Source organism: Haliotis cracherodii, unplaced genomic scaffold, assembly GCF_022045235.1.
Source record: "Haliotis cracherodii isolate W230 unplaced genomic scaffold, xgHalCrac1.p SCAF_10, whole genome shotgun sequence".
NCBI lineage: Eukaryota > Metazoa > Mollusca > Gastropoda > Lepetellida > Haliotidae > Haliotis > Haliotis cracherodii.
The window spans coordinates 52192987-52300257 of NW_027266265.1; the positions used below are offsets into that span (position 1 = coordinate 52192987).

Here is a 107271-nt window from a genome sequence, read left to right on the forward strand (position 1 = left end):
TGATTGCCACATTCTGTCATTCCGGTGTAGATAGCATCAAAGGTTCAGAAGACAAGGCTGGGTCAGTATACTGTTCACAGATGAGTCCAGGTTTCATTCGGACAGCTCTGATGGTCGTGCAAAGGTCCACAGGCGTCCGGGAGAACGTTTCAGCGACGCTTACGTTAATCAACGTCGTCAGTTCGGGGGTGGAAGTGTAATGGTATGGGGTTGCATCACAGTACATGGGAGAACACAACTCCTCATCGATAATGGCAATTTGAATGTCTACGCTACCGGGATGACTTGGTTTGAGATCATGATCTACCCTTTGGGCAAATGCAGGGACATCACGTCACGTTGCGACAGCATAAGGCCCATACCCCACGTTGCATGTGATGTAACAGACGTTTTGAGGCAGCATAACATTGCTGTACTTCCATGGACGGTCGATTTTCTAAACCTCTCCCCGAGAGAACATGTCTGGGATGAGATCGATCAACCCCTACGACAGGACCAGAACCAGCCTGTAAAGTTAGCTACCTTGGTCCAATCTTTGTTGGACATTTGAAACAACATCCACTAGACCTTTTTCAATCATCCGTTATGGTCCATGCACCCCGCTGCCTCGCCTGTATCATCACAAATGGTTGTCGCACCGATATTGACATTGTTAATTGAGTTGATACACCACCCTTCTTTAAGGTGTCTCCTGTCACCAGGTATAGGCCTTGTCAATGAATTTGTTATGATAAATCATTGATCAGACAAATGACCAAATATGATGTAGTTATTTCCTATAACATAACATTTTCCCACTTCATATGAGCCACAGTTACCTGTTTTGCTAGTATATATAGTTAGTCGTCCTGTGAAGAAAATTGGTCTTCAGCAATCCATGCTTGTCGTGAGACCCGGATCAGGTGATCAGGCTCACTGACTTAATTGATGCATGTCATTGTATCCCAATTGCATACATCGATGCTCATGATGTCAATCGCTGGGTTGTCTGGTCTAAATTCGATTATTTATAGACCCACATCATATAGCTAGAATATTGCTGAGTGCAGCGTTAAACAACGAACAACAAACAAACAAAAATAGTTAGTCAGCTGGCTGGTTTAAAGCCACAGAGTACATGTACTTACTAAGGGTCAACCTATGTCAGTCTCTGTCAGGTCTCAGTGACTTGACATGTGTGACACTCCCCCTTCTTTCAAAACAGACGAAAACAAGTCTTTCTGTGCAAGACTTAGAACTTATCAATCACCTGGTTGTAACTTGTAACAGTATTGGACAACATGCTTGTTAGTTTGTGTGCTGCTTAGTGCAGCACACAGCAATATTACAGCTATATGATGAAGACCTGTAAATAATCAAGTCTGGACCAGACAACCCAGTGATTGACATCATGGACAACAATCCAAGCCATTGGGGTACAATAACAATCAAAAAGGTAGTGGAGTCCGCAACCCATGCTTGTCGTAAAAGGCAACTAACGGGATCGGGTGGCCAGGCTCGCTGACTTGGTTGATGCATGTCATCGATCCCAATTGTGTGGATCGATCCTCATGATAATAATCACTGGATTGTCTGGTCCAGACCCAATTACTTACAGACCGCCGTCATATAACTGGAAAATTGCTGAGTGCGGCGTTAAACAACAAACTAACAAACCAACCATGTCTGGATAAAATTGCAAAGGGTCAGTAATTGATCCTTTATTGGACTCAAAACAAACTATGTTGTGTACATTCAATTTTTATTGACATTCACATCACACTTGGGTTATTCTGTTGTTGTATTTTTTTCTTTTTCAGTTTCATTTCTTTTTTCTTCATTTTCTTCTCCTGTCTGCTCAGTTTCTCTTTCTTCTCGCCAGAGGACGGCACACTGAAGTCAATCACAGCCTCATACCCAGGCTCCATACGATACTGGACGTCCTCCAGCTCACGACCTTCACAGTACTCCTGGTATACAGGGTTTGTCCGGGCAAGGTCATGAGCTGCTTCTAATGTCAAGGCCTCCAGTTGTTGCCTGGCAACAAAAACCTGGCTGGATTCCTGTCCATTGATCTGGAAGGGAGACAATCAGTATGGCAGAATTTGGCAACTAGAATTCACAAGTTTGGTTTAAGTGAGGCAGGTGACACATGATAACCTATGAGCACAGTTAGGAGCTGACAAATGACAGATCGAACCCACAATCAATGATCCATCTTCCCCAAGCAAGGGTATTAACTGACCATAAAAGTCCAGTTTCCACACATGCCAAACTAGGCGGGAATTATGGAGTTATGTTTTGGCTGGACTAATGAGCCTATGCATAGTCCAATAAAAATCTCGTAACAAAATTGATATCCGGTTTGTAAACTGCCGTGCAGATTTTGGTCGATTGCAGGATTTGCAAAACATATGAACCAACTCGGCGTCAACAGATACTTTCGAAATCTTTCTATGTTTTTAATCAGGGTGCTCAGTCATTTGATGTACTTCTTAAAGTAAGACCCATTTCATAGATTTTGATTATCGATCAGATCTTCTTGACTTAGTGCTTCCATTTTGTTTGAAGCAAACGCAAGTGATATGAGAGATGGAATTTGATTGGTCAATAGGAGGGACACAGCAGGGACATAATTTGTAATAGTCACTGGTGAAGCCCAGATATTCCAGCCTATTTCGGCAAAGGTGGAAACTGGACTTTTACAGTCAGTTAACTCCCTTTCCTCGGTAAGATGTCAATGATCTTCTGCTTGCATAAGTGACCCAGGAACCACCATTAAAATAAGTGGGTGCGGCGGTTAAGATTGTTTGAGACAAGATACCTTTTATTCACAGTTACGTTTTAATTCCTTTTCCTTCAGCACCAAAATCTGTTCCTCAGCTTGATGCTAGTACTATCACTATGCTAACTTGCCCGTTCAATGGGGGTGCAGATATTCCGGACCTACCAGTCTAGTAAGGCCCCACCTACCTTGATGACGAGGGGTAAAGGGTAATCTTGGTCCACGTCCGGCCACACCTGGTCCAGCACACTCTTGTCCTTCAAGAAACGGAAGGGAAATACATCAAGCATTTGATATCAATGTGCAGGATTAAATATCAAAATTCATACTGCTTATGTCTGTAGATTATGCAGATACCATAGAAAAAGCTCCTGTTTTGGCAATAATTAACAGGAAAAGACAAAAGTTTGTTTGTTGTTTTACACCACAGTGAGGTGATGTGAAATGGGGTTAAACGTCGCGTCCAAGATTATTGCACTTATATAGCGACGTGCATGTAAGTGTGTGTGTGTGGCTGCTTGTACTAGACCGGACTGATGCAGATTAAAAGTGCTAGCCCACTCAGATACAATGCCGCAGTTTAACACAAATGTCCCACGCAGACACAGTATACTGACTCCGAGCCGACCAGTCCTTGTTTTAGCCCCTTAATGCCGAGTGCCAGACAGGGTAACAACAAGTACCATCGCTTAACGTCTTTTGGTATGACGCATTCGGGGATGGAACCCCAGACCTTCCGCTCTCCGGGCGGACGCTCTACCACTAGACCACGGAGGCGGTCTTACACCACAGTGAGCTATATTCCATATACCATGGCATCCTATAAATAATCAAGTGTGGACCAAACCAGCGGTTGACATGATGAGCAACATGCGGCACAGTCGGGCAACAAAGCCAGGCAGTCGGCCATGTCACAGAGCCTAACCACTCAGTGTAAGTGATCATTCCAGGAAGAAAACTGATTTTGTATTTACATATACATATACAATTTACAAACCTGTCTTTTGAGATCATTTTCATGAGATCTAATGCTAATCATGTTAATATATGCACTACTTTCAGCTGATGTTACCAGACAGAATTTATTTATTACAAGACACAGGCTTGTGGATAAACTCACAGATGTAACTTGTGGAATCATTACATGAAATTAACACAAATGATACAATAAATAATATAATATAATATATGATTACTTGAAACTGAGCTGAAATTTTAAATAAAACAAAGCACAAACAGTAGGTGAGTAAACAAAAATTTTTGCATATGTGTTGAATCCCACAACAAACAAATACCAAATTACATCATATTTTGTACAGAATGGCAGTGTTATGGCCATATTAGCTTTAACAATACGGTTGCAATGGTGACAAATCTTAAAATATCCCGAAAAAACAAAGAAAAGTGTTAAGTCCCACTACTAACGACACACATGCCAAATTTCGTTATAGTTTGAAAGAAATAGGGTGAGTGATGGTCATAAGATGTTTCACCTGGCAGTGTGGACGAAATGGAAAGGTCAAATCAAGGTCAAACTTTAAAACGTATACGTTGAGACCCACTACAAGCTTCACGTGTACAAACATGATGATGGTCATCAAGGGAGGAGATGTTTGTGACAGATGACGGAAAATGGATGGCACATGACGGACAACCGATGACGTACAAACAGGCCACGCCTGTGAAGATCAGGGTCAGAATTGGTCTTCACCACGCCATGCTTGTGATGAGGCAATTCATGGGATCGGGTGGTCAGGCTTGCTGACATGGCTGATGCATGTTTATGTATCTCAATTGCGCAGATCGGTGCTCATGACATCAATCACTGGATTGTCTTAACTTGACTGGTCCAGACTATATTATTTACAGACTGATGTCATATAGCTGAAATATTGCTGAGTGCGGCATTAAACAACAAACAAACAAACAAACAAACAAACAGCCATGACATAAGCTCACTTGACTTTTAGTTAGGTGACCTACAAATAAGGAATGCTTTATGATAAGAACAGGCAGAAAATCTGCACAGCAATAACACGTGAATAGTTATTCCGCCATGGATTCCATGCACCTACTATACCGCTGATCGTGGTCTGAGTGTTCTGATAACCTACCCAGCAGTAGTGATGATTGTGTTTGTTGGGGAGACTGGCCAGCCCCACCCACATCTCAGATGCCAGGTGAGGTGCTAGAGGTGCTATCATCACCACCAGGTCACACAGACCACGCTGGAACTGGGCACTGTGACACATCAGGGAGGGCTGGACTTTCTGAGGGAAGTAGAAAGCTGAGAGTTAATATCATTTCCTCCTTCCCACTGCAACATCTGGAGAGTGGCAGATTAAAAGACGCATGCATATAATTATCAGGTTTTCATCCCATAGAAACTAAATCTCACTTGACTTCACTAATCATAATGGTCACTTGACCTCAGTGACCACTCTTGTAATTTGTTGGATAAATCCCATTACAACAGAATCAATGAAAGATAAATTTCAAATTTCTCTTGTCTCAGTTTACATAAAACTTCCAATAATTTTTTTAATCTGGCTGACCATTTACTCTTCTAAAATAGCCCTGGATATTTGAGTGAGTGAGTGAGTATGGTTTTACGCCGCTTTTAGCAATATTCCAGCATTATCACGGTGGCAGACACAAGAAATGGGCTTCACACATTGTACCCATGTGGGGAATCGAACTCGGGTCTTCGGCGTGACGAGCGAACGCTTTGAACACTAGGCAACCCGACCATCCCCCTGGATATTTGATATGAGACGAGGCATTTGCGTTCAGAATTATCATTTAATATGTGATTGAGCATTTGATAATGAAGCATGTGATGTGAGAATTATCATTTGATATGAGACAAAGCACTTGATAAAGAAGAAACACTCAACTGAGATTAACTGAAATTCATACAACATATAATTGATTGCTAACCTTTTTTCCATTAATGTTAAAAATGTTTTCCCTGATACTGGAACATTTTATGTTGTGTTCAAGAATCCATGATGTGTTGCCATCACAAAGTTATCAGTTCTGAATAAGTTATTCAAAATTTCCTCTCTTAAAGACTGAACATGTCTGAGCGGGTACCGGTAAAATTCGTTATTGCACTGATATTTAAACTGAAACAAGACGCAATAGATGGTGGTGCATACTCCTTTATGTTCACAATTAATTCCTGGTGTTTTTGAGTATGCAGAGGAAAGCTTGGATATTAGAACAGGCATAACACTTCATTATCTTAATCCTAACTACAGATTCCTGTCGTCATATGGAGAGAAACAATGCCAGAAAACTATTACTGTGGAGGTACTGACTTTGAGAGCATTTGTCAGGCCCTGCAGGCGAGATATGGCAGCATTCAGAAGAAAGGTCTTCCCCATATGGAAGTTGACCTGAAAATAGAGTGAGTGAGTGAGGGAATGTTGGTTGATGCTACAGTCCACAATAGTACAGCGGCTGTCACTACAGCCATATCATGAGGAGCTGTATCAATGATCAAATCTTGACGAGGAAAGCCAGGAGACTGCAGGCATCAGCCTATATCAAGGCACAAAGCAGTCTGTCACACTGACCACCGGATCAACTTAATCGCCTCTCAGGCCATTCATATTTTTTTAAATCTCCAACTTCAACCTGCAAGAGGGCAGGTAGTTTGGTGAAAATAAATTTTAAAAAACAAAAAAATTGTTTTTTAAATTTCACTAATTGTGTAACTTATCTTATGACATTTTAAAGTTTAGAACACTTGTTACCAGTCTTTACATTAATTTATGGCGTAGACTGAGTCACTTTTCTTCAGAAATGAAGTCTTTATAAATGTACCGGTAGCTAAAGAAAGATCAAGCTGGTCTGGGGTTTTTATGAGTGTACAATGGTATAAGAATTCTTTTTATGACATCGGGAAATACATTTCCATAGCGGCGGGGAACATTGTGATAAGAAAACTTTTTATTATTTCACGTCAGAATAAAACTTCAGGGCAGGAGGGAGATGGGAAACACAGAATGACATATGGAAGCCTTACAGCCAGCAGTGTGTCCCTGGGATTTATTTGAACTCTTCTCCCCACAAGATCAGAATGAGTAGAGTGAGTGAGTGTGGTTTAACGCCGCTTTTAGCAATATTCCAGCAATATCACGGCGGGGGACACCAGAAATGGGCTTCACACATTGTACCCATGTTGGGAATCGAACCCGGGTCTTCAGCGTGACGAGTGAACGCTTTAACCACTAGGCTACCCGACCACCCCCAGAATGAGTAGAATGCATGATGATGATGTTAAGGTTAGATAAGAAGGAGGTGTCTAACCATCCACCCGCAAGATCAGTGATACGTACTATACATGCCTCTGTAGTGAGCGAGTGGCTTCACAGCAGATCTTCAAGAATGAGTATATTTTGAAACCATGTGGAGAACTAAACCTTATTCTTTATTGTGATGAATGAACACTTTACCCTCTAGGCCACACCACAAAATCATGCAGTGATGCAGCCCTACACATTAGTACCTGTATGTACATGGAGATCATTTCATACAAAATGAAAGGAAATTACAAAAGTATTATTTCAAACTGCATGTATAAAAGCTCAGGGCCCCGTTCCACAAATCGATCTTAGTGCTACGTTGATCCTAAGCCTATGATAAAGTATGGGAGTTACAACCAACTTAGCACAAAGATCGCTTTGTGGAACGGGGCCCTGGAAATAAAGTTGAGTTTTCACATTTATTTCATGTATTATCTTCTCATTACTTTCACTCGTCTCACCGAAGGCTCTGGTTCAACTCACCGAAGACTCTGGTTCGACTCACCATGTGGGTACAATGTGTGAAGCCATTTATCTGGTGTCCCCAGCCATGATATTAGGAATATGAGTCAAGTTGTACACCATTTTTAACAATATGATGTTTGGGCTTCACACATTGTATCCACATTGGGAATTGAACCAGTGGATTGATGAGCTAAAGCCTTGACCTAGCTACCTTGACCTAGGTACTCACTAAATACCCACCCTTGACATGGAAGACTTTGTATCTTACATCACAGTTCCTTCAGGGAAAATATGCTACTTAGTCCACATCACTTTACCTCTTTTAGGAAGTAATTCCTGTTCTCAAACATAAACATGTTCACTTTGTCTATGTCCTCTTGTGATGGTTCACGGGAGTTATCTCCCTTGCTCTGTTCGATCAGGTCAGCCACAAGGGCCCACATTCGGCCCTGCCAGTGTAAAATGCCCTTGAACTCTGGTGACAAAACAAAACAACATGAATCAGGTTAACGCCAAAAAATATAGTCACCAACATGAAAGTATTGCCAGTAAAATCTGATTCCTCTCTGTGCAAGACATTCCTGCAGTTGAGTTGCACAATACTCTGAGGCACCAAACCTTATATCCCCAGGCACTTGAATTAAATCATGACTCCCCAACAGTAACAATCCAGTGATGAAACTGATGTATGTTAAACGTTAAAACATTTTTCTGATGACTTTATCGCAGTTGCATGGTATGTACATCTTCCTGAGGCAAGGGAGTTTACTGATTTTAAAAGTCCAGTTTCCACTCTTGCCGAACTAGCCTGGAAATTCTGGGCTCGATCGTAGCGCCACCAGGGGCTATTACGAGTTATCTCCCTTCAATGTCCCCCCTACCAACCAATCAGATTCCACCTCTCATATAACGGCAGTTGCCATGTCGTTTATTAAGCAGATGTCAATATCGTTACAGGATTTTGATTGCACTGTGCATAGACTTGTTAGATCAGCCAAAATATAACTCCATAATTTCAGCCTAGTTCGGCAAGGGTGGAAACTGGACTTTTTATAGTCAGTTAACTCCCTTGCCTCGAGAAGATGTGGTACGTATGACAGTGTACCTTCACTAGACCACTTCCTGTGTGACTGCGGTGCAACGTTGGACAGAATACACAGACGGGTAGAGTCGATCCCAAACTCAGCCATCATCTCCTGGAACAAGAAGTTACATCAAACACTGACAAGACAAAATGTAGACTTGATGGGTGGAATAATGGCTGGAGTCGATCCCGAACTCAAACATCATCTCCTGGAACAACAAGTTACATCAAACACTGACAAGACAAAATGTAGGCTTAATGGAGAAGGAAGGCCAAGTGTGACACAGGTCGCAGATGCTTACACTTGCACGTACACTTACACTTGCTCTTACACTTGCACTTACACTTACACTTGAACTTACACTTGAACATAACTTGAACTTACACTTACACTTGCTCTTACACTTGCACTTGAACATACACTTGAACTTACACTTGCTCTTACACTTACACATGTTCTTACACTTGCACTTGAACTTACACTTACACTTGAACTTACACTTGCTCTTACACTTACACATGTTCTTACACTTGCACTTGAACTTACACTTGAACTTACAGTTGCACTTGAACTTCCACTTCCACTAGCTCTTACACTTGCACTTAAACTTACACTTATACTTGAACTTACACTTGCACTTACACTTGAACTTCCACTTGAACTTACACTTATACTTGAACTTACACTTACGCTTACACTTGCACTTACGCTTACAGTTGAACATACACTTGCACTTGAACTTACACTTACAATTGCACTTGCTCATACACTTACCAGGTGCCAAACATGATGGTGACAGACTAAGGGCCACATAGTCAAGGAAAATCTTGAATTGCGACACTGAAGATGCCTTGAGCTGATATATAATAACACCTTTTCCATAAAGATACTAATGGGGTTTCCCGTGGAGTATTTATATCACTGAACATTTTAAGCCCAGCATAAATGAGTATTCAAGGGAGATAACTCTAACACATTTAACATCTCCCTGCAACTGCCACAAGAGTAAAGGTGCTTGACTTATGGTGCTTCTCACTGCACTGTTATTTAACACTGGACTCGGCAATATTCTAGCTATATGACAGTGGACCACGGTGCTTGACTTATGGTGCTTCTCACTGCACTGTTATTTAACACTGGACTCGGCAATATTCCAGCTATATGACAGTGGACCACGGTGCTTGACTTATGGTGCTTCACACTGCACTGTTATTTAACACTGGACTTGGCAATATTCCAGCTATATAACAGTGGACCACGGTGCTTGACTTATGGTGCTTCACACTGCACTGTTATTTAACACGGGACTCGGCAATATTCCAACTACATCACAGTAGCCTGTAAACAATTAACTGTGGACCTGACAAAGCAATGGCTGATTTTAGCCATCTCCCATGCTATCCAAGTACAACGAACCAAGTCCCCGAGCCTGATCACCTGATCCATTTAGTCGTCTCTTACAACAAGCTAAGGTGCTGGGGACAAATTCTACACCCAAGATCTCCAAGATCTTTAAATATGGCTTTGGTTTTAGAAGTAATGACAGGAAAAGTTTTTGTTTCGACTTTCTCTTGAATTAATCTCACCTGAGGGTCGACACCGTTGTGCTTGGACTTGCTCATCTTCTCCCAGTCCATCACCACCTGGCTCCCTGAACCCTTCTCCACCGGCTTGCTGGCTGTAGAGGACACGGAAATACATCAACAACATCATGCATGCTCCTCACTGTAAACTGACCACCTCCTTGGTCTAGTGGTAGAGCATCTGCCCAGAGAGCGGAAGGTCCAGGGTTCGATCCCTGGCCACATCATACCAAAAGATGTTAAAAGATGGTACTTGTTGTTACCCTGCCTGCACTCGGCATTAAGGGGCTAAAACAAGGACTGGACAGCTTAGAGTTGGTATACTGTGTCTGAGTGGGGTATGCATGTTAACTGCAGCATGTTATCTCAGTGGGATAGCACTATAAAATCGGCATTAGTCCGGACTAGTACAAGCAGCCACACACGCCATGTAAGAGCTATAATCTTGGATGCGACATTAAACCCCATTTCACTTCATCTCCTGAAAACCCTAACGCCCCTCCATGATCATGGATACACATGGCTGCCATGTTGTGTCATAGTGACATAAGTCCATGTTTAGTTTGGTAATGAAAAAAACCACATGGCTTAATAATTTCATGTCAAAACTTCCTGAGGAAGTATCCACTACTATACCCATGATTTGTCTGTTGGTTTGTTGTTTAACGCCGCACTCAGCAATATTCCAGCTATATGACGGCAGTCTGTGTAAATAATCGAGTCTTGACCAGACAATCCAGTGATTGATATCATGAGCATCGATCCACGTAATTGGGATCAATGACATACATCAACAAAGTCAGCAAGCCTGACCACCAGATCCCGTTAGTTGCCTCTTACGACAAGCATAGTCACCTTTTACAGCTAGCATGGTATGCTGAAGACTTATTCTACCCCTATACCCATGAATACATACTTCTGTTTTGCAGTGTAGTCACAGTTTCTAACCGATGAATCAAGGCACGGCCTGGTTCCAGCGAGAAAGAAACTGGTCATTGCATTGGCATTATTTTCCATGCAACATGTGCCATAGGTTTGTGGTTATATACTCTACACACTGCTTCAATATCAAAGGTATGGTATACAGAGTTAGGCTCATTTGTCTTCTCTGAGTTATATATCATCTCATTTCATTACCTGACCCGTGAAGATCCGGGGTAGAATAGGTCTTCAGCAACCCATGCTTGCCGTGAAAGGCGACAATGCTTGTCGTAAGAGGCGACTAACGTGATCGGGTGGTCAGGCTCGCTGACTTGGTTGATGCACGTCATCGTATCCCAATTGCGTTAATCGATGCTCATAATGTCAATCACTGGATTGTCTGGTCCAGACTCAATTATTTACAGACCGCCGTCATATAGCTGAAATATTGCTGAGTGCACCGTTTAACAAAAGACAAACAAACAAACCTGACTAAAATTTGAAACATGTCACTGGTAGAGCTGAGCATCGCCTGTTATCTTGCAATACAATTTGTATCACGATACGGACTGACGATACTACTGATATCACGATACACCACATCGAACAGTAACAAATTATGAAATCACTGAAATACAGCTCTAAAACATCTTTCTCTTCATACATTTATTTATAGTTATCTCAAGATCTTTAACAAAGAAAACCACAGGTGGCGCTATGCTATGCTATCATGGGAGGTAAGTCAGATAACTACTAGTTCCTGTTCTAACTATGATATATCATGATCTCAGAAACTGATGATTCTAGTATCGTGTGTACCTAAGTATCAATGATATCGTAACTATCGACGATATCTTAGATATCACCGAATCGTAACAGCCCTAGTCACTGTAGCGCCCGCAAAGCAGCTGTATGTATTCACAATGGCCCTACTTTGTAATTCAAGGTCTTCTCAAGAGCTTTTCAAAGATAACATTAAGTTTTGAAGTACTACTAATCTTAACTATGTTATCATCAAAGTGACATAGCCTGATGCCAAGCTGTGAATTACCTGAGAAATCTATGTCCCCTGGCTGTATATAGCGACCAGTGCCCTTGACCCTGAAGGTCTGCCCCATCACCATGCCCTGGGTCAAGAGGTTGATGAAGGGTTCACGCTGAGGAACAAGGTCAAGGTCATGTAGGAAATGGTTGAAGAATCGAGCAAAGTACAGATGTAGGACAGCTGCAAGAACATGGAGATAATGCAAATATTCACACAGATTAATAAACACAATTATTATATTATATACTGTATTCGACGTAATAAGCGCCCAGGGCGCTCTCAAAATTAGGAATAGGGGGCTCTTATTAGAATATTATTTTGGTGAAAAAAAAAAGAGTTGAAGATAAATTTTGTGGTTTATGCTGACAGCCTGAAATGTATATGTACGACAGATATATTTTTCCAGAATTAAATCCCCCATAATTAAGGGTGCATATAACACACGAGTGTGTATTATACCCGAATAAATAAGCCTTGTATACAATGATCAATTGGAAAGGGTACTAATTGGGATTGTTCTCTAGCCAATATATTAGGAAATATCGCCGTGGGCGCCTATAACAGCGGGGCACTTATTACGTCGAATACGGTAACTCCCATAAATATTTGAATCTTAGAAGATCACCAAAGTAAACCTTACAACAATTTAAAAAGAAAGGTTAAGTCAAACTAATGTCATGCTTATTAACAAATGATGCAGATCTTACTGGATGTCAACAAAGTTAGTTATATTGGGTTTCAGTTTGGTTAGTTAGAGGTTTCTTCTACTCACCATGTTCCTTGCCTCCAATATAGAGGTCGACCGGCATGTAGCGGTGCGCCAGATCTCGACCAAACGGCTCCTGTGTGTTGTGGTTGTCAAGGTAACGCAGGAAATACCAGGAGGAGTCTACAAATGTATCCATGGTGTCCGTCTCGCGCCGGGCGGGGCCACCACATCTAGTCACACATGACTTACAATTTCACTAATATACTCAAAGGCAAAAGTTATGATGACATGAATGTTTTCACTTACAAACCTTTATATGGATTTTTGGATTTGAACCAGGGAAATGTCTTTGAAACGGCTTGAAGAAATGCCACCAAACGAATGTTGAAGGTATCGCATTTTTTTACAAAATATAACAATATTCGGGAGAAATTGATTCAAATATTCTTAATGAAAGGCCACTGGGGGTGATGGTTAACTTCTGAGTCTGACACAGAAGGAAATTCTTGAGAGTGAAATTATTGTTCGGGACATTACAAGCCATAGAGGTATATCCACTAAAAACTCAAGTGAGTCAATTTAGCAAAATTAAGTCAGTAAAATAAGTAGCCACAGGTATCTGTCAAATAATCAGCTGTGTGTGCAGATTTGGTCTGGGATTGTATCCAGTAAATGACTACCAGTAATACTGCATGAGGAAAAACAGATCTATATGTAGTCATTACACATACCTACCTCGCCTCAACCCACACCAAATGAAAACCTACTTTGGACATTGAACACTCCCCCACTGGTCATCAGTTGCTAGAGGCGACGCCCCCCTCCCGGTCAGCTGAGTGACCACTGGCAGCTCCACGGGAAGGTCGGACACAGGAACAGGCACTGCCTGGAAGAGGGGCGCGGAATATGATTGGATGAACACAGTCTCCTGTGTCCTATCACATACATCATTAGATAGATTCGACCAGCTGACTTTTAATAGTATTTGCAAAATTTAAAACATTAACCACAAATTTATTGTTCACAAAAAATTCCTCCTTATCATTATCAGATCATCATCATCATCATCATCATCATCATCATCATCTAGTGAGTCCAGTATGTCTGTTTAACATCATTAGAATCTCCATCATCACTCACCCAACAGTTGGGACAGAGTATTATGGGTATGGGGGTGTAGAGGTAGACACCCTACAGTTGGAGCAGTCTATCATGGATATGGGGCTGTGGTAGTAGACTCACCCAACAGTTGGGAGAGAGTAGTATGGGTATGGGGATGTAGAAGAAGACTCCCTACAGTTGGAGCAGTCTATCATGGATATGGGGCTGTGGTAGTAGACTCACCCTACAGTTGGGGCAGAGTATTATGGGTATGGGGCTGTTATAGTAGACTCACCCTACAGTTGGGACAGAGTATTATGGGTATGGGGCTGTTATAGTAGACTCACCCTACAGTTGGGACAGAGTATTATGGGTATGGGGGTGTAGAAGTAGACACCCTACAGTTGGAGAAGTCTATCATGGATATGGGGGTGTGGTAGTAGACTCACCCTACAGTTGGGACAGAGTATTATGGGTATGGGGGTGTAGAAGTAGACACCCTACAGCTGGAGCAGTCTATCATGGATATGGGGCTGTGGTAGTAGACTCACCCTACAGTTGGGACAGAGTATTATGGGTATGGGGGTGTAGAAGTAGACACCCTACAGTTGGAGAAGTCTATCATGGATATGGGGGTGTGGTAGTAGACTCACCCTACAGTTGGGACAGAGTATTATGGGTATGGGGGTGTAGAAGTAGACACCCTACAGCTGGAGCAGTCTATCATGGATATGGGGCTGTGGTAGTAGACTCACCCTACAGTTGGGACAGAGTATTATGGGTATGGGGGTGTAGAAGTAGACACCCTACAGTTGGAGAAGTCTATCATGGATATGGGGGTGTGGTAGTAGACTCACCCTACAGTTGGGACAGAGTATTATGGGTATGGGGGTGTAGAAGTAGACACCCTACAGTTGGAGCAGTCTATCATGGATATGGGTCTGTGGTAGTAGACTCACCCTACAGTTGGGACAGAGTATTATGGGTATAGGGTGTAGAAGTAGACACCCTACAGTTGGAGAAGTCTATCATGGGTATGGGGGTGTGGTAGTAGACTCACCCGACAGTTGGGACAGTGTATTATTGGTATGGGGGTGCCCCAGTACCTCTGTCGAGAGATGAGCCAATCCCTCAAGCGTGCACTGACAGCATGGCCGCCAACACCAAGTGCCTACAACAGCAACAACATGTATGGGTTGACGAGATGGAATACACAAAATATGGAAACATCATTGGAATTAACTGTTTGAAGAAACTAAAATAAAATGGAATTAATAGACAAGTAAGGAACACATTTTGAATGCTACAACGCAAGAATTTAATCTTCCGTTTGAATATGTGTCATTAATTTTAGCTACAGCAATACTTCTTTCAGTGGCATTTAGAAGTTGGAGTGATGAAGTAAGACGAGTTCTATGGATGAACAACTTCTTTATTACAATTAGTGCGACGTTTCGGTGTAGATCCTAACACCTATTGCTTGATAAAGGTGTTAGGATCTACACCGAAACGTCGCAGTAATTGTAATGAAGAAGTTGTTCATCCATAGAACTCGTCTTACTACAGCAATACTGGTGGGGAAAATATATATACTTATACTCACTGCTAAAAGAAACAAGAACCATAGAAACATATGGAGAAGTATGTACATTAAGAAGAGATGTTTCCAATGTGTACCACTTAATGACAAAACTAACAATCAGTCAAGTGTTACCACACAGTGTCTTTATTCTTATCACGATATGCTGCACATGATTTCCAGACTTAACACACACTAATCCTGCACAAGACAAATGGTGCATCTCGAGTCATGGATCTATGACGTCACATGTGATGAGTTCATTAGAGTCGGTTCACACAACATAACAGTATATTTGTATGAACATTTAATCAATCTAATATCTCTTGAATATGAGTAATTCTTCATATTTAACCCACATGTATGGTATTCGCGTTTCTTTTGTCGGTGAGTATATGATGCAGAGGTTATTTTACCAGATACATAAGCACCGTAAGAAACTGGCACTAGTCCTACAGTCCTTGCCAAACTGCCCAATAGTTTTGATATACATAATCATTATAAGGACAAATGGGTTAAAACTGTTAGTTTCTATCGCTGCTAAGTTTATGATTCATATATGCATGAAAAATAATGCACCACAGTATTTTCTTGCCTCTTCACTAGGCTTAAAAAAGTAAAAGCATTGGTTCTCAAGCATTGAATTTGGAAAATATAGTGCAGGCGGGCGGCATATTTCTTTTTTGCTTGTTCAAACTAGTATGTAACCAAATAGATAGTTGTGTCCCATGAACCTGGGAAAGGGTCCCCTACATAAAGAAGCATACAAACTCCTATTGCCGCCATGACCATAACACGAGATATGCAGTAGAGCAGTGCGCATGAAAAGGGAAGTAACTGTGTGCTATGTTGGATTGCATTATCTTTAAGAAAAAATAATTAAAATAGAAATAAAAACGAAATGTGAGGCAGACAAAATGATGACGTGGGCGGTGCCTGAGAACCAAGACTATTATTTCTCTTTTTTAGCCTTATAGGACATAACCTGTCTGAGCTGCATGTTGCCAGACTGGACCAAACATGATGAAGCTGTACTGTAGGATACAGCTCACCAGATACCAGGCACCCACTCTCATCCATCAAATACTTCATCTTACCTTGGCATGTTCCATAATAGCCTTTCTTGCTTCATCCGTTTTGAGACCTGAAAACTATACCAAGCATCAAATTTAGAGGTGGATGCAGGATTTTGAAAACATGGCAGAGATACATCTCATGGAGTATTTGTTTGTTTGTTGTTTAACACTGCATTCAACCATATTCCAGCTATGTGATGGCAGCTTGTAAACCAACAAGTCTAGACCAGACAATCCAGTGTTTGTTTGGGTGTTGTTTAACGCTGCACTCAGCAATATTCCAGCTATATGACGGTGGTCTGTTATTACTGGACCAGACAATCCAGTGATTGACAGCATGAGCATTGATCCACGCAGATGGGATCGATGACATGCATCAACCAAGTCAGCGAGCCTGACCACCCGATCCCATTAGTTGCCTCTTACGACAAGCATAGTCGCCCTTTACGACAAACATGGTTTGCTGAAGACCGTGATCTTCAAGGGGCAACAATCCAGTGATTTATATTTTGAGGAACAGTTTACATCATCCTGGTTAGATGATGCTGTCCATCACGTCTCCGAGCCCGACCTCCTGATCCAAGTCGCCTCTTACTACCGGCAGGGGCAGCTGAGGACACATGTTCGGGGTGAAACAATACAGCAAGGTCACAATACGATACATATCATGATACATAGGTCATGATACGATACATATCACGATAGGCATCTTTACGTCAAATCACTAGGAAAATACTTGCCTAGAAATATTTCAGGGAGGGTCAAAAGGTAAAGCAGTTAAGCTAGCTGAAGACACATGTTCATAGCGGCTATTTTTTAGTAGTAAACATTAATTACAACACATTTCATAATATGTGACTGACAAAAATGCTGGTTGTCATTAAAACGAATTGTAGGTAATTGTTTTTGGCAAGTGTGTATCTACATTGTACTTGTATCGATACAGAAAAAAATGTATTGTGTGTTGTATCATCGAATGAAAACTCCCGATGCACTGGTGCATTGTTGTATCGTTTCACCCTAACTCACATCCCGACTGTTTGAGTGATGGAGTGAGTGGGTATGGTTTCATGTTACTCAAGACCCGTGAAGATCAGGGGTAGAATAGATCTTCAGCAACCCATGCTTGCAGTAAAAAGCGACTATGCTTGTCATAAAAAAGGCCACTAGCGGGATCGGGTGGTCAGGCTAGCTGACTTGGCTGATGCATGTCATCCATCCCAATTGCGTGGATCGATGCTCATGACATCAATCACTGGATTGTCTGGTCCAGACTTGATTATTTACAGACCACCGTCATATAGCTGGGATATTGCTGAGTGCGGCGTAAAACAACAAACAAACAAACCAATCATGTTACTCTGAGCAATATTCTAACAATATCACAGCAGGTGACATCACGAATGGCTTTGTGCCTATGTGAGGACCGGGGTCTCCAATGTGATGGAAAAATGGACTATTTCGATAACGGCATTAAGAGGTAGCAACATTATACACAATAAACTGTCAATTCTCTACATACCTCCTGAGAGTTGACAACAGTTCCTCGTGTTACGTCAGACACACTCGTCCAGTCCAGTCCCAGACTGTCAGCTACTTGCCGATCCATCTCACTCTTACTGGGAATACCTGGGGGAGTGAGGGAGTGAGTGAGTGAGTGAGTGAGTGAGTGAGTGATGAATAGTATGTCAGTTATATCACGGCATGTCAACTTAGCGCTAAGGTGATCTTAAGTCTATGTTAAAATATGCGAGTTTCGATCACCTTCATGCTAAGATCGTTTTGTGGAATGATATTTGACATTTTCTGCTTTGGTGAAACCTACAAACACGGATATGGTGCTGACAAAATGAGTCTGGTATTTGAACCCACGATCTTAGGATGCCTGAGGGATTCCTGACAGTTATGACTAGGAAGGCATTGTTTCTGGACAGCAAGTGTTGAAACTGTCGGCCTACTTACTAAGGGACATAACTCAGGATTTGTCTATTTACAAAGGGACATAACTCTATACATGCTTTGTTCATCAGGACATGAGTTCATCATTTCACTGCGAACGGAACCACCCATACTGACAGAGTTTCACTGTATTATAAATCAGAAATATAAGTTCTTCTGTGTATCAGTGTACTCTGTCCAACTATTTATGTATAATTGTACTCATCCCTCACCCATATGTGTATCATTGTATTCATCATACTGAACAGCCTCTGAAACCACTACTGGGAGCTCCTCGCCAGTCAGGGGGTGCACTGCCCGAAGTCTTGTTACCATGGCAACAGCTGGAAGAGATACAAGTGGACATAAAACCATTTAATTTCTTTTACAGAAATAACTTACAAACTTCATTCTGAATCAGTGAGCAATATTACAGATGTAGGACGCCAATCAGAATCTGTCTGCGAGGTTTCAGCCACAGAACCCAGTGCCAGACAGGTTCCAGAATACTATACCACATGGTCGTAATGGACTCGGTCAGGTCACAAATTGTAACTATGATATCAGTTCTTATTGCATGGATTCGGTGCTGGGGACCTACCTGTTCAAGCTATGGTATGTTTGACAAATTCGTATTCATGACTCAGTTGGATATATCTCAACTTCTTCTAGTCGCTATATGTCTGAAATAAAGCTGATGCTACATTAAATTTTAACTAGCTTCCTCAAGCTGTTCCACCCCCGCATACAACTGGGGTTTATTACAGATCACATGATCAACACTGAAGGTTTTACATGTCTGTCAAACTGAATCCAGCAAAGTATACTCACTGTCACACTCCTGCTTTTCACGTTCCTATAAAAGATCAAAATTGTATGGGTGAGGAGACAGCTCTTGCAGGAAGTTTTCAGTTTACAGTTTCTACGTGACTCTAGGCTTACACCTTTAGCAATATCGTCCAACAACATCAAGGAAGGAGGCCCATGTGTCAACAGATCCCAGGTCTTTAGTGTGAGAAACGAATGCTTAAACCACAAAGCTATAGATGAGAAAAAGCTTGATTTGTTGATCATATCAACTGTGTGATTCAAAATTACTTTCGAGCCATCAAACAACATTCACTCACTATGATCAGATTCATTACATGGTGACAAAGGCGCGGTATTTTTACACATTCCAACAGCTCCTGTCTCAAATCAAGACGACCCCCCCTACGCCACATGTTACCCAGCGTACCTGGCAGTACTGTGGGCTGTTGAACCTGTGTTGTGGGGAGAGACAGATGTGGGATGTCCCGTACACCAACTCGGGGGTGTCTGTGAACACAGACAGGGGTTCCGGGAGCTCCTCCCCCTCAAGCTGCAACAAAAGGTCAAGGTCATAGATCAGAACAACATAAAAAATACCCTACCGTCATAGAGTAACAGTTTAAAACAATAATCCACTCCCCGCGATTTCCACTTGAGCATAATAACTGCTCCCTTAGCAGGGAATTCTGTCTGCTTCCACCATGAATGTAAACACTCAAGAAGAGTAAATGTACATCTTGACTATCCCTCTAATACCGGGTTGTCTTGTTGATGATATGACTGTATGTTACCACACTTACCTTTCAGATTTCATGCTTGATGGATCAGAACAGTTTAGCTTAGCTAGGTTGAAAATATTTTTTATCTTAAGCTACTTTCTTGGTAACTTTATGTAGCTTCATGATAGGCCAGTTTACTCAACTGTTTGAGAAACTTTTTTCTGATAGGATATCTCTGCAGTCAAAAACATAATGTTTGTTTGTGTTTGTGAATTTGAGAGCTATTATGAAGGATAAAACCCACTACTCACCTTGAGTTTGAAATCAAACCGACAGCCATTGCACTCTCCAATCCAGTGTCTCTGTAGCTGGACCACGTCTTTCCACAGATCAGAGTTCACTTCCTCCAGGCCGTCCCAAAGACTCTATGCAACAGAGCAATGACTCAGATATAATGATGTAGCGATGAAAACAGTACAGTTTTTCTGGCAACGTCACAGTATGAGACACCTGACATACTCACACTCACACAGGCTTGACTCACTACACCTGGAAGTCTAGCAGGAGCTCATCATGAGGAACGAACAGAGTAACCTTAAGGCCAATGTTACTTGTTTTACCAAGTTTAAAAGCCAAAATGCCTCAATGTGGGAGGCCAAAAACAATTGTTTGACTCGAGGTGACACAAATTCCACTATGAGCAGAAGTTTAGGATACCATTAATAATGTTAGGTATGCGTACCGGGTAATACTGTGAGAACAGTACTCCAGTCAAGTACCTTAGCATAGGCTGTAGTGCGAATGTACCACTGTCTGAGGTATCTCTTCTCCACCTTTGCTCCGGATCGCCATGACAACCCCTCATCACTGATCTGTTCATCTGCCAGCACAGTCTGGTCCACGGGGTCCCAGTTGACTTCAGCCTGAACACATAGCATAGAATTTCAATGTTATACAGAAGTCATCAAAGTCTTCAAACAGTCACAAGTCAGACAAAGGATTATTTAGGCTCAGCAGGTTCAGACGAAAAATTATTTTGGCTCATCAGGTTCAGACGAAGAATCATATAGGCTCATCAGGTTCAGACGAAGAATCACTTAGGCTCATCAGGTTCAGACGAAGAATCATATAGGCTCATCAGGTTCAGACGAAGAATCATGTAGGCTCATCAGGTTCAGACGAAGAATCACTTAGGCTCATCAGGTTCAGACGAAGAATCATTTAGGCTCATCAGGTTCAGACGAAGAATTATATAGGCTCAGCAGGTTCAGACGAAGAATCATTTAGGCTCAGCAGGTTCAGACGAAGAATCATTTAGGCTCAGCAGGTTCAGACAAAGAATCATTTAGGCTCAGCAGGTTCAGACGAAGAATCATATAGGCTTTGCAGGTTCAGACAAAGAATCATTTAGGCTTAGCAGGTTCAGACAAAGAATCACTCAGGCTCAGCAGGTTCAGACAAAGAATCACTTAGGCTCAGCAGGTTCAGATGAAAAATCACTTAGGCTCAGCAGGTTCAGACAAAGAATCATATAGGCTTAGCAGGTTCAGACAAAGAATCAAATAGGCTCAGCAGGTTCAGAAAAAGAATCATTTAGGCTCAGCAGGTTCAAACAAATAACCATTTAGGATCAGCAGCTTTACGGCTGATATTGTCACCATTCAAAAAAAATTCATATTAAAACATGAACAAAAGTAACACACGGAAGCTTCCTCACGATGACTTTTCATCTCATAGCTTCAGCTTGTTCAGAAGCAACTGCCTGTATCTAAATGGCAAAACAGCTTCATACATTTCACCTTATTCATCATTATTTTGATCATTGTGACACCGTGGATCTTACTTCTTTCTGATAAACCAATCCAGCTTCAAACATCTTCAGGAATATGTACTGTGTCCATCGATAGTACTGAGGATGACAAGTTGCGAGCTCCTAGAAAAGAATAAGCACATTTGAAAAGAGAACGCATTCCTCAGCCTTGTTCCTCGTGCATTCTTAGCTTTATGACAGTCCTAAGTCTAAATAATGTATGTGTGTTACGATAGTCCATGTGCTAAGATCACTTTGTGGAAGGGTTTGGTTTGTTTGTTGTTTAACGCCGCATTCGGCAATATTCCAGCTATATGACAGCGGTCTGTAAATAATCGAGTCTGGACCGGACAATCTAGTGCTTGACATCAAGAGCATCGATCATGCAAATGCGATGCAATGACATTCATCAACCAAGTCAGCGACGCTGACCACTCAATCCCACTAGCTGCCTCTTACGACAAGCATAGTCACCTTTTACAGCAAGCATGGGTTGCTGAAGACCTATTCTACCCCAGATCTTCACAGGTAACGACATATATACATGAAGACTGACACTTTCGTAGAAAGTTATAAACATTAGTACAAGAAGGAACCTTACCCGCTGCCAGTCAAAACTACAGCCCAGCTCATCCAGCTGTTTCCTCATGCTTTCAATATTGCTGAAATATAGAACACAACTAGATCAGACTGTTGAAAACAATTACAACTATAAAGGACTTCATTAAATTCTGTATTAAAGCCAAATCATATTCCACAGAATCAGTAAATAGAACTAGGGGACTGGTATTTCATTATGGGGTGGGTTGGTGGGGGTGGTGGAGGAGGGGGGTGAGATTGGTCTCAGGACTGTATCTTACGCTGCTGACCCACCCATTGTATGTGACATTTTTACATGGCACCCCCGCGCATCACAATCCACCCCAAATACATGTGACATTTTGTCACGACCCTCCCTATTATAAATGATCAGTCCCTAAATAATGTTTCAAATTTATAACTTTTTTTATAGATTTTAAAAATATCATCTACTGGTGGCTGTGAATGTTACCATACATCAAAGCAAAATCAAATCCACACCAAGCTAATTAAAACAAGAAACCCTTAAAATAAGACTGTTTCCCTCACTTTAACATACTTACTGATACTATGACATAGCTTGAGCTGATAGAAGAACTTGTTCATATTTTCCCAGCATCCATGGATGATGGTAAACTCAGGACTGTGAGGTTATGTCCAAGTAAACAAGAGTTGTTTCCCCTTACCTGTAGGTCCACACATCTGGCCTTTCCCCTCTTTCTATGGCAGCATTCTCAGCAGGCAGACCAAAAGCATCCCAACCCATAGGGTGTATCACCTGAAGCAGTTGACAGGGTTGGTTGGTTTGTTGTTTAACGCCACACACAGCATTATTCCAGCTATATGACGTCAGTCTCTAAGTAATCGAGTCTGGACCAGACAATCCAGTGATTGACATCATGAGCATCGATCCACGCAATTGGGATACAGTGACATGCATCAACCAAGTCAGCGAGCCTGACCACCCAATCCCGTTAGTCACATCTTACGACAAGCATAGTCGCCTTTAACGGCAAGCATGGGTTGCTGAAGACCTATTCTACCCCGAATCTTCACGAGTCTGTGAAAAGATGTGGCAATGACTCAACGAAAGGTGGGCAGATTGGGCTGGTTTTAGGGATGCTTTGAAGAACATTTCAGTTTTGTCATGGCATGTTCGGCACGGACAGCTTCATGGGGGCTTCCCCAAATGTGCTCACAGACAAATATTCATTACAGGGGAAAATCTTATATTTTATATTTTATCCCAGAAAATGAATGCAACTCTGTACATCTAATTGGGTCATCTAAGACATCTATGGGTCTGTCATGATTTCCTGGTATATTGCAAGGCAGGTATGACCAAGCTGTGTGAGGAGCTGCAATTTGCAAAACAGAGTTGCTTCCCTTAGCATGCTTAGCTCCAAGCTCCTTCCCAGCGTGTGACACCTTCATTACGTATTGGGAACATCGCTGCCACCAGCAGTAGGGAATTGGCAGTGATAGTATAGAGAGCTCTAGGAACAGGCTATCACTGTCAGCTTGGCTTAGCTCTGCTATTTTCCAATGATCGTTGCTTCGAATCCCCCAATCAAACTTATTTGTCAGCACAAACATCATGCTCTAGGGATTTCACTAACGTATCAAAGCTTTCCTCCACATTTAGCAGACACCATGATAAAACTGAATAATGTTTCATTTATCCAACTCACTCACTCCAAGCAACGTGTTACATGATGAATGAATGCATGACAGATAATAGACTTCAGTATAAAACCAATCAAATCAGCATGTTTACAGAGAGGATCTAGGTTAAATACTGCCTATCAGATTTTGGGAATAGCATGGAATACATCATTAAAGACCCGTGAAGATTCGGGGTAGAATAGTTCTTCAGCAACCTATGCTTTTCATAAAAGGCGACAAACAGGAGGGGTGGTCAGACTCGCTGTCTTGGTTGAAGCATGTCATCGATCCCAATTGCATGGATCGATGCTCATGATATCAATCACTGGATTGTCTGGTCCAAACTCGATTATTTACAGACCGCCGTCATAATGCTGGAATATTGCTGGATGTGGCGTAAAACAACAAACCAAAAAAACATCATTAAAAGGGAGACTACTCTGTACGACTCACAAAGCAGAGTACCGAAACATGGTGCGAGTTCCAGCCTACCTCCTTCCCTGTGAGCCTGTGGTATCTCGCCATAGCATCACTGATGGTGTACACCCGGACGTGTCCCATGTGCAGCTTGCCACTCGGGTATGGAAACATGGACAGGACATAATACTTTGGTCGATCATTCTGAATAAGAAAATAGTGTTTAAACACATTTAACAACATAAATATGTTATGAAAGTAAGACCAAGAATAAATGATAAGTAATTATGCCAACATTTAATTGTCTTGTGTTCCCAAATTAATACCTTTTCCAAATTACTAAATCTTTAAATAAAATAATAGATGCAATTAAATCTCATGAAAATAAATAACAAGGAAATTGAAACTATCAATATGATCAACAACCACACATGATGATGAATAGAAATCTAATTTGTTTTTAACAGCAAATATATATGTCTTAACCATGTTAACATATTGTTATTTGTAACAACAAATGCATACATGATACACAGTAGCTTGGAAAGATGTTTTCATCTCAAACACGCTTCTATATCATCAGCTGACAGGATACAGGAATATTGTGAAACACTTGTACCATATAATGAGTTTACCTTTTCCTGATCTTGTTTCAGATGTTTTGATGCATTTTGTTGGTTTAGTATTGGATGCCAGTATGATTCCACAGATTGACGGACATCGAGATTGAATGCCTTATCCTGTACAGTAAAAATGAAACAACACAAATTCTTTCAAAAAAAGCACATTCAGGGTGAAACGAAACATTGGTGCACCAGTGCATAATATGTTTTCATGCGATGATACGATACTCGATACGTTTTTTTCTGCATCGATACATGACAATACACTCGCTAAAATATATTATTTAGAAATTGTTTAAAGGCCACCAGCAATTTTGTCAGTCAATGGTTTGTAATTAGCATTCCAACTTAACTACTAATAATAGCCCTGAGGACCATGTGTCTACAGCTAGCTTTTCCTTTAGAACTTGCTCTGAAATATTGACAGTCAAGAAGTTTCAACATGATTTGACGTAAATATGTGCATCGCAATATGTATTGTAGATAACTACTTATCGCGATATGAATGGTATTATGACCTTCCTGTATCGTTTCACCCCTACTGTACATATACTTTTATGTTATATCCCTTGCTTGTGAGTGAGTGAGTGAGTTCGGTTTAACGCCGCTTTGAACATTATTCCAGTTATATCACGGCGTGTCAGCTTAATGTGGGAGGAAAGCCCGAAGTGATGCAGGTCTCACACGTTTACCACTTCGGTGGACCGTGAAACCCACGAGTACGGGTGTGCTGCTGACAAACCTAGAAACATAATCGGGGCGAACTGGGATTTGAACCCACAATCATAGGTTTCTGGCGTGCCCAAGGGACGCAATTCTGCACAGCGAATCGTGGCGCCTTAGACGACTGGGCCACCCGTGCCCCCTCCCCTGCTTGTAAACTTGTAAATGGGTAAGTGGTCATGGTTTTATACTCCAGTTTTTTGACTATATACAAGTTTTTTATTCATAAGTTTGTAGAGTGGGGTAACCATGGTAACAGGAAGAATTAATTATGTATTCATTATTTCATCATAAGCAAAGTCTGTTGGTAAAGGGTGTAAAATAATTTGGTCATACTGATAATGATGATCATGACAATAGTCTCTAATAGAAATAGATACCCACCCATCGTCCTGTTTTACTGAAGATGTAGCGGCAAGAGTTGACATTGTTGACCTTCGATCTCAAATATTTTAAAGCACTCCATGTCAGTGTCTTAGAAGTCATCATCTTGTTTTCCTGAATATTTAAAGAAAAATTGTATCAGTGAAATTTTATGTGGCACATTTGGGAGAAGTGCACTTTCCTGGGCGTACTTTTTCGGATTTCAATTAGCACTGCGTGGGGGTCTCACATTGCCAGGCTCAAGCTAGTCTAGGCTAATGAGTTAATCTAATTAGCCAACACCCTACCATGGGACGACATTTGCTAAAAAATGCTTGTTTACCAAGTCATCAGCACTCGATTGTTTACCTTTAAGCGCAGGAGCCATTTTCTCTGCAAAACTTTAAATTGTACACAGTTTCCTCAAATTCGGTGGATTAATTCGTTAAAAGAGATTGCTATCCCAACCATACACAACTAACCCTAAGGATCGTAAAGGTGTGTCTTACCCAAATGATAGGGGTGGTTGATTGGCTATTGGTGCCCAAACCTAAGGATCATGAAGGGGTGGTTGATCGAAAAAAGGGTACCCAACCCTAATGATCATAAATGGGTGCTTGATCGGAAAGGGGATCCAGGGACTAAGGATAGAGTTTAGGGTAACCTACCCTAACCCTAACACAACTAATTCTATGGATCTTCTAATACAGGCAAATGTAAAAATGAGTCATGATCATGTGTGCTATAACAAGGTATATGTTGGCTATAGGCCTATAATTGGTTTGGTTTTATGTCATTTCGTATCCCGGTAGATTCGTATCTCGGCACTTTTGATACCTCTACTTCCTTTCGTATCTCATCAGTTTCCTATACCTTCATCAGTTTTATACTTAGTTATTTGTTGCATGCATTGTAACCTGTATCTGGGTCATTGTTATACATACAGAAATTTGCTCATCATTTCGACCATAACTCACTTTGTGACACAAACAAATTAGTTAACTGTTGACAAAGTTCAACATGCAAATGCCTGCAGTATTTGACTTCGGTAAGTTTTTGTATTTCAATATGTGCTGGTAATATTTCATCACACATATGATATCTTTAACAGTTAATCTAAGCTTTTTCTTATCCTAAACATAAAAATATTTTATAAAGTAATAAGCAAAAGTTAAAAAACATGTCATCGAAAAAAACTGACTGCAATGGTCATTGTTGTTAAATGTTTATTTAATTTAACATTTATTGACATCAGAAACGAAAATGACAAAGGGATGCGAAACTGACGAGATACGAAAAGAACTAAAGGTGATGAAACTGCCGAGATACAAATCTACCAAGATATAAAAAGACCTGTTTCCATTGGTCCTAAGCGATAACTAATTGCTTGCCAGCAGTTGTATTCTAAAGTGCAATTAGCTCTCGAAGCATGCACTGAATTAATTAGTACTGAATTTGGAAAGCACCTTGAAATTTTATGAATTTTCAGCGCATTATAAATGATACAAGTTTCGCTATCAGCTGTGGTAAACTGTAGACTGTGTAGACTGTGTATTTTTCTAATAAATGATATATCGGATCCCCACGTCACACGTTTTTGAGCCTCACCTTTTTTTGAGCCCCTTAACAATATAAAACCATGCACTTTATGATGTGTTTTGTTTGTTTGTAGTTTAATGCTGCACTCAGCAATATTCCAGGTAAATGATGGCGGTCTGTACATAATTGAGTCTGGACCAGACAATCCAGTGATTGACATCATGAGCATCGATCCACACAATTGGGTTATGATGACATGCATCAACCAAGTCAGCAAGCCTGACCACCAGATCCTGTTGGTCGCTTTATGATGTAATCAAAGTAGATACTTCGAAGGCCACTGAAGACATCAAAGTGTTCGCCATTATCGCTATAAACTTCACAAGACATGATCATTTAACCATCCAAGTGTTACCAGAAATAAATTTTCTCAAGGTATTAATAATTTTTTTAATTGACACAGTTGATTCTTAGGAGCTCGAAAACCCATAAGACCCATAAACTTATATGAAGACCTTTATTACTCACCTATATATAGGCAGGGACCAGACAACCTCTGCTCTTTGGTGTGCTTCACCCATACATGCACAAAATGAGGAGAATTACATGACAAATACAAAACAATTGGATTAAAAACGATCTGTCAAATCTGCATGCCGAACAAGATGGGCGCCGCCATTTTGGTTAGTTTCAAAGTGGGGCGTGGAATCTATGGATAAAGTATGAGTTGATTTTGTTTTTGTCTTGCCGCACATTAACTTGAATAGAAATTCTATTATCGCGATCAACATGTTCTAAGTAATTGGAGTCATTAAATAAGCCACGGTTATTTTCGATTCAATAATATGAAGATTGTTCCTCCATTCCACAGCAAAGTTTAGCTTTTGTAATAAATTAATACTGGGCTCCTTCTATTGATGCAGAATAGGTATCGGTGAGCGCTGTGTGTGCACGTAACAGAACCAGACTAACTGTTCCCGCGTAAGGTCAAGATCATCGGCTGAACAGGAAGTGATGGAACGTAGGCGTGATCTTGTCATGTAAACAATAACTTACAGTAGTGTCACATGTTGGCACCGCCATAATCCTTTTCTGAATGTGTACACAGCCGATTGTAGATCTATGTATGTATGTATGTATGTCACTGTCAGTTGTTCTAAAAGGCTGATTATCAGGTCGTGTAGCCAACTCGATCCAGTTGACGGCAATGTAGTCTAAGTTAATTACTCTTTAATCAGCTGCTAATGTTATTGTCATATTATATTTGAAAGATCATAAGATGCTCTCATTCGTCTGAAATCCTATTTTGCTAAAATAGAGAAATGGTCATATCAGGTACGCTTGCCATCAGAGATTTCTACAACTAAAGTAGGTTTCATTTGATGTTAAACACATCACCCTAATCGCTCATGAATCCAAGCTTCTGGATGTGACATTGATGATATGAGTTTTTATCCCCTAGGCATATAATGCGGAGCGTAACTCAAAAACTGTAAAATACTTTCTTACAAAACTTTGCATGTCTACCAGGTACATTCTTAACTGGTGCTTTTTGCTATTTAGGAATATTATAAATTTGTATCTTTTATGTTTCCATGGTAACAAGTTGGACTTGGGTTCTATAAGGGTGGTGTTCATTTCCAGAGCATAACTCAAAACCCATTGTAAACTTTCTAACAAAACTTTGCATGTCTATCAGACTCATGCTGAACTGGTGCCTTTTGCTATTAAGGAATTTTATAATTTTTTATTTTTTACATTATGGCAACAAGTTGGATTCAAGGTTTCATATAGGGTGGGTTCACTTATGGAGTATAACAAAGAATCTGTTAAATATTTCCTTGCATAACATTGCATGTCTATATATAAAGTACATACTGAACTGGTGCCATTTGACATTAAGGAGTTTTAGAAATGTTTATTTTAGAATTTCCATTGCAGCTCTTTTGACATGGGCTAAGAGAAATGTTGGGTCAGTTACCTGGTTTGGGACCATAATGTGTTAAAATGGGTGGGGGATATAGATGACTTTGTTGACTTGTTTAGTTATTGTTTCTTGTAATTTGTCATTTGTTTGCATAAAAAAACCCACAGAAACACACGTTTTACTTTCCATTTCACATGGATGCGACCATGGTGGATCTTTTGTTGGTAAACAATGTATGCTTCTTAAAGAACATTCAACTCTTGACTCATTACATACAGAATTGCACATTTACTTGTTGTTACTTTACAGACAGCTGCCGGGGGGATATGTCATCTTTCTGATGACTCTTGTTACATTTTCTCATCCAAATGTTCCATACTACAGATACTGAGGGGACAGCATATATGTTTTATGTTTTCCTTTGTATCGTTTCTTGGGACCAACCTGTATCAATTAAAGTGGATAGTCATGTTGCAAATGTTTTTGTTGTTTAAATTACGATCACTCTTGACAGTTCCAGTACTTGATATGGAGATTTGACTGTGGAATATTGAGGTGACAGTTCCAATATGTGGTACCTGGTAGCTGCCGATAACCCAGGTAGGTCAACATTTAAAATGAGATTTATCAGGAATTGAAAAGATATATATCTCATAGCCTTGATTGAAGTCATGGGAATTGGCCTTTCTTTGGATTGCAATATTTTTTGTAATAATGATGCCTACCACAATATATTGAATGCATTCTTTCATCTGTAATTTCTTATGAACCTGAACAAAAATAATCCAACAACTTGCATGGTCTGAAATGGACCAATTCATCAGACTTCCCCAGCACATTTTTGACAACTTCGTAGTCGTCAGCCATTTTGTTGGATGTTGCAATGTTCACATGCGCAAGCAGTAGACAGTAGGGCTGTGACAATTCACCGAGACCTACAATTTCATTGATACTTAAAGGTACACATGTCAGTTTGTGAAATCGCGATATGCTATAAATAGAACAGGAACTAACAGAGTTATGTCCCGTAATGGCATAAGTAGCATAGTGCCACCTGTAAGCATGGCAGAATAAGGGGATGTGACCACTGAGGATGTGACAACTAACTATAACTGATTACGTTTAACAACCATCCCTTCATTTAAAACTGTTTTGTTATTCTTTCTTAAAGTTTTTGAGATAATAATATATATATGTATGAATCAAGGGATTTTAGAGCTGTATTTCGGTGATTTCTTCATTTCTTCCAATTTGTGGTATATCGTGATACAAGTAGTATTGTCAGTCTGTTTCGTGATATGAATCAGGCACACCAGGCTCTATTATTCAGGAAGCTAGTCACAAATGGTTTCGCTTTTTCAATCACTGGAATAAGTTGCTAATTTCTTAATTTCAATTTGACTGGTCACTTGTGTAAGCTTTGTCTACAAGATGAAATTATGCATGCTAAAGAAAAAAGCAATATACCAGTTTTCAAATACATATTAATAAGTATTTCAAATCCTGATATACAGCACCTCTATTGATCTTATATTCCCATGATTAACCTATATGGCTGGTCTGCTGGGAGCTCGGCAAGTCCATCCCATGCTAAAGTCTGCACAATATGTAACATGCACAAGTGTAGTTAGGAAAATTTTAATTTTTTTTCCAGATCTGAAGTATGTGTTGCTGGTTGGCCGAGAGCACACAGTGGGGCGTAAAGACTGTGATATTCTCCTGACAACTGATCCCACTGTCAGCAGAAAACATTCAGTGCTGCAGCTGACCCATGCAGAGTCAAATCTGGTACTTCAACCATTCCTACATTTTGTTAGAACAGCTGTAGTAAGGGTACTGGACAGCATTCAGAGTACTAACTTTTCTAAGATGTACTTTTCAAATTTGTATTTTACTATATATATATGTGTACATGGTATAAGGAAATCACTCACTTCGTAACATATTTGCGGAAGAATAACATTAACAGTGCGTTACTTTTTTGAATGCGCCAACCTCATATGGATAAAACATCTTTTATAATACATCATAATTCCTGTTTTCTGTTGTGCTAACGAGTTAGGAAATGGTTAAAGACTTGCACATCTCTGTTTTCCCCAATTACAAACATCTATAGATATTCCACAGCCAAAAACTCATTCATCTTCAGTTGTCTGCGGACATACTTAAAATTTAGCAAATTTTTAATAAATTTGGATGAAATGTTCATAACAAGTACTAAATATAGCTTTGAAAAAATCATCGCGTCTATGACCAATCTCATTAAAATCAGATCTTAGTTTTCGCTACCGCTAACCAAAGATCCGTGTCACGTCAGAACGACCTTTCGCGAACATTGACCGACCAATGAAATGACTGACATGAAATCAACATTTGCCAATCAGAAGGCAGCTATCTCGAGCTTTACGGCACTAGTTTCAAACTGGCGACTACGCTTCGAAACATATGTTTAAAACTGACCAAAACAACATTCTGGAATGGCTTATAGATGGCATAGATTGTATGGATATAATCATAAAACCCGTAACTGTCGTTCGGAATACCCTCTGTTAAATATTTCGAGGTTGCATGACTAGGAAACACATTCCGACTGTCATTTTCAGGATCTGGTAAGCGACGCTCTGATTGGTTGGTCGAAAGGTCGTGCTGACGTGACCCGTAATGGGCATGATGGAGTGTCTTTCAGATCTTTGTTTAGCGGTAGCGAGAACTAAGATCTGATTTTAATGCGATTGGTCTATGACCAATCAAACTGGCGACAGTGTATTGTTTACTTCCTGATTTCGATCACACTTTATGTACACTCTCTGTTTTTTTACCCGGAGTACTGTGTAGCCAACTGCCAAAAGGAAATTGATATGCAAACACTTAGCTTTTCTATCCGCTCATGAGACAGAACATGTACATTGAACTGGTGACAAAAACAACGAAGTAGATAGTTTTTACTCAGCCCCTAAGGCTTTGATTTACCACTGAGCAAGGGTTGACTGTGTGTGTGTCGTGCAGAGCCACCCCCAGAAGTCTGCCCTGGTCACCCTGAAGGACGTGTCCAAGTTCGGGACGTGGGTGAACAAGAAGCGGATATCGGGAGAAGTTCCGATCAAGGATGGAGATGAGGTGGCATTTGGCTCTCCCAAGTCGGTCTTCCTGTGAGTTAGTCCTGAATATGTCTACAGTAAACTACAGTAATAACGAACTCAAAGGAACCACTAATTTAAGTTAATTATGACCCGAGTTCGTTATGAGCATGTATACAGCAAATGTCCGAGACCAAAAGCCAGTTCATTATATCCGTCAGTTCATTATAACATAGTTTACTGTACTTCCTTATTTTGAAAGACAGGTGTGTCATTGTACGCTTATCTCAATATCAGTACATGTCGTGATAATTGAGTCATGCTAACATGTATTGCAATACATAATGTTTGCTGAGTTTGCATGAAGTTCTTTCTGTTCCATAGGGCCAGCTGGACACGAGGTTGTTCCTATCAACCAGTTGTGTTAAACTAGCAGGACTTATCGTGGTATTGTGCAGATAGATTTAGCATACCGGGGTATTGCTTTTTTAAAATCGATAGAACCTTCAGCACTGTTACGCATGAATCGATGCATTGGTAGGTGTATTGTGTGTATCGTTAATTGTAAATTTACAATGCATGGATACATCAGGGAATCATGACATTCCTATTTAGAAGGAGTCACTTGCATTGGACGTAGCGATAAATCACTGCTAATGAACAATTCCCTTGGTAGTTAAATTTTCAGATCAACTGTTAACTTTACAACCGTAAGACATGTCTGAGAGAAAGACTGCTCCAAGCCTAACATTGTTGAAGTTGAACAGCAGTATAATCTAGAATGTAGCCATTTAAGAGTATATATTTCAGGAACACTTATTTTTTTTTGTCTGAGGGAAGATGTATTGTTACAGTGTTGTCAACGAGCCCTTCATCATCACAACCTCCTGCCTGGACGTAGCTTCGAAGAAATCCGCTAAAGCTGTAGTACGAACTTTTGGCGGCCATGTTGTAAGCGAATGGACGAAAAACTGTTCACTGCTGGTGATGAACAGTATCAGCGTCACCATAAAGGTCGGTTGTCTTCCCTGTGTGATGCAGTGACTCTATACTACACATTTTACAGGGATATTTTTATCTTTCTATGAAACACAAAACTGATTCACATAATATGTCAGACCCGTGAAGATCTGGGGTAGAATAGGTCTTCAGCAACCCATGCTTGCCGTAAGCGGCGACTATGCTTGTCGTAAAAGGTGACTAACGTTATCGGGTGGTCAGGCTTGCTGACTTGGGTGATGCATGTCATCGACTCCAATTGGGTGGATCGATGTTCATGATGTAAATCACTGGATTGTCTGGTCCAGACTCGATTATTTCCAGACAGCTTGAATATTGCTGAGTGCAGCGTGAAACAACAAACCAACCAACCAACCAACGTAATATGTTAAGTGTTTATTGAAGTATATCTGCCATATCTCAATCAAAAGTTAAGTTGTTTGTTGTTTAACACTGCACTCAGCAGTATAAATATAACAGCAACATGCAAATAATCAAGTCTAGGTCAAACTAAAAAGTGGTCGATATGAGCATGCCTGACCCCACCCCCCTTCCATTTGTTTGCCTTTAAGACACGTGTTTGTTGCTGGGGATGTATTCCAGCTGGAATCCCTCCAGGGTTAAAAAATCTGAACCTGGGGTAGATTCATTCAGGTTTGTACAGTAAGCTTAAAACAAACAGCTCTGGTCTTAATATTGAAGTAGGTACACCACTGATGACACCCATTATTTGTTGTCGATTCAGTGCAGTCAGGCAACAGTAAGTGTAATTTAGTGAACAAGATAATGAATGCTGTTAGTGAAACTCCGGGACAAACCACCTTCCCCCCATCCTTGTTTTAGAAGGTGGACATAGTTTAGTTGTCGATTTTAGGTGTTGTGTATGAATATAGCTGATCGATTAAGTAAAAACAACAACATTCATTTGTCATCTTATTCCATGTTCATAATCATGAATTGTTACATTTGACCACCGTTTTTGCTTTTCAAGATTTGATTGCTAACTGGAATTGGTGATTACTGCACAGGCGAATGTTCTGTGCTCAATCACTTAATAAAGACACATTTTCTGTTACAGTCTCTGAAATAAGCCTGATTTGTCATCTACAAAGATCCAATGTAAAAATACTGTTCTGTTTTCAGGTGATTTGTGCAATGATTACCCAGAAGTCCATAGTGCTCCCGTCATATTTGGAAAAACTTTTGGAACATCTCAAAGGAGATGTCGAGAAGCCTGACCCAGAAGTGTAGGTTGCTACAAGGAGCTGTTCTCTCCTACATTACTGTATGTTTGTTCGGGATGATGATCTGATGATATGATATCTCCGATTATTCATACTACGTGATGATAAGGATTGACAAAATGTTGTGTTGGCATCATAAATAATTTTGACAGCATCAGATAGCCTTTCTAGGCATTTAGAAACAGTATGCGTTAAAACAAAGTTACACGGCTGTCGACATATTGACAGTCAAGTCTCGTTAATCCGACACTCGTTAATTTGACAATCGGTTTTATCCGACACTAATGATGGGAACCGATTAAATCAGTGCTATTTAGACCCGTTAATCAGACTGTCTCGCACTCCCACTCCGACACACCAAATTTGCAACAATTTACCAAAATCACTTGTTAATCCGTGACAGTCATCAGCGTACTCCGTGGTCATCTGCCCGCGAGTACACAGCCCGTGTTTTGATGCAAGACGAGTCGGCTGGTAGCTGCATATTACAACGGCTGCAGCGATAAACTTGCTTAACAATAAACAATTAATGAACAATTAGTGTTTGTATTGTTATCTATCGTGTAGTTGTCCAATTTTCAATCATACTCGTTAATCCGACATAATCATATGCAACCAATCATGTCGGATTATCGGGAATTTACTGTATTTCATGCACATGCACTAAACGTTTCAGTGTATCAGCTGCTACCTGCTCTGTACCTCACTCATCTGATTCTGTGCACTTGGCTTTAAAGCAGAGTTGATGTGTCTGATATTTCAGGGGGCATAGGTGGCCATATACATTAAAGTGCTGGGTTTGAATCTCAAGATTCGCCCCTACTATTATCCTTGGTCTATCAGCTCTATGAGCTCGTGAATTTGAAGTGCTCCAATTTTCTGTGCAGAGTTGCGTCCCTTAGGCCTGCCTGAAACCTAGTCGCCCCGAACATGTTTCTTGGTGCAGCACCATATCCAATTTTGTGGGTGTCACCCAAATGCTAAAAGTCTAAGACATGTATCAGGTGAGGTGAGGTGAAATGGGGTTTAACGTCCGAACTGATGCCGATTTATAGTGCTAGCTCACAGAGATACCATGCCACAGTTTAACATGAATACCCCACTCAGACACAGTATACTAACTCCGAGCCGACCAGTCCTTGTTTTAGCCCCTTAATGCTGAGCGCCACACAGGGTAACAACAAGCACCATCTTTTAACGTCTTTTGGTATGACGCGGCCGGGGATTGAACCCCGGACCGTCCGCTTTCCGGGCGGTCAAGACATGTATCACTTCGTGCTGTCTTCAAACACTTTACTGAAAGGTTGTGATATGACTGGAATATTCTCCAAGGGTATATAACAAAAACACTCACTTGCAAAGTAGCTAACAAAGCCTGATCTGACCTAACTCAGTCTCTCTAACATTTTCTTTCGTCTTTTATTGCACTAATTCTTCTTGTGACCAGGTATCTGCCGACAGTGTCTGAGACCCAAGTCAACCCAGAAGAGGTGTCCTTTAAACCCAACCCAAACAGGGCCTCAGTGTTTGAAGGGATGAAGTTCATATTTCTAAGTCAAAGACAGGTGAGACAGACTTATGGCAGTTCAGTCAGGATCATGTTTGAAGACTCTGCCGTTTGCAAATTAAGCGTCATTTGTCTTGAAACTACCACTAGAGTTACCTGCCCTTGCTGTGTGCTCATCAAGGGGCATTCGTGACCAACTCGTGTTATTCCGGGACAAGCTCGGAATATGGCCATTTTTGCGCCCGGGTTCCATCTTAGCGCAAACGGGCATACCTAAAACAATTGTTAACTAGTTGCGTAATGGTTCACATATATTTCCCCATATATTATATATATTGCGGATGGAATTTAAAGCACATCGGGACGTGCGGAATTATACAGTATGATTGAACACATTTTACAATGTCTTGGGTATATTTTTAGATGCAAGAATGTAAATTCGAAAATTAATTCTGAGGGATTTTTTGACGAAGAACTTAAAATTATATGCGCATTCTGATTGGTTTGTCGTATTTTTGCACATAACATTCATTGATAGGGGGACGAGTCTTCTTGCTGGTTACGGAAATGGGCGAATGGTGACGAATGATCACGGGGAGGGGAGGTGGTGGTGACACCTGGATGGAAAATGAAACATTTATGTGTTTGGCGAAATATTTGATAAAGATGGTTATCAGTATCTGAATGACTCTGTAGGATTTTTTTTAATTTTGTGTCAGTTTTTTATTTTGTTATGATGTGCATGAAGGACATCAACCACCCATGAGGTAGTGTTTTTCACTTAAAATAAGAAAGATTGAAAACGTTTTGTTTCAAATAAACATGTTTTTTAAAGCTGTTGTAGCCACTTTTGTCCGTCCATTTTTAATGGAATATGCGATATATAGTTGTTTTTAGATATGACTATATACATGCCTGTATTACAAAAACAGGAGAAATAAATAAAAAATATATACCAAAATGAATATATAGTGCATGGTTTCAATTTTTCAGCTCTAATTTGTATATTAATCATTACTGCAGTTTATAACTTTTGTGCAAAATTGAACATGTTGAATTCTCACTTTGAAATCTCAAAACATTTATTGATGTAATGAGAGATTTTTACTGGTTCAACAATCTGGACATTATTTTGCAAGAAAATATGGAATCCTTAAAGACTGTTTTATGGAAGAATTCACCACTCATTTGATTTCTCCCAATAGACATACTTTGAGATTAATGCTAGTCTGCAAGCCCAAGACTACTAAATTGTGCTGAGGACAAGTAAAAATCGATTATCGGTAGTCCTCATGGACTTGTTGAATTTGAGGGCTATGATTCTGAAACTGTTTTCAATACTTCAATTTTGCTACAAATTGGAACTGAAAAAAACTCAGAAAATGTAACATAGGAAACGTTAAGTAGACTAGCTACAAACTGAGTTCCAGAGAAATAAGGTTTACCATATTTTCTTGAGAATAGTGCGCACCCATGTATAATACGCACCCCTCTACGGATTCAGTATTTTCGAAAAAAAAATTGAATGTCAAGCGCAGAAAAAAATTACACCGTAGATCGTTCAGAGAATTCCGGTAAACGAACGGGTGATGAGAAACTTGGTCAGTACAAATTCGAAATTTGAGATAAAAAAATCACCAGATATGTTTATTTACCGTTTAAATTGTATTTTTCGTTCTGCTAGGCATTGTTTTACATCCAGAAATTATGATTACCTTGTGTATTTTCTCGTAAACTAAGCCAGACAGTGTAATTACATGATTAATTTGCATACTTCAGTATGGATTTGTTGACATGGTATTTCCGGTGTTATGTGCTCACAGTAATATCTTTCCATGGGTAAAAATCAAAACGCATTATTTCGTGTATAATGCGCACCCCCTTCTACACAGCTGTGTTTTTTGGAAAAAAAGTGCGCACTATACTCAAGAAAATACGGTACACTAGTACACTGTGGTGAATTTGTGTAGATGTGATTGCATGAAGCTGTAATCGTTTTGTGTGTTGGTAGTTCAAGAAGATGAACCTAGCGGTGGAGTTGGCGGGCGGAATGCCGATACTGATGGAGGAGGGAAGTGATGACAATGATGACCGAGTACTGGTTGAGAGTGGAACTGTTGTCATGAACTGTGGCGCTGAAGACCTGAAGACTCTAACGCCGGCGGGGCAGGAGTGGGTTGCCCATGTCAACAAGTACCTCAAGCGGTGAGGGAGTGGGAGTAAATTAGTTGCCTCATTGACACCAGTGCTCCTGTTGGTTATTTGTAATATTTTTTCTTATTACCACGCAAGGCGAGAATTGTTTTTTTATTGGTTTATAGATTTATGACCCTAAAAAATGAAGAAATTTGAAAAGCATTAAAACTTTAGAAGCAACTACTTGTACATCACACATACATAATAATGCATACGCAGCAATAGAAATTGGCCCTCGTCCTATGGTCCTTTGCCAAACAACCCAATAGTTAAGGTATCATAAGGACAAGTAGAAATTTTCCATTTTTAAGTGTTTTGTTATATATCATTATAAGAACTTGTGGACTGAAGTGTTACTCTCTATTGCTGCATACGGACACACAGCAGGACAGATGAGGTCAGTTTCAGTCATACTGCTCACAGGCAGCAAATTCAATATGTTTTTGAAGAGCAATAAACAAAACGAAAAGATCCATGAACTCAAAATTCTATGTTTCAGAAAGAAGAAGAATGTGATCCAGGATGCAGAGATCGGATATGCTGTACTGTACTGCTCCACAGACAAACACTGTAACCCTGATATAGATAAAGGTAGATCGTCTGAACTGTAACTTCCGTATTTTCTTGAGTATAGTGCACACTTTTTTTGCAAAAAGCACAGCTGTATAGAAGGGTGTGTGCATTGTACACGCCATAATGAGTTTTGATGTTTTTTACCCCCAACAGAAAGACATTACCGTGAGCACGTAACACCGGAAATACCATGTCAACAAATCCATACTGAAGTACGCAAATTATTCATGTAATTACACTGACTGGCTATAAAAAGTGTTCTTTATAGATCTGGACTTATGTTTGTAACATATTTCATTACTTCTATTAAAAATTCCTTTTTAAATTGTTTTAATTAATTACGGCGAAATCATGTGTGGAGCGATCGGAAGATCCCACAACTCACCAATATAAACAGCAACCACGGTAGGATTACCCCTACTGACGCCTTGAAACTACCTTTAGTTGACAGAGAATGGATACATACATCATAAATGCCATACTTTGTCTCGTTAAAAGTCAAAGACGTTGTAGTTTGACGATTCTATGTCAACATGTAGTTCTTGCGATCACGTGCGCGGGAGCCTCGACGGTGACTGGTCAAACTGGTTCCATGGGGAAAAAATAACCAGCAATAGCGATCAGCTGCCATGCTAAGGGTTATTATTATTTTAAATGTATTTAGTAAAAGCTGCAACTAAATTAACAAGATATTTGAATATATTATTCCTGATAACAAAAAAAATAGTTTCAGATACATTTTTGCCGATCATTGCATTAAAATCCTGTAAAGTTATATCATTGGGTGTGTCTTGACCGAATCACCGGTAGATTCAAAGAAAACATGTGTACAGCTGATTGCTGTTTCCGGCTTAGTTTACGAGAAAATACACAAGGTAATGCCTAGCAGAACAAAAAATAGAACTTAAATGGTAAATCAACATGTCAGGTGATTTTTCATCTCAAATTTCAAATTTGTACTGACCAAGTTTCTCATCACCCGTTCGTTTACTAGAATTCGCTGAAGGGGAATGGTGTAATTTTTCTCTACGTACTAATATTCCATTTCTTTTTCTCTAAAATACTGAACCTGCTAGAGGGGTCCGCACATTATACTTGGGTGCACACTATACTCAAGAAAATAGGGTAAGAAATATTGACTCAATGGCCCACTTGCACAGTTATCTTAGCGGTAAGATGATCGTAACTCCCATACTTTAACATAGGCTTACGATAGTCTGAGCGCTAAGATCGCTTTGTGCAAGTGCGATCAGTTCCTGGTTAAACCATCTCAACTCTGCTGGAATTTGCCCATTGTTATCCCATGATATTGAGAAATCTTGCAATATCTTATCAATGATATGTGTCCTTTAAGCCTGGCAACTGTTTTATCATGGCTCAAGGTTATCCTGATGGTCGCGCTAATGACTGATAAATATTGATTTTTGTGCCTGTTTCCTGTGTCAACCTAAGTACAGAAATATTGCTCATTTGTAGGGGTCATACTGAATGATAAATTGTGACATCTCTGTTGTTGCATGACATCAGTTTGGATCAGGGATGAATGTTCAATGGTAGGAGAGAACAAGAAACATTCATCACATTATGGTCTTACTGATGCTTGTTAGCTCACCTGGCTTTTGACATATGGATGTTTAGCATGGATGTTTAGCATGGTCAGTTATACATTTATGCTTCTCCTTGTCTTGACTTTTTTTGTTCAAATCCTTTTGAAAGTACGTGAATATCAATGCTGACAGCAACTTTTGTTAAGTGGCTGACTTTGTTGACATTTTAACAAAGTAATTACATATCCAGGAGAGCATCTTCTCGAGACAACGGAGGTAACTGATTATGAATAGTTCAGTTTCCAGAGGAGTCTATGCATAGTCCAATCAAAATTGCGTATCCAGTTCGTATACTGTTGTGCAGGATTTGCAAAGCAATTGATTGTACCGTCGTTATCAATGTTTTCATGTTTTAAATCAAGGTGCTCAAGTAATTTAATGCACTTTGTAAGATTGGGCCCGTTTTATAATAATATAGATCTTGATTATTGATCAGATTGTCTTGACTGGGTGCCATCATTTTGTTTGAAGCAAATTCGAGTAATATGATAGGTGGAATCTGATTAGTCAATAGGAAGAACAAAGAAGGAACGTAACTCGAAATAGCCATTGATGACAACATTCCAGGCTAGTTTTCGGCAAGGGGGGGATCTAGACTTTTACAGTCAGTTAACTCCCTTGCCATGGGAAGATGTCAGGTGTGCTGAACTGCCCTGGCATTGTGTTGTGAAAAAAATTGATATTAAAAGTTGATGTATATTTCTTCCAGCCCAGCAGCTGTTTCAGAATCTCCCATCACAGTCTCTGTCTCAGTGTGTAGCAGAACACACAATGCCAGATGTCCTGGCGGCCAACACAGAAGTCTCGCCAGGGTACAGCAGATTTGTAGACATTTTATCAAGCTATGGAAAACAACTTATAATTCTCAATCACTGATGCATCAAGGGGAAAATATATTCCTTTTTTTTTTAGACTAATAATCAAAAGTTTGACTTGGCATGTCTTGGAGCATTTCTTTTTGCATTTGAAAATAATGGGGGCCTTACTGCATCTATTCTTCAAAAGAAATACATTGCTGTTTGGTACCCTACCATGTGTTGACTGTGCTTGTTGTAAGAGTTGACTAAAGTGAGTGGTTAAGAATATTACTAGGTTCATTGCATGTCGGGGCACGGGTGGCCAAGTTATCTAAGGTGTCGCAGTTCGCTGTACAGAGTTGCATCCCTTGGGCACACCAGAAACCTATGATCATTAGAGTTCTGGTTCACCCCGATTATGTTCAAGGTTTGTCAGCTCCAAACCCCCTGCTCGTAGATTTCACCGAAGTGGTAAACGTCTGCAACCGAAGTGGTAAACGTCACTCTCAGACTAACTCTCTGACTCACTCGCTCGCTCGCTCGCTCGCTGCATGTCATTGTGACCTGATAGCAAGGGATGGTGCTCTTAATATCAACTGCTGGTTTATCCGGCCCAGACTTACTTTACCAACGTGACATGGCCCAGAGTTTGCTTACTGTGGCGTAAAAAACAACAAATAGACGTGTTTAACAGATCTGGAAAGCCTTTTATGAGTCTGGGTGGTTTTCCATAGGTCAAAAAGTTTTCTTCATATTTTATAATTTAATGTCAAGTAATGGTACCGTTTACTAAAGATGATGTCAGTCAAAATCTTTGTAAGACTTCCTGAATGTATTTAGTATTTCACATGTCTTTTTGTTTCAATTGGACTTGTTTTGTCTTAATTATACTGTAACCAATTGTTAACATATTTTGGTGACTACTATTTAGGTTTTTGTAAGATACTGGTCTTTATTGATTATCCCTGCCTTTTGCAGGAGAAGAAGAGGTAAGGCAGGAGAAATTGCTGCTGGCAAATCTGTGGTTGATGAGAGCGTCTTACATGCACAGGTGAGAACCAACATGTTTACCACTGTAATGAAAGGCCCATGTGTTACTGTGATATTGGATTGTGGCATAAAATAACATTCACTCATGACGTCCTCAAGTGCTTGGCCCATGTGGATTCTGGGTTAGAGAAAGTCCCCAGCAACCTATCCTGGTCATCGGTGGGACTAGATGGATCGGGTGATCATACTCACTGACTTGATTGTATGGTGGATTACATGTCATTGTACACCTACGATGTGGATGTGTGCTCATAGTATCAGTCACTGGTTTGTCTAGTGCAGACTCTTCATCTAAAGGCGACTATGCTTGTCGTAAGAGGCGACTAACAGGATCGGGGTGATCATGCATGTCATCGAATCCCAATTGCGTGGATCGATGCTCATGATGTCAGTCACTGGATTGTCTGGTCCTGACTCGATTATTTACGGGCCGCCATCATATAGCTGGATTATTGCTGAGTGCGGCATTAAACAACAAATAAACAGGAAAAAACATGTCAATGTCAAGAAGCTAAAATGTTGGAGAGTTTAGCTTCTAACAACAAGCAAATCAAGTGGTTGGACTCCTTACCTGTCAATAGTGTATAACATGTTCAGAAAATGTGTGATGTTTCAATATGTGAAAATGAGGAAAGTACTGTTCGAAATGTTACAAAGTAATGAATTTTAACACCAGTTTACAGTTTTGCTAGAGTCACGTTACCATGGTTACCAATATGATGTTATGCTTTCCAGGCTGTGAAGGTGAAACGAGAGGACGTCGGCCATACTGCAGCCACGCCCTCCAAGAGGAAGAGGTTAGTCGATCCTGAAGAACATTCATGTCTCTTGTTAGATAGTCTGCTTTGGTTTTATCGACAACCAAACCAGACGTGAAATAAAAACTTAAGGTTGTTGTTTCCACCATTTAGTGGCTACATAGGATTTCGAAGTCTGTTCCTGTTAATTTAACAGACTTAGTAGAATGAATACTGCATGCTGACAGATGACCATCCACACCCTCTTGTATGACAAAAGTTCTATAAAAGTCTGTTGATTATAGCAAGGGTTTCAGGTGTCCCAGTTAGGTAAGGTGCTACAGTTTGCTGTGCAGAGTTGTGTCCCTTAGGCATGCCAGAAACACACGATCATGGTTTAGAATCCAAGTTCACCCTGATTATGTTTCTAAGTTCGTCTGCATCATACCCATGCTCATGGTTTTTACCCAAATAGTAAATGTCTGAGACCTTCATCTCTTAAAACCCTCATGACAGGCTGTGGTATAACGGAAACACTGCACAAGGCAGCTTTAAGCCAAACAGACTAACAATGAAACCACCCCCTCTCTCATGATAGTGTAGCCTAGTGGGCAAAGCATATTTTTGTGTTAAGCCAGGGTTCAACTCCCCACCAGCTGTGCTATTGTTAAGACGTTCTTAAAAAAGCTTCAGCCATACTCACTTACTACGAGCATGAAGAAAAGTTCTGATGAGGTCTATTCTGATAATTCCAGGACAGAGGAGGCGAAGGAGGAAACACAGACAGAAGCACGTGAATCTAAGAGAATCAAACAGGAAGTGGTGACACCTGCAAAGTCACAGACACAAGGAAGGTCAAGATTAGAAGTGTCTCCAAAGCCAGACCCAGATGTCCAGTTAACCAGGCAACCAAAGCAGAACCCTTCCCCCGAACCGAAACAGGAATCAGTCGCAAAGGGCCGAGGAAGGAGGAGCCCATCACCGGCTGCTGTGAAGACTGCGTCAAGAGCAAGAAGCCGCTCTCCATCCCCTTCTCTGAGTCGAAGATCAGCTAGAGGGAAGAATGTATCCCCTGCAAGGGAGGTAATCAAAGATGAGGACATGTCACCATCGAATCCTGTTTCTGGTAAAGGAAGAAAGTCTGTATCTCCCAAGCCTGCAAAATCCCAGAGAGTGAAAGATGAACTGTTTGAAGAACTTGATGATGATTTTGATATGAGTGTTAAGACGCCAACCGGGAGTCGGATTTCGGGGAGAAAATCACAACATTCTCATGTTTTGAATGATGAAGATGTTGAAGTTCAGTCAGGTTCAAGTAAGACATTCAAAAAGGTTAAGAAAGAACAAGAAAGTGAAGCGTCAAAAGTCATGCCTAAAACCTCTCCACCTTCTAAAACCAATAAACGTGTCCTGCTTGATAACAGTGATGGAGATGACCTTGGTCTGTGGCAAGGTAGACGGCAAGGTCAGAAGCAGACGTCAAGGGGAGATGACTCCGATGACTTGATGGATATTTTGTCTTCAAAACACAAGAAACACAAAGCAAATACTAGTGGAACAAGCGTCAGTGATGAAGACAATTTGTTTGATGATATTCCATCTTCAAGAACAAATGCAGCCCAGTCTGAAGTAGCCAGACAAGGGAAGGTGGCCAAACAGGATGGGAGGGGGGCCAGACAGGAGAAGTCACCCTCCCCAAGTCCCACCAGACGTATCAAAAGGGATGTCAAAGAAGATAGCGAGGAGGACACGATAACGGAGCAGACCCGGGTCAAGACAGTGTCCAGGAGGCAGAACAGAGATGCCAGGTCCAGAGTGGATGTGCTGGAAGTGCCAGAGGAAGAGCCAGTCACAGCTGCGGAGGTTGGTATCTTCAGCTTTACATGATGTAGGACAGGGTATCGGTTATGGGGACTTGTGCTGTGCAGGTGAAGTGAGGTTATGTGGGTTATACGGGGCTGACGTCGCTTTCAAGATTATTGCACTAGTATAGCGACAGAGTTAGTGGGATGGGTGTGGGTGGGTTTGTGAGTGTGGGTGGGTCCATTTAAACACAATATACTGACTCCGAGCCCACCCACCTTTGTGATATCCCCTTACTGCCAAGCACCAAGCAGGGTAACAAGAAATACCATCTCTTTACGTCTTTTTGGTAGGACATGTCCGGGAACTGAGCAACCGACCTTTTGCTTGTGTTTTACATGATTTAGGATGGGTATAGGTTATGTGTTCTTAGGACTAGGCAGGGTTTTACTGAAACAAGTGTACTGTGCCCTATGCTCATAAAAGTGTTTCTGCATGTAGGTTAAAGGTACTAGGCTGATGTCCATTGCTGTAGTGAAGGGTAGGCCACCACACATGAGTGCAATCTGTATATCATTGAGCACACTTTCTCTCCTTGTTGTGCCAACATTTATGGACATCTTGTCCATACAAGTTTAATGTTAAAATACTGTTGAAGATACTTATAGAGTGATACCGATTCTATCTCACTGTGCAGAGTTGCGTCCCTCAGGCACGCCAGAAACCTATGATTGTGGGTTCGAATCCCGGTTCGCCCCGATTATGTTTCTAGGTTTGTCAGCACCATACCCGTGCTCGTGGGTTTCACCGAGGTCGTAAAAGTCTGAGACCTGCATCACTTGGGGCTTTCCTCCCACATTAGGCTGACACGCCGCGATATAACTGTAATACTGTTAAAAGCGTCATGAAGCCCAACTCACTCACTCACTACCTCACTGTACCGTAATGTCTGAGATAGGCACCGTGCTTAAAAAACAATAATCCTCGACTTTTGTAAGTTATAACTTGGGCCGACCATACAGCCCTGCCGGGTACCCACACAGCACCTCTGGAAGACCGTGATCCAGTCGTGTGCAAGACTTTAGTTTTCAATACATACATGTATTTCATAAAACACCTAAAATGTTTGGATGAATTCTATATTTTATAATGCACTGTCATAGAAGTGGATGTTTAATACTATCAAAAACTTTGGCAAAGTAAATAAAAACAATAGAATCTTCCATCTGTAGATACATATTTCCTAGTCATGTCTTGCAGTGTGAACCGTTGAATAACCTTCTGAAACTCAGCTTGACTTGCACAGATAATGTTATTATCAGCATGACTATTTTTGAAGTTGTTCATTTATATTTAAGTAAATACTTTCACAGGCACTGGTAATAATGTAAGCCCTTCTTTTGAAGTGGACATACAATTGCTGTGCAGCGTTTTCCAGAAAAGTTTGCTGTTTCAATCTTTGCTTTAATAAGTGAATATATATTTGAGCTATGACTTAAATTTAATGTTTAAGTAATGGATGGGATTCCATCTCATTCTGGCGCTGTATTATCTCCATCTTGAGCTGATCAGGTAAATCTCATCTTCCTGAGGCAAGGGAGTTAACTGAATTTAAAAGTCCAATTTCCCCTCTTGTTGTTAATGAACCATATGATGATATCATTATGGGATTTTGATTGGACTATGTGTAAGCTCGTTAGTCCAGCCAAAATATAACCTCATAATTCCAGCCTAGTTCGGCAAGGGTGGAAACTGGACTTTTAAAGTCAGGTAATTCCCTTGCCTCAGGAAGATGGCAAATCTTGATAATATTCATTACAGTGAGGCTTATGCTCTGATAAAACAATGGTAACGTCATCTGCTATTGAGGAAGTGACTTCTCACGCACTTAGCAAACTAAGATACAACTACCCTTAATTCCGCTTATCTTGTTACAAGAGGAAGGCTTCCTTGTGTATTATGTTGTGGGAGATTTATATATTTCCCCAATTTGTCAGTTATGTCTTTTATCATGTTTATAGAATAACATTTGTCTCTAATGGCTTCCTCATTAACTTCTTTCTTCCCATGACATGTTGATTTGAATATAGAACGTGAAAGTCACCGGTTATGTGATGGTGTGGCCCCCAAAGCAGGGGCCGATTAAGCTGCTGGCCCATTGGCCCGTGGCCAGTTAAAATTTCAAAGGGCTTGTTGAACGTACAGTAGGCCATTCTGGCTAGTCAAAATTTCACCTCTTCTCCTTGCATGTTCAATTTTTTATAATTTTGTTATTATTTTAAATATTTAGAGCGGGATGAGGTTATGTGAATGGTTAACTCAAAAAAATATGTGTGTTTTATCATCTCTGTAGAATGACAACCGGACGCCATTTTGTAATGTTGCGTACAACATCTTTCTTTCCTCATAAATCACCACGAAATGAGGCAAATGGAAGCCAAGATTTAATCTCAGAGTGCAGGAAACAGCATTTCAGGGGTGAGGAGTTCTAACATTTTCAGAGCCCTGCTAGGTGGCTACGTGACCTTAGGTTTAGGTCACTTCGCAGCCTCTGGCGTTTTGTTGTAGGCCAATTAGTTTGGAGAAGGGCAGGTAAATTTTAAAAGGACCTAGTCCTGGTGACTACATACAAATTTGTTGTTAAATCTACCCCTGCAAAATAATTTAAAAAGCAAAGTCAAACGTTATTAGTCACTTTGGCCATAGTATGAACATGATATGTGTCAACAGTCACAATCATCTGAACGTTATTGTGGGCTTGTCATGTAATGTTGAAGGATGGGTTCAATTCTCCACATTGGTACAAAGTTTGACGCAAGATAGGGCTGCATTATTGCTAAAATCAGTGCAAAACCCCACTCTCCTATCAGTATGTGATAACATCACGTGTGTCACTGCCACAGTTGAATAGTACATTACTTCATGATGTTCATTGTTACAGGATAGAGACAGTACCAGGAATGGAGGTAACCATGACAACAGGACAGTCCCGACAGGGTTCCTGACAACCAGGCTGCCCATCAAGGTAGTGCACTATTTCCTCTTCTGCCAGTCTCTGTTTACCAAATTCAGATAAGTCCTATATTATCTCTTTAATGCCGAGCACCAGCTAGGGCAACAAGTACCATCTTTTACTTCTTTTGGTATGATGCGTCCGGGATCGAACCTCCGTCTGACACTCCATCTACTAGGTCAGGGATGCAGTTATCGTGGACTTCCTGTGACACTGGTATTACATCACTTTCAATTTCCGCCATTAATTAGACAATCTTCGAATTAATATGCTGTGTTGATATTTCCTGACTAATATCCCGTATTAGGAATAGGCTAGCCTCTTTTTTTTCTGTTGCCATGGTTTCAGGAGCAGACAGTGAAAAGAGAAGATTTCATCAAAGAGGAAGATATCCCAGCTCCTGTCATGGTTACACAGTTTGTGAATCTGGTTACCAGGCAACCTAAACACCCAGCCAAGAAGTCAGGGAAGAAAGATATTCCTGATGGATATGCTGAATGGAATGGCAAACTTGTGAAGAACTTCAAGAGGTTTAGGAAGGTAATAACATAAATTATGACAAGCCCAGGAATTTATGAAAACAATAACTTCTGAACTAATAGTGATGTTTATAAAGCACAAAGCCCAGTGCCCAATTCCACAAAGACAATTGTAAGCTTATGTTAAAGTATGGGAGTTGTGATCACCTTAGCGCTAAGATCGCTTTGTGGAATGTTAGCCTGGTGTTTTGTTTAATTGGTTGATTGTGAGTTGTTATTCCGACTGTGTTAGATGTTCCATATGATATTGATCACTGGCTTTCCTGGACCAGACTCAATAATTAATTGACTGCCATCATGTAGTAGGACAATTACTGACTGTAGCTTTAATAATATTCACTCACTCACTCTCTTTATTTAGCAACAAAATGTTAGACAGCTTTGCGATCTAAGGCTTAAAAAAATAAAGTTGGATATCAGGCAATGACTTTTGAAAATATAGTGCGGCAGGCAGTGCTTTTTTTTCTTTTTCGCTTGTTCAAACAAATATGTAACCAGATAGGCAGTTGTGTACCATCAACCTGGGAAAGGGCCTCCCTACATAAACAAGCATACAAACTCCTATTGCCACCATGACCATAACATGAGATGCACAGTAAGGCAGGGAAGTAACTGTGTGCTGTATTGGATGGCATTTTTTTTAAGTATTAGGCTTTTTTTATCCCCCACGCCAACGAAATTGGCGGGGATATTGAAATGTGTTCCGTCCATCCTTGCAGAAGTGTACGTATGTGTGTCCGTCCTGAAATCGTTTCCGGAGCGTAACTCAAAAACTGTCAATTACTTTCTTAAAAAACTGTGCATGCATGTCTACCAGGCACTTACTGAACTGGTGCCTTTTGCTATTTAGGAATTCTGTTATGGGGTAGAGTTTGTTTCCGGAGCATAAGTCAAAACCCATTCTAACAAAACTTTGCATGTTTACCAGACACATACTGAACTGGTGCCTTTTGCTATTTAGAAGTTTTATGAATTTTTATTTTTTACGTTTCCATGGCAACAAGTTGGACTTGGTTCTGTAAGGGTGGTGTTCGTTTCCGACTGATGTTGACAATCTTCCTTTTCAGTCCAGCCATGCAGGAGCGAACTTTCTTCCTCGCATCATCGGCGGCAGCGACCTTGTTGAACATATTGGAAGTCAGCGCCGTGAGATAGATGACTGGTTCCGAGATGCAAGACAGGTGTGTATCATTGTGTCATTAGGGGAAACAAGTGGTCCAGTTGTCTAAGGTGTGTAATTTGGTGTCTCTTTGCCTTTGGCATGTCAGAAACCTAGGCTCAAGGGGTTATGATCATTTCTATGTTTCTGGGTTTCACGTCTAAGGCCTGCGTAAGTCTGACCCCACATAAACCTAGCATGCTCGAAATACTACTAATACAGTATTAAGCCAAACCCTGACATTCCTCACATCAAACTGACACACCATGATATAACTGAAGTACTGTTCAAAGTAGAAATTAACCCAACTCACTCACTTACTGTTATAAACCGGGCATTTAAAGTTTAGTCAGCACTGAATTTTGGAACAAATTGGCAACAATACTGCTAAATATGTTACAATTATTTGTTCTCTCTTGTAATGCATGATGAGATAATGTAGCACAGATTAATTTGTAATTTGAGTGGTAGATAGTATAAACATCGGACTTGAATATTTTAGTTGCTTGTCGGTATAAATGGCACCCGTGAAGATCCGAGGTAGAATAGGTCTTCAGCAACCCATGCTTGCTGTGAAAGGCGACTGCTTGTTGTAAGAGGCGACTATCGGTATCGTGTGGTCAGGCTCACTGACTTGTTTGATACATGTCATCATATCCCAATTGCGTGGTTCAATGATCACGATGTCAATCACTGGATTGCCTGGTCCAGACTTGATTGTTTACAGTCATATAGCTGGAATATTACTGACTGCAGCATTAAACAACAAACACACTTCTATTTGTAAATGTATAACATATATTGAAGGTATTAGTGTGTTGTTCAGTGTTGATAGTCCCGATAAAGATATCTCAATTTCTGAAATAGCATCAGCATGAACATGATTAAGTAAGAATTAGTCCAGGACTGTTTTCAATCTTTGAAGATGAATTGGAACCATGGTTTGGAGACGAACCATGAGAAAACACAAGTTCTATAGATGCATTTGTCAATACTTGTTCTTGTCTCTTTGAGGCTGAAATAATGCTGATGCGACGTTACATTTTAATTCCCTTACCTACTCACTGTAGGTCCATGGTCACATAATAATGGTTATCTAGGATTAATTACAAGAAGATTTGTAAACCATGACATCTCACTATTAGTGAGGTGAGGTGAAATGGGGTTTAAGGTCACTTTCAAGATTGCTCTGTGCGTGCGTATACTAATGCCGATTTGATAGTGCTAGCCCACTGAGATACTATGCTGCAGTTTTAACATGACTATCCCACTCAGACGAAGTATACTGACTCTGAGCCGACCAGTCCTTGTTTTAGCCCCTTAATGCCAAGTGCCAGACAGGATAACAAGTACCATCTTTTAATGTCATTTGGTACAATGCGTCAGGGGATCTGCTGACCACTAGATGCTCTATCCACTTGACCACGGAGGTGGTCTCCGGGCAGATGCTCTACCACTTGACCACTGAGGCATTCCTAGTATTAAGTCAGCCATCACATGGTTATAACAACACCAAATGTTGAGCCTGACTTATGTCATTAAATCTTTTCCAGATGTATTTATCATGTTTACTGTTTGGTTTCCTTTTTCACAGGCCGAGAGTCAGGAGAATGAACGTGAACGAGAAGCTGAAGACCTATTTAAGTGAGCACAGACGTTTTTTGTTATGTTTCACTCTGCACTTAGCAATAGTCCAGCTATATGATAGCAGTCTGTAAGTAATTGAGTCTGGACCAGACAATCCAGTGATTGACATCATGAGCATCGGTCTATGCAATTGGGATACCATGACATGCATCAACCCAGTCAGCGAGCCTGACCACCCATTGATGATTAAGAATATGGTTCCCCAGCAATCTATGCTGGTCGTAAGAGGTGACCAATAGATAGGGTGATCAGGCTCAGTCACTTGGTTGATTGTGTGTCATCGTACCCTGACGATGTGGATCCTTTGTTTACAATATCAATCACTGGATTTCTGGTCCAGATTTGAATATGTACAGACCGCCGTCATATAACTGGGATATTGCTGAGAGCGTCGCTAAGAACATGAAAATATTTGATTGGTTCCTCTGTAGTCTTATGAACACCTTAAGACACCTCTGTGGTGTCTGCATCCCGCTCATTCATTCATTTACAATCAGCTGTCCCGACTTGGGGCTATAGATAGACAAATTGGAAAAGTTTGTGAAAGTTTGGGCTGTAATACCTACAAGGCACTACATCTCTGAATGGCAACAGATAATAAAATATTTTTTATTAAGGCTTAAATAAATAAAAAGAATGGTTTTTGAAAATATAGTGCGGGCGGGCGGTGTCTTTTTTTTTTTTTGGTTGTTCAAACTAGTATGTAGCCAATGAACAGTTTTGTAATCAATAAACAATTGTGTATAATCAACCTGTATTCCTTGATGAGTAAAATACTGGAATACAGTATTTGACTACCGTTGGACTATATTTGGAATATTTAAGGATTTTTTATATTTTTTTTAAATGGAAATAAAAATGAAACGTGCGGCAAACTTATACCTTATTTCACCAATAGCCATTTCACTGGACCCGGGGTTTCACTTTTTAAATGGAATCCTTTTTCCTTGTTGCAATGGCTTCAATGTCCACAGCTAGATCACATAAATGTTGGACACATGTGATGGTTGTGAATATTCAAACATTTTTGTATTGTTTCTTTCAGTTGGGAACCCACCAGTCGCAACAAGAGGTCAAGGTAGCTGGCGAACAACAGACATGTCTTGTTACTTGTAACGTTGTGTGTATATATATATATATATATATATGCATATTCAATAAATAGTGTTCCCTTCACTCCTCTTACTTTGTTTTTTTATCCTGCAGGGATTCTGGCTAATTAACCAGTGTGAAACCAACGAACACAAAGAAATGGTATACGATTAACAATTGTATTATAAAAGGAACGAGGGTTACAAATCAATACAAATTACTGCAAAGTTATTACAATGGCAGTACACAGTAGAGTGTCAGTACAAAAGATTCCGTGGCAGTGCAATTACAGTGGCAGCATGAAATACAATAACAGTGGTAGTAGCAATAAAGTCAGGGATAATGATATTCACTTAGCAGCAACAGTGGTCAAGCTTCCAAAATAGGTTAAGGCTGGATATCCGGGGTGAAAACAATGATCTGCACAGAACTGCTGGTCTTGATGTAATGTGAGATGAGAGAGACACGCTCATGGCCCCTTATATCGTCTTGGTGAATGGAATTTGGAGCATTTTAAATTCACATATTATTATTATTAAATACCTTCTACAAGATTCCAGAATACACTCAACTCCAAAAGCATCTAAATATAGCAACTTCCACACCACCGCTTACATTAGATGGCACTAACCTTTGACCGGACAACAAGCCTGACAACTAACAATTGTCAAAACAATTCTATTAACTAATTCTACTGCATCTCAACAAAAAACTTTTAATACAATTACAATGTTTTTTAACAATAAATTACACTTTCGTATACCAGTTTAAGGTAAATATGTTTACAAATGTGTGAATAAATCAATATTGCAAGGAAATGGTCCATTTCTTCCTGTTTATTCATGTTAACGCATAGAATGGAAGTACCTCTCATGTCTCATAATTAAAAGAAATGCACATACTACATGCACCCAACCACACACATACACCCCTGTGGGATCCTTGGTCTGAACAGACCCCCCTATGCTTCTTGTAGACACAGGGGACTGGGTGGTCAGGCTCTGTAACATGGCACTTGGGTCGGGTGGTTCCTGAGTAGTACCCGGGTACCCACAGTACTACCCAGACCAGTGGTTAGTCACATGATATATTGTTAAATGACAAAAACTCACTAGAGCTCAGTGGTTACACTACAAGTCACTAATGTTAGCATTTCTTTCTGAAGATGCACACATTCCTTTTGTCTTGTACATATGTTGGAGTAAAGATAAAGCTTCAGTCTACTTCAGTGTACGCATGATTTGATAGTTTCATACATGTATCTAAACAGTTTTTGCCAGGGCTACAGTTAAACTATTCCCAATGAGACATTGTGTTTTTCCAACTCTTGAGACCTGCAGTGGGTACCTGGGTAGGGTCGGGTAATAGGGGGTTGGGTACCTGGGTAGTATATTTGCCCCAGCCCTAGTGCCAGCATACCCTTACAACAAACATGGGACGTTGATCCAATACTGTTTTCCCTGGTCTACAGAACCATGTGCTACAGCTAGAATATTGCAGACAGTGAAATACAACTACAAATGCACCAAGCAGCACAATTTTCACTCATTGTGCTTTTCTTTCTCCACCTTTTATGGGGGGTTACTTTGAAAAATGTTGTGGTTTTTTTTCATTTTTACCAAACATTTTTTAATGTATTTGTAAACCAAAAAATAAGAAAACATATGCCTTATGGGTATTTAATCTTGTTACCCCTACTCTAAGAGCCGTATCGATTCTGAAATATTAATTGACCCCAGTATCCTATAGAGGGGGCTGATATGGATCAGGTGGTCTGACTCGGTGACGTTGATTGGCTGTCCTCATACGCTGACGGCATGGATCCAGCTCATTTTATAATAACTGGTTTGTGTGGTGCAGATTATTTAGCCGGGGATAGATAATTATAAGTCGTTAAGAATACCGTATAACATGGCCAGGATTGATATAGCCCGAGACTTCTAACTGTGCTGAGGACAAGTTAAAATCCAGAGATAGTAGTTCTCATTGACTAGTAGCTATAATTCGGAATCAGTCCCCAATGCTTCAGTTTTGCTGAAAAGTGGTACTGAATGAAACTGACAGAAAATGTAAACATTAGGAACATATTTGTCAGGTTCCATATTTGTCAGGTTCAAGCAGCACGATCTACAATTAAACAGATAATTAGTGTAATTTGGTGAAAATTCATCTTTTCTTGAAACCGCACACGCCATTGTTTATGTCAACATGACCGACCAATCGAATTACTGGATTAACGCTTGAAAAGGCAAGAAATTATGGCTAACCCTTGCCAAAAGCAAGCTACCCTAAGGACCGAAAAGGGGTGTTGGATCGTAAATACCTGTAACTATCCCTAAGACCGAGAACGGGTGTTGGATCGTAAAGACGTGTTAGTTTCCCTAAGACCGAAAAAGGGGTGTTGGATCGTAAAGACGTGTAAGTTTCCCTAAGACCCAGAAAGGGTATTCGATCGTGAAGCGAGAGTCACCGGAGCGTGAGGCACACAGTAACGGTACAGCGAGACAGCAGTGGCACTTTAGCGAGGTAATCGAGCGGATGGTAGAGCTCGGGCTGCACCCAGTAAACTGCATTGTTGCCAAAAAGAATATCTAAGAATGTCAAGAGACAAAGTCCTCGCAGAGAATGACAGCAGTAAATTTGTTGATACGACGTATAACATTCTTCACTCTCGCATTGATCGCAACTCCGAGAAGCTCGCGGCATTACGTTCACGTTCGCGTTCCAAAACGTGTTTGACCTGTTGCATAAACATATGACAAGTTTCCAGTCTTCATTCAATAATATCTAGATTCTCAAACAGTATATGTAAGTTATCTAAATATTATGTAACCACAACAGTAGCTGTGACCATTCAATCACATGAAGCACACGAGTTTGAAAATCTATTTTTAGAGAGCCACACAGCCACACACCATTTTTCTTATCCAATCATATTTGTGCTATGTAGGGCACCTACTTTCCATCCAATAAAGGTTTCCGTAACAAATATTGACGCCTCAGTAATGGTGGACATGGAGAAGATGGGAAGCCGTTTTCTGCTTCTGTGTGTGATAATATGTGAATTAACGACATTGTTAGAAGCTAGATATCCGGTTGTACTTGGTACGTATCGCGTGTTCATACTGATGATTTGTTATTTGAGACATGTACTAAGTTTCGAACACATTTATTGATAAAAACTGGCCATAGTAACTGAAAATCACTAGTTGGTTGGCCAACTCACGATCTCGATCGAAGTATGCCAGTATCAATGGCATGAAACGTGGTGTTTCACTGACTGGATCATCAGTTATACCTTTAGGAAAAGTGACAGTACATAGTACAATCGTGTAAGTTTGTTCGATATGTCATCTGGTCACTATTTTCTGTGTTGTGTTCCTCCCCTATTTTCATTTTGTACTAAAATGCCCTATTTTACAAGAAATGTTTTGGGGGAAAGCCGTTTACCGGATACATGTACTTTGATCTAAATGTTATGTGACGCTGGCCTACGCTTCACTGATCTGACTGGCCTCGTCGATCCGTATCTGCAGTTTCTGAAGGCGTTACTTATCATGCTTATGTAATGGTAAGGGGAGATTATCCTAACACTAGCCTTAGATTATAAACCCTTCACAATCGTTAGGGCAGAGACCATATAACAGTATGTGGTCTCTGGCTAGGGTAAGGCACCCCTTTCCACTTTAGTTGGGACTTGGGATAAGGGTTAGCCTATATCTCTCCATTCACCTTATTTTATGAATGATGGTCATCCATCGGATGTAATGGTGATGTTTTTCAGTTTAATTTTTTATTGGTGAAAGAATGACAGTACACATGATTGTTTACATTGTAGGTGCTGATCAGTAGCATTGAAGATTTGCTCTTATGATAAATAAAAAGAAGAGGTGAATCACAGTCATATGTAGCCTTAGCCTACTGCAATAAAGGGTCATAAAAATAAATAGTCCTGCAAGGTCTAGTGGCTGAATACACCACTTATGAATACATGTATCTTCATGTTACAGGTTTTCGAGACCCTAAAATGTGTTTCTGATTGTGTCTAAAACAATCCCATGACACTAAAATTAAGTCTTACCTTTGCAGTGCTTTGAGGACATTTATTTCTGTAAACAATTAGATGGTCAAATTACCATGTCTTGTTCATTTTTTAGTGATAATGCCTTGCTAGACAAGACGACTCGATCAGACGCCATCTTGTTACTGTCACATGATTTCGAGCCCCTCCATAGCAGTGAAGTTAAAAATAGATGCACAACATGATCAGTCACATCAGATTACAGACAGGAAGTTTGCATACAGCAGCAGATACATTTTCGGTGCATACAATTGTTTGATTCTGATGCAAAATTATCATCAAATGATTAAAATGTGCATTAGTGACAAAGTAAGTTTTGAGATTTGTTTTCATTACTTATTGAATATCTTACCTCGTGCACCTTAATTCGTAACATAACTTCAGCGGCAAGCAGCAAACACTTTGATATCTTCAGTGGACTTTGGAGTGTCTAACTTCATTACGTTATTAGGCACGTGGTTACATATTGTTTAGGGCTCAAAAAGAGGTGAGGCTAAAAAAATGTGTGGCGTGTAGATAATACAGTGTGTATATATTAGACTGCAGGCACTTGTATAGTGTTAGACAGTAGGGTTGGCGTTTTGGCACATAAATTGTATTGTAATATGTATCACGATACAGAGAGTTGTATTGTGATACATTTGTCAATACGTATGGAACTTCTTCATTCAATAATCTCGACTTCAGATTGCAAGATGGGTAGTATAGACAAACATGATAAACGTGACTATGTATTACATCATCAATGTGGAATGTTAATGTAAACAGCATGAAGCATGTGCTGTTTTCAAGGTTAAGATAGGAACCCAGTCCATCCAAATTCCTCAAGATAGTAGATATAATTTAATGAAATTTATAGAATTATGTATTTATTCATCTGTGACTGTATTGAAAAATATCAATACTCAAAGGTTGTATTGCGATACGTATATTGCTGACGGCCGTATTCCAGTAGACCAGTATTATCTGACTGGGCCACTTGTTCATTAGTCCCGACCCGTGAAGATCCGGGTTAGAATAGGTATTCAGCTACCCATGCTTGCCGTAAAAGGTGACTATGCTTGCCATAAGAGGCGACTCACTATATCAGGTGGTCAGGCTCGCTGACTTGGTTGATGCATGTCATCGTTTCTCAATTGTGTAGATCGATGCTCATGATGCAGATCACTGGATTGTCTGGTCCAGACTTGGATTATGTACAGACTGTGTTCACATAGCAGGAATATTGCAGAGTGTGGCATTAAAGGACAATTTTTTTTAATTTTTTTTTTTTCAGTTCCTGGTGATGGTGGAAGTCAGTTTTTGGCCAAGCTGAACAAATCAACAGGACCACATGAATTCTGCCAACAGAAGACATCATATTACTTTAACTTGTGGCTCAACTTGGAGGAATTGGCCCCATATGTCATAGATTGTTTTGTCGATAATATGAAGTGAGTAGATTTTTCATGACATCGTTTGTTGAAAAGATAGAATCATTTATGAATAGTAATATACTACTCTAAAGAAAAAACATGGTTAGGGACCGCTTAATTGTCCTTGGATTATCATGATTATTATATATTATTTATGTTATTGTTTGATGATTTGATTGGTCAATATTTCTGCATTACGTAAATAACTTTAAGGTTCAGTAACAATTGGAATCATGTCTGCTGTCTGTATTTAAACTGCAGTCTCATGTCTTAGAGTTGATCATTGTGAACATACAACTTTGTGTCAATTGGCGTTAGAAATTGGCACTAGTTCTGTAGTCCTTGCCAAACTGCTCAATAGTTAAGGTATCCTAAGGGCTAGTAAAAATTTGGCAATTTCAAGAATATTACTATTTGTTATCATTAGTGGACCAAAACTGTTTGTTTCTGTTGCTGTCAATGGTATTCCATAATACATGTGCAAATGTCAGCACCCTAACCATGCTAACTGAGTGTGTGCTACATTACATCTTCCAAATTTGGGGTTCGACTTGAAGACTCACTTTAAGATGCTTAAAATTATGTTTGGTACGGATTGCAAATGAAGTAGGACTGTTGCAAAGTGTTTTCAGAAACATTGTGATAAATATACCTGTGTACCATGACACAACTTGTTCTACCTGAAAGAGTTTCCATTGTAATTTGCTTACTGTATTAATCACCGCATACAGACAATATTCTTTGATTATTTTGAGTTGTGTGATTTTGTAGTATGTGAATTTCTCTAATTGAATGTTTTTGCTTGCTTCTAGAAGCAGTATTGATTCTCCCCAGTACTTTGCCTAAACACCTGCTTGAATATAAATATTAGCAGAACAGTCACCTTAAGTATTTTAGCCAGACTTTGACACTTTAGAAATACCTGTTGCGATGTAATTGCAACTGTAATCATGCTAATGAATGATGTCAACAGGGTAACTAGCAATCATGGATCATGAGTTTTGTACTAAAAACAACTGAGATTCAACACTGTCTATTTTGCATCCTCTATTGTCCAGGGCATGATATTTCCACCCTGTTATAATAAACTCCCTGGATTCATTTACTATCGTGGTTTCGAGCTCGATTAAATGACACAACCCTACGAATAGCCATCATTTCAAATAGCTCTCATGAGCCAGAGAAGTTCTGAGCTACGTTAGTGATTATACTCTGCTGGCAAAAAGTTTTAGTCATAACAGAATGGTGATATGATACACCGGGTGGTTGAGGATGACGTTTAGACTACTTGATCTTTCCCCATTTCACAATATTTAACAAGTTCTAAATGAAAATTTTTAAATGTGAAATAATCTCTTACTCTCTCTAATCTAACATTTTTGATACATCAAGTAACATAAACCTGATTGCTAAACAATGCTAAAAGCACTAGCTAGAGCCAGTTACATCATTTTTAGGATATCCTCAGATCTGTTTGAGTTTTGAAAGGTTGAATTTTATGTTACCACTTTTTTGGCTGGTAGAGTTTCTATGCTGAGTTCTTCCCTTGAGAGTTCAGATCACCAGGATGTAAAGTCATATAATAGGTCATCTGACATTTTGGAAGTGTATATTTGTCGGTTGACGAGGAAGGAGTGTAAAATGTCACTTGTCTGGCTAATGAGGTGCTGATGACTGTTACCTTATCTACACCAGGGGACCAGTTTTTATGTTTTGTCACTTAATTTTCCCTATACTAATGCATGCTTCAAATCTCTGGCACATTTTGTTTTCTTTCAATAATTGTGTTTGGGTAAATTTATTTCTCAACTGTTTTGCAGTTCGAGCAGTTTTGAGAGGCAAATAAATGTCATTTGTAATATTTCTTCAACATCTGTCCCAATGGCCTGATTCTGTTTCTGAATAATTTACAGGCTGCTGTCATGTAGCTTGAATATAACTAAGTGTGACATCAAACAACAAACAGATTCTTATCCTTAATTTGAAACACTATCAGAGCTTGAATTATTGCCCATCCAAAAGTATTGTGGGAAGGACTTTTTTTTTTCTTTTTTTTTTCTCTCTTCTATTCTCTTCTCTTCTCTTCTCTTTAATTGACAGGTTTAACTATAGGGTTGGCTGAGAAACCAGAAACACATTCACTTGTTTTTGTATTTTGTGTGTTTTCATATTTTTTAATTATATATTTATTTTATATTTTTGGGGGAGCTGGGATTGGAGCCTTGATATTAACTGTAACATTGCAGCCTGCACAGTTCAAAACACATTATGGCATCCCTCCGTCCCACCTGACGTTTCATGTTGCCTTTGTATATCCCTGCCCGCTAACCCTTGCCAAGTTGTTTTGATTTATAACAGTATGCATGTGTTGCTTGTGTTTGTGACTGACAGTGACTTATTTCTCTCTCTGCTGCAGACTTCATTATAATTCAACTTCACACACAACAAGCAATACCCCTGGTGTGGACATCGTTATCCCTGGTTTTGGGAACACGTCTAGTGTAGAATGGCTTGACCCTGATTATTATGTGCACTTCTCATCCAGTAAGTGTGCGCTATATAGCTTTTGTGTATCTAACCCAGGGCTGCATGTGGGTTTGGCCAAAGCTTCATCTATGAACAGTGTTTCCATACAGGAGAGATTTGTATTTTGATATGTTTTGCAATATTTGTGTATCATGTCATTCATGAACATGAATTTAAGTGCTGTTCAATGAAATATCAGACCGGATCACAGTTGCTGTAGTGCTGTAGAGTTCCTGATTATGTTGTGATTAAAGTGTCTTAGTGCTTGTAATCACAGTCTGAAAACCGAATCTATGAAATTTTCAGTTTGTACTATCAGGTAGTTCATATACTAAGACTAAACTACACTGTAAATAATGCCTTAATAATGTAGATAATGCGTGTTCGGGCTGGTGGACTTGAAAAGTTTTTAAAATAAGCCAAGCTGTATGAGATGATGTATAAAAATGGGGGAAAATTAGCAGATATAAATTTAGCAAATCAAGACATGGAGAAAGCACCAAATTCAGTTGACATCTCCAGAGATTTATCTTGACCTACTCAGAGGCTGGTATTCACCAAGTCTGCAGCAAATGTCATAAAAAAATTCCAAATTGGAATTAATAATTTCCAAATTTCGCAATAATAACTAATTGAATGGCTTTGTACATCTATGATCTTTAACAGGAGCAATAAATGAGAAGAGATTTTAAATTCATTTTTTATATAATTGCGTTAAATTCAAAATTCTCAATTTAGAACTTTTTAAAAAAATCCCACTATTTCCCAATTTGGCTACCATTGGCACTAATAGTTTGGAATCGTGGATAAATCCCTGATCTCTGAACATTATTTATCAGCATAGGTTTTGTAACCCTGAGGTTTTATGTCTTAAAACCATATCATTTTACCCACAAGCGAATCATCACCTTATGTCTTGATACTGCCAGAAAATATTACTGCTAGAGTAAAGCTTGACCTATGAAACAATGTACTGGTACTGGAAAATGTGTGCCATCAACACACATGTAGCCTTTGGTTTTTCACAAACATAACAGGCCTACAAATAAGAAGGCATATCAAGCATAATAATCCAACAAAAAGCAATCAGGAAAGTTTATTTGTGTAACTAATTTGCATTATGAGGAAACTATTCTTTGGAGTCATTTCTGCTTAGCATTTCGTGATTGTTGAGTTCAACTTTGTTTAAATTATCAGTTATTGACAGACAATTTCCTCTTGCCTTTTGGATAAACTTCCTGATATTTGACAGTTCATTAAGCATGCCCATCACAATAATCATGTTAATCATTATAGTAAATTATTAAGTTGTAAGTAGTCCTTGTTATCGGGTCATTTTCCAGACAACTGCAGTGAGGTTTGGTCGAATTATTTTTATTTGATTAATGAAAAGAGAATCTCTCCTGAAGCGAAACACTGTACAAAGATTGAGTTTGATTTCTGTTAGGATGCAATTCCGTGAACTCAAGATGATACTTGTTTTCTCGCAGGCTTCTCTATGATAATACAACCCGTAAAACCAGAAACCAAGTCGGGGTAGACATTGTGATCCCCGGATTTGGCAACACTTCGTCTGTTGAATGGTTAGACTCCAGTCAGCTCGCTGCTAGTAAGTTCATAGCGTTGTGTAAAGGGTTCCCTCAAACCACCATTGACTCTGTATGAACAGCAAACAATAGCCACACTGTTATCTCCAAGGTTGCGCTTATCTCCAGTCAATCCCAGCAATATCCTTATTGAAACAATTTTCTTAGACCTTTTCCATGGTAACAATATCTCTTGATATTTGTACTCGATCATGGCAACTTGAAATTGATTTTATGACTTTGATCAATAAGAGCACATGAAGTACATGTATTAATATCATCCTTATGCTCAGCATTGATACAAAAAATTGGCTATCTTTCCTTAATGATAAGCAATCAGTGACTATGTCTTTTATATAGCAGTTTATTTTTAAGCCACATATCAAGCAATGAATTATGCAATTCGGGAATTAAGCATCAAAGTCCAAGGGTTGTGATGACCCTAATGTTAAGAATTATCAATTTAGGGGTTCCTGTACAGTGTTAGAAATTGGTACTTGTCCTATAGTCCTTGCCAAACTGCCCAATAGTTAAGGTATCATAAGGATTGGAATTGCAAAACTTTGCCCTTTTTAACATGTTTAAGGGTTTTGCTATATGTTATCATTAAAAGTACTAGTGGATTAAAACTGTTAGTTTCTGACACTGCTGTATTGAAATACAATTGGTGCAAACCTCAAGGTCCCCCCATTATTTCTAACCGTGTCATGATTGTAGAAGTTTTTTGTTTGTTTATTTTAAACATTTTTATTGTCACGATTGTAGAAGTTTGTTGATTGTTGAATCGAAATGATGCGGATACATGTGAAACTGTTTTAGCAGGAAGAACCTTCATATTGAGAATGTCAGTCTGTTCTAAAGACGGTAAATGAAAATAGTTAACAGTATTATATGTCCATATGCAATACAATCACATGTACATTGAGTACTTATGATACATTTAAGAGTGAAGATGCTCACAGATGGTCAATAGTCAATTGCTTGATACCAAAGTATTCTTCTCGAACTCACTTATGATAACCACGGAACCTGTCACAATTGGAGGAGTAATGTGTAGTGAGATGTTACGTGATGCCTCAGATATGCACATTTGTCCACATCACTATCTTGACAGTTTTCAGAGAGATAGGAGCATGTGAGGTGTGATGATAAGGGTAGCTGTGATACAGTACACAGTTTGGGATAGGTCAAGTGTTTATCTGGACCTGCTTAGAGACCAATATTTGACCCCAAATCTGCAGCACTTGTCTGTAGACATTTCCAAATTGAAATTAAACATTTCCCAATTCATACAGTTATAGTTAAAACTGATGTTGTGGCTTTTGTAGATGTGACTTCCCTGTTAACAGAACCAATACGGAGGAAGAGGATTTTATGTTCAGTTTTACATTTATGCATGGAAGCAATGTCACAATTCAAAGTTAAAGTACCTCTGAATTTTAAGAAAATAAAATTTTTGAAACAATCCCAATTTTGGACAATGGAACGATTACCCCCAATTTTCCTGCCAAGGGCACTAGAATCCTTGATATGAATCTGTAATTATCACAGGAATCTGAAATTTAAGTGTGGGCTGGGATATAATTGCCTGATTGCTGTATTCCTACCTAATATGTACTACCGTATATGACCGCGTATAAGCCGAATTTTGAGGACCAGAAAAAAGGTTCTGTAGAAAGGGGTCGGCTTATCCACGGGATACACTTTCATAATAGTATTTTTCAGATCGTGATCTGTCAGAAACATCGCCTGAATGACGGTCCAATAGATTACAACTTTTTCATCATGAGTTTTTAACGATAACGCCATGCTTACGATGCTGAATTCAAACTGCGAGTCTTCGCTCCAGCTGATATATTTTCTCACGGGTTCATAATTCTATATACACCAATTCACAAAATGGCGCTTGGTTGTTGATGGCAACATATAACGATCATTATGAGATTAAAAAAACCCACGAGAAACAGCTTCCCACATTATGAAAGTGGATGACTTGTTTGTTAAATCTTTATGAGAAATAATAATGACTTTTTCAATATAATTACAACGTTTTTCATCTTATATTTTTTAATATCCGCGAGTACCGGCACATGTCTTGCACACCGACTTCGCAGTGTTTTTTGTCTTTCAATTCCTGGTTCGGCTTATCTGCGGGTCATATCATTTTCTTTCGTATTTCAATGGTCAAATTAACACCTCGGCTTATCTACGGGATCGGCCTATCCGCGGTCATATACGGTATATGTAAACAAGATACAGACGAGGAAAGAAATGCACTAGTAAAAATCTAACCCTAGTCCTTTAGGCCACTTGATTTGTGCACTGCAAACTTTCCAAATATGTTTGCTCACACGATATTGTGACAATAAGAAGAAACATTTAGTTGTGTACTTGTTTGTATAAATGTTCACAAAGAACAAGGTTTGTTGAGCTTTCCCCTCAGTATACTGGTATATTTAAGATATGGTACATCACCGTATACATGTAGTTATACAATAGCAGTAGGGCTATTTTCATCTCACAATCAACCCTATAATCATGATAATCTCTTGATTCTTGTGGTTATACATGTATGATAGTGAATCAAGACAAGTCTCACAAGTCTTATTGATTAAGCTTAATGTCTTATTTCCTATGAAAATAATATGAAGTCATGCTGAAGGGATAGTAGGGAAAATGACAAAAAACAAGCTTGGTGTTAGAACATGTATACTATGGATAATGTGCAGCCTTGGGGTAATACGCATTGTTTTACTGATACTGTGAACATTTTACATTTTTGGAAATGTATTTTTTTATGTTTGTTTTCAGTGATATTATTCTGAGATTAAGTACTTATTACTATATAATGTATTGCAGGAGTAAATTTTTGTTTTGTTTCAAATGTCTGCTGGTATGTCTCTGTGTTAAGTCAAGATTCAAAACCAAAATGTGTTCCAATCAGTAATTCTGGAAACACAAAATATTGTTCCTGGAGCTGTGTCACGGTGAACATTGGGATTGTCTGGTCCAGACTCAATTATTTACAGACCGCCGTCATATAGCTGGAATATTGCTGAGTGCGGCGTTAAACAACAAACCAACAACAACAACAATATGTTAATAAGAAGTGCTGAACAATTGTCACCAGCTTGTAACTAAGACAGAGATTGATTTGCATGAAAGGGAATTGTGATAACAAGTCAGGTCAGCTAGAGTTGAATTAAGAGTTGGGGATGTCATTCCAGCATCTTACTTCGCCCCTATTGTGGAAGCCCTGGTAAAATGGGGATACAAGCGAGGAGAGAGCGTCCGTGGAGCACCATATGACTTCAGGAAGGCACCAAGTAAGTCTTATTATTATGTTAGCTAAGAGACACATTTTTATTTCTAGTTTAAAGAAAAGGAAACCCTCATTGGACGTTTTTAAACAAGTATTAAAAGATGCTATTTATTTGGAATATCGGTCAGCAAAAACTAATAATAAGCTTAGCACTTATAACAAAAAGTGGATATTGTATTTTGGTTTACATGATGCCTTGAATCTTACATAGATTGCTGACTGTGTGTTATCATTGATTGTTTCCAATCACTTTGACTCTATTGCCAAAGAAAAACTGTAATGTTTTTCCAAGATAAGGATTACAATACTATAATTCGGTACTGTTTATTCCTTTATTATTAGCTTATCTTTCTACGATTGCGCATAAATATGGTTTTAACTACTTTCATGCCAGAACATCCTGCTCGATCCTTCATGATCAAGGCCTATCCTCCAAATATGCAGTGTCAAAATGTTAATTGCTATATATGTATATATCACTGTGTATGTAACCACTGAAACTGGAATAAAAATTATTTGAAAAAACCCGTCTTATGACATATGATATGCTGATGGAAAGAAATAGGGGAATGACATGTGGTAAATCCTGATAGTGTATGTCAGCGCTCCCAACCTCATTTAACTCCGATCTACATTCTAACTTCCACTGCACAAAACAGTAGCAGGCAGTAAGATTTTATTGAGATCGTTGATACACCAGAAACTCACATGAAAGTTGTTGTAAGAGGCTACTAACGGGATCGGGTGGTCAGGTTCGCTTACATGGTTGAAGGATGTCATCGTATCCCAATTGCGTGCATCGATGCTCATGATGTCAATCACTGGATTTTCTGGTCCAAACTCGATTATTTACGGACCACAATCATATAGCTGGAATATTGCTGAGTGTGTCGTTAAACAACAAACAAACAGTTACTTCTGTGTTCCCTTATATAATTTCATCAGTATATTTTTCTAAAATCTAATAAACAGGATTTTATCCTGGGGAGTGAACTCGACTAATTTTAGCCCATTTGTTCATATACTGCCTACCATATGAAGGAAGTCAGTTATAGAGTATTGGTGTTAAAGGTTTTGGTAGAAACTGGCTTTCATGGCAATGAATTTCTATGACTATGATCATGATAAGAAGTACTTAAAATTCTAACTGGGGATATTCCAAGGAAAGGCAGTTGTTTGATTAATGAACTGAAATATATCAGGTTTTTTTTGACAATATTATATTGATACACAATGTAATATTTGTGATAACACTTTTCTTAGTAACAAACAAATGCGAGTACTTTTGGGGGTTCAATCCTATCTGAGATTCAAACCAACACTATCAGAGAGAAGTACCTAATCGCCAGCACACTCAGTCAGATGTCTAACCCACTCAGCCACTGAGGCTTCAAAAATATGGAAGTCCTACAACTTGTAGTCTAGATCGCATGCTTTGGGTACCCTCAGAAAAGTGTAATTTGAATACACACTTTGTCAATGGGGTACATAAAGCATGTGATCTAGACTTCTATCACTTGTGAGCCTGGCCCAATTTTGATTATTAACAGACCACAATAGTATAAATGAAACAGACAAAATTTATATCTTAGTTCATAGTTTTCTCAAAACTATTTCAGATGAATTTGATGTTTTCTACAAAAATCTGACGTCTTTGGTTGAGGACACATATGTCAGGAACAACAACACAAAGGTGGTCCTCATAGCCCACAGCATGGGGAACCCCACCACTCTGTACTTCCTCAACCACAGGCCTCAGGTGTGGAAGGACAAGTATCTGCACTGCTTCATCACCATCTCGGGGGTGTGGGGAGGAGCCGTCAAACCACTCCGCCTCTTCTCTGCTGGTAGGTAACTCGCTTGCTCTGCTCTGCTCTGATCTGATCTGATCTGATCTGATCTGATCTGATCTGATCTGATCTGATCTGATCTGATCTGATCTGATCTGATCTGATCCCTTTTTGGGATGTTAAGATGGAATATGTCTCCAGGACAGAAATATGTGCTTTTTGTAAGATTCGTTGAAAATTTATCTTTCAGAGTTTAAAGCTAGTCATGCTTGTACGAGACAAGAATGTTTAATACTGTCACTTTCATTCAGTTCAGCATTGAGAACTGGTTCTGAATTATAGCCCTGAAATGGGACTTGTCCATGAGGACTGCCATCATGGACTTATCACTTGTTCTCAGCACAATTCAGTGTCAGGCTAGCCGAGAAGCATGACTTTTCGAGGGCTATTGTAAGATTATTTGCAGACTGTGAAATGAAGCAAGTCTTTTGTTGTCTGCGGGTTAAAACAGCATTTAGTAATTTAGTCATCCCCACTGGGATGTAGGCTGACATGACAAAACTTATTATGCTGCCAGATGATATGCCTGACGCAAATTCAACTTTACAGGGCTCGATTTTAGGAATATGATTTGACTTGCTCAAAGTGCATGTTGACGTAAAAACCTAGTTGCACCAGAAAAAAACAGGTTACACTACGGTCCCATAAATATTATCAAAGTTGAAACAAAAATGCATAAACTAGTCTAAGTAATTATGATCTCCGATCTATGATGACTGTGTCATGATTTTTAATACAGTTATTACTAGCTGTCACAGTATTTATGTGGCAATGTCACCAATGGCAACCTTCATATAATGCGTAATGATTATGTTTTTGGATAATCTGAATGTTATAACTTGACACAGTGTTTAACGTTAGTGATAGATGATGCCACAGAACAGTACAGCTCAGTGGCAGTACTCATTATCACGGCGTCAAGCAGACTCTTCAGTTCTGTGTCTAGAAATGCAAGTTGGTGTTTGCGTTCTGTTTGTGTAAAGGTCTTCAGCAGCCCATGCTTGTCGTAAAAGGCGACTAACAGGATCAGGTGGTCAGTCTTGCTGACTTGGTTGATACATGTCATCGATCCCAATTGCGTGGATCGATGCTCATGATGTCAATCACTGGATTGTCTGGTCCAGACTTGATTATTTACAGACCGCCGTCATATAGCTGGAATATTGCTGAGTGCGGCGTTAAACAACAAACAAACAAACAAACATGCATTGTATATAAGTCACATCTTATGACACAAATTTGGGGGCAAATTTCGATTCCCCACATGGGTGCTCAATATGTGGTGTTCCCTGGCCTGATATAACTTGAATTTTGCTAAAAGTGTTAAGCCATACTTAGTAATTGGACACAATATGTTGTAATTTACTCTTAGTTTTTAATAAAGTACTAAAAATTCAATTTCAGGTGACAACTTGAATGTTCCCTTTGTCGAGGGCATCAATGTTAGAGAAGAGCAAAGGTCCATGCCAAGTTCTGCCTTCCTCATGCCTTCGGAGAAATTCTGGGCAGCGAATGAAGTGCTGGTCTCCCAGCCGAAGAGGAACTACACAGTCAAGGACTACAAGGCATTCTTCACAGATCTGGGCATTCCAAATGCATACCTCATGCGCCAGGACACAGAGAATCTTGTGAAAGACCTCATTCCCCCTGGGGTGGAAATCCACTGTCTTCATGGAGTCAAGATGCCAACACCATTGCAGTTTATATTTGGAGAGGGAATGTGGCCTGACAAGCAGCCTAAAGTGGTCACCGGGAACGGGGATGGCACTGTCAACATCCGAAGCTTGCATGGATGCCTCTCTTGGCAAGGAAAACAGAAACAGAAGATTTACCATAAAGAGTTTCCCAAGGCAGAACACACAGAAATTCTGTCCAATAAAGATGTCTTAGCTTACATTAAAACAGTTGTCAATAGCTAATGCATCAAAAGGTTAGACTTTTTTTTAAATAGGAAATGAAAGGTACTGAATGGGTAATGAAATGAGTATTGGTTCTATTTTATATGTAAATGACAAAATATCTCGGTGTGATTTGATTACAATTTCTTTTGAACTGGAAAATATGTATTTATTTGAATATGTGCAAATCAAGAGAAGCTTTTGATGTTAAGTTTTGTTTTTAACTCTTGTGCGACTCTTCGAGGTGAAACTGCCAGATCAGTAAATAGTGACGAGGATGAAGAGAATTTTATAGTTTGTTAGAATATATGCACAGTGACCTCTTCAGTACTGAGAATATACTCTGATTCTTGCATTTGGTACAAGGCTAGTCACTCTAAACTATCAGGTATCTACACAGCTGCTAGTTGGCCTCAAGTTGCCTAACCTATAGATGATTGTCTGAACTATGATCATGAAACAGGTATAGCTGATATATTTTCCACACTTCTGAAAGTGATAATGAAAAATGTTAATGCATAATCACAGTCATTCCAAGAGCATCCTATCAATGCATAATGCCCTAACTCAGACTAGGAATGTATTGCAATATTGATGTACATGTATCGATACATTTTTAATGTTGATACTGTACCGATACAAATTTATGAATCTAAATTAATAATTCACTGCCACAGAAACATTTACATTTATTAAAATTACCATGGTATAAAGATGGACTAGCAGAAGGCAGAAAATCGTCTGAGTTCAATTTAATTTTATACTGATTAATTGCAGGTCTTCATGGGTAGTTTTTGTCTATACACATACAGAATAAATTAATCTCATTATTAATTGATGCATTGATACTAAAATTTCCAATCAGCAACACCTCTAACTGTGTCTGTGTCATGTCAGTACCGAGGTGTTTGTGGATTATTTCTGTACTTATTGACATACAGTTTGACACTTTTTATCCTTGTTTGGTCGGACTATTTAGTTTCATGTTAAACTTGTTATGGCCACACATTTTTTATTTCTCGTTACACAGGCCCCCTACCCCTACAGAAAAGCAGGTAGAAAAGAAATGATTTAAACGTAAAAGATTTATTTTTATTATATATCCCGCTAGTAATATGGACCCTCTTATACAATATAAAATGTTATACGCTATATAAAGTCCATGTCTACATCACTATCAATGATTTAAGAAGCCAGCCAGTTTTATCGCCAAGGCAGAAAGAGTTTCATAAAATAAATATATTATTGACAATCCTATTTGTTTTTATTTCGACCAACCTTTTGTGGAAAAGCTGGAATAAATCTGTGAAACTTTTAATTAATCAAGTGTGACCAAATGAAAAAATTCAGTTTGACCAAGCTAAAAATATCTTGTTTTTAATTTGAGCATGTTGACTTGGAAAATGGGTAGATTTCAGAACGAAAATACCTTTTAAGTTTTGATTACTTTGCACTGAGTGTGGCAATAGGTTTTTGCTACTTGTGTGTTTGCAATTATGTTTATTGACCATGTAATGCTTAGCCTGTTTACTTATCATAGAAAAGCCATTTTGCTGTCTCTGTTTTAGCACACTAGAGAACATGGGTATACTGTAATATGATATTATTGTATCGTTTTGAAAGAAAAAATTAATGTTTTACAACCATCATGTCCATATTAGTAATGAAAACAATAATGTCTGAATTAATCTCAGTATGTATATGTGTCTTTAATTTATTTTTGCAGAAATTTATGTGAAGCGATCTCTTGTGACAATTCTGATGTTCATGAGTGTCTTGTCCTAATTTATGCAGAGATGTGTAACATCATGCTTCTGTGTCACATACTCATTCCATCATGTGTTATTCTGTGTATAAAGTGACAGCTAATATGTATGTGAGATAGTTTGATGTGTACATACAGATATCCTCATTTCACTGTGGTGCTTGCCGTTTCTAATGTCCCATGTTGGGTCGTTAGGGGTGACCCTGTGGAGATTCCGGGTTAGAATAGCTCCCCAGCAACCTATGCTGGTCGTTAGAGGTGACCCTGTGGAGATTCCGGGTTAGAATAGGTCCCCAGCAACCTATGCTGGTCGTTAGAGGTGACGAAATGAATCGGATGGTCAGACTCACTGACTTGATGATTGTGTTCCATCATCCCCTGATGATGTGGATCATTGCTCACAGTATCAATCACTGGATTGTCTGATCCAGACACGAATATTTACACACTGCCATCATAGAGCTGGAATATGCTGTGCATGGCATTAAACAACAAACAAACAGTGTCTCCTGTTGATATTTTCTACGATCCTCATTGGTATTATTGAGCTAGTTGCAAGAGACTGGTTTAATGTTATGATCCATTTTCTTTATGATGACGATATAAGGTTCCCACACTTACTTTAAGTCATTTGCAATGTAAAATAGTGCTTTATGTATAATTGAATAGGGCTGGCTGTCGATAGAGATTATTGTGAATGATAATCACTATCTAAATATTGATCAATTATTGATAAATATGGGAAAAGTAACTTGAAGCAAATATGCAAGAAAATCAAGAAAGAAATCAACATATTTTATGCCACTGGTGAGTAGTGACGCGTTTATGCATAGATTATTTTGTGGAAAAAAACAGTTGCTTTCCATATTCAACAATTGGCATTATTGACAATAACAAGCCTGTTTCTGTAAATCTAAACGTTATTTCATCACAATGGTTTATATAAGATATTTTTGATGATTTTCATATAGATAATTGGTAATATTTCTTCCCATCAACAATGATTCTGATTATTGATGTTTTAGCCAGCTCTATAAGTGAAAGGTAAACAATTTCTCTCTATTGTAATCATGTGGTAGGTAACAGCTCAATTGTCGTATCCTCTGACAAACATGATATGTGTATTATCCCTTGACAATATAAAGGTCAATCATGTGTTACACGAACCACCACGATGTCTGTCACATGCTTTGTTGTACCTCAGGAATGGTGTTTATATGAACCTGATCGGGATCCACCCCCTGTATGCTGGATGCTTAGTCATGAGCTTTGTAACCTATACATAACATGTCTTATGTTGATTCCTTCTTGTGTGATGGACTTTCAACACCATTGATGATGATGTGAACTTAGCAATCAGTAGGTCGCATGCTTATGCTGAGTCATGTCATCACCTTGACAACTGAAGCTATGGAGCAATTGTTGCTAGTCATTGATTCAATGTCTTTAAATGTTGACTTCACCGATGTTGTGCAGTAGAGACAGTTTGAGCAGAGAATGTAGAGACTGATTACCTGGTGGAAGTTGTGAGAACGTCAGACTGCAACCTTGAAGGCAGAGTGATGGAAGATTTTTATAGCTGTACATGCTCAATCGGTAGTCCATGTTTGCTTACATTTCATTGGTTAATGGAGTAATAACCTGTTCTTATTGGTTCCTGAATTCTTTTTATCCCCTGCCAAGTTTTCTCAGAGACTACTGAAGTTATGGAAGAGATACTTAATCAAGACTAAGCTCTCGAATTTGTGCCATGAATGATTTTTTTCTCGAGAAGGGGCCTTTTGTGTGTAATAATTTCACATTTGATAATATATTCTGATGACATAAAGCGACCTTAGTGCCTATCTCTTCTTAAGGCTTTCTAGAACTATCTTTTTATAGTTTTTATTCAATACTATATGAACAAACATAATTCTAATGTGCCCTATGGCGGGGGATAGTTATGATGCTGTTTTCTTGTTTTAGCTATTTTAAGTACTTTAACATCAGGGTATGTTATTAAAATGTTTCTAACATGTTTGCTTTTGTGATGTAATGATGCTGACGTCATCTAAAAACAATTAGTGGCCCCAGGATATTGGGTAAGGAGTAAGACTAACTAACTTCCACAGTATTACAATATCTCTGGAAAAATAATGTCGCAAGCCGTTTTCCAAGGCTGATGATTTGCAACAATGCAATGCAATTGAAAGTCACTCTTATTTATGTGTTTTACAGTCTAATTCATTATGTACACCGCTTGTTTTCATCCAGTGAATCTAACTGTAGGGATGAACAACTGTATCACAGTAGTTGAATATATCAACACATTTCCAATATCGTACTGGACCCCCACCTAAATGTGAAGTCCTTCTGTGGCAATTAACACAAGCAGCTTATCAAACACTCACCTGTGTTGTGTGTGCTGTAGATCATGCAGTGTTGCACTCTGCACTCTGCATATTGTAATGGGATCATTTTAGATGAAACAGCATGTATTGAAAATTACTTTATATGCTTAAGAGGAAACATAATTGAATATAGATTCAGTTGCTGAATGTGGTATTTGCCTTCTTTGCAGCTATCACTTGTCTTGTCTTCCATTACTTTTCAAGATGTGATTTGTTTCACATATTTCCTGATAACTGTATCCTTCCTGGCTGATATTGTCAGAGTTAAATCCTGGCTGATATTATCTGAGTTAAATATCTAAATGTGTTAGGAAGGATGAAATAATTATCTTTGCCTGATGCCTTTTGTAGTCTACGTTGTTCATCATATTCACTCTGCCGTTAAAGGCGGACATGCTTGTTGTAAGAGGCAACTAACGGGATCGCGTTGTCTGGCTCACTGACTTGATTGATGCATGTCATCACATCCCAGTTTCATGGATCGAGTCTGGTCCAGACTCGATTATTTACAGATCGCCGTCATGTAGCTGGAATATTGCTGAGTGCGGCGTTAAACAACAAACAAACAGTGTCTCCTGTTTATATTTTCTACGATCTTCATTGGTATTATTGGGCTAGTTGCAAGAGACTGGTTTAATGTTATGATCCATTTTAGTCAAAACATTACTCCTTGCAGGCATCCTGGGGTACAGCTTGTGAGTAATTCTCAGTGTATCACCCACAAACATGAAGTCATACAGAATGGCTGAAAATAAAGACTGAACTTTATTTAGACAGCGATTGGTTGCTGTTCCCTGACACCATACTCTTGGCGCTACATCTGTTTTGATTTGCTTCCAATAGAAACTGTTTCAAAAACATCCAGTGTTCAAAGAGTATCATTATCTGGAGAGACCTCTTGAGTCACTTCAGTTAAGGCTGTATGTCATGAACTGTGCAACAGACCATGTCTTTTCCTGTGCAGCTTTAGACATTTTCAGGATTTTAGTGACCCGAAAATGACCATTTTTTAATTTGTTGAAAAGATGAAATGAAAAGTAAATATTTTTGAATCTCTGTCTCGATAATATGTATCCGATGTTTTAATGTTATATTTCCTGTTTGTGTTTAATTTTTAGTGTGAACAGCTGATTGATAATTGTCATATTTTTCTCACGTTTGAATTGCAATTTTGCCAAAAAGGAGAACTTGACCTCATGTTGTACTGAGGGTACTGCTACTTCCAGTCTACATTTGCCATTTCTAGACACCGTCTGACAGTATGGATTTCATGAACTTTTATTTGCCATAATGATACAACACAGTAAATAGAAGCCTGATAGAAGCCAGATCCATCATAACAATTAGTATCACTTTGTGAAATTTGGCCTATTTCACTGGTGCAAATATTCTACATCTTTTCTTCCATCAAAGTATTTTCTAAAGAATTGATGGATATGTTCCACTGGGTATCAAAGAAGACAACAACCCTATTTTCAAGAAAGGGTTTGAATTAAAGGTACACTCAACAAAAGGCATTATTTCCTTTTTTCTTTCTTGTTTTCAGAATATAGGGTAAGGTCATCTGTAGTGCAGGGAAAATCATAGGTCAGATGGCAGAGTAATTTGTTTCAAGATGATTTAACATCTGATTTGCCTAGTCTGTCACATTTATACCTGATGGAGATGAAAGTTATTTAATGATATCCCCTTATTGTATTTTTAAACTTGTTGAATTACCCATCTCCATTCTTGACTGAATTATATTATATTTTAATGTCATTGTTTTGCTTTGTAAAATTTGTAAATATGAGTTTTAGTGCAAATTGAAATAAATGATTGATTTTGAAGTTTAGATGTATCCTGTGTTGGTGTGTGTATTTCTAGCCCAAGAAGACAGATGTGTAAAACAGACAAAGAATCAAGGAGGGTCGCTTTGGGTGGGTGACAGGAGGATCACTTGGGGTTGGTTAGGAGGGTGACATAATTTTCTAGTTTGGCTGGGAAAGTTTGAACTTGAATGTTGATACTGAGTGCAGTGTCAGATCACAGATCATGGACAATACTGAAGATGCTTGTTGTAACCTGTCGTTGGGACATAATAGCTTACGTTTGTTTACATCTGGCATCACTAGATCTACATGACTTTTCTTTGCATGGTAGATCCCGCTTGTGTTTTGCGTTTATGAAGGTATGCACGTGAAAGCCGGTGTGTAAACTCTGTAAATCCGTGTCTACAGTACTAACTTCAAAAACTACGTATTTGATAATTAACACCCAAAAAATGTTGACAACAGTACGAAATGGTGATCTTTCAGCGCAATATCGCAACACAAGCCCCGCCCATTGTATTATCAGCCGATCAGGAAACAGAAGTTCTTTAGATTGGCGTGGCCTTTTTTTCGGTTTATGCAAATTGCCGAAACAATTGATTGGTTAACCAATCAAATGCCACAAAATCACTCACTTGCAATTTATACATTTCAAATTGCTGGAACTTTTTATAGCATTTCCTGTCATGAAAGGAATATGTGAAATTTGTTACCAGTTACTTGGTCATTTATGACATTTGTCATTTCAGATCAAAGACTGCAGGATTATATCAAACTTATGTTAAGAGAAATTGTTAGAGTGCGTGAGTTAGTCTGGTTTAACAGTGTTTCAGTATTTCTGGGTGTCAGCTTGATATGGGAGGAAAGCGGAAGTGAAGTCGGTCTCGGGCCTTTATTGTATGTGTGAACAAACCTAGAAACTCAATCAATGCAGGATTCTAGGATTCGAACTAATCATCATAGGTTTCTGGCGCGCCCGATGGACTCTGAATAGTGAATTGCTTGGTCACCTGTGCTCCAATATTGAAAGGAGACTTTGCCGTGTTACATAATGGTATGATAAACACAGCGAAATCGCAGATAAAAGTAAACAGTTACTAATATGTTGAGTTATTGCTCTTGTTTTATCTGAAAGTTATTTACATATCCGTCAACACTGTAAGAAAACCGCTGTTTACAGATCCACCCAGGCCTAAAAAATTAAAAAGTGGAAAAGAAATCTGAAGGTTACTGTCGTTTTTCGGCAACTGCAACCACAAATCTATTCATCCTATTAGTTAAACTGTTAAACTGACAAGGCCGGCTTCATGAACACTGCACACAACCAACATATTAAGATAACTATTATTTTATAGAAATATTATTTTTAATTGCATTGCAAAATACAAACGTATCTTTTAAACAGTCTTGAATTCCACCGAAAACTGTTCACTATTGCCACCAAATTCTAGTTTTAGAATATATGTTTATTATGTAAAGGTGGGAAGAATTTATATTGTTAAGTTTTGAAGTGGATATTGTAACAATCCTCATAAACGCCACAGATGTTTTCCTCTGCAAACACTGTGGTTCCATTTTCGATCGCTATCAGATCTGTGACGTCAAAGCATTATGACGTCACTCCTTTGTGACGCTCTTTGCTATGAAGTCGCCTATGGCAACTCTGAAGCCGTTTCAGTCTGTCGTTTGACAGTCATGTTGCAATGCTGTGTTTTGCGATGAAAATAAGGAAAAGGGTATAAATTGTGAATCAACATGACAAAAGCTAACGGTTTGAAGAATATAATGTTTATGAAAATCAACGAAAAGAGATATCAAGGAGCCGAAGCGAAACCAGAACGACATGGCGGGAGAGCCGTTGCAAAAATTCCAAAGCCGAAACCCATAAACGAGACAGAGGGGTATCGGATCATCACAGATCTGTTCAGACGGAATGATGCAAAAGCCATTGTGAAAATGGGATCCTCGGCTGATGTTGTGAGTTTTTTACTTAATGAATTATTCTTACATTAGTCAAACACATGTGTGTACTCTTTTTTACTTCTTCTGCCCCAAAATAACTTGCGACATCAATGCCCCGAAAACCTTTAACTATTTTTAAACATTTTACATTTTACACAAAATTTTGATAATATTGGCATGAACTACACTTCAACTTCATGCAAATCAAGGGGCCTCCAGCCTGTATCCTTCAGTAAGTTGCATATTGGGTCTTATTTGACGCCTCGACCAATATCTTTCTGCTTACCTAATATGACACCGTATATGGCAACTAAAGTCACCATAACTAATATTATGAAAAAATGCCTCAAAGTGAGATTGGCCAATTCAGGGAACAGTACGACTAACCCCAAACCGTCAGTAAAAATATAGCATTTTATAAGCCCTTATAAGCCATTTCGGCATTGTCTGAAAGGACAAGTCTGGTCACCAAGGGCCAAGAACCCCTCAAATATCGGTAATTTTAGCGAGACGGGTGAGAAACATAGAAATCGGGGGCATTAAAGGAAGGAACTGGTGCTGTTCATACCAGGGCCCACTTGCACAAAGCGATCTTAGCTCTAAGATGATCGTATCTCATTTACATCAACATAGGCTTACCATAGTCTTAGATTGTGAGTTTGATTCCTCCTTGCCAGATTGAAGGAATTGCTGGAGGATTTGATTGCCAAATCATGCCATAAAAGTCAACGCTCCAGCTGAGTCTTTGTCACAATATGCCATGTTTGTTTGATGCTAGTAATCAAGTATTTTGTATCTACTTTGATAATTAAAGATTTCATTTACTTACGAAAGCATTTAATTCAAGCCGTTGAGTGTGGTGTGTGTGTGGTGTGTGTGGGGGTGTGTGGGGTGGGGGGTCTAAACCCCCCGGTGTTTCAGCGGGGCGACAAATATGGCGTCTGAACAACCGTTACAATTAAACAGGAAGGAGCTCGTGCACATCCCTTACCAAAATGGCGGAAGGTGTCCAGGGCCCCGTTCCACAAAGCCATCTTACCGCTAAGGTGATCGTAACTCCCATACTTTAACACTGGCTTACGATAGTCGTAACGCTAAGATCGCTTCGTGGAACGGTGCCCAGTATAGTGCATTCTGACCCAATATGCAACTTATTTAGATCTGTCGGTCAAACAAGCTTGTTCGCTTGTCGTCGTACCCGACGTGGGGTGTTGTTCATGATATCAACCACGTGTTTGTCTGTCTAATACTTATCAGTCCCAGACTCGATTATATACAGGCTGAGTGACGTAAAACAACACCAAACACAATAACATTTTAGCTCTTCTGCTGACATCTCTGCCGTGATATACATGAAACTGAAATTGTGTTCAAAGCGGCTCGCTGCCTGTGTCTCCTCTTTCAGCTGGGCATGTCCCCCCTCGCCCTGGCTTCCAGTGTGGGTCATAAGGACGCCGTCGTCTGTCTCCTCAACGTAAACTACAACGTCAACAGGCAGTCACCGGTACGTCGGCACTTGCACAATACAATGAATGACCCGACTCCTCTTTTCCAAACCAAGACAAATTCATTGTTGATTTCGACTCATTACCATCAGTGTTAAACGTAACCTCAAACTTCATCGTCGTAATAATATTGTCAATTTTGGGGGGAAGGTTGTGCTGCTGCCATGATCAGGCTACGATTATCGTAAAACTATCGTAAAACTTGACCCAGAACCAGAGGATGACATACCTGTCCCGATACCCCAAACAGGTTATGTCTTCATGTAATCCATATATACTTACCGCCAAAAGAAACGCGAACCATAGAAACATAGAGAGATTCTTGGCATTCGTGACAAACTCGTGTTATTCCGGGACAAGCCGAATAGCGACTCGTGCCCCTCTCATGGCAATTTTTGAGACCGGGTTTCGTCTTAGCGCAAACGGGCATACCTAAAACAATTGTCAACTCGTTGCATAATGGTTCACATATATTTCCGCATATGTTATATATATTTCAGATGCAATGTAAAGCACACCGGGACGTGCGGAATTATACAGTATGATTGAACACATTTAACTGTGTCTTGGGTATATTTTTAGATGCAAGACATATGTAAAATCAAAAAATTATTTCTGAGGGATTCTTTGACGAAGAACTTGGAATCATACGCGCATTCTGACTGGTTTGTCGTATTTTCGCACATAACATTCATCGATAGGGGGACGAGTCTTCTTGCAGGTTACGGAAAGGGGCGAGTGGTGACGAATGATTGAGAAGTAGTATTTACGTAGAGGTGTGACAATGAGCACACGTGTTTCCAATGTCAGTCAAGTGTTACCACAGAGCGTCTTTATTCTAATCACAATATGCTGGATGTGGTTTCCAAACTTTACACGCTAATCCTGCTCGAGATAAATGGTGCATCTCGAGTCATGAATTTATGACGTCACACGTGATGCGTTCATGAGCATCAGTTCACACAACATAACAGTATGTTCGTTTGTGCGTCGAACCAATCTAATATCTCTTGAATATCAGTAATTCGTTATCAATTAACCAACAAATATGGTATTCACGTTTCTTTTGTCGGTGAGTATATATTATATTATGCATCAACTTAACTCTAAGGTGCTTTGTTATGGTATTTCTGCGGAGTTGAGAGCCGTTGCAGAAAACGGTCTTGCTGGTGCTTAGATTTATGTAACCCCTATACTTTAACATAGGTGTACACTAGTCGTAGCGCTCAGGGTGCCATTGTACAAAGCGACCTTAGCGCTAAGGTGATCTTAACTCCCATACCTTAACATAGTCTTACGATAATCGTAGCGCTAAGGTTGTTTTGTACAACGACAGCCAGATCGCTTTGTGGAATGGGTGCACGAATTCTGAAGGTGCCCTGAAATCAATCTGAATAAGAAAGCCCGACATGGGTACAATGTGTGAAGCCCATTTCTGGTGTCCCCCGCCGTGATATTGCTGGAATACTGCTAAAAGCGGCGTAAAACCAAACTCACTCACTCACTCACTTAATAAGAAAGTGAGCACGGAATTTGAAAATTTGTCTGAAACTTAAATTTTAAACAACCCGCGATCATGTGTCTTCTTTGTTAAGGGTTAACTTGCAAACCCCGTAGCTTACAACGGTAAATAATGCTGTCGCCGAACTTCCAAAACAGTACATGAGTTATTGACTTTTGATAATGACGTCTAAATTCCAATAATGGTGCCAAAATTCGTGATCGTTTTGATCTGTCCGTTCACGTTTCCAGGTTTGTATTTGTTATACTTTTCAAAGACGTTATCAGCGACGCTTCTATAAATGTACTAATCCTAGAGTATTTACGCTGTCAGGAGTACAAAGCGATATTAAATATATGCCCCCAAAGTACCCGCATCATAAGCTGTATCAAAGCGACGTCAGTGACGTCTTGCACACACAAAACAAGTCAGCTGACTTGAGATATGACAATTAATTTTAGAAATGTTTGTTTTTTTCAGGATGGGAATTACCCCCTCATTCAAGCGGTGAGGGGTAAGTTCCTCGAAATCGTCGAACTGCTCTTGAAGAAAGGGGCAATGGTGACCCTACAAAATTATGTAAGTTACAACAAACACGTGTCCTTCGTCTAGAGTCCATTATTGACCCCATTGTCAAACGTTATTGAGTTCTAGTGATGAAATGCGCAATTTTCTCTCCCATGTTATAAATGATACCTTAAATTATACGTTTCGAGGTGTATTGGCTAATACACCTACATACTCACGAGTGACATTGTTGGTATATTAGCCGAGGAAAAAATGCATAGGACTAACTTATATCCCACTGAAGGCGTAGGTATTAACTTTCGTTTTCGATTGTTTGTTTGTTTGTTTGTTTATTTGTTGTTTAACGCCGCACTCAGTAATATTCAAGCTTTATGGCGGCGGTCTTGAAATAATCGAGTCTGTACCAGACAATCCAGTGATTGACATCATGAGCATCGATCAATGCAATTGGGATACGATGACATGCATCAACCAAATCGGTAATAAAATATTATCCAAAAAACTTTCTGTAGGGCTTAGATAGTTTCCTCATTTATTTTCCATCAGCGGTGTCAGAGTAGCAACATCATTGTGTCCGAGTAGCAACATCATTGTGTCCCTGACGAAAATAGACATTCGGTTTAAACAAAGGAAACCATGCATGGAAACAGGACCGGAAGTAGTGTACATTGTCCTTAACTCAGTTTACGAGCTCATTTACATATGAGTCTAAATATAGACATTTGTTCGGGTAATGTATGCGTCTTTGTTTATTTTTACACCAGGAAGGGGACAACACTTTTATGATTGCCATAGTAACGGGAGACGCCAATATCATCAACAAAGTGTGGCCTTACAGAGGTGACCTTGACATTAACCAGGCCAACAAAGTGAGTCGCGTTGTTATCGTGTAGATGACGTCATTGTTTTTATTGTGTTGAGGCTCACATTTTCATTTCCTCATTGTCATATTACTCATCCAGGGACCTGACAAAGTTGATATGTTCCTGAGTGAAGCAGAGATGAAACATGTTCCGTTCAAAATGTTTTTCCTTATGGACCTTCCTGATCATGCTCTCAAAACCGTTATTTCATTCACTGAATAACAAATAGAGGATATTTGGCTTTTCTGTTGTCTGTCAAATAACAGGTTTTTCTTATTGAGTGACAAAATTCATATTGTTATGTAAGGAGAAAAATAATCGAAATTTCGAGTTATTGAAATAAACTTGAAATAACGGGAAAATAATCTAAATAACGAGAAATTAATCGAATTAACGAGAGAAAACTCGAAACAACGAGAAATAATTGAAATAACGATAAAATAATCGAAAATCGTGAAAGAACTCGAAGTTACAAGAAAATAATTGAAATTGCGAAAATATATTCGAAGTAACGAGAAAAAACTCGAAATTTCGAGAAATTAAACAAATAATTGAAATAATAACGAGAAATTTCGATTAAAAAGAATATATATTGCTGCCAAGTTGGCACCATTAGGCTTTCGAACATTCTTCGTTAACACTAAAGAGTTCGCGTTTATTTTTGCATGGTAGTATTGAGATAATCATACTGTGTTTTCAATGTAGAGCTAGGTTACCTGTTCAGTTCCAATTTCAATTTAGCGCAGGTCACCTTGGTCTACATTGAACACACTGTATGTGAACCCCCTAAATGCTCAAACTGTTATCTGGAGCCCTGCAAATAGGCCTCATTAGCGTAAAATGTTCGGGGTCAAATTTTCGTTTATAACGTTTCATTGCGCATGGCCCATTTAAGGCGGAACTTTTAAATTAGATTTTTTTTATTGTGATTGACGGGTACTTCCAGTTAGTGTTGTAAGTACAATAATTGACCCCTATTTACAATTTTCCCACCGATTAAGAAAACTATAAAGTTCTGTAAGGGAGAAACAAGGTTGCGACGATATCTGCCACACTCTCTAAAATAGTACATTAGTACAAGCAGCCACACACACACACACACGTCCATGCACGTCGCTATATAAGGGCAAAAATCTTGGACGCGACGTTAAACCCAATTTCACCTCACCTCACCTCAAATACAACGACTTAAAGACCTTAGTTTACACTACGTCGTAAAATCACCATAAATCCACCACAGCCCAAGGGCTCTCCCAACGTACAGTCTGTAAGCTGAGAGGCTTTCGTGAAACAGCACCCAGGCTCCCTAAAATATATTTATCGGAAATTGTACGCAAAACATATTACTGTCAACATTTTCAATAAATGTAGTTCAGAGGCCAGTGTTTATCATTTTGTATGGAGCGGTGTGATGGAGTGATTATGTAGACATGTACGCTTTGTTAACGTCGTTGCCGTCACTGCTGCAGTATGGAACAACAGCGCTACACCTGGCAACGGAGAAGAAATGGGAGGGATGTGTTGAGTTCCTCTTGTTGAACGGTGCCGATGTCAACAGACGCAATGCTGTGAGTAACGACTTGAACGTCATCACCATTAACACCATCGTCATAGCAAGGAATGAAACACCACATAATATAACAGTCTTTCCACTTTCCAGCTTACCACCCCCTGGATCGGGATATAGCTACAACTGCCCCCCCCCCCCCCCCCACTTACACCCCTATCTCCAAGAATTTGTACCAGTTGCCATAATATTTCCTCAAACATTCTTTCGAAAACATCTCACAATATACTGAGGATGGTACAACTTGTATTCAGAATGGTTGCACGGCTCTATTCATCGCTGTCGTCACCGGCGACATGAAGCTGACGGAGAAACTGGTGGCACAGGGAACAGACATCCTCATCGAGGACAATGTGAGTACAACAACTACTACTACTACTACTACTACTACTACTACTACTACTACTACTACTACTACTATTACTACTACTACTCGTCACGATAGGGCTGATATTTTTCCGATTTGACGTTAAATTTTCACTCTCACTACTACTACTACTACTACTACTACTACTACTACTACTACTACTACTACTACTACTACTGGTACTTGTTGTTATCCTGTCTGGCACTCGGCATTAAAGGTCAAGTTCACACGGAAATGAACCATTTTTTCTTGTACTTTTTCCACATTAAAAGTGTTAACATAGAAGTGTCATAGACAAAAATATAAAAACATCATATTTAATTAACATATTTATTGCACAAAAACGATTTATATTTTTCACATTTACCAAGTGTTCTATTTCCATAACAAAAACACCATGGCTTATGCCCCTTGCAATATGACGTCATTGGTGCCAATTGATAAACATTATGACGTCATCATGCTTTGTTAGAGCCGCTTCACGTGGTGTAGGTACAGTTTTGTGATTCTAGCATCTCAGATGCCAGCCAGAATTGTGTTATGCTGAGTCACCACTGCGCCGGAGTGTGTCGTAGACCATGTTGTTTTACCGCAAACTGGTCCTTGATATCTTTTGCGTTGAGAATGGACAGTGACCCAGTTGAATTGGCACCAATTACGTCATAATCTAAGGGGGATAACTCAGGCCTATTTCGCACCCCTCAGTTGATTTTACAATGTGTTTGATTCTCAATTGAAAATATCTAAAGTTGACCATATTATGTCCAAACACTGAAGAGTACTGTCAATAAGTCGGCACTCAAAGAATACTGTGTGTTTTTATTTTTTAAAATAGAATTGTATTTAAAACTTTTAAAAACTAAAACCATGTTCCGCATCAGTTGTTCCCTTATGCCTTATATAATGCTTTGCATAAGCCTAAATAGACAACAGACCGCATCCATGGTCTAGTGGTAAAGCGTCCGCCCGGAGAGCGGAAGGCACGGGGTTCGATCCCCGGCCGCGTCATACCAAAAGACGTTAAAAGATGGTACTTGTTGTTACCCTGTCAGGCGCTCGGCATTAAGGGGCTAAAACAAGAACTGGTCGGCTCGGAGTCAGTATACTGTGTCTGAGTGGGGTATTCATGTTAAACTGCGGCATGGTATCTCAGTGAGCTAGCACTATAAATCGGCATCAGTCCAGTCTAGTACAAGCAGCCAGACACACACGTGCATGCACGTCGCTATATAAGTGCAATAATCTTGGACTACAAGAGCACCACTACTACAACTACACCATTGCCACCACCACCACGACCGCCGCCACCACCACTACTACTACTACTACTACTGTTACTACTTAAATTATTATTGCTGTCAGTAATTGCCAGTGACATACATCACCGTTCCCCAGTTGCCAAGATACGTTGATGCAGCTTACCCTATGTGTTTGTTTCTTTAATCAATATGGCGTTAAGCTCACTTCACTCACAACAGAATAAATAGAATGTAACACGGCTTTTAATTGTTGCCAATGAATTTTGGTTAAACTTTAGGCTGCTGCATTGGACACCAGCCGACACACTGGTTTGGCCTTTGTTATTGTGATTCTTTTCCAACAGGACGGCTTCTCCGCCATATGTCGCGGCATTGAAGCGGAGAAAGAGGACATCGTCAAGTACCTGATGACCAAACTCAGTAACGCCCAGAAAGAGTTCTACGCCAAGGTAGGTGCCACAGAATAGGGCGTCCCTAGCAGCCCATGCTTGCCTTAAAGGCGGCATCTTCCCGAGGCAAGAGCGTTAACTGATTGGAAACTGTACTTTCACAGTCAGTTAACTCCCTTGCCCCCAGGAAGATGAGTAGAGTAGAGTAGAGTGTTATGGTTTTACGCCGCTTTTAGCAATATTCCAGCGATATCACGGCGGGGGACACCACAAATGGGCTTCACACATTGTACCCATGTCGGGAATCGAACCCGGGTCTTCGGCGTGACGAGCGAACGCTTTAACCACTAGGCTACCCGACCGCCCCCCGGGAAGATGAACAGGCGATGGAAACGACTGTCTCTGCTTGGGCCTGTGGGGGATTCCGGGTTCGAATAGGTCCCCAGTAATCAATGCTTGTAAGACACGACCAAATGGATCGGATGGTCCGGTTCAGTGACTTAATTATGTCGATGATAAAATCTGAGTATTCGAAACTTATCGCCGTGATATGACTGAAAAACTGTTGATTGTGGCGCACAAAAAAACAGACAACCAATCAACAGGCAAATCATTCTTTGAGATAATCGACAAATCTGTCTACAAGCATTAAGGCTTCGGAAACAATGCCGTATTTTGTTGGTCACGTCAGAAATAGAAGGGCTTCTATGTGTGTTACCTTGCTGCTGACGTGTCTGTATGTATAATATTAAACCTAAATTAGTATATGTATTTGGTTACCTGCATTTATCCAAATCATTTTTTATGAAGTTCACTGTTTTCTAAAATGTACATACTCCAGTTTATCAAGTTTGCTGCGTGTGGAATATTGCCGTCTATGGTCTAAACTGATCACCCATTCCCTGTTTTCTCAACGTTTTTCAGGGCCGCATAGACAAGCTGCGAGCGCTGACGATGGAGGAACTAGACAGTCACTGCAATGAGGAACACGACGCCTTCTTCGAAACACTGTTCACCATGTTCCAGTCCGATATATTCAAGGACACGCTGTACAGGATCAAGGCCATCCCTAACGTCTTAAACACCTCCCGCCAATACACAGCCGAGGCCGACATCATGTCCACCATGTTCTTCCTCTGCAGCATGCTGATGACCGACTTCGGTACAATCATAGATGAGCGGTTCACCCTGCAGTTCATCCGATCGCAGGGCCATGACCTCGTCATGAAGACAATCAAGCAGAACCCGGACATCGAGAAGCTGGAACAGAGACAGGAGAACGAGACGGATATCATAGCGGGGATGCTGCTGCCTCTCATATGCATGCATGGGCTTGAGGAAGGGCGGGACTGGCTGCAGAAAAACCTCAGCAACTTGCATCTGGTTAAGATGACCGATTACCTCCGATCTGGATCCACGATTGAGAATTTTTTCAACTGTGCCAAATGTCCCCCTAGGTTCAAGAAGGCCTGGAACTCCTATCTTGAGTTCTTCGATAACATGGTGATGGACAGGAGGGTGGAGAACCAGACCCATCTGTTGATGAACGAGGAGAAGGACAAACAGAAGGCAAAGAAGAAGAGGGATCGGAAGAGGCTGAGGAGACAGAAACAGCGGGAGGCGAAGGAGGAGAATGTCAATAAGAACGCCAATGGAAAGCTGTCGGACGAAGAGATCAACAAAGCTGTGGGAGCGGAGAAATCCTCAAAGAGGACAGACGAAAACGTCAGGTACGACCAACACGTGCTTATGCCTGACTGGAATGTGTGTATCGAGAACGTCAGGGAAAGTGACGGTAATATAATCCAGACAAGACATGATCCAATGCAGTTCAGATACAACTACGTGGAACCGACACATGCTAAGAAGTCGAACGGCTATCACATGCATCAGACGGCTCCGCCCTTGAGGACCAACAAGGACGATAAAACTGAGTGGCAGAAGGTTGAGAACAGACGGGTAGCAGCTGCAAAGACAGCAGCCAGCAAACATGCCCAGAGGAATCAAAATGTTCAACCATCAAGGAAACCAAAGAGGCAACAAAACAAAACCAAGGATTTTGTTAAACCGGCAGTTGCAATGCCCGCTAAACGAGTCATGGGCGGTGTCTGTTGGGCTGATGTTGCTAAGGGTAAAGTGTCGTCACAGCACCTGCATCAACAGCAGGAAATACTGCTACAGACAGAACAGTATCGACTGCAACAGGAAAAACTTGAAGAACGCCAAAAACACCCGAGGTGTCTTGAACAGCAACGCCAAGATATCAGCGCCCATCGCCAGGAGGTTTTCACATATGAAGACGATTTCCCTAACCTGCCAGAGGAAGAAGAAAGGGCAAGCGTTTGCGAAACCGACGTTTCAGAAGCTCAGTCGACTTCCACAGCGTCCTTCAGTGAAGAGCAGCAAATTGATCAGATTCCTGATCCTGTAGTGGAGTCGGATATCATGGGCAATTTACCAGTCAACCAGGCTCATTTTGATGATAACTCTGAAAACGACATTGCGTACATGCATATGCAGCAGCTGCATCATCATCAACAACAGCAGCAACAGCAACAACAGCAACAATATCCTCAACATTTTCAGCCTCCGCCACCTCAGTTCATATCTCCATATCCGATGATGGGTCAGATGCCAGTGCCCACACAAACGTGGATGTGTAGGTATGGGCTGAATCCTGCTACAAGACCACCTCCGGGGTTCCAGCCTCGTATGATGCATCCACAAATGCGGCCAAGGGTACCACAGATGCACCAGCCGTACGGCTTTAGAGTCAACTTTTCTCAAGGTCCAGCATTCCCTGCACCGCAGATGACAATGGCTAACATTGCACAGTCTCTGCTACAGCCGTACCTTGTCGAAGACAACGCAGGTGGAGAGAAGGAGCATGGCGAGGAAAGAGAGCAGATTGCTGGAGAATGTCGGCCTCAAGAGAACAAATGGAATGGCTCTGACAATCCTGTGATTACTGAGGAGGACTGTTTGACAGTGAGCCCAGTCTTCCACAACGCATCAGAGAATATCTGGAGCGCAGAACAGGCAGACAACTGCTTTCTGGAAACATCTGAAAGACTCAACGAAGCTGGGGCACCTGAGGCTTGGACAAACATGCTGACCAAAGACACGACGACGAGCATCCCAGAACCGGTCCAGCAAAGTGTACAGCAAAATGACCTTTCAGAGAAGTCTCCCGATCTGTGCCGACGTGATGGGTTTCCGGGGCAAGAGTGCCAGCAGGGACTGAATGAAGAGGACTTCGGCAAAATAATTGCACACATCGCAAAATGCTTGGCTGCGTCAAAATCCGAATCTGTTCTCTTCCCGGAGACTCTGAGAGATGAAGCAGAAAAGACTTCTGCAACAGCAGCTCCGGCAGCCACCGCGTTTCCTCAGAACCAGGAGGTGTTCCCTGGATTCCATGACATGAAGAGCTCTGTGGCTGGCAACGAAAGTCTGAACCCATTCCTGCTCGAGAACATGGCCAAGGAGCAGGTGAAACGTCAGTACAGAACAATAGCCGGGAAGCCAATGCTTGAGAACTCAGTCTACTTCCACGACTTTGACTACTACGCCTCCCTGTATGGATTAACAACCGAGGAGTTGCGAGACAACGCCGCTCAGTATGCCAACGTTAATGACATCCCCGTCGACGATGTCGTCAATAACAATGCTGGACAAGGGGATGGTATCAGCAATCCTGAAGAAGGTCTGGCGACCATGATGAATAGCGCTACAAAAAGGAATGAGGTCAGCGATCACGTGATTGGTCATCACACTACGTGTATCAGCCTTGAGAAAGAGGACCCTGAGGACAAGACGGTGGCCGAAGTGCAGTGGGCGGCCCAGAGTCGCAGGTGGAAGGATAAACTAGCACAGCTTATCGATCTGCCGTACACGATGAGGAAGCAAATGGGCAGAATTGTCATACCACTCAATACCGACGATTTCAAGATTAGCAAGTCGTGAGTAGCTACAGTGAGTGAGTTGCGTTTAACGCCGCTTTTAACAGTATTCCAGTTATATCGCAGCGTGTCAGCTTAATGTGGGAGGAAAGTCCGAAGTGATGTAGGTCTCAGACGTTTATCACTTCGGTGAAACCCACGAGCACGGGTATGGTGCTGACAAACCTAGAAACATAATCGGTGCGAACCGTTTCTGGCGTGTCCACGGGACGCAACGCTGCACAGCGAATCGGGGCGCCTTAGACGACTGGGCCACCCGTGCCCCCGAGTAGCTACAGTATTTTGACAATGACAAGATGATAGTTTAGACGATAATCATGCATGCAGATCCCTTTGTGGAACGAAACCCGTATCAGTTGATTGGCAGTTTTGGGACAAGAGTGAGTAAGTGAGTAAACGAGTGAGTGAGTTTAATTTTAAGTTTTAGCAATATTCCAGCAATATCACGGCAGGGGATACCAGAAATGGGCTTCACACATTGTACCCATGTCGGGAATCGAAGACGTGTCTTCGGCATGACAATCGTACGCTTTAACCACAAGGCTACCCGGCTGCCCCTGTCTCTTCAAGGGGGCCTTTGGTTGGTTGGTTGGTTGGTTTATTGTTTAACGCCGCACTCAGCAATATTCCAGCTATATGACGGCGGTCTGTAAATAATCGAGTCTCGACCAGACCATTCAGTGATTAATATCATGATCATCGATCCACGCAATTGGGATCGATGACATGCATCAACCAAGTCAGCGAGCCTGACCACTAGGCTACCCGACCAAACCCTTGGGGACAGGTGACACAATAATAAGAAATCATGTAACCTCATAACTTTCTGTACTTTTTGTGTTGGGTGTGAAAATTCTTTTTTTTGTTAAAATCTACCGAAAATGATTGATATTATTCTGTCCATGCTTAATAGTCCTGACAAGATACCAACTTATACAGGATATATGGATGTGTTTCTAGGGGTGAAAGCGTGGTGTTGGGCTTCCTGACGGACGGGTGTGAGGTGGGGGTCAGCATCCTCGAAGCTGAGCGCGAGATGGTGGACAAAGACCTCATCAAGAAACTGGCCGCGTCCGACACCAAATACAACTTTCTACTGAGATACAAGGTTTGACCTACATCATCAGCCAAATGTTCGGGGCTTACACAATTCCTTCACAAGGGACAGGATAACCTACGAGCTTCGAGGAATTATGGATTATCTGCCTCAAATGAAATTTTAATTCAAAAGGGAGAGATATTCCACACTTCCTAGTTCAAATATGATGTTCTAAACGTTACACATAATCGTTTCCCTGAGAAAATGTAGAGATTTTTTTGAATTTCCTCATCTGAAATTACTCTATTGTTTGAATGACGTCATATTAACTCACCATGACGTCAAGAACAATGGATGAAGTCATCTTTGTCACGTTTCTAGGGCTTCTTCGAAAACAATTAAAACAATGAACTCATTGTTTTTATTACTTGCCCGTGAAGAGATCACCCGTTTAATAAACATACAGCTGTATTACACATTGTGTAATACCAAAACGCGTGCCTATGTACTCTCGGAACAAGTTTCACGAACAAATATTGAAAGCTCTCAGCATCCCTTGGCTTATTCAACGACATTGCGTGTGGAGTTGATAGATCACTGCGATGAGCTTATGCACACTCGATGACCCCAGCAACCTTGTTGCTAGGCTGACGTCACATGGCATTGTTTCACCGACGGATCTTCCACAAATTCCACAAATTACGTCATCGGGTATTGTGACGTTATTGTAACCTTACAAGGCCCGCTCCACAAGGCGATCGTATTGTAGTTCAGTTATATTACGTATGGATAATAAATAGCTTATGACATAAGTGTGCCTATCATGTGGGCTTTGCGGGTTACAATAGGCCTCTAGCAACTTTTATGCTTGTTGTAAAATGCGACTTTTAGATCGACTGGTCGGCTTGGTGCCATGGCTGATAGGGTCTCATCGTACCCAGACAGCTACAATCGTTTCTCATAATCTCAATGACTGGTTTGTCGGGTTCTGATTCGATTATTAATGTTTGTTTGTTTTTTTCTTGTTTAACGCCGCACTCAGCAATATTCCAGCTATATGACGGCGGTCTGGAAATAATCGAGTATGGACCAGACAATCCAGTGATTGACATCATGATCATCGATCCACGCAATTGAGATACGATGACATGCATCAACCAAGTCAGCGAGCCTGACCTCCCGATCCCGTTAGTCGCCTCTTACGACAAGCATAGTTGCTGAAGACCTATTCTACCCCGGATCTTCACGGGTCGATTCATGTCATAATATTAATGAGTGCGCGTTACACAAACAAACGAGTGTACGTCGTACTGACATTCACTGTATTTCATTCACCCTCGGAAAGGCTTGGACACCCTTTCCCAAAATCCGTACGACACACAGATATATGTACTGATCTTTATTTATTGACCAATGTAGGCCCTGGCGGAGGTGGGGAGTAAGCACTACCTGGCCACTGAGCTGTGTGACTACACATTGGAGGAATACATCGCCATCACCCGTCTGGACCACAACCACGATCCTCTGGCCGCAAACAGACTCGCCTGGCAGCTCCTCAAGGGCATCCGATACCTCCACGACGACATCGGCATCGTCCACGGCAACCTCAGGGTGAGTGAGTGATAGTTTTACGACGATTTTAACAAAATTCCAACAATAGATCACGTCGGGGGCAACAGGGAAAAATGGATTTCACACATTGTACCTATTGGGGAATCGAACCGGGCCTTCAGCGATGCAAGAAACGCTTTAACCACTAGGCTACCCCCAACGCCCTGAGTGATGAGCAATCAGCAATATCACGGCTGTATCATGGTGGCGTATTAATAGTCGAGCCTGGAGCTGATAAACCAGTGTGTAATGGTATGAATGTAGTTCAAAACATGTCTTTCTTTACACGAAACTGCAGGTGATATGTCATATACTGACTACTCTTGTTTTGCAAGTGACATGTTCTTACATACACAATTAATATTCGAAATCTTCATTATTTGTATATTTCAACTATTATTTGTGATATTACGTAAAGCGTCTCCCTTAACGCTCTCTAGCCCGACAACATCTACGTAGACAGCGAGGGCAAGCTGAGGGTGGGCGGTTACGGCATCATCAAGAAGGACAAGTTCGGTCACTTCTCTACACGTCCAACAGGTGAGACGTGATCATCAGTTAACATCAGTTCTGTCGAGAACATCGGTTAACATGTCTCGTGTCTGTTCTATGTAACACACTCCAAGTGGCCACATACAGTGGCCACTCACTCACTCACTCACTCACTCACTCACTCACTCACTCACTCACTCACTCACTCACTCACTCACTCACTCACTGTTCTACTTGTAGGGGGGAACCTATGCTGGCAAGCAACCGAGACCTTTGCAGAAGATGAAAACTCCATCCCAACAACGCGGTCGGACGTGCAGGTCGTCGGTATGATCCTCTACTACATCCTCACCGGCGGACGACATCCCTACGGCAACAACAATTTTGAGATTGAGCTGAACCTGTGTCAAAACTGTGCGGAGCTCTCCTTCATTAGCGAGGAGGCTAACGATCTGATTAATGACATGCTGTTCTCTGATGTCAGCGCCAGACCATCCATCGACGCCTGTCTCAGGTTGGAACAGGGGCTATTATAACTCTATGAATAGAAGCCAAATACAGTCAGATCTTTGGCCTCTATTGTTAACATATACTCAGTTTTAAATCAATGTACATTTGGAATCTGTAAGAATGAAGCTTCAAAATAGCTTTTTTAAAAGCATTCTGTTTCCAAGACGACCTACTTGGGCCTTGTTCCGCAATGAAATCGTAGCCCTCAATAAGCGTAACTCCAATTCTTTAACATAGACCTACGACTGTCGCAGCGCTATATGAATCAGGGCCCAGACATTTCTGAAATAACCCTTTTGTTAACCTTGGGTAACAAGTTGGTCATCTAATTGGTCGGCTAATTGGTCATCCTTGCAAGCTTAATTCAATTTTCTCCAAATTGTCGGTCAAGAAGCTCAAAATTTATGAAATATATCGGTTTGGCAGTCAGTGGTTACCTGAAGTCTTACCAAGACAATATCTACTTTTTATACATGGCACTCATTACAAAAGCAAGATTTGGGGCGGTATACTTAAAGAAATTGAGACTTTTCTAAAGTCAAAACGTATGTTTTTAAATATATGTGAATTGTTTTATATCAACAATAGAACAACCTAAACCCACGATCACTGGTATGTTGCTCACAAACCAAAGATCATAACCAGGACAATCTTGGATTCGAACCCGTGATCATAGGCTCCTGGTTGCCCGTTGGACATAAATGCACCTGCACTGCAAAGTGCACCGCCTTAGACCACGGCTTGGTCATCATTGCCCTCCTATTGACCCTTCAGACATCTTATGTTCGATATCGATAATAAGAATAATAATAATCAATTGAATGTTCCTGACAGTGCTTAGTCCATGTTCCAGGCATCCGTTCTTCTGGTCAGAAGAGAAGCGGTTCCGGATGGTGCTCATCGCTGGCTCGGATGTGCTCAAGGAGATGAAAACAGGGTCAGACATTTTGTTACATAATCTCAATATCACTTGTACTTGGGATTACCCAATTATGTCCGCATTCACATTATCGTGTTACGAATTCTATGATGCTTTGCTGAAAGATCAAACGAGCGGACAGTACTTTATCCTGCGATAAAGTACACGCTTTTCCCTCCGGGATCTAACGTATCCTTAGTAACATGCAAATTAGTTCTACCCTTACCGCCAATCAAGATAGCGCGTCCATCTTACTAGATCAGCGACAATACAGTGTGTCGATAAAACACATTATGGCTTTGACAATCGCGAGAATGAAAAACGTCACAGATGTATCAATAGAAAGGTGACAATGTGATGTGGCAATTGCCCAGTGAGACTTTAAAACTGTACCTTGTTAATTGAAAATGAGGACACAATTTAAAAAGCGAGCATCATGGAAGGATAAAGTACATACGGTCGGCGTTTTTTTATCTTTCATCGAAGCATCACATACTATCTATCTAAGGTATTTGTTTCCGGCTAACGGGATCGGATGGTCAGGCTCGCTGACTTGGTTGGTGCATGTCACCGTATCCCAATAACGTAGATCGATGTTCATGATGTCAATCACTGGATTGTCTGGTCCAGACTCGATTATTTCCAAACCGCCGTCATATAGCTGGGATATTGCTGGGTGCGGCGTTAAACAACAAACAAACAACATTTGTTTCTGTTGAGTGCAGAATACCCTGTGTTCATAATAGGATGTCATGACATGCTAACTTCATGCGGCAGTATCCAGCTTTAAACGGTTGACAGCTGCAATGTCTGTATGAAATGTTATGGAATTAACAAAGCGGACCAGGTGGTTATAGGTGGTTTATAATCTCCTTCCAGAATTGCCCTGACTGGCTCGGGAAGCACCACCATGACAGACTTCCTGAATGTGTCGGAATATCTGGTGATCAGCGACGGCTGGGTGAGTGTGTGCCCTGTTGGACGACGTGACGCTGGCGTACTCCGACCGTTTAGGCCAAACGTTTCGGTCTATACATACATGTGTTATCGCCATTTAACAGCTTATTGTATAGTAGGCTAACATGAGAGTGTTGTCATTCTATTATAGAACGTAGAGCGTGCCTATGTCGTGCAACTCGCTTTCAATATGTAGCAAGCGTCAAACGTTGGCCCACAGTCTCTCATGTTGCAACGTTGTGCAGCTAACAAGTATAATGCATGGCGTGAATGCACTGGTGAAAACACCTGTCACGTATTCGGCAGTCGTATTGGTCACTTTTTAGTTGACTTTGAACAGAGCCGAAGAGCACTGTTTGGTCCATCATTCTCCGGGATCATACAGAAGAATTTGTGTATTGCTGTACGGCGTCCTCATAGTGTCGTAAATAGTGCAGCCGTGTGAGTTATTGCAGCCGTGTGAGTTATTGCAGCCGTGTGAGTTATTGCAGCCGTGTGAAACACAGGCGCCAAGTTCACCAGACATGTTCATTATAGTTGACTTGACTCACTTATGAGATAAACATTATGTGTTTTCAGATTTGCTGGTGTTATTGAGCAGTGAATGCTCCATTATTTTAGCAGGCAGTTTTTGAGAAAAAAATATACTATAATGTATTCATCCGAAGTGTTAAATCAAAGCATTTCCCTGATACCATTTAACAATGTTTTTAACCATTGGGATTGCATCGCACGATTCCCTTTATTTTACAAATGGTGACAATTTGTGACATGTGACAGATTACATGCCATTGTTCATCGACTCTTTAGGTCATTGCTCAAGCTATCAAGTTTTTCTTTTCCAGACTCGATTATTTACATACGGCAGACAGATAGCTGGAATATTGCTGAATGTGACGTTAAACACCATAAATCAAAGAAACACCCCATCCTGTATGAATTTGAACCAGATTAGAACTTGCATTGATTCCAACGATTGCTCAGATCAGGGCCGACGGAAAAGCCTCGTCACACCGACAACACGGTTTCGATTCATGGGTTCAATGTGTGTAGACCATTTTGATGTTCCCCGCCGTGATTGTGCGGGAATGTTGCTGATATCGGTGTTAAACCTCACTCACTTACTCACTTTTCTGCAGATCAACGTCATCGACAGCTCCGTGCTGAAGGAGATGCGAGCGTTCCGCCAGTACAAGAACACCCTGGCTGAGATGGTGCTGTTTATCTACAACTGCTGTCTCCATTTTGACAAGATGTGAGCAATTCTATCTCTGGAGTGAAGAAAGAGATCCTATACGCTATTCCCTAATAGAGTTCCGTACAATAGATTTTTACATTTGTGTGTATTATATAGATAATCTCACCCGAGTGTCTTTTGATATCAAAGATATCAACAAGGTTTGATATATTTGATCTCGAAAGACACGAGGGTGAGATTTTATTTATCATCCAACATCATTCTTCCAACTTTTTCAGTTTGTAGACAGTAATAAGCAGTAATACATTTGATAACGTTTGTTTGTCCACAGGTCACACGGTGCCCGAGATGTACTTGATGACCCCTGTCGATACTTCTTGGCGCGGTTCCCTCCCTTGTTTATGGCCGTGTACAAAGCAATCAAGGCATCCGACAGAACAGATCGCACTTGCTATCGACCCTTCTTCTAGAATCGTTAGATAAAAATCTTACACTAATTATGTATAGATAGATCTGATATTTTTGTGAAAACTATATAAAACCCGATAAATATTAGACTGATTCTTGACCCGCTACATGCTCATATATTCTAGAGAAATATACTATTTACATATACACATATACACTTAGCCTTTTAAATAGGTATTAAATGTGTTTTAGATTTTTCATTCAGAAAATGTATACACATTTGTAATAACTTCAATTTCTTGATAGGCTGTAAGCAGTGTTTTATATATACATTTAGTCCGTAAGTTTTACAACAGGCACATTTGTTACCCATTTTTACATCCGTCCATTGTTAAAAAGAATATAATTATTGATTGTTGATTTATATCGATGTTTGCTGCAACATTATTATATTTGATACCAGTGCTCGTGAATAAAGAGGTTATGCTGTTACAGTTGCATTTGCCTTGTTGCTCTGTGTATCAATGTACCAAAGTAGCATCATTTTAAACCTACAACGGAGGGTTCAAATCCGGTTCGTCGAGGGGCCCGTTCCACAAAGACCATCGTAACCTCATTCTTTACCAGGCTTACGACAGTCGTAGAATGAGTGAGTATGTGTGTTGGGTTTAATGCACAGCGAATTGCGGTGTCTAAGATTTGTTTGTGTTTTGTTCAACTCCGCACTCAGCAATTTTCCAGCTATATGACGGCGGTCTGTAAATAATCGAGCCTGGACCACCATGAGCATCGATCCAAGCAATTGGGATCGATGACATGCGTCAACCAAGTCAGGGACCGTGACCACCCGATCCCGTTAGTCGCCTCTTACGACAAGCATAGTCGCCTTTTACGGCAATTCACGGGTCGTACCCATGTGGGGAATCGAACCCGGTCATTCGGCGTGATGACCAAACGTTTTAACCACCACAAGGCTACCATCCTCCCCTCATTATCCTCTGAACCATTGGATACTTGAAACTGAACATAGTCGCCTTTTACGGCAAGCATGGGTTGCTGAAGACCTATTCTACCCCGGATCTTCACGGGTCCACCCAATTGGGATACGATGACATGCATTAACGAAGTCAGCAAGCCTGACCACCCGATCCCGTTAGTCGCCTTTTACGGCAATTCACGGGTCATACCCATGTGGGGAATCGAACCCGGGCATTCGGCGTGAAGATCAAACGCTTTAACCACAACAAGGCTACCACCCTCCCCTCATTATCCTCTGAACCATTGGATACTTGAAACTGAGCTGGAATATAGTGATGAACCCAGCAATTTGGTCTCTTTAAAACTGACTCACAATTATATACATTCTTAGGGACCGACTATATGAATTTTGTTGAAAGGTATCTTTGATATCTTATCTTGAAAAACAATGAATATTTGCTTTTTCTGTATAAATTAATAACATTTCAAGCATGTTAAGGGTCATGTGGTTGCAAGTTCATTTCCTACCCTAGTCTTCATCGAACCAATATATATTGACACAAAGTTATTCAGCCACAGATTACTTTTCACAAAGTGTTGCAAGAATGAGTGATGGTTAAATAGATATAATCAAATTTAACAACGATTCTTTCAATAATTTCCAATAACATAAAAAAGCAAACTCGCTATACTCAGCTAAGACATTTTTGCTCGTGTGGTACTTTCTACATATTTTTCATAATTCTTTGATACTTTTTGTGTCATAATCATCATTATGATTAAAATGCATTAGAATGTTAAGGCGCTTGGCAACTCATGGTCGACCATCCGCTGTATTACATCTCCATTCTATTATGATGAATACCGCTAACAATTACCATTTATTATTACAAAACCATTTGCGAAGTTTGGAACAAAACCCAAGCCATATTACGGAGAGGGGCGTCAAAATCGGCTCTAAATGGTGTACCTATGTGGTGAATTGGTGTGACGAGTCAACGCTTTAACCTCGCTAGACAAACCCCGTCGCCAATGACTTTGTCGGTTAAGATTATTTATATTAACAAATGTCAAATCAGGTTAGAAGTGTTGTATATTTCATGCAGGTGTTCACCGGAATAGTCACGTGATGTCATGGTTACGAGTTTAGCCAATCGGGATACACTTTCGTTGCACGAGTTTTTCCTGCGCGTAATCCAGACTCTATTGATCGAAGCAGACGACGCTTACTTTATAAATTAATTTCAACAAGCTGTTTTGGAATTCATTTAACATCGAGATTGCAATGGGCTAAGACCCTTTTTTCTCATGTTTATATTATTCACGAGCTACTTTGAACGCTGCGTTTAAAACTTTGGTATGTCATGTGCATTATGAAGATTTTTCACGAAGAAACATATTTCAGCTTGATTTCCTGCCCTGCCGTATGTTTTCACTCTGGAGGGGACGTTGAACAAAACGACATGGTAAGTGCAGCAATATTGAATTCAACAATCTGAACAGATAATTATGTAAACGAATAATCGCCGTGTATTCGATACAAAACAGCACCAGGGCACCAGGCCGGTAAGAGGGTTTCTCTGTCACTCTGTGTGTGCGCGCGTGCGTGAGGAGGGGGGGGGGGGGGGGGGGGGGGGGTTTGTCCCATGTCGTCAATGAATGAAGCATATCATTTAATGTAAGAATACAGCATGTACATAAAACATATTGATTCTAAATTCTGTTTATGTTCTTACACCTATTTCGTTGATGTTTTCAACTTGACCAATTACACAATTATACGTCGGGAAGACCAAGGATGGGTTTCACACATTTTACCCCTTTTGGGTACAAGACCCGGATATTCGTCAGAGAAGCGAACGTTTTAACATGGTTTCTCCATACAACTCCAGTGATGTAAACAAGAGAAAACAGTTTCGCTGCCGTCATAACGGCTTCCTCCACACACTTATGCAGTGTTAATATATTAGTTTTAGCAATATTTCAGCAATATCATAGCGGTGGACACCACAAATGGGCTTCAAATTGTATCCATGTCGGGATTCGAACCCATGCACACTATACACACACCGAATTATTTTTTCAATAAATTTTCACAAGAAGAATTTTGTCCATCGCCTTCACACATTGGCCAACAACATATACACACATACAGAGTATTTGTTTCGAAATGACCGTTTTAACCATTCCTTGCAGCTCTATCTTGTCCAGCTCCGCTATGAAAGGTGTAGTAACATCAATACATGCTGTTTTCTTTGTGAAACCTGCAAACTGTTGGTTTAATATCAATAAAACGTAGTTTTAATTGCAATAAAAACGAGTTTAGCTTCGTCGATTCAGCAGTCTTACTACGACGAGGGTAGTTGTTTGGTCCGCTGTAAGCAACCGCAAACCAAGTACCAGTGTCTTAATAGGGAGGGGTGAGGTTAGATGTCACTTTTTGAATGAACGGGTTTATGTCCATAAAGGTTTACAATTTGGAACATAATTTTTAATTTTTTAAATTAGATGCTATTTTATATTAATGATTTGATCCTCTTGCTAAGTTTAAGAGTTTCAGAGTTGGCCGGGGGTAGATGATAGGTCAGATAATATAAGTAATGTGTTGAGGGAGGTTCCAGTTTCTGCCCTCAGGCTACCTTTAGGGATTACTTAAGAATGGACTTTCACTTTGGGTGAGTTCATTGAAGAATGAACACAGAGTGTGGTCCAATCTGAATCAACGTCGGGGCTCGACTGGCGCCAGGAATGGTGGCTGCATAGGGTATATTCCCGTGTTGTTTCAGGTGAACAATGAACTTGCCTTTACATGTGTTTGTGACGGGTGCAACCGGTGGTGCAGGATACGCTCGCCTTTTCGCGAACACCTGGTATCATGACTATTCTCGAGTGATTCATAAACATATGCTCATGCTATAGTCGGATACGTACAATCGACTCTGCTTTTTCATTTTGTTGAACTGTGTGATTCAAATTGACACTACGTAAAAACACGAAGAACGCATCGAAGATATCACGTTAGAAATGTTCTTAATCGCGACAGCGATCCACATAACTATGGAGTCGATAGCCAACAATATATGTCTATCCGAGTCCATGCTGAAGAAGTGTGAAACAACATACCTTTTCGATACTTTCGATAATTTGGGAAGGATTAAAACGGAAGGTGCCGGCGGGCTCTACAGTAATGACCGTTACCTTATTGGGCAGCTAATCTTATTGATTTAACAAGGAAATATGTGTGATCAAATATGTGTATAGTATATTTGTATAAAGAGTATAATGTTTTTCTTGCAAAAGTAATTATGTTTGGTTTCTTTTTCAAAACAACATCTAGGTTATCTATATTACTGAAAGACAAATATTTGACAAGTGATTAAATATTGTCTATTGAATAATTGCATTCGAAGAAAATGTTTATTGAATGAAAATTACTGATCAATATCAAATAGACATTTTCACCACAACAATCTTTGAATTTTGGATTCAATGGACCGATTTTAAAATAATAATTGATGTTTGTTTTTTCATTTACCCGTTTTATATTCACAAAATATAGATATTTGAGACCATTCAAACAACAATAGTATCATTGTAAAGGATAGGGTCACCGGACAAATACTATTAATTGACCCTCAGCAATGCTGTCAGATAAGCCAAGCGTCATCGAACTACGTTCTGGAATAGATTTTACACATTGACAATGTAGATATTTCGCTCCTCGGCCAGATTTAAATCAAATCAAACAAATCAGTTTACTAGTTCTACTTAATTTAAAAGGATAGAAAAGAACTACATTTTATATACGTTTACGTTAACTTGTGGCGTGTTCCATGAGACAACATAACTTGACAATTCCTAAATTATCTCCCTTTGTGAACGAAAGTGTCACTTTCAAATTTTGATAAGAATTATTGATCTAGATAGGTTTAAAAGAATTACATCATCTAAATACAAATAGCTTGATATTGTATTTGAGTACTTTGTTTTTTCGTAAAATATATTGGATATGTAAATAACAAAAGAAACTTACATTGTCTCGCTCGTGGGTGCGCTGCTTCCTGAGTAATTTTTGCTTTGAGGTATAATGTTAGTGAGTGAGTTGGGTTTAACGCCGCTTTTAACAGTATTCCAGTTATATCGCGGCGTGTCAGCTAAATGTGGGAGGAAAGCCCGAAGTGATGCAGGTCTCAGACGTTTACCGCTACGGTGAAACCCACGAGTACGGGCATGTTGCTGACAAACCTAGAAACATAATCGGGGCGAACCGGGATTCGAACCCACAATCATAGGTTTCTGGCGTGCCCAAGGGACGCAACTCTGCACAGCGAATCGCGGCGCCTTAGACGACTGGGCCACCCGTGTCCCCGTATAATGTTAGTGATTTCTCTATAAACTTGACATTTGACATAAACATGAAAGCAAGCAGTATTGTGAAACTGACCCAGCATACATCACGTACCATCAGACCTGAACACGCATCTGAAATGCTGAACGCCTGCTCTTCGATCATAGGTCTCGTCATTGTCATTGTCCCTTAATTTCGTCTTTGACTTTGTACGCGATGTGTTTACGTAAAGCTCTGCTCTCTCGCGAGGGAATCATTAGAAGGAAAATAGTGAAGTATCTTCTTTGCACATTATTTCAATTCTAATAACTATAATGTGGTAACACTACACTTATTGATTATAACATTTATAGGGTTTGAAAAATGCCTTTGCATAGCACAGCTTTCTCTCTACACCCCGAAGACCCGGGCTCGATTCCCGACATTGGTACAATGTCTGAAGCCCATTTCTGGTGTCCCCCGCCGTGATATTGCTGGAATATTGCTGGAATATTGCTGGAAGTGGCGTAAAACCATACTCACTCATGTAAATGTATCTGATCTTAAGCTTGAGATATCTTATCTTTGAACGTAAGTTGTTAAGATTTATCGTATCTACGATCGCTTCGAAAATCTAGACTAATGTTTCAGCCCCAGTTATGACGCGCTGTAATTCAGCAATATTTAGCTAAATGGTGTAATTGGCCGCCTCATAAATCTACCTTAACTTATAATCTTAATTTTAATTCCAAGCATATCAAAGTATCCTATGTACATCATGTGTTTACTTTCATCCATTCATACACACACCCGCATTCAACTTTACATAGTCACACTAAGTTACAATCATAATATAATTATACACTCTGAGACTCTGTACACCTGCTCAACCAGGATTCAGAAAATGATTCTCAACTGCTGACAATATATTTGTAATTTACATGCTTATGCAAATATTAAGAAATAGTAAACAATAATTATACTGCGTTTTCATAGATTTTACTAAAGCTTTTGACACTGTTTAGCGGGAGGGGTTATGGAGGAAAATGCAGACTATTGGCATTGAAGGTAGCTTTCCTACGTAAGTTCAAAATATGTATAAAAATATTACATCGTTGATACAGTGTGATGATAAAATGTCTGGGTACTTTCCTTGTAATAAAGGTGTTAGGGAGAAAACTTATCCCCTCTATTATTCTCAATTGTCATAAAGAACGTGGAAACCTTTTTTCTTTCATCTGGGTGTGGAGGAGTTAATCTCAACTATGATGAAGATAAAGACTTACTTGTATGGATCCAATTTATAATTTTGTTGTATGCAGATGCTGTTGTATTAATTGATGAATCACCAGAAGATTTACAGAAAGCCTTGGGCTTTTTTTAATGAATATTGTGAAATGGAAATTACATGTAAATATAAATAAAACAAAACTTGTGATTTTCGGTGGTGGCCCATCGAAAAATTCGAAACAGCTGTTATATCAATATTTGTCACTTAATAGGAACAAGACTATTGCACCAACAAATCCTTGGGTTAGATGGTTCATTCGCAGGACGACGACCCCCCTGTGTCGTATGAAAACAAACTAGCAAAAAGTGAGGTCGTCGTCCTGCGAATATTTTAATCCTCCAATCTAGTTAAACAATGGGTATCGAGTGTTATTTTAACAACTCGAGCAAGTAAAAAAAGTGGAACCTCACTTTTTGCTATTTTGTTTTCATACGACACAGGGGGTCGTCGTCCTGCGAATGAACCATTCCAACAGTGTTAGTCTAGTGATAAACGGTCTCATTCACTCGTCGGTCGCCCTGGTAATCTTCCCATTCGTGATGTACTAATCTACTTTTTGGTCTGACAAAAAGAATATATTATTATTAGGAAACTGAAACCACGTGTATCCATTATACGACCACATCATTAGATCAGCTGTTTGACGTGACGTCATCAACGTCACAACACGCGAGGTCAAATCACGCGCACCTGTCCAGACGACAAAATCACAGCGGCGGGAAATCACCGACCGTCTAATTAGCCTTCACAAATATAATTGAAGATTGTAACGTCATTAAACGAAAAAAAAAATAAAGCGTTTACTCACTGCTGACTTTTCAGAAAACTTATCAAATAAGAGTTGAAGACTTGCAACAGATTATCATATGCTAATCGAGAGTACAGTCAATTGTTTGATAGGCATTACTTAGAAGTTGACGGATGACAAGATAGACACAATTTTACGTTTCGGTATAGATCCTTATACCGTTGTCAAGCAAGACCGAATGAGGGACATAGTGCAGAATATATATAGCAAGTGGAGGATTAACAGTAAAAACAAGGGCATACATAAGGCCACTTCACCAGCTCCAACTCCCTCAACACCCTGCTAAGAGCCAACGGCAGGAACACATCTAAACCCCAAGAGGCTAAAGGTGTAGTTTACAAAATTGACTGCAACTGTGGGCAATCTTACGTAGGTGAAATATCCCGCCCAGTCAACACCAGAATCAAAGAGCATAAAACCTCCACCATCAAATCCGACAGCAAATCAGCCATCTCGGACCATATCATCAACTGTCCCAATCACATCATCAACTGGGACAACGTCCAAATCCTCGCCAACAACCTCCATGACTTCACCAAAAGAAAACTAACAGAAGCAGTCCACATTCGCCGCCACAAGCCATCAATCAACAAAGATCAAGGCTATTTCATCCCATCCGCCTACTATGAACTCATCAACCAATAATCACCTGTTTATTGGCTTCATGCCCCCATTGGCTTCTAGCTATGTGTTTTCTGTCCATCGTGTTGTGATAGCATAGTCCCTTTGTTGTCACACCTACCTATGTTATCCCACTCATGTATGCCCTTGTTGTTACTGTTAATCCTCTACTGTTAATCCTCCACTTGCTATATATATTCTGCACTATGTCCCTCATTGTGTTGGAAATACGAGCTGTCGTCCTATGGTAATATATTCCATTTTCTGAGGAGATTTATAATGTGTATTTGATGATGTATATACATACGTAATTGATTATCAATTATCTTCACAGCATGTACCATGACTCGCGGAAAATACTATTTCAGCAAACCAATCAAAGCGTCATTATCACAGTTTCAATGAAGGAAAAACAAATCGAAATCGAACCTTACAGCACATCGTATCCATAAGCGGTTAACCCTAATGCAAAAAAGGTATTGCTGTAATCATTTTAGAACCCGTAAAGATCCGGGTTAGAATAGGTCTTCAGCAACCCATGCTTGTCGTGAAAGGAAACTATGCTTCTCGTAAGAGGCCTAGGCGACTTACGGGATCGAGTGGTCAGGCTCGCCGACTTGGTTGATGCACGTCATCGTCTCCCAATTGTGTGGATCGATGCTCATGATGTCAAACACTGGATAGTCTGGTCCAGGCTTGATTATTTACAGACCGCCATCATATAGCTGAAATTTTATTGCTGAGTGCGAGAACTCACACATATTTATGTGACTTGAATATCCACATGATCATGACAAATAAAGATAATAAAGAATTCATGGTTACAGTCCGTGTGGTTTTATGCCAGAGAATATGCATTTGTGTGTGTGGCTATGGCTTGAATTCTACCCTTTGAGTTTCTGAGAACTGGTAGAGTTCCGAATCTCGGTCTAGAACACTTTACATGCGTTCTAAAGTGTTACATCGTCAGAACACGTTGAAACGTTCTAAATTGTTTGTATCAACATTCAGGCTATTTTACAGAACACATGGACGCGTTCTAAAAGTGTAACATCCCTGTGTTACATGACCTCCGCTCCCTATTATCCACATCCATTTTCTCCATATTAGCCATACTTACAGCCCTCCATCTAGTATAAACCCTTAAACAAAACAACTTTCTAATTATTTCAGACTCTCAGAAAATAAATCTATAAGTCTACTAAGGGTACCTGGCCAATCCAACACACCTGGTAAGGACATTGCAGACATAGCAGCTAAAATAGCCATAACTCATCTATCCCCATCCATTGATTTTCACATTTCCAAAGCCGAGCTGAAATCTAAAATAAAACCATCCATCAAAATTCAAAGTTTCTGCTGGATTAACCTGGATGTCGACTATGTTTCATAAACCTATCTATAAATATCACTATTATAACAATTCGACCTTTTTGATAAATAAAATCCCGTATTATCAGTGGAAATACAAATCTGAACTATAATTTATTTAAGCAAAAAAGACCTCTAAGTGGTAACTGTACAAACTGCCCCATTCCCGCAGATCAAGATCACATTTTTAACCACTGTCCACTTTATAGCACTTTCCACTCTCAACAATATCACTATCCCATCTCATTATCAGTACACTATTTCCTTGCTCTTCAGTCAATATACAACTCCATTATCAATTTCATTCTTAATGCTAAACGCAGGGACAAAGTCTGATTCAAAATCTTATAATGTAAGCAATCTTTTTCCCATTTAGGATCGGGATCGAAATATCCAGGGCGAACTGTCTTCTACGACATCCGCGCGCGAAATTCCACGAATCCATAACACTAACGTGGGACATTACCCAGCCAAATTGTCAAGGACACAATAACACTGCTCACTGCCATCAATCGCCTCCCTTGCTGGCCACCACGATTCCCCACCCAAGCGATTATACCCTTTTTCTTTCTTTTGTAGGTCCCATATCTAATTACAGCTTATCTGTAATACATTTATAACCCATTATGCTATACCTTTTGTATATATACATCGTTAATACTATATTATGGTAGTAGGACCTGTTTTAGTTGATATTATATTGTCCTATTATAATGTCGCGTTTGAAATTATTAACAGCTCTTCCAAATTCATTAAACCATCTATATCCTCTTTTTTAATATAATAAATAATTATTCATTACATAAAAACGTTATAGACATAGGTGTTATTAGACATGTTTTTCCCATTCACTTATATTTTGGGGGTATGGTGATTTATCTATATTTATATTTTATATTATTCATACTTATCATTCCCCTACGAAGTACACGTCACACCCCCAAATCTAGTCCAGTCCAGGTTCAGCTCCAGTTGTGACACGCCACTTCCTACTAGTATGAGCTGTTTTTTAAAAATGATTTATGTCCAGTTGAGACGCATCACTCAGACGAAGCAGATTATTTTTCCAGACAGAATCATTTTTTTCAATATTATGGTGTAAACTCGGCGCTACTTCATATAATGTGTTGGTCTCCAATGTTTCAGCTCCAGTTGTGACGCACCTTTCGATATGAAAAAATGAGTTGGTCTCTAGTGATGTAGCTGCAGTTGTGACGAACAACTTCATATTATGAGTTGGTCTCTACCTTTTCAGCCCCAGTTGTGACGCGACACTTCCTACTAGTATGAGCTGATGTTTTTATGATTCATATCCAGTTGAGACGCATCACATAGACGAAGCAGATTATTTTTCCAGACAGAATAATTTTTTTTCAATATTATGGTTTAAACTCGGCGCT

At 40.0% G+C, this 107271-nt stretch overlaps 4 protein-coding genes across 7 annotated transcripts; 3 read left to right on the plus strand and 1 right to left on the minus strand.

The window, feature by feature from the left end:
* Nucleotides 1–1751: 1751 nt before the first annotated feature.
* LOC139452350 (probable leucine--tRNA ligase, mitochondrial) lies at nucleotides 1752–28500 on the minus strand. Its single transcript, XM_071233804.1, has 25 exons — nucleotides 28356–28500; nucleotides 26310–26423; nucleotides 25215–25319; nucleotides 24655–24783; nucleotides 23184–23275; nucleotides 22520–22580; nucleotides 21952–22041; nucleotides 20888–21031; nucleotides 20420–20533; nucleotides 19817–19939; nucleotides 19411–19435; nucleotides 18813–18923; nucleotides 18164–18270; nucleotides 16663–16716; nucleotides 15047–15157; nucleotides 13653–13771; nucleotides 12949–13115; nucleotides 12183–12356; nucleotides 10214–10305; nucleotides 8648–8738; nucleotides 7860–8017; nucleotides 6088–6165; nucleotides 4879–5034; nucleotides 2953–3021; nucleotides 1752–2054 (listed from the first exon to the last, which is right to left on the minus strand). Exons 2-25 carry the CDS (start codon nucleotides 26412–26414, stop codon nucleotides 1752–1754), a joined length of 2778 nt encoding a protein of 925 aa, XP_071089905.1. The 5' UTR covers nucleotides 26415–26423; nucleotides 28356–28500.
* Nucleotides 28501–28823: 323 nt separating this feature from the next.
* Nucleotides 28824–52823, plus strand: LOC139452357 (nibrin-like). 3 transcript variants are annotated; one of them, XM_071233824.1, is made up of 18 exons: nucleotides 28824–28955; nucleotides 30269–30354; nucleotides 31409–31542; nucleotides 32761–32903; nucleotides 33686–33845; nucleotides 34974–35077; nucleotides 36522–36639; nucleotides 38593–38786; nucleotides 39277–39368; nucleotides 41667–41769; nucleotides 42733–42805; nucleotides 43540–43601; nucleotides 44297–45404; nucleotides 48286–48369; nucleotides 48706–48897; nucleotides 49964–50077; nucleotides 51650–51699; nucleotides 52748–52823. In XM_071233824.1, exons 2-18 carry the CDS (start codon nucleotides 30324–30326, stop codon nucleotides 52782–52784), a joined length of 2799 nt encoding a protein of 932 aa, XP_071089925.1. In that variant the 5' UTR covers nucleotides 28824–28955; nucleotides 30269–30323; the 3' UTR covers nucleotides 52785–52823. The 3 variants fall into 3 exon arrangements, 2 of the variants coding, with proteins under 2 accessions (XP_071089925.1, XP_071089916.1); XM_071233815.1 differs by having other exon boundaries at nucleotides 28824–28951; XR_011652364.1 differs by lacking the exons at nucleotides 48706–48897; nucleotides 49964–50077; nucleotides 51650–51699; nucleotides 52748–52823 and adding an exon at nucleotides 47698–47822 and having other exon boundaries at nucleotides 28824–28951; nucleotides 48286–48358.
* A 2976-nt stretch (nucleotides 52824–55799) lies between these two features.
* LOC139454515 (lysosomal phospholipase A and acyltransferase-like) lies at nucleotides 55800–75461 on the plus strand. 2 transcript variants are annotated; one of them, XM_071236270.1, is made up of 6 exons: nucleotides 55800–55899; nucleotides 58152–58308; nucleotides 60707–60834; nucleotides 65630–65728; nucleotides 67344–67571; nucleotides 68979–75461. In XM_071236270.1, the coding sequence occupies exons 1-6, from the start codon at nucleotides 55800–55802 to the stop codon at nucleotides 69491–69493; spliced, it is 1227 nt and encodes a 408-aa protein (XP_071092371.1). In that variant the 3' UTR covers nucleotides 69494–75461. The 2 variants fall into 2 exon arrangements, with proteins under 2 accessions (XP_071092371.1, XP_071092372.1); XM_071236271.1 differs by lacking the exon at nucleotides 60707–60834 and adding an exon at nucleotides 62307–62425 and having other exon boundaries at nucleotides 55801–55899.
* Nucleotides 75462–77193: 1732 nt separating this feature from the next.
* On the plus strand, nucleotides 77194–96537 carry LOC139452375 (uncharacterized). The gene is made up of 16 exons (XM_071233837.1): nucleotides 77194–77415; nucleotides 78806–78904; nucleotides 80887–80985; nucleotides 81699–81803; nucleotides 83267–83365; nucleotides 83619–83717; nucleotides 85335–85439; nucleotides 86304–89341; nucleotides 90302–90449; nucleotides 91800–91991; nucleotides 92432–92531; nucleotides 92724–92997; nucleotides 93847–93930; nucleotides 94792–94873; nucleotides 96009–96124; nucleotides 96399–96537. Exons 1-16 carry the CDS (start codon nucleotides 77194–77196, stop codon nucleotides 96535–96537), a joined length of 5001 nt encoding a protein of 1666 aa, XP_071089938.1.
* Nucleotides 96538–107271: the final 10734 nt, after the last annotated feature.

What these genes read in the sequence shown, in the direction of transcription:
- LOC139454515 (XM_071236270.1), top strand. Translation starts at nt 55,800, where the DNA reads ATGGTGGACATGGAGAAGATGGGAAGCCGTTTTCTGCTTCTGTGTGTG. An exon ending in TGTTTTGTCGATAATATGAA is followed by an intron (nt 58,309 to 60,706) that starts GTGAGTAGATTT and finishes TCTCTGCTGCAG; the next exon opens with ACTTCATTATAATTCAACTT. An exon ending in TGACTTCAGGAAGGCACCAA is followed by an intron (nt 65,729 to 67,343) that starts GTAAGTCTTATT and finishes AAACTATTTCAG; the next exon opens with ATGAATTTGATGTTTTCTAC.
- LOC139452357 (XM_071233824.1), top strand. Translation starts at nt 30,324, where the DNA reads ATGTGGTACCTGGTAGCTGCCGATAACCCAG. An exon ending in GTATCAGCGTCACCATAAAG is followed by an intron (nt 33,846 to 34,973) that starts GTCGGTTGTCTT and finishes TTCTGTTTTCAG; the next exon opens with GTGATTTGTGCAATGATTAC. An exon ending in TAACCCTGATATAGATAAAG is followed by an intron (nt 39,369 to 41,666) that starts GTAGATCGTCTG and finishes TATTTCTTCCAG; the next exon opens with CCCAGCAGCTGTTTCAGAAT.
- LOC139452375 (XM_071233837.1), top strand. Translation starts at nt 77,194, where the DNA reads ATGACAAAAGCTAACGGTTTGAAGAATATAATGTTTATGAAAATCAAC. An exon ending in ACATTAACCAGGCCAACAAA is followed by an intron (nt 81,804 to 83,266) that starts GTGAGTCGCGTT and finishes TCACTGCTGCAG; the next exon opens with TATGGAACAACAGCGCTACA. An exon ending in ACATCCTCATCGAGGACAAT is followed by an intron (nt 83,718 to 85,334) that starts GTGAGTACAACA and finishes CTTTTCCAACAG; the next exon opens with GACGGCTTCTCCGCCATATG.
- LOC139452350 (XM_071233804.1), bottom strand. Translation starts at nt 26,414, where the DNA reads ATGATGACTTCTAAGACACTGACATGGAGTGCTTTAAAATATTTGAGA. An exon ending in ACAGCCCACAGTACTGCCAG is followed by an intron (nt 19,436 to 19,816) that starts GTACGCTGGGTA and finishes GATCTTTTATAG; the next exon opens with GAACGTGAAAAGCAGGAGTG. An exon ending in CTATTATGGAACATGCCAAG is followed by an intron (nt 15,158 to 16,662) that starts GTAAGATGAAGT and finishes TTGCTGTTGTAG; the next exon opens with GCACTTGGTGTTGGCGGCCA.